The sequence below is a fragment of the Moschus berezovskii genome, chromosome X (genome assembly GCF_049115385.1).
Source record: "Moschus berezovskii isolate FMDL1 chromosome X, NW_MosBer_1.0, whole genome shotgun sequence".
Lineage (NCBI taxonomy): Eukaryota > Metazoa > Chordata > Mammalia > Artiodactyla > Moschidae > Moschus > Moschus berezovskii.
This window is the reverse complement of record NC_142488.1, coordinates 140,453,118-140,575,013: the sequence shown is the minus strand read 5'-3', so window position 1 is coordinate 140,575,013 and position 121,896 is coordinate 140,453,118. Positions and strand designations below refer to the sequence as shown.

The following is a 121,896-nucleotide window of genomic DNA, read 5'->3' as shown; positions in this document are numbered from 1 at the left end:
GTCTGTCTCTAAATGTGTCCTTTGTATGGAGACAGCCATTCTGTTAGAGGAGGGTCCATCCTAATGAGCTCCCTGGACCTCTATCAGCTCTGTGAAGACCTTTCCTTTGTCTGTAAGGTCACGCCAAGGTACTTGGGAATGAGACTCCAGCACCTGGATTTGAGGGAACCCGATGTGACTCCTCACACCCTACAAAGGCTCTGAGGTAGGAACACACTGGAATGTTCCAAGGATGGAAGGGTGGCCTTAATGGCTACTGGAGGTGAATCCAGGGGTGAGGAGAGCAGGCTGCCAGGGCAGGAGCCAGATCACATGGGGCCTCGTGGGCCTGTGAGAACTGTGGCTCTTCTGTGCTCAGGGAAGGAAAGGCCCAGGAGGCCCTAGGATGGGTTCCTCTGGGACCTTGTCCCCGTCCTCACAGCCACATGGAAACGGAGGCTCCCTGCGAGGTGCTGAGACTCTGCTGAGGTTCAGGCCCGCTGCTCTGCTCTTCTGCCTCCACCCCACTCCCTCCAGGTACAAGGAAAGAAGTGAGAATGGAGGTGTGTGTGGTCAGGTCCCCTGCAGTCATGGGCTATCTCTATCTCTTAGCACCTCATCAGCTGTGAAATGAGGTGACAGTAACCTAGCCGGTTATTTGAGGCTTGAATTCTGTGATCCCTGTGTGGTGCTGTCCCAGGCCCTGGCGAGGACACAGAGATCACCTGTCCCAGTAGTTCCTGCTCTCCTTTGTTCTTTCTCTAGGTTCTGGGCAGGGGCCGGGGCATCTGCTGACAGTGGAGGCCATAGTGTGGGAAGGGCTGGGAGGAAGGTGGCTCCCAAAGGCATGGGGAAGACTCCTGGCAGGGCCGTCTGAGGTCCAGAGTGACCCCAGGGCCGAGACCAGAAAGGTGCAGCCCTTGACTCAGATGTGGGATCTGCAGAGCATGGGTAGGGATGGGACCCGGGAGCTGAGGAGTCTTTGTTAGCTGAGGCTCAGGACAGCAAGGGTCCCTGGGCTGGGAGATGGTGGCACGAGGTGCCTGACCACCACTCTGGGCCTCAGTCCCCGTTTATGCTCTGAGAGTCAGAGGTGGGTCCAGGTCTGCAGGTGGCCCTTGTGTCTGTGTGTGTGTGTCCCCATGTGTGTGTGTGCATGCCCGGCAGAGACCACGAGAGGCCGCACAGCACCCAGCCTGGGTTCCCCACCCACACTTCCTACAGCTGGGCCTGAGCAAGTCCCCTGACTCCCCAGGGATGAGGCCCCACTGCATCCCCTCTCTGCTGGTGAGTCGCTTGCGGACCTGATGCCCACAGGCTCCCCACTGGGGCCCTCCTGCTCTGTCCCTGCGGCCTGCAGTGGGCAGACTGAGAGCTGCCCGTGGCCTGGTGGGTTCGTGGAGCACCAGGCCTCTCCCTTTCGTTTAGCTCCCTCCCTCATTGGCCTTGCCCCCAATTCCCTTTGTTGAGGTGAGCCCTTCTGAAAGTCTCAGCCAGTGGGCCCAGTTCACCTCGGGTCCCCTCTGTGATACGGTCTTAGGCTCTAGCAGGTATGACTTTGAACACCTTGTTCTCCTTCTGTGTCTTGTCTTTGCACACAGGTCTGTGGACATTGGGGACACTTTGCTGTGCCCAGAAAACCTAGGTCCCAACAAGGTGGAGGCGCTGGAGAATGAAGCCCTGCTACCCAGGCTTCAACAGAAGTACTTGATGCGCTGGCCAACCCCCGCTGGCTGCTGCAGCCCGTCCTGGGGAGGGCCGGGAAAGACGTCTTCCAGGTGGACATCCTCAAGCACCTGATCCCCTTTGGGCGGGAGGCCTGCCAGACTGAGCTCTGGAGAGGAAGGTGACGGAGAGACCAGCTCATGGTGACACTACCTAGTCTCCACCATGCCCTAGGCATGCCCATCTGGTTCTGTCTGAATCGGCCCTGCCCTGCGGTGGGCTGGCTACTTGGTGCAAGACTAGGGGCAGAGACTCCCCTCATGCAGTGCTGCTCTGGACTCAGCAAGAGTCTCTAGGACTTTGACCTTTACAAAAAGATGGCATCACCACTCATTTTGGCCCTGCTGGGTCTGGGTGCTTGAGAGAAATGTGTTGTTAGGAAACCGGTTAGTGTCTTTCCCTCTCTGTTCTGGTCCAAACTCCCCATTTTGAAACAGTGTCCAGGGAGTGATTGGGGAGGCCGGCGGCTGGGTTGAGTGTCTTCAGGCAGAGAGGCCCACAGGCCCAGAAACAGGCAGCAGTCTGTCCTTGCAGGTGATCCTTGGCCTGCTGTAAAGTGTCCCTTGGCTCACAAAGCATATGTGTTGGATCGGTGCCTGGCAGCCTCACGTCCAAAGATAGGCTCCTAAATACACCTCTGAGGGCAGAGCGACAAGGGCTGGTGTTCATCTTGTGGAAACTTTGTACTTGTCTTTGGGTTTGGGGTCATGTGTTTTCAAGGCCCTTGGCAGTGGCATGACCCTGTTTTCCGATGAACCTCTTGGGGAGGCCCCTGGATCAGGAGCTGGAGACACTCAGCTGCTGACCAGAAACTTGTGGCATCGTTGGGGGACCCATAAGGAGCCCCTTCCACTTCAGAGTACATGACTCATGGGAGGTGACACCCTCAAGATCAGGAGCCCAGCTGGGCTGTCTGTTGAGTGGCAGGCAAGGCCCAGGGACCAGCCCATCCTGGGCTCGCCTTAATGCTTGGCTTATGAGCCAGACCCTTGGCCGAGTGTGTGAAATGCTGCTGCTTCAGATGAAAAGGGACCACAGGGACTGGACTGAAGCCTGCCTGGGGTATGGGCTTCCAGCCTTATCTGGCTCACCCAGTGCTGTGTGTGAATAGTATGGACAGATAGAAAGAACACAGACTTTCAGTTCTTGTTTGATTCTTTATTTAGTCCAATGGAGTTTTGCTTTACTTTATTAGAGTCAGAAATCAATTTTTGATTACAAGATAGTGCTCTTGAGTCTCCCTAGGAATCTGGGAGCTCAGGGAATGGGCTTGTCCTTGACCTGCTCACAGAGGACACACATAATCTGAGGACTCTCCCTGCTCCTCCTCCACCTCAGGGGCCTTGTTTGGGGCCATGACAGAAAGGACTGTCATCAGGATGGAGTAACAGGTGTTGTACAAAGCCATCACTGATTCGTAATCTGTGTACTCTGGCGGGGCTCTAGGCAGTTCCCCTGGGTTGTCCCTTCCAGCAGTAGCCGGAGGTACAGACATGGCATTGCTGGATGTACCCTCTCCACTGGGGCCGCCCTGCTTACTGGGGAGATGGTTGCCCCAGTCCCCCTGGCTACACTGCCCATAGACCAAAGGCGAGAGAGCACAAATGAGTGCAGGCTGGGGGTTCTGTGAGCAGCTGGGGTTCCCTTCTGGACTTCCTTGCCTGCCTCTTGGGTGCACTGGTTGTGATGGAGTCGAGGAGAGTGTCTGATTGCTACCACTTGCTTCTTTCTCTTTGGGGTCGCTGTTGCACAGGTGGTGGGCTGAGCAGTTGTTCTGGGGCCAGCTTTCCTCTGGATGCTCTGCAGGAGGAGAGGCTTGTCTCTCTGAAAATTGGAGTTGCGATAGATCTGAAAGGAAATGAATCACTTTCGCCATGGTGGGGTAGAGGAGCTTTTCCTCCCCGCTCTCCTCCCCACCACTGTCCTGGCCTTGCCTAAGTATGGAGATAAGGTCTCTTCATTCCTGGCATGTTATGAAGTCCTATCATATTGCTCCTCGCTTGAGGGCGGATTTTACTGAACCCATAGAGGTTCAGTTCACGGATGAAACTCTTCACACTGTCTTGAAGATCCTGTCTGAGCCTCTGTGCTGGAGGACCTCCATCTGGAAGAGATCTGCCTCGATGACCACCGTGTCACCCTTGTCGTTCCAGTGCACAGAGGTGAAGGCCGCATCCTCCAAGATCCTCCAGAGCTTCCTGGGGAAGGACAGCTGGAGGACAGCATTGTTCTCTTCCTCGTTGGCCATTTCTGGGTTCGGGCCCTGTGGAGGCAGACTGTCATGGAGGCCTGGATTGGGGCTCTCGAGTTGGTTACCCTGCTTCTCCAGAGCCTCCTTTGAATCCACGTTTGGATCTGGGGAGGAATCACAGGGATCCCCTGCTACGGGCTCCCCATCAGTTGATGGGGCCAGCAGGGCTGCACGTTCCTCATGGAGACTCAGACTAGCCATGGAGCCAGTCTAGCTCAGGAACATTCTCTACCCAAGCAGTGAATGCTCAAGGCAGAAGGGCCTCAGACCATGGTCGGGATGCCCCATAAATAATCTCTGGAGATTCTAGAATCTGTGTTGCTGGCCAGGCAGCCAATTAAGTGGTCAGCCCCCTTATTGTTTCATGATGTCACAGAGGTGATGTGGAGAGGCAGCCCTCCCAGTGTGGGTGAGGGGGGATGGAGACAGAGATGGGATCCCCAGTTTGTCTCTTGTCTGAAAGTACAGAAAAGTACATTTCAGGTTGCCTGCAAAGGCTCCCATCTGTGGTCAGGCCCCTTGTTTCAGGGAGTCAGGCCCTGGATGGGTTGACAAACGTGTCCCTGGCTCCACTCCCTCACTACCAATGGGCAGGCTTCTGCTGAAGGGCCAGGTCCTCGCGAGTCCTGGTTTGGCTACCACCGAGAGATATCCCAGGGGTCAGACGGGCCCCTGGCAAGTGTCCCTCCCAGAAGATGGGGTTCGTAGCAGGTTGTTTTGGGCTAGCCTGAGTTGGCGGTCCCACCTCTCCACCCCTCGGCCCCAGCCTTGCCCCTTTTTGGGCTTTGATCTCTTCTGGCTGGTATTGCTGGTTGGTCGGTCCTGCTCTGCTGCTGCTGCTGCTGCTAAGTCACTTCAGTCGTGTCCGTCTCTGTGTGACTCCACAGACGGAAGCCCACCAGGCTCCCCCGTCCCTGGGATTCTCCAGACAAGAATACTGGAGTGGGTTGCCATTTCCTTCTCCAATGTGTGAAAGTGAAAAGTGAAAGTGAAGTCGCTCAGTCTTGTCCGACCCTTACTGACCCCACAGACTGCAGCCTACCAGGCTCCTCCATCCATGGGATTTTCTAGGCAAGAGTACTGGAGTGGCTTGCCATTGCCTTCTCCGCGGTCCTGCTCAGATGGCCCCAAGGCCATCTGTTGTCCTGCTCCCTTGCCCCCCAGGTCGAGCTCTCCCCAGAGTAGGGCTGTGCTCGAGCACAGTGGGAGTGACCTCACATTCCACTTGACTATTCCCCAAACACCTGAGACACAGACTCCTCATGACGCTGTGTGGGAGGGCACAGTCAGGTGCTCCACTGAGTTTGCAGCCTCCCCAAGCTCCACCTACCCCCAGATGTCATTCCACTGCAGATCACAGGCTGCTGTCTTCAGTTTCCATTTCTTCCCATAAAGACCACTCTCGTGGTCCTAGAGTGCTCACTTGGAAACACCTGTGTGTGTGTGCTTTTCTCATCCCCCTCCCAGAGCCTTGAATTCAGCCTCCCTGAGGCTACCTCAAAATTCCTGTTTCCTTTTGTCAATGGGTTAGATTGGCTTCTGCTACCCCTGTTCCTGGCCTGCCATGTCCAACTTGGGTCTCCGTGGGTACCTGCCCTTTGAAGGACTTGATTGGGGGCTCAATGTACAGCCTGTTCTGTTGAAAACAAGCACTTCACTGGTCTTCAGTGAGGCCAGCTCTGATCTTCTCCACCCCTGCCCCTGTCCCCGCCATCACAGTGGACATGTTTCCCCTTACCCAGATGGCAGGTACATCGAATGATTTCAGGTATATCATGAATCAGGCACTTTTCAAGGGGCCTCCTTTAGACACACTCACTCCCAGGGACATGTCTGACTCATTGAGCTAGATGTGACCAAAGGAAGCCCCCGTCTACCTGTGAAAATGGATGAGAGTCCGGGTGTGGGATTGGACGAAACCCCAGTGAAAGTCACCTGTGTTCACTGCACATGGGCAATAGGGCAGTGGATTTGGAGATGCATGTTCTCTGACCTTTGTGGGCCACTGTTCTTCAAAATCACCATGTGGGGGACAGACTGGCACCTTGGAAAGGCCCACGTGTGAGGACCCTAGAGCACTGTACCCCTAGGGACAGTGTTCCCCTAATTCTGCCACTCAGTAGGGTCATTTGCCCTGTGTGAGGGCCGTGGCCTAGTGTCTGAAAGGGGAGAGCCAAGAGGGTGTGGAAGAAGCTCGCCCAGGGGCCTTTCAGTCTGAGGTCTGGTGGCTAGAATGGAGCTCGCAGGCCTTGACCTGTGCTTGCTCCCTTGCCTTTGAGCTCCTAAACAGGTTGACAAAGCATTCCTTCAGGTAATTTCATGTGACTGGGACATGACTCTGGAGGCTATGATCATTGGTGGGGGCCCCTGGTGGCTCCTCCAAAGGGGACCAAAGACTGTGGTATCTGTGGCAGCCTGGCTAGGTGGCCTTTCCTGCTCCCATCCTCACCCCACTCAGGGTCCCTTCTCACACTTTGGGTCCTGTGAGAGCTGCCTTTTCTGGTCCCCCTCTTCCAGGCACCACCCGGGCCCTGGCACTGGGTTTGTGTGGCACCAAGGAGTCTTTGTCAGCTCTGGCTCAGGACACTTGCATTGTGCAAACACAAGCCCTCATGACGTCCAAGGCCTGCCTTTCTCAACCTTGCTCTTCTGCCCCTGAACTTGGCATTCCTGCCCCAGTGTCGCCAGCCCAGTGGCCCTCCAGCTTCTCCCTACACTCACTGCGGCTGGGGAGACCTGGAGCCTGGGGGGGTCTGCCCATGTTACCTTCTCTCCCGTATCTGAGGAGGCTCCTGTAGGGGCCTTATCCCAGTGGGCACTGGAGCCATACAGTCAGGCCCTCCATCCCTCCTTCTCAGCGAGGAGCTGGCCAGCCTGGCAGGTTCAGTTGGGCAGGAGGCCCCATGGCAGCAGCAGGGACAGGGCGCCACCCTCACGTGAGAGGCGCTGGGACTGGACAGAGACGCTGGTCCCCTGCAGAGTCAGTTCTCAGCAAACCCCAGAGCAGTCCCACAGTGCTTCTGATTCTCCCTGTCCCCTTCCTTCCATGGGCCTGCTTTTTGTCACCTCAGAGGCATCGTGTAGCACTGAGAAGAGGAAGGCGGGAGAAGTCGGAAGGTTGGGCAGTGGCCTGGGGTGGGCGGGAAGGGCGGGGGCTCCAGAGGAATTGAGACCAGGGCTCTGAGCCCACCCCAGCCCTCACTAGCACGTGGTCCTGGAAAGATGCCCAAGCCCTGCGGCCTCAGTTCTTCATCTGGGAGGCGAGTGGGTGTGAGGAACCCCGTGTGTTGGGCTGCAGGATGGGCCTGAGGGACAGGACAGAGCTTGCAGGACCTGGCAGCTGTTGGCACTGTGATGGCGGGGCAGGAATCTCTCACATTGCTGCCCCCAGACACTCTTCCACTCTCCACTGTGGGATGGGATTGGCTGCTTTGTGGTTCAGACATGTCAGAGAATATGACCCTCAATAGGATGTTGAATAGCTAATCAGCCAAACAGGATATTTCATAAATAAAACTAAGAAACTTTGCTACTTAGACCATAGTGGACCATAGTGTTTGTTGCTCAGTCTTGTCCAACTCTTTGCAACTCCATTGCCAGTCTCCTCTGTCCATGGAATTCTCCAGGCAGGAATACTGGAGGAGTGGGTGGCCATGCCCTTCTCCAGGCGATCTTCCTGACCCAGGAATTGAACCCAGGTCTCCCACAATGTAAGCAGATTCTTCATCATTTGAGCTACCCAGTAAGCCCCATTTCCAGCTAAAGAACCTGTTAAATTTGGGTGTGGAGGACTGTTCCAGAAGGACCCAAGCTGCTCTAGGAAATAGAAGCAAGAACCACTCTTTGCCTCTGCCTCAGCTGGTCTTCCAACCAAACCATTATTTTCCTTCATTGCAACCCCAACGAAGGTCGAGTCCTTGATTACGATGGCCAGTTACAATCAAGATAATTTAAAGCTAATTAACACTCTGGGTTCCAGATCCCATTGACCATGAATTTCTTGGGCACCACTTCAATGGAGTGCGAAGGAGTTCTGCAAAATTCCTAGCAGATATGGGGTATGAAAACACCTCCTTTGCCCGTGTGATCAACAGCAATGCGACAAGAGCCAGGACCTGTTCCTTTCTGCCCCAGAAAGAGATCTCTATGGGCTTTATCCAAAATGCAAAAGGATACCTCACAGCAATGATCCATGTCAGAATTTCCCATCACCCCAAAGACACACTGTCTGCAAGTCTGAGGGCTGCCACCACCCAGCCTCATCACAATCACGTCCCACAGAAGGAACCCAGCTTCTCAAAGCCCCAAACTGCCCTGGCTCAGCCACTGACACTCCAGTGCTCCTCCTGGAGCCCTATCACCCTGCCCTGTGTTGCCTTGTTCAGTGCAACTAGGGGATATCTCTCCACCTTCCTCGTGTGACTGCGGCTCCTAGACCATCGCTCTATGTGTGAAGGTGTCCAGCTTCTCCTAGTGTCCCCACTGCTAACATGGCCTTTCACAGAGCAGAGGCTCCATAAAGGTCTTCAGAATACATGAGCCAGTGAGCAGGGGGCTCAATTAATTATTTGCTACTTCCTTAAATAACCCAAATAAACAGAGACAATTTAGTTTTTGAAAGTGACACACAAGAAGGACAGAAGCAAGAATTCATTATGATTACTTTTATCATCTAATTCTTCCCCATCAATATTACTGCTAAGTAAGCTCACATTTCCAAAACATTTCTAATTCCAATTCTATTTCATCCTGTTTGGGACCACAAAACACAATGGAAGAGTTTCCAATCTCTTTTACAAAACTGCAAAACTCTTGTTCTTGAACTGGGTAAGTACAAATACACTGTGATCAACATCATTCGCAAAGCTAAGACACTGAAGTGTATTTACCCTTCTGTGAAAACAATGAAAACAATAAAAGCTTTAAAATTTTCTAAGGAAAACAGTGATGAATCTCCATGTCATCATAGAGAACAGGAACCCAAAGATGCTATGCACCAGTTTCCCCAACTGGCCCGGGCTCTCATTTCTGAGAAGGCTGACCACTCCCTCTTCAATCACAGAGGGAAGGATCAGACAGGCTGCTGCTCTGGCTCAGGCTGCTGAGTCCTCCTCCCTCGCAGCCTCTGAAGACAACGGTGGGAATGCCCTCAAAACCCTTTGTTTGACTCTGAGCAGAAACGCCATGACTTGCCACTTGCTAGTCTCCGCATCGGGCCAGGGACCCCACAGGAACTCATAGTGGGCAGGGTGGCTGTCAGGTACCTGCCGGTACTCCAGGTACTCTTCCTGCACCCACACTTGGGTCAGCAGCTCCCTAGGCTCCCCAAAGACGGAGTGCTCACTCCCAACACACAGCCCTATCTTGCTGAGTGCTCCCCAGACCGCCTCCTCAGGGGCGGGGTCTCCATTCCACATGATCAGGATGAGGAGGCCGGCCTTGGGCAGGCCCTGCCCACCGCTCTGCATCGCATCGCAGGTGAGGCCCAGGGTGGGGACCATGATGTAGATGTGCTCCCTGGGGTCCACCTCCTTCACCTCCACCCCAAAGGCCAGCTGCAGGCACTCCGAGGCTTGGCTGAAGACCACCGGGAAGTGCTCCTGGTTATCCCTGAAGACCTTCTTCAGCATTTCCGCCTGGGAGGTCAGTTCTTTGGCTTGATACTTGAGGAACGGGAACTTCACCAGGCTCCTGCCACCATCTCATTAAGAGCTTCCTGGGGCAAGGCCTCCCCAGGGGTGGAGCAGGAGACTGAGGGGACAAGGCTGAGGGGGATGCAGCCTCTCCTGCCTCAGCCCCCAAGAGCTGCGCCTCTACCCGGCCCTGGGCCTCGCCTCGGTCCTGAAGGTCTTCCTCAGGCTTGCTCAGCTCACTCATCTCGACCACAAGCACGGTGCCTGGGATCAAACCACAGACAGGAGTGAGGCAGGGGGACCGATGGGGACCACCCATCTTGGGGAGAGTCAGGGTGTGAGCAGCCTCGGCTGAGAAATGCACCCTGGGCAGTCTGACACAGGCCACTTACAGTTCTCCCCTTGAGGGGTGCTCTCAGATCTCACAGGGGCGTGCCTCCGGAGTGGCCAGTCCCCTGGCTACCTGACGGAGGAAGTGAGGTGGCTCTCCAAGGTGCAGGAAGCACAGCCTGAGATTTCTGGGGTTGACTAGGTGGGGGGAGTAGGCCCTCGTGGGTCCCCTCTGTTCTGGAATGGGGAGCCCCTGGTGCCCACTTAGGGCACGCTCCTCACCTTGACTCCTGGTACTGCCTGGACCTCCTCTGCTCTCTGAGGACATGGGCCTCAGACCTCTGCCTTCGCCTCCTGGTTCCTGGAGCTCCTATGAGAGAAATGGAGGGGGCACCTTGGGGATATCTCATGCATTTCTCAGCCGAGGCCGCTCACACTCCCTCTCATCCTGAGGCCAGTAGTCCCCATCTGTACCCCTGTCTCACTTCCGTGTCTTGTTCAACCCCAGGAATCATGCTCGTGGTCGAGATGAGTGAGCTGAGCAAGCCCGAGGAAGACTTTCAGGATCCAGGCGAGGCCCAGGGCCCGGTGGAGGTGCAGCTCTTGGGGGCTGAGGTGGGAGAGGCTGCATCCCCCTTGGCCTCCTCCTCCACAGTGTCCTCCTCAGCCCCTGGGGAGACCTTGCCCCAGGAAGCTCTGAAGGAGAGCATAACTAACCTGATGAAGTTCCTGCTCCTCAAGTATTTAGCCAAGGAGCTGACCTCCCAGGCAGAAATGCTGAAGAAGGTCCTCAAGGATAACCAGGAGCACTTCCCGGTGGTCTTCAGACAAGCCTTGCTGTGCCTGCAGCTGGTCTTTGGTGTGGAGACGAGGGAGGTAGACCCCAGGGAGCACACCTACACTACGGTCCCTGCCCTGGGCCTCACCTGCGATGTGATGTAGAGCAGTGGGCAGGGCCTGCCCAAGGCCGGCCTCCTGGTGCTGGTCCTCAGGGTGATCATGAGGAATGGAGACCCCGCCCCTGAGGAGGCGGTCTGGGGAGCACTCAGCAGGATGGGAGTGTGTGTTGGGAGGGAGCACTGTGTCTTTGGGGAGCCCAGGGAGCTGCTGACCCAAGTGTGGGTGCAGGAGGGATACCTGGAGTACCGGCAGGTGCCTGACAGTGCCCCTGCTCACTACGAGTTCCTGTGGGGTCCCTGGGCCTATGGGGAGACCAGCAAACAGCAAGTCATGGCATTTGTGCTCAGGTTCAGACAAAGGGCTTTGAGGACCGTCCCACTCCTGTCTGCAGAGGCTGCGAGGGAGGAGGAATAGGGGGCCTGAGCCAGAGCAGCAGCCAGTCTGATCCTTCCCTCTGTTATTGAAGAGGGATCAGTCAGCTTCTCAGAAATAAGGGTCCAGGCCACTTGGGGGAACTGGTGTGTAGCAATTTTGGGTTTCTGTTCTCTACAATGACATGGAGATTCATCTCTGTTTTCTTTAAAAAATTTTCAAACTTTGATTTCATAGAAGGGTAAATACACTTCAGTGTCTTAGCTTTGTGAATGATGTTGATCCCAGTGTGTTTATGGTTACCCAGTTCACGAATGAGTTTTGCTGTTTTTGAAAAGAGATTGGGAACACTTTCATTGTGTTTTGTAGTCCTGAACAGAATACAATGGCAGAATTATTTTGAAAATGCGAAGTAATTTAGAAATAATATTAAATGGAGAAGAATTATATAATAAAAGTAATCATAGTGAATTCATGCTTCTGTCCTTTTCTGTCATTCGCAGTAACTAAATTATCTCTGTTTATTGAATTTTATTGGGTAATTAAAGAAAGTATCAGACAATCTGAGCCCCCTGCTCACTAGCTCATTTATTCTGAAGACCTTTACAGAGCCTCTGCTCAACAAAAGGCTGTGTTAGCAGTGAGGACACTAGGAGAAACAGGACACCCCCACACTTAGAGTGATGATCTAGAAGCCACAGTCACAAGAGGTTTGTCTTGGGGGTGAGGGGAAACTCTGAAATGGATCATTGCTGTGAGGTGTCCTTTTGCTTCTTGGATAAACCGCAGAGAGATCCCTTTCTGGGGCAGGAAGGAAGGGGTCCTGGCTCTTGTCCCATAGCTGTTGACCACAAGGATGAAATAGGTGTTTTCTACCCACCATCTGCTAGGAATCCTAGAGATATGTGAATCTTGCTCTTTTATGTATGGCCCAGTATTCCCTGTGCTAGCCCTCCTCTCTTTGCCCTGGGAAGCTGATTAACAAGTACATTGAAATGACAGTTAATTTGGTCATCTGGACTTTATTATTTTTACTTGTGAGCATGGTCTAGATTTTATTTGGATGAAATGAGTGAAGATAAGCTCCAAAAGTTGACAGGACCTGCTGGGTGACTAGAATCCTGGGATCTTTGAGTGAGATGTGCCCAGCTGGGAAAGACACTGCTCCCCATTCCCAAACCCTCACAAGCACCCAAATTGAATAATATATCCCCGGGGAGGAAAACACACAGAACAGCAATTTTGAGTGGTTTTCTATTCCGTTTCCTATTGAGCTATCAATTCTCAGAGGTGTCTTAAAAAGAAAACAATTTCCAGAGGAGAGAGGGACAGAGTCTGAGATCCAAATAACACAAGAAATAAGTAGTAGCCAGGAAAGATGCAACATCCGCCAGCGTCCCTGGGTTCAGACAGGTTCAGAAGTGTGGAGGCAGCAGAGACACAGGTTAAGGCTGTGCCTGGCATCAAAAGGCAGGAGCGAGTTCCGAGCCTAAGGAGGTGGTGAGGTCACTGCAGTGGGGGCTGCGAATGGGTGCAGGGGGCTGAAGGGGCAGCTCTCCCTGCTGAGTGCCAGAGAACAACAGGAACAGAAGATGTGATTCTGGCCACATATGTGTCAGCTCCCAGATAGTCAGTGGATACTTGGAAAAGGTGGAGAATTTCAAGACCCATGTGACCTGCTCAGACTAGCCTCCCCAAAACAAAGGAGATTTTTAACCACTGCTCTTTGTTGAGCATCTGCTAGGCAGTGTGGAATTGGAGAGATGTCAGGTGTTCAGCCACCTCTTGTCTTACTCTCTCCCTGCACACATGGGGACACGACCTTGCCAGGCCTCTTCACTTAGGAAGGGTCATGTGATGACCTGGGGCCAGTGAATTTTGAGCAGAAGCATTTTTGTCAGGACCGTTTGTTTTGAAGGGACACAGGCACCCAGGGGTTAATCCTCAAGCCAGGACAACACGCAGACACAGACCACTGCGAGTGCGGTTCCTCTCCCAGAGACTAAAGTCCTGCACCTCTGACCTTTGAGAGAGGCTGCCCCACAGGGAGCTGGCTGCAGGAATTCCTCCCACCACACCCACAGTCACACCCCTGCTGCCCCCCCGAGCTGCACTGTCAGCCCCCTCGGGGCTGTGCTCAGTCTCCATCAGGAGGGCAGCAGCCAGCTGCCAAAGTTCCCTGTTGGGGTTGGGGGCATCCTCCTCGTGGGCCCCAGCCCCGAGGCCACCCACCCCTGCTTCCCACAGCACCCCCTCTCCCCTGGAACCTGGCCTTGGGATTTGTCCTGCCTGCCCCCCACTCAGAGCCAATTAGGCCCTGGTCCTGATGACCTCATGTGTGTATCTTTATCTGGAAGTCCCAGAGCAGCATCCCCTTCCACCATGCTTCAGCTGGAGCCAGCAGGACTTGACACAGCGTCTGGGCGATCTCCTCATGGTGGGTCAGTAGTATTCATGGCCATAGAAGTGCAGGGCACATGTCTATGATCCTGAGGTGTATCAGACCATTCCCTATGGAATCCCACATGTTGGAGGAAACTCAGGGTCTTGTGAATGTGACTGTGAGGTCCTGGCTTTTGAGCCTGAGTGTAAGAGGCAGGGGATGCCTGGTCATCCACCTGCGCAGCGAGCTAGGACTTCAGTGTTCCTATTCCAGCTGTTTGAGCAGAGGACAGGCTCTAGCAGATCGCAGAAGTGGTACCCAGGACACTCTCCCAGGTACCAGAGGCTCCAGACTCCAATGAGGATTCAGAAAGGAGCCAGGCAGGAGAGGACTACACGGTCCCAGGGGTACAGGCTGCAAAGAGGGTCAGCCACCCCAGAGAGGTGGAAGCAGTAAGCCCCTATAGATCCCATCAGACCTGCCCGGGGCTGGCCGGGAGAGGGAGCGGGGAGCAGATGCCACTGCAGGTGAGCTGCAGTGGCCTCCATGAGGACATCTGTGCTCTGAGGCCAAGGCCGGGACCACAGCCCCGGGGGCCACTCCAGGATGGATACATGACAGCTCTCAAAGCAGGTACTCCTCATGCCCTTCATTGGATATGACTGCTAGGTGTGGTTGGGTTCTTGTTATGGGTACATAAAAACCTCAGGCCTTTGGCTGCTAGGACGGGAAAAGTGCCCCCCTCCCCGTCCCCACTGACTTATCTGGAGGTCATTTCCAAGATCCAGCATCTTCTGCAGCCGCCTCTGAGTGGACACACACCACCCTGTTCCCAAGCTGATCTTGCCCATGACATCATAGATTGGACAGGTGCCTCCCCGCTTAAGGATTCTCAGTGAATGTTCTGCTCCTCTGAGAAGTCCCTGTGTTTCCTCATGGCTTCGCTGAAGGCTCAGGGTTAAATAATCCGCCTGCGATGTGGGAGATGCAAGTTCAATCCCTGGGTGGGGAGATACCCTGGAGGAAGAAATGGCAGCTCACTCCAGTATTCTTGCCTGGGAAATCCCATGCCAGGGGGCTACATTCCTGGGGTTGCAAAGAGTTGGACATGACTGAGCGACTGAACACTCACATGTGCGCACAGCTAAAGTTTTGCTCTGGACCCTTGTATCCTTGGCAACAATCTGAGTCCTGCTTGGACCTTGACAGACTTCTTCTGTGGTAAATAACACTGGCAGATGTCTTTAAGCAATTTTTGCACAAATACATGGTTCCAGGTCTATACCTGACCTTGGTTGGGGGCTCTTGCTGTAGACCATAGCCCCAGGGGGCCCTCCCAGGAAAAGCAGGTATCTTTTGTGTCTATTCATGAAATTAACTGACTGATGGGTGACAGTACTAGCCGAGGGGGAGTCCAGCAAGCATGACAATAGCAGCCATGACATATCAAGAGCGACCCAGGTCATTCTGAGGGGGGGCATTTCATTTCCTGGTGACACCATCCTCCCCAGTAGACTCTCAATTCAGTTCAGTTCAGTTCAGTCGCTCAGTTGTGTCCGACTCTTTGCGACCCCATGAATCCCAGCACGCCAGGCCTCCCTGTCCATCACCAACTCCCAGAGTTCACTCAAACTCATGTCCATGGAGTCGGTGATGCCATCCAGCCATCTCATTCTCTGTCGTCCCCATCTCCCCCTGCCCCCAATCCCTCCCAGCATCAGAGTCTTTTCCAGTGAGTCAACTCGTCACATGAGGTGGCCAAAGTATTGGAGTTTCAGCTTTAGCATCAGTCCTTCCAATGAACACCCAGGATTGATCTCCTTTAGGATGAACTGGTTGGACCTCCTTGCAGTCCAAGGGACTCTCAAGAGTCTTCTCCATCCTCACACTCTCTGTGCTAGATCCCACCCCTCATCCAGGGTCTCATCTTCATTCCAGGGGAGATGGTGTCTTGAGGGGTTTAGGAGAGTCGCTGTGGGCAGGGTCCAATGTCAGGCTCTCTGTAGAATGGAGACTGTAACAGTGCAACTTCTGAACCTTGATATGAGATTATATTAGGTTCCTAGAGCTGCCCAACAAGGTACCACAAATTGGCGGGTGGGGGCGGGGGTGTGTGTAACTTCTTTCTCTTTCTGCAAGGCTCAAGTGATTTTCTGAAAATCACAGTGCTGGTAGGGCCATGCTCCCTCTGATGGCTCTGGAGGAGGATTTTTATTGTTTCTTCCATCTTGTGATGTCTCCAAGTGCTCCCTGGTTTATGGCTGGATTACTACAGGCTCTGCTTTCATGCACTCATGGCTGTCTCCCCTCTGGACATGCCTATGTTCAATTTGCCCTCTTCCTATAAAGATAACAATCCTATGGGATAGAGTTCAGTTCAGATTAGTTGCTCAGTCATGTCCGACTCTTTGTGACCCCATGGATTGCAGCACGCCAGGCCTCCCTGTCCATCACCAACTCCCGGAGTTTACTCAAACTCATGTCCATTGAGTCGGTGATGCCATCCAGCCATCTCATCCTCTCTCGTCCCCTTCTCCTCCCACCTTCAATCTTTCCCAGCATCAGGGTCTTTTCAAATGAGGCAGTTCTTTGCATCAGGTGGCCAAAGTATTGGAGTTTCAGCTTCAACATCAGTCCTTCCAATAAATATTCAGGACTGATTTCCTTTGGATTGACTGGTTGGATCTCCTTGCAGTCCAAGTTTTCTCTACCACCACAGTTCAAAAGCATCAATTCTTTGGTGTTCAGCTTTCTTTATAGTCCAACTCTCACATCCATACATGACCACTGGAAAAACCATAGCCTTAACTAGACAGACCTTTGTTGGCAAAATAATGTCTCTGCTTTTTAATATGCTGTCTAGGTTGTTCATAACTTTTCTTCCAAGGAGTAACCGTCTTTTAATTTCATGGCTGCAGCCACCATTTGCAATGATTTTGGAGCCCCCCCAAATAAAGTCTGCCACTGTTTCCATTGTTTCCCCATCTATTTGCCATGAAGTGATGGGACCAGATGCCATGATCTTAGTTTTCTGAATGCTAAGCTTTAAGCCAACTTTTTCACTTTAATCAAGAGGCTCTTTAGTTCTTCCTCACTTTCTGCCATAAAAAAGTGGTGGTGTCTTCTGCATATCTGAGGTTACTGATATTTCTCCCAGCAATGTTGATTCCAGCTTGTCCTTCATCCAGCCCAGCATTTCTCATGATGTATTCTGCATATAAGTTAAATAACCAGGGTGACAATATACAGCCTTGACATACTCCTTTCCCTATTTGGAGCCAGTCTGTTGTTCCATGTCCAGTTCTAACTTTTGCTTCCTGACTTGCACACAGATTTCTCAAGAGACAGGTCAGGTGGTCTAGTATTCCTATCTCTTTCAGAATTTTCCACAGTTTGTTGTGATCCACACAGTCAAAGGCATTGACATAGTCAATAAAGCAGAAATAGATGTTTTTCTGGAACTCTCTTGCTTTTTCCATGATCCAGAGGAGGTTGACAATTTGATCTCTGGTTCCTCTGCCTTTTCCAAATCCAGCTTGAACATCTGGAAGTTCACAGTTCATGTGCTGTTGAAGCCTGGCTTGGAGAATTTTGAGCATTACTTTACTAGTGTGTGAGATGAGTGCAACTGTGCAGTAGTTTGAGCATTCTTTGGCATTGCTTTCTTTGGGATTGGAGTGAAAACTATGGGATTAGGCCCAGTCTAACGACCTCATCTTAATGTGACTATATCTGCACAGGCCCTATTTTCCCTTCAGTTCTCCTGGCAGCTATGAGATTGAAGATTTCAGCATAACTTTTGGGGATATAATTCAAACCCTAACAAATAAGATATAAGGTGTTACCGGCATATGAAGTGGTGATCCAGAGTAGCTGCTCAGTGACAAGGGGCTATTGTTACTGAGTATCCGAGATGTACCTTCCCCCACATTTTAATATTCCCACATCTATATATGTCTAAGGATCCACTTGTACATTGCTTGATGCATATTCTTCTCTTTCCGGTTACAGTGTTATCAAATGGATGACCTATCTCATGTCTGCAAACATGGTGTAACTTGTTCTATAATAAGATTCAAAAAGCCTCAGCATGTCCATGCCCTGGGAGAATGAGAGGGCAGCTGCCCACAGACAATGCCTGTAGCTACTGGAAACTTAGGAAGCAGAGATCATGGTTCTGACAGAAGTGGGAGACCAAGGGTGAGGTCTAGGGTGTGGGGGAACTGCTTGCTAGCGTGGCTCTTGTGTAGGTTGGACTCCCAAATTCATTTTCTGAGCACCTATGATCTAAGGGGCTGCAGGGAGGCTGAGCTGTCAGGACACAGAGTTTGGGGAGAGCACCACCCCCTTAGAATGCAGAGAGGTCAGGGCAGGGTGGAGTGCTGTGCATGGGGCTGGAGAAAACATTTTAGGAGGTGGCAGGATCCCACTGTAGAAGGGAGACTGTGATAGAGCAATCTATCCATCTGACAAATGTCTACAGCTGCTTGACTGCTCCAAGTGGTACTTCTCAGAGGCGCAGAAGCCTCCCTCCCTACCTGGGATGCTTTCCTGGAGCCTCTGGTGGCAAGAGAGGTCCAGAGCAGAAGCCATAGGGACATCCTGGTGGCTCTAGAGGCCCAGACACAGCCTCCCTATTTAACCGTCCAACAAGAAATGCCACCTACTTGCTTTAGTGGGTAGCTTGCTCCAGGAGAGGTGTTCATCCACTGGCTCCCAGGGACAAGTGACAAGAGGGCCAGAGGGGCCTGGACACACCAATCCCTCTTGTCCCAGCAGGGGCAGTATGCAAATCCTAAGGGACTCCTCCCTGCAAGGGGTGGCCCTTCTGATCTCTGGAGGAAGATGCAGTGGGAGGGGGGGCAAAATTCAAGCAGAATGGAAGCCCCTCCCTGAGCTCCTCAAGCCTGCAAACCCAGCCTCTGCCAGGGAGCTCTCAGGGTACAAAAGACTAGGCACTTATGGAGTCTAGATAAAGGAGCCAGAAACAAAGGGCCCTCTCTGGAAGTGGGTGTGGGTGTGGGGGGTGCATCATATAAGTGAAGTCTTGGGGACTCCAGGGATTTTCTCATTAGTGGCATTCACGATGTGCCCTTTCAGGAACTCGAAAGTGCAGAATTTCAGGTCCAGAGGGCCAGCACAGTAATGCAATTCATGCCCCAACCACTCAAGTCAAGGAAGCTGAAGTCAACAGTTCTATGAAGACCTACAAGACCTTCCAGAAATAACACCAAAAAAAGATGTTCTTTTCATCATAGGGAATTGGAATGCAAAAGTAGGAAGTCAAGAGATGCCTGGAGTAACAGGCAAGTTTGGCCTTGGAGTACAAAATGAAGCAGGACAAACATGAACAGAACTTTGTCAGGAGAAAGCACTTGTCATAGCGGACACCCTCTTTCAACAACACAGGAGATGATTCTACACCTGAACATAACCAGATGATCAATATCGAAATCAGATTGATTATATTATTTCCAGCAGAAGATGGAGCAGCTCTATACAGTCAGCAAAAGCAAAACATGGAGCTGACTATGGCTCAGATCATGAACTCCTTATTGCAAAATTCAGACTTAAACTGAAGAAAGTAAGGAAAACCACTAGACCATTCAGGTATGCCCTAAATCAAATCCCTTATGATTATACAGTGAAGGTGACAAATAGATTCAAATGACTAGGTCTGGTAGACAGTGTGCCTGAAGAACTATTGACAAAGGTTTGTTTGCATCATTGTACAGGAGGTGATGACTAAATAATCCCAAAGAAAAAGAAATGTAAGAAAGCAGAATGGTTGTTTGAGGAGGCTTTACAAATAGCTGAGGAAAGAAGACAAGTGAAAGGCAGAGGAGAAAGGGAAAGATATACCCAACTGAATGCAGAGTTCTCGAGAGTAGCAAAAAGAGATAAGAAAGCCTTATTAGTGAACAGTGCAAAAAAATAGAGGAAAACAGTAGAATGGGAAAGACTAGAGATCTCTTCAAGGGAAAATTTCATGCAAAGATGGGCACAACAAAGGACAGAAACAGTATGGACCTAACATAAACAAAATAGATTAAGAAGAGGTGGCAAGAATATACAGAAAACCTGTACAAAAAAAGGTCTTAAGGACCTGGATAACCAGGATGGTGTGACCACTCAGCTGGAGAAAGACATCTGGGATGTGAAGTCAAGTGGACCTTAGGAAGCATTACCATGGACAAATCTAGTAAGGGTGATGGAATTCCAGTTGTTGTTGTTCAGTCGATCAGTCATATCCGACTCTTTGCTACCCCATGGACTGCAGGCTTCCCTGTCGTTCACTATCACCTGGAGCTTGCTCAAACTCATGTCCATTGAGTTGGTGATACTAACCAACCATCTCCTTCTCTGTCATCTCCTTTTCCTCCTGCCTTCAATCTTGCCAAGCGTCAGGGTATTTTCCAATGAGTCAGCTCTTCACATCAGGTGGCCAAAGTATTGGAGCTTCAGCCTCAGTATCAGTCTTTACAATGAAAATTCAGGACTGACTTCCTTTAGGATTGACTGGTTTGATCTCTTTACAGTCCCAGGGACTTTCAAGAATCTTCTCCAACCCACAGTTCAAAATCATCAATTTTTTGCCATTCAGCCTTCTTTATGGTTCAACTCTCACATCCATACATGACTACTGGAAAAATCATAGATTTGACTATATGGATCTTTATCAGCAAAGTAATGTCCCTGCTTTTTTAATATGCTATCTAGGTTTCAGTTCAGTTCAGTTCAGTTCAGTCGCTCAGTCGTGTCCGACTCTCCGTGACCCCATGAATCACAGCACGCCAGGCCTGAGTCGGTGATGCCATCCAGCCATCTCATTCTCGGTCGTCCCCTTCTCCTCCCGCCCCCAACCCTTCCCAGCATCAGAGTCTTTTCCAGTGAGTCAACTCGTCGCATGAGGTGGCCAAAGTATTGGAGTTTCAGCTTTAGCATCAGTCCTTCCAATGAACACCCAGGATCGATCTCCCTTAGAATGGACTGGTTGGATCTCCTTGCAGTACAACGGACTCTCAAGAGTCTTCTCCAACACCACAGTTCAAAAGCATCAATTCTTCAGCGATCAGCTTTCTTCACAGTCCAACTTTACCATTGCTTTTCTTCAAAGGAACAAGTGCCTTTTAATTTCATGACTGCAGTCACTATCTGCCCCCCCCCATATTAAAGTCTGTCACTGTTTCCATTGTTTTCCCACCTATTTGCCATGAAGTTCTGGGACCAGATATCATGATCTTAGTTTTCTGTTGAGTTTTAAGCCAGCTTTTTCACTCTCCTCTTTCATTCATCAAGAGGCTCTTTAGTTCCTCTTCACCTGCCATAAGTGTGTCATCTGCATATCTGAGGTTATTGATATTTCTCCCAGCAATCTTTATTCTAGTTTGTGATTCATCCAGCCTGGCATTTCCCATGATGTACTCTGCATATAAGTTAAATAAGCAGAGTGACAACATACAGCCTTGAAACACTCCTTTCCCAATTTGGAACCATTGTTCCATATTCAGATCTAACTGTTGCTTCTTGACCTGCATACAGGTTTCTCAGGAGGTCTAATCTAAGGTGGTCTGGTATTCCCATCTCTTTAAGAATTTTCCACAATTTGTTGTGATCCACACAGTCAAAGTCTTCAGTGTAGTCAATGAAGCAGAAGTACATATTTTTCTGGAATTCTCTTGCTTTTTCTATGATCCGATGGATGTTGGTAAATTGATCTCTGGTTCCTCTGCCTTTTCTAAATCCAGCTTGTACATCTGGAAATTCTCAATTCACATACTGTTGAAGCCCAGCTTAGAGAATTTTGAACATTACTTTGCTGGTAGGTGAAATGAGTGCAATTGTGTGGAAGTGTAAATATGCTTTGCCATTGCCCTTCTTTGAGATTGGAATAAAAACTGATCTTTTCCAATCCTTTGGTCACTGATGAGTTTTCCAAATTTGCTGGCATATTGAGTGAAGCACTTTTAGAGCATTATCTTTTAGGATTTAAAGTAGCTCAGCTGGAATCCCATCACACTCGATAGCTTTGTTTGTAGTGATTCTCCCTAAAGCCCACTTGACTTTGCACTCCAGGATGTCTGGCTCTGAGTGATCACACCATAGTGATTATCTGGGTCATTAAGATCTTTTCTTCTGTGTATTCTTGCCACCTCTTCTTAATCTCTTTGCTTCTGTTAGGTCCATACTGTTTCTGTCCTTTATTGTGCTGTCTTTGCATGAAAAATCTCTAATTTTCTTGAAGAGATCTGTTATTTTTCCCGTTCCAACTGATCTATTTCAAATCTAAAAAGATGATACTGTGAAAGTGCTGGGCTCAATATGGCAGTCAATTGAGAAAAGTCAGCAGTTACCACAGGACTGGAAAAGATCACTTTTCATTCCAATCCCAAAGAAGGGCAATACCAAAGCATGTTCAAACTACTGCATAATTGCACTCATTTCACATGCAAGCAAAGTAATGCTCAAAATCCTTCAAGCTAGGCTTCAACAGTACGTGAACCAAGAACTTCCAGATGTTCAAGATGGATTGAGGAAAGGCAGAAAATTAGAGATCAAAATGCCAACATCTGTTGGATTATGGAGAAAGCAAGATAATTCCAGAAAAACATGTACTTCTGGTTCATTGACTACACTAAAGCCTTTGACTGTGTGGATCACAACAAACTGTGGAAAATTCTGAAAGAGATGGGAATACCAAACCACCTTACCTGCCTCCTGAGAAACCTGTATGCAGGTCAAGAAGCAATAGTTAGAACCGAACATGGAACAATGGACTGGTTCCAAATTGGGAAAGGAGTATATCAAGGCTGTGTATTGTCACCCTACTTATTTAACCTATATGCAGAGTACATCATGGGAAATGCCAGGCTGGATGAAGCACAAGCTGGAATCAAGATTTCTGGGAGAAATAACAACCTCAGGTAAGCAGATGATACCACTCTAATAGCAGAAAATGAAGAGGAACTAAAGAGCCTCTTGATGAAGGTAAAGAGGAGAGTGAAAAAGCTGGCTTAAAACTCAACAGAAAACTAAGATCATGGCATCCGTTCCCATCACTTCATGACAAATAGATGGGGAAACCATGGAAACAGTGACAGACTTTTTCTGGGTTCCAAAATCACTGCAAATGTTGACCTCAGGCATGAAATTAAGACACTTGTTCCTTCGAAGTAAAGCAATGACAAACCTAGACAGCATATTAAAAAGCAGAGCCCTCACTTTGCCTAAAAAGGTCTGTCTAGTCAAATCTGTGATTTTTCCAGTACTCATGTATGGATGTGAGAGTTGGACCATATAGAAGGCTGAACGCCAAAAAAATGATGTTTTGAACTATGATGCTGGAGAAGACTCTTGAGAGTCACCTGGATAGCAAGGAGATCAAACCAGTCAATCCTAAAGGAAAATAACCCTGAATATTCCTTGGAAGGACTGATGCTGAAGATCCAATACTTTGGCCACCTGATGCGAAGGGCCACCTCATTGGAAAAGACCTTGATGCTGGGAAAGATTGAGGGCAGGAGGAGAAGAGGGTGGTAGAGGATGAGATGGTTTGATGGCATCACCAACTCAATGGACATTAATTTGAGAAAACTCCGGGACATAATGAAGGACAGGGAAGTCTGGTGTGCTGCAGTCCATGGGTCACAAAGAGTCAGACATAACTGAAGGACTGAACAACAACCTGGCTGAAGAAGCTGTCAAGCAGGTCCCCCAGGAATGCTGGCACAGGCCTGTCCCCCAGGCGGCCTGGCATTGGCTCCTAGATAGCCCTCTCTCCACTGGAGGGACAGTGACACTGGTCTGTGTCCTCTGTGTCCCCTTCATTCTGCCACTGTGGTGGCCTGGGGGAGCAGCCCTGGTGGCATGGACAACTGGGTGACAACTATTTTGTTCCCTGACACAGGTCTTCCATCACCAGGATGTGTGAATGCAGCATTGGCTCCTTTTAGGGCCCTGCTTTTCAGGAGCCCACCTTCCACCCATCACATTGGAGTCAATGTGAATGTTGAATTGGAAAAGTCACCTACTTATCCGAGTTCATTTCAGTTCAGTTCAGTCGCTCAGTCATGTCCGACTCTTTGAGACCCCATGAATCACAGCACGCCAGGCCTCCCTGTCCATCACCAACTCCCGGAGTTCACTCAAACTCATGTCCATCGAGTCGCTGATGCCATCCAGCCATCCCATTCTCCGCCGTTCCCTTCTCCTCCTGCCCCCAATTCCTCCCAGCATCAGAGTCTATTCCAGTGAGTCAACTCTTTGCATGAGGTGGCCAAAGTATTGGAGTTTCAGCTTTAGCAGTCCTTCCAATGAACACCCAGGACTGATCTCCTTTAGAATGGACTGGTTGGATCTGCTTGCAGACCAAGGGACTCTCAAGAGTCTTCTCCAACACCACAGTTCGGCGATCAATTCTTCGGCGCTCAGTTTTCTTCACAGTTCAACTCTCACATCCATACATGACCACGGGAAAAACCATAGCTTTGACTAGATGGACCTTGGTTGGGAAAGTAATGTCTCTGCTTTTTAATACGCTTTCTAGGTTGGTCATAACTTTCCTTCCAAAGAGTAAGAGTCTTTTAATTTCATGGCTGCAATCAGCATCTGCAGTGATTTTGGAGCCCCCAAAATTAAAGTATGACACTGTTTCCACTGTTTCTCCATCTATTTCCCATGAAGTGATGGGACCAGATGCCATGATCTTAGTTTTCTGAATGTTGAGCTTCAAGCCAACTTTTTCACTCTCCTCTTTCACTTTCATCAATTTATCCAAAGGGTTCAGTTCAGTTCAGTTCAGTTCAGTCGCTCAGTCGTGTCCGACTCTCCACGACCCCATGAATCACAGCACGCCAGGCCTCCCTGTCCATCACCAACTCCCGGAGTTCACTCAAACTCATGTCCACAGAGTCGGTGATGCCATCCAGCCATCTCATTCTCCATCGTCCCCTTCTCCTCCTGCCCCCAACCTTTCCCAGCATCATAAATCTAAGGTGGTCTTTAAAACCATGGTCCAGATATACACTGAAGTTTCTTGAACCCAGCAACAAGTGTCCACTCCAAAGCCACATGGATATGCTTTCTGGTTTACTTGGGGTTCATGCCTTTTCAATCCAGAACCATTTCAGACCTTTGTATGAAGATTATTGGGAGCCTCTAAGTAAGGTGGCCCTAAAATGTGGTAGCCAGTCCAGGTTGGCTAGAGGAGATGATGAAGGTGTCATCCTTTGCATGGCTCAGGGGCTTTCCTCAATGCTTGGGTCACTCATGGATTTGTCCACACAGGCCATTGAAACTTTGGACTGCTGCACAGGGTCTGACACTGAGGGGTCTGAGGTGGGCAGCAGATTGGCAGCAGGGTCTTTTGTACTTGTTGGAAAGAGGACAAGAGGGTCACCTGGATGCTGTGAATCTTATTTCCATGGAAGCCCCAGGAAAATACATGGCAGGGCCACCAGTGAAGTTGAGGCAGTCCAGGTACCTCCATTTCTCAAAGGTTCTGGATGGGAGGCTTGGGTAGTCCAATTTTTCCTATATGTCCTCATGGACAGGCCTTTATGCTCCCTTGGCAATTTGGCTTGTCAGAGCAAAAGAATACAGTGACAGTTGTTTGTACATTGGCATCCTGTTCCTCCAGGCTAGGCAGCCCCCACAGGCTGATCATCTTGGATGTGTGGGGGGGTATTGTGGGCCTCCAGAGCAGTGGCTCAGCTCTGAGATCCTCTGGGACGTCACCGAAGTAGTGCCTGCTCTCAAGGCTCTGGAGTCTGAGCAGCCCGTTTGGTCTCTGTCCATGAATCTCTTGAAAGGGCAACAGTACCTGGTACTCAAGTGTCTTAACTGACCAACAATCTCAATCTTAATGCCTGTTTGGAGTGAGGCCACTAGTAAGGAAGTGGTGTTGGTCAATCTGGTCACTGGCAAGTATCTCTTTTTTTGCAGAGTGTGGGCTACAAGCTTGTCAGGAAGTCCTACATCCTTAGTTGCTGGGCAGCTCAGGGCACATTATACAAGCTTTTATGTGCCTCAGCTTTCCATTCTGTATTTCTATGCTCATTGAGAACCTCCTCAGGGGTAGACAAAGGACTCCACTGGAAGGATGGACCGGGGAGATAGACTCAAACTCTAGGACAGTCCCCTGGTGCTTCAGCAGCCAACAAACTTGATTCAGGTCACTCATCCTTAAAAACAGCTCATATAATAATACCCACTCCCTAGTGGGTTTGGGAATCCTAATTACCATTTGTGAAATGTTTTGCAAGTTCTCAGAAGAAAGGTAATACATCATGGCAAAGTATGACTCTCATAATTGTGATATTCTCAAGCTGCCTCCAAGGCTAAGTCCTATAAAATTGCCATTTGAGAGCCATTTGAGAAACTTCAATTGTAACAAAGTATAACTATTACCCATAATGATATGAGACTAATGTCTAAGGTATTCCTGTGCCCATGGAAAACTCATATCAGCCCGGAAGTGAAGAAGGTAGACCAGGCCACCTGCTGGAGCTTGTTCTGCTCTCTAATTCCAAAAGTAAACAGACTCCTTGAAGAGAGGCACCTGCAGAAGCACCAGATAGCAACAGTGTTCTCTAAGCACCGAGTGTGCACCAGGCAGTGTGTTATGCACGCTATCTCACCGAATCTGGAAAAGTTTAGGAAGTAGGTGTTATTATCTCCGTTTTGCAGAGGAGAAAAGAGTGAGGCTCAAAGATGTTGACTTGCCCAAGGAAAATGAACCCAGCAGTTATAAACAGGATGGCTCAGAGTGCAGTAAGAGCTGGGCCAGGTGGGACGCGACCACAGAGTCTAGGCAGGAGCCAAGGAGACTTTGAACTAGGTTAGGAAAGCCAGAATGACTTCCAGATTTCCAGTTTGGGCACCCCACCTTGCAACCAAGCCGGTGACTAGGTCTGCTGCCAACGCAGAGAGGCAACCGAGGAGGGGTAGGCCGTAGGGAGGGCGGATGACTTTGGTGCAGGGTAGCCTGAGTTTGGGACGGCCAGCGTATCTCCATGCGCTGACGTGGGCCTTGGGAGGGAAGTTGAGAAGCAGTCATTGACACGTTTGACAGGTGAAGCCTGGGAGGAGATCGCCAAAATGCAACGTGTTTCCCGGGGTCACTACCCTCAAGGCTCCGTTCTCGCTGAGGGCAACCTCCAGAAGGCAGCGCGGGCCAAGGTGTCAGGGGTCCGCGAAGACCTCCCCGCGGGACTCCCGGGCGGACCGCTCCCTCCCCGTGGGCCTGCACAGAGTCAGCAGCCCTGTTTGGTTCTCCGCGCCCTCCCCCGGGTCCCCTGTCCTTCCGGCCTCCGTCGTCCCCACCGTCTCCTTGGCCCGGTGCGGGGCCGAGGGCCGGGACCTTCGCGCGCCGGGAGCGGGGACACCGGCGTCGTGCGTGGCCCACAGCGCTCCTCGGGCCGGCGGGGCGGGGCTCAGGGCGCATGCGCAGCGGCCTTACGGAAGCCCGGAAGGAGGGGAGGGAGGTGCGGCTCAGGTTTCTCCGGGAGGCGGCGGAGGCGACGACGATTACGCGGCCAGCGCTGGCACCATGTACCCGCTGTAACGCGCAGACCGCGCTGCGCGGGGGGCGGGGGGAGGAGGAGGAGGACGCCGCGGTGAGTTCTCCGCCATGAACCTGAGGGGCCTCTTCCAGGACTTCAACCCGAGGTGAGGCGTCGCCCGCACGGCTTGGGGAGGCGCGGTGGCCGTGATGGCGCGGTGGGCGACGGGGCCTGCCCGAGCCTCCTCGGAAAACCGATCGGCCTCGGCGCCGACCCGCTGCTCCTCCCGCGTCCGCTACGTTCAACCTCCGGCCCACCGTCCCTTCTCGAACCTCCCGGCCCTAGCCCTGCCGGAACCCCGCGCCCCTCCGCTCGCCCTCCCTTGTCGACGTCCCAACTTCCCTCTCACCACTCCCATCTTCAGGCACCCACTGCCTGCCTCCGTTCGCCGGGCCAGGGCCGCTTCACTTGACCCGCCACCTCTACCCCGCACCCCAGCTGTTTCCTCCAGTTCCTCTCAGCCCTTGAGGTTTGCCTTGGACGTTTGCCCAAACCTCGCTTGTTTGCTTCTTTGTGGAACTGATAGCTGAAATACTGTTGAATCCTTGGAGTCCGTGTCAGGGCATGGCGGGACCTTACGTAATGCTTTCTGAGGGGTAAACCTGGCAATTTTCTGTGCGTGTTGTCTCATCAGTCTTGATTATATGTTTATTTGCAGGAAGTAGATATTGCCGTACTGTTTCCCAGATGGGGACTAGCGAGTGTACAGGATGGAAGGCACTCAGGCTAAGGAATCGAGCGCCTCTCCTTGCACTTGCCCAAGTGTTCTGTAACTCTCTTACCTCCCAAGACTGTGAACTCCCTAAAGCAGAGACAGTCTCCTGCTCAATTCTCTATTCCCAACAGGCCCCACTGTGTCTGATACACATAGGAGCCACTTGTAAAATGTGAAACTAAACTGAGCCCAGAGATTTGGATTGGAGACCAGGCCATATGTAACTGGGGGATTCTCTGCTCATGCGAAAAATAAGGAGTTGGTCTAGCTGATCTTTTAAGTCCACTGCCCTGTGAGGGGAGTGCCCTGTCTCTCATATTTGCTGGTTGGAAGCCACTCACTCGATGAACCTATGCTGGTTCCTGGTCTGGGGGCTTCAGATGCTGGGAGGGCCCATGGGAATGGAGAAGGGCAGGGAAATAGACGATTTATGGCAGTGTTCAATGCTGTACCGTGGCAGCTCAGGAGAGACCACTGTCCAGGCTGCTTGTGGGGGATGCAGGGAAGTCTTGGGGGAGAGATAGAGGATGAGTGTGTGTGTTTTGGGAGTGCCATCTCCTTCTGGATGGTGACGTTTTAAGCTGCGAGCCACTGTGACTTCCTGAGTGCTCTTACTCCTGTTTGAGCACTGTCCTGTTCATCTTCTGTCTAGTCTGAAGTGCCAGTGTGCCCATCCCAGTGCAGTCATTATCACTGTCGGCCTTCAAGATGCTCTGCATAGAGGAGCTTGTTGAGAGCAAGTAGCAGAGAACTGACTACATGCATCGCCTTCCTCTGCTGCTGCTAGGTAGGGGTTAGGGTTGATCTCTGGGATAGCAGAGTTGGATAGGCCTTGTGTATCTACACTGTTTGATGAGAACAAATAAGGAGGAGAACGATAAGATCTGAATTGTTTTGTGTCCTTGGGCCACTCGCTTATCTGTTGCAGAATAGGGAGGCCAACTTAATGATTGATTGCAAAGCTCTTTACAAATAGAAAGCTCGAGGACAATTTTGCAAGGTGACAAGAGCATTCTAAAGCTACAAAGAGCTGCCTGGAGTGATCCAACTAACAGTTGATGAAGCAAAACCGTGCTGCACAGGTAACATCCTTAACCACTTTTTTTGGTAGCTTCTCCCCTCGCCCCCCAAAATTTGCACATGAAAAATATAATCAAATACCAGCTATCGAAGGGCTTCCCAGGTGGCGCTAGTGGTAAAGAACATGCCTGCCAATTTAGGAGACCTAAGAGACCTAGGTTCGAGCCTTGAGTTTGAAAGAGGAGGAAATGGCCACCTAGTCCAGTATTCTTACCTGGACAATCCCCATGGACAGAGGAGCCTGGCGGGCTGCAGTCCATGGGGTCACAAAGAGTCAGACACAACTGAAGCAACTTAGCACACATACATGCACCAGCTATGTAAACAGCTTTATAGTAAACATCACCATATTTGTCAGCCCTTTAGTTCTCCTGGGATTGAGATGCACAACTCCCTGGGAAGTGTAAAGGTGTGGTGGGTCAGTGGGAGTGAGCAGTGTTTCCTCTTGGCGGAGACTGCTGAGACGGTGGCCAGCTCACATTGGCAGCTGCCAGTTTTCAGCTGGTGGTGTGTTATGTCTCACGGGCACACCTTGTTTTTGACACTGTTCTGTCATTTTTAGTCTTGCTTCATGCCAAGGAGGACCTGCCAGAGAGCTTGCGAGCCAACAGGGCTTGTGCCAGGGCCTCCAGCTTTGCCCCCTGCCTGGGATTCAGAGACCATTCCACACCTGCCTCCTAGCCCGGCACCTTGGCACACACTGTTCTCTTTGCTGGGACTGTTCCCCTCTCCTCCTGACCTAGTGAACTCCTGTTTCTCCTTGAGATCTCAGCTCACTTGTTGCTTGCTGAGGGCAGCTTTTCTGCCTTCCCTGACTAGCCCACTGAGCCCTGTTTGTACCCCTGTGCATAGGGTACTGTGCTCCTCCTCCATGCACTTGTCTGGACCCTTGTGTTTGTCTGTGTGCTTGTTTGATTAATGCCTGTCTGCCCTGTGAAAAGGTAACTGTAGCTCTGTCGGGGCAGGAACTTGACTCTGTGCGTTATGGTCGCCTGCCTACTTGGCTCTGAAAGTGTTTGTGGGAAGGATGGATGAATGAATGAACGACTCACTCTGCAGAGTCACCGTCTTCCTCATGGTCTGCGGCCTGGTTCTCTTTCCTGTCACCCCCTTCCCTCCTTCAGAATGCAGCCCTTCTATCGGAGAGCTGGGAACACTGTGACACCAAGCAGACTGTGGCTGCCTTGACTTTGCAGATTGTGTGTGTCACAGGAATAGTCACTGTCAATAGTCAAGGCAGGGGCCATGACTCCAAAGCTCTTTTCCAGCCTTTTAATCTTGGTGAGTCTGAATCCGCTGCTGTATTGCCAACACTCTGGGAAATGGCATGGACAGAATGATTCACAGCTGTCAACACTCAGATGTACAGGACTGCCAGCTGACCTTCTGCCTAGTTGCATCTGGCTCAGAACTGGTTGATCATGAGCTTCTTTTTAGTTACAGAGGTTAAGGCTTGCAGGTAATTAACAAAAGGGAGCTGCCTGGCCTTTAAGAGGTGTTTGTAAAGTATATGTAAAGCATTCCTTCATTAAACATCTCCCTGGTTCCTCCTGCATGCCAGAGATGTGCTGGGTGTTCAGAGTACAATTGTGAATGGGACGTGGCCCCTTGCCACTTTCCTCAAGCCCAGCAGAAGAAGCAGAAATGGAAACAGATTAAAATTCACACAGGATGAGGCATTCCAGGGACAGGAACCTAAGAACCATATGCTGTGGGAACACGAGGGGCAGAGCCACGAATTCTGTCTAGCTCAACAGAGAGGGTTCCGCAGCCTGGTCCTGAAGGATAGAATTACAGGCTTTTGTCAGACCAGAGGGCAGGGAGGGTATCTTAGGAGGGATGAAGTATGCAGAGGTGCAGGGTCATGGGAAGGTGTGATGTGTTAAGACTGTGGTGAGAGGTCAGTGTGGTAGGGGCATTGCAGACAATGCCCATCATGTGATTTTAAAATACTCTAACTACATAGTGCTCACAATTCCTGTAAATATTTTTGGCACATTACTTTTTTTTTTTTCTTTTAATGATGCTCCAGATGCATCAGTGGTGAGTGTATGTTGGTACTGTTAATGAACTCCTGACCTCCCAAATGTCTGTTTATCTGTAGTTCTGTCATCTCAGATTACCTATAATAAGAAAACCCTGTTGATTATAGTGAGGTTATTATTAATAATAGCTGTGACTTATGCGACACCTACCACGTGCCAGGCACAAGGTCATTGCTCTGTACCCATTATCTTGAATCTTTACAGCAGCCCTGTGAGTTTGAATCAGCCTTGTTTTGTAGACTCTGTAAAGAAAGCTGATCGCCGAAGAATCGATGCTTTTGAACTGTGGTGTTGGAGAAGACTCTTGAGAGTCCCTTACACTGCAAGGAGATCCAACCAGTCCATTCTAAAGGAGATCAATCCTGGGTGTTCATTGGAAGGACTGATGCTAAAGCTGAAACTGCAATACTTTGGCCACCTCATGCGATGAGTTGACTCACTGGAAAAGACTCTGATGCTGGGAAAGGTTGGGGGCGGGAGGAGAAGGGGACGACGGAGAATGAGATGGCTGGATGGCATCACCGACTCTGTGGACATGAGTTTGAGTGAACTCCGGGAGTTGGTGATGGACAGGGAGGCCTGGCGTGCTGTGATTCATGGGGTCGCGGAGAGTCGGACACGACTGAGCGACTGAACTGAACTTGTGACTTCCCTAAAGCCACACAGGCAGCAAGGGGCCAAGTCAGGATTTTAAGAGATTGGTCTCCTTCTGAAGCCTTTGCTCTTTTGGGTAGACCATGCATACCCACCCTCTAATTTAGTGACACACCCCCCACCCCAATCATGGCACAGTAGGTCCAATATACTAAGGAGCCTTCTATTTATGAGTGGTAATTAAACAAAGCAAACCTTGTGTTTGAGTTGACACATCCAAATGAGTGTTATCTTTCAAAGAAGTTACTTAGGGAAAAGGTAAATATATACCTGTTGCATTGCTCATACCCCTTGTTACTCATCTGAAATTTTCCTTTGAAGCAAATCATCTGAGAAAATCTATCTCACTGCTTTATAATCCTATGCAATTGTTTAACCAAAATAGTGCCACCTAGTTTGATCATACTTCCTGACTTTTGGCCATTTCTAGAAATCCACTGTCAGTGGAGATTTGGCATCATTGAGGGTATTCAAAAGAACAGACTGTGGGTTCTCAAGGCAAGTTCAGGAGGAAAGGTCCAAAGATGACTTGAGCAGTGAAGTGGTATTAATGCCCTTCCTCCCAGGGGGACTGTTTAAATGAGACCAGTCTCACTTGAATGCAGAATTTCTGGTTTCGAAAATATCCTTCCCATGACTCGATGGACATGAGTTTGAGTGAACTCCGGGAGTTGGTGATGGACAGGGAGGCCTGGCATGCTGTGATTCATGGGGTCGCAAAGAGTCAGACACGACTGAGCGACTGAACTGAACTTGCTAATTACACACACATTTTTCTTGGGTACAAGTTCTTTGAAGAGCAGGATGGTGAGGGGTTTGATAAATGTGCAGAGTGTTGGGTACAGAGAGATATGAGCCATTGTTAACTCTGTTATAGGGGAGAGACGGTGGATTGGAGGCATTTTAGATAGTTTCCTAGGACTTTGGAAGTGAAGCTTCCCAATATTGAGCTTGGGGTTTCCAGTTGCATCGCTTGATCATAGGCCATGCCTGTACAGTTCAGTTCAGTTCAGTCGCTCAGTCGTGTCCGACTCTCCGCGACCCCATGAATCACAGCACGCCAGGCCTCCCTGTCCATCACCAACTCCCGGAGTACACTCAAACTCATGTCCACAGAGTCGGTGATGCCATCCAGCCATCTCATTCTCCATCGTCCCCTTCTCCTCCCGCCCCCAACCCTTCCCAGCATCAGAGACTTTTCCAGTGAGTCAACTCGTCGCATGAGGTGGCCAAAGTATTGGAGTTTCAGCTTTAGCATCAGTCCCTCCAATGAACATCCAGGATTGATCTCCTTTAGAATGGACTGGTTGGATCTCCTTGCAGTATAAGGGACTCTCAAGAGTCTTCTCCAACACCACAGTTCAAAAGCATCGATTCTTCGGCGATCAGCTTTCTTCACAGTCCAACTCTCACATCCATACATGACCACGGGAAAAACCATTGCCTTGACTAGACGGACCTTGGTTGGCAAAGTAATGTCTCTGCTTTTTAATATATTACCAAGGTTGGTCATAACTTTCCTTCCAAGGAGCAAGCGTCTTTTAATTTCATGGCTGCAATCAGCATCTGCAGTGATTTTGGAGCCCAAAAAAACAAAGTCTGACACTGTTTCCACTGTTTTTCCATCTATTTCCCATGAAGTGATGGGACCAGATGCCATGATCTTTGTTTTCTGAATGTTGAGCTTCAAGCCAACCTTTTCACTCTCCTCTTTCACTTTCATCAAGAGGCTTTTGATTTCCTCTTCACTTTCTGCCATAAGGGTAGTGTCATCAGCATATCTGAGGTTATTGATATTTCTCCCAGCAATCTTGATTCCAGCTTGTGCTTCTTCCAGCCCAGCGTTCCTCATGATGTACTCTGCATATAAGTTAAATAAGCAAGGTGACAATATACAACTTTGACGTACACCTTTTCCTATTTGGAACCAGTCTGTTGTTCCATGTCCAGTTCTAACTGTTGCTTCCTGACCTGCATACAGGTTTCTCAAGAGGCAGGTCAGGTGGTCTGGGATTCCCATCTCTTTCAGAATGTTCCACAGTTTATTGTGATCCACACAGTCAAACGCTTTGGCATAGTCAATGAAGCAGAAATAGATGTTTTTCTGAAACTCTCTTGCTTTCTCCATGATCCAGCGGATGTTGGCAATTTGATCTCTGGTGCCTCTGCCTTTTCTAAAACCTGCTTGAACATCTGGGAGTTCACGGTTCACATACTGCTGAAGCCTGGCTTGGAGAATTTTGAGCATGACTTTACTAGCATGTGAGATGAGTGTACAAGGAGACTAGAATTTAAAATTAAATCCCTGAACTCTGAAGATAGGTTCTTTATAACTGACGATTTGTACTTTGTCATCTATGACCTAATAGTAAAATGATTGCTAAGTGAACTTGTTACAACTGGTTTCTTTGGTCATACTAGAGGTAAAATTCATCATTTACAGACACTTTCTTATCCCTTTATTTTAATGAGTGGATATATGAGCAACCTAATGTGGAGAGAGTGACCCCCACCCCACAACCACAAAGCTGGGAAACAGTTCCCAGAGGCCTGGGCTCTGTCTGGTTCTCCTCAAGAGTCATGTGCTTTTATTTGGCTTTTGTGTGTTCTTGCCAGTAAATGACTAAATTTTGTAAGGTTCTGCTCAGTGTAAGAGGTGCAGTTCCTTTAAAATGCTGGGAGAGTGTCAGCAGCTTGTCAATTGGAGCCATTCTCTGAAGTTATAGACAGGTGCTCACAGGGATGTGTCACCCAGAGCGTGTATGTGTGCATGTGTGCCAGCGGCTTTCACTGGAGAAAACTATGAGTCCAGTTGCATTCTGTTGACTTGTAGAAAACAAAATACTAGAACTTTATACTCACAGTGTCATCTCTTTACGTGGTATATTCCCTCTGTTCCTAAATCCTTTTCCGCTCACTCCAAGGTGGAGAGAGGGGATTTGAGCCTTAAGCAGAGAGTTCCATGTACATTTCAGAGAGGATACTAGCTTTGTAGTTTGACTCATGTGACTCTACTTAGTGATCTTGTATTGGCATTACAGATTGAGATGAAAGTGTAGTAAATCCACTTTTAAGGTGTACTTGGAAAAGTGAAATTGAGGAAGTGGTGGTTCGATGCCAGAATATCCCCTGGAACCTCCATTTGCTGATTGTTGGAGAATTGAGCAGTCTGTTTTTATAGTAGGATTCTGGTCTGAAAGTTTCTTAAAAAGTAACTCATACTAGTTTAGGCGTTTTATTTTTTTTTTTAATTTTTAATGATTTTTTTTATTGTGGTAAAAGTCACAGGATATAAAACATACTGTTTTAACCATATTTATCTGTACAGGTCAGTGGCATTAGGTATGTTCACATTGTTGTGCAACTGTCACCATCATCCGTCTCCTGAATCTTTCACCTTCTGAAGTTTAGACTTTTTTTAAAAAGTAAACTTCCTTATCACTGTATTACTGCTATGTCATAATCTCTTCCTGTCAATCAGATTTGAAATTTCTTATTTAATAGGCAGTCATCTTTTTCACTTGGGTTTAAATGTATTGGTATTGTTGAGATACTATTCTTTTCCTTCCCAATTAAAAACGTATATAAATTCAACATTTTATAGTTTCTGATGGCATTAATTTGTTTTATTTGACTGACTCTGGAATTGTTTTTTTCAAAGAGCTAGCTATTCATGTTACTTATTGATTTTATTTTGGTTCCACATTTCTACTTTTACTTTTATTATTTCCATATTTTGGCTTCTTTGCTTTTTTCCCTTAAAATTCTTGAAGTTCTCTGGTTTTCCTTTATTCTCTTTTCTTTTTTGCTTTGAGTTACACTTTTCAAGTGGATACATGTTCTCTGAGCTTTGCTTTGGCAGCTGCCTGGGCATATTGATGTTTCAGTTGTGTTTTAGTTGTATTGTAAATATTCTGTATTAATTCTGTTTCATCCTTGGTTTAGTCATTATCTAAGAAAGGAAACTAACATTTATTGAGTATTTCCTTCTTGGTGCCAAGCCCTGCAATGGTGCTTTCTATATATTTTTAAAAGAAATATTGTCAGATTAGTTCCGTACTTTATAGTCGTGCTGTTAGGTTTTCATTATTTAGATTTTCCTTATTAGTCATTTGAATGCTTTTTGCTTTGAAATCTAATTTATCAAATTACTAGTAAATTGCTTCTCTTTTCCTTACTCAATCATGATAAACCTGTGTTGTCTCCTTTCTTGTAGTTGGCTTGACTTTTGACATTGGTTGCAAGTGTGACTGTTGACTGCAACAGATTTAGATTTTATTTTTTAATCCAGTAAGTGATCTTTCTTATTTTAGGCCTGTGATAGCATAATAATGACACCTGTCCCCCAAATATGCCCACATCCTAATCCTTGGAACTTCTAAATACATTCCATTACACAGTAAAGGGAAATTAAGGTAACAGCTGGAATTATGGTTGCTCATCAGCTGACCTGAAAATAGGGGAGATTATTCTGGATTTTCTGGCTGGGCCCATTATCTGAGGTCTTAAATGTAGAAGAGGGAGGCAGAAGAGGAAGTCAGAGTGAGTCAGTGTCGGGAGGAGTGCTGGAGCTTTGAAACTGGAGGCGGGGGGTTACTAGCCAGCTCTGAAACAGCTTCTGTGTGTGCATGTGCTAAGTCGCTTCAGTGGTGTCTGACTCTTTGCAACCCTGTGGGCTGTAGCCCATCAGGCTCCTCTGTCCATGGGATTCTCCAGGCAAAATACTGGAGTGGGTTGCCATGCCCTTCTCCAGGGGATCTTCCTAACTCAGGGATCGAACCTGCATCTTTTATGTCTCCCACATTGGCAGACAGGGTGTTTCCACTAGAGCTACTTGGGAAGTAGCCTCTTGAAGCTGGTAAGACAGGGACATGTTCTCTCATAGAGCCTCCAGGAGGCTCAGAACCCTGGTGACACCTTGATTTTCACCCAGTGAAACCATTTCAGACTTTTGACATTCAAAACTGTAAAGATACTGTTTGTGCTTTTTAAGCCACTAAGTTGGTGCTAATTTTGTATGGCTGCAATAGAAAACCAATATCACAACACTTCATCCTCTTTAGGTTTTTCCAACAACAGTATTTGAAGAAGTTACATTTTGTTATTATAAGTCATTATTTGTCCTCTTGTAAGGTCACCTTGTTTTCTTTATATTTTTGATTTTTCATGTAACAGACCCAGAGCTCTTCAGTTCAGTTCAGTCGCTCAGCCGTGTCCGACTCTTTGCAACCCCATGAATCACAGCATGCCAGGCCTCCCTGTCCATCACCAACTCCCGGAGTTCACTCAAACTCATGTCATCGAGTCGGTGATGCCATCCAGCCATCTCATTCTCTGTCGTCCCCTTCTCCTCTTGCCCCCAATCCCTCCCAGCATCAGAGTCTTTTCCAGTGAGTCAACTCGTCGCATGAGGTGGCCAAAGTATTGGAGTTTCAGCTTTAGCATCAGTCCTTCCAATGAACACCCAGGACTGATCTCCTTTAGAATGGACTGGTTGGATCTCCTTGCAGTCCAAGGGACTCTCAAGAGTCTTATCCAACACCACAGTTCAAAAGCATCAATTCTTCGGTGATCAGCTTTCTTCACAGTCCAACTCTCACATCCATACATGACCACTGGAAAAACCAGAGCTCTTAATATCCCTTTGAAAAGTGAAAGTGAAGTCACTCAGTGCTTTCCGACTCTTTGCAACCCCATAGATGGCAGCCCACCAGGCTCCCCCGTCCCTGGGATTCTCCAGGCAAGAACACTGGAGTGGGTTGCCATTTCCTTCTCCAGTGCATGAAAGTAAAAAGTGAAAGTGAAGTCACTCAGTCATGTCCAACTCTTTGCGACCCAATGGACTGCAGCCTACCAGGCCCCTCCATCCATGGGGTTTTCTAGGCAAGCGTACTGGAGTGGGGTGTCTTTTTCTTCTCCAGGGGATCTTCCGGACCCTGGGATCGAACCCTGGTCTCCTAAATTGCAGGCAGATACTTTGCCATCTGAGCCACCAGGGAAGCCCTTCTGATAAAATGGGTTGTGATAACAACTAATGTGCTTTTTTTGTTGCTATAATATAATGAAATGTGTCAGCATTTAAAGATCTTCATTACTCAGTACAATAATATTTTCTGGTTGACCTATATGGAGTTAAATCATGCAAGGATAAAAGATTCATCCAAAGTGCAAGAGAGACCAGTGTATTTTAATGTAGCAGACTATAAAAAGTTCACTGAAAGAATTCCCTGGTGGTCTGGTGGTTAGGACTCAGTGTTTCATTCCCAAGGGCATGGGTTCAGATCTTAGTCGGGGAACTAAGATCCTGTAAGCCTTGCAGCATGGTCAAGAAAAAAGTTCATTGATAGTGTTTCAGACTCTACATCAAGGAACCACCACTTATTGAGTTTTGGTGTCCTATTGAATAAAAATATCCACCATTATCTAAAAGACCAATTAAAATACTCATTTTTTTTCTGATGACATATCTCTGTGACATCAGCTCTTCATATGCTTGAACCCAGAAAACGTCAACAGAATAAATGCAGACATAAATATTATAATCTAGGTATCTGCTATGAAGCCAAACATTTTATTTTTTTCTGATTTTTAAAAAATTTTTAATTGAAGGATAATTGCTTTACAGTATTGCATTGATTTTTACCAAAGAGAAACATGAATCAGCCATATCCACATATTCATATTCATGAAACATGAATCAACATGTCCACTCCCCCTTGAACATCCTTCCCACCTACCTCCCCATCCCACTGCTCTAGGCTGTTATCCAGCCCTGGTTGGAGTTCCCTGAGTCATACAGCAAATTCCCATTGGCTATCTATTTTACATATGATAATATATGTTTCCATGTTACTCTCGCCATACCTCCTACTCTCTCCTTCCTCCACCTAGCTGTGTCCGTAAGTCTGTTCTCAATGTCTGTGTCTCCATAGCTAGTCTGCAAATAGGTTCATCAATATCATCTTTCTAGATTCCATATATATGCATTAGTATATGGTATTTGTTTTTCTCTTTCTGACTTACTTCACTCTGTATGATAGGCTCTAGATTCATCCACCTCATTAGGACTGACTCAAATGTGGTCTTTTTTATGGCTGAATAAATATTCCATTCTATATATGTACAACAACTTATTTATCCTTTCATCTGTTGATGGATATATAGGTTGCTTCCATGTCCTAGCTATTGTAACTAGAGCTGAAATGAACATTGTGTTACACGTGTCTTTTTCAGTTTTGGTTTCCTCAGGGTATATGCCTAATAGTGGAATTGCTGGGTCTTTGGTGGTTTTATTCCTAGTGTTTTAAGGAATCTCCATACTGCTCTCCATAGTGGCTGTATCAATTTGCATTTCCACCAGTAGTGCAAGAGGGTTCCCGTTTCTCCACACCCTCTCCAGCATATTCATTGTTTGTAGATTTTTTTGATGATGGTCATTCTGACAGATGTGAGGTAATGTCTCATTGTAGTTTTTACTTGCATTTCTCTAATAATGAGCGATGTTGAGCAGCATTTCATGTGTTTATAGCCATCTGTATGTCTTCTTTGGAGAAGTGTCTGTTTAGGTTTTTTTGCCCATTTTTTGACTGGGTTTTTTTTTTCCTGGTGTTGAATTGTATGAGCTGCTTGTATATTTTGAAATTAATCCTTTGTTAGTTGTTGCATTTGCTATAATTTTTTCCCATTCTGAGGGTTGACTTTTCACCTTGTTTATAGTTTCCTTTGCTGTGCAAAAGCTTTTAAGTTTAATTAGGTCCCGCTTGTTTATTTTTATTTCCATTATTCTAGGAGGTGGGTCATAGAGGATCTTGTTGTGATTTATGTCATAGAGTTTTCTGCCTAAGTTTCCTGTAGGAGTTTTTTAGTTTCTGGTCTTACATTTAGGTCTTTAATCCATTTTGAGGTTATCTTTGTGGATGGTATTAGGAAAGGTTCTAATTTCATTCTTTCACATGTAGCTCTCCAGTTTTCCCAGCACCACTTATTGAAGAGGCTATCTTTGCCCCATTGTATATTCTTGCCATCTTTGGCAAAACTAAGGTACCCATAGATGTGTGAGTTTATCTCTGGGCTGTCTATCTTGTTCCCTTGGTCTTGTTGTTCAGTTGCTTAGTCATAGCTGACTCTTTGCCACCCCATAGACTGCAACATGCCAGGCTTCCCTGTCCTTCACCATCTCCCTGAACTTGCTCAAACTCATGTCCATTGAGTCAGTGATGCCATCCAACCATCTCGTCCTCTGTCATCCCCTTCTTCTCCTGACTTCAGTCTTTCCCAGCATCAGGGTCTTTTCCAATGAGTCAGCTCTTCACACCAGGTGGCCAAAGGATTGGAGCTTCAGCATCAGTACTTCCAATGAATATTCAGGATTGATTTCCTTTGGATTGACTGGTTTGATCTCTTTGCAGTCGGAGGGACTCTCAAGAATCTTCTCCAACACCACAGTTCAAAAGCATCAGTTCTTCAACGCTCAACCTTCTTTATGGTCCAACTCTCACATCCATACATAACTACTGGAAAAACCATAGATTTGACTATACGGATCATTGTTGGCAAAGTAATGTCTCTGCTTTTTAATATGCTATCTAGGTTTGTCATAGCTTTTCTTCCAAGGAGCAAGCGTCTTTTAATTTCATGGCTGAAGTCTCAGGCTGCAGTGATTCTGGAGCCCAAGAAAATAAAGTCTGTCACTGTTTCCAGTGTTTCCCCATCTATTTGCCATGAAGTGATGGGACTGGATGCCATGATCTTAGTTTTTTGAATGTTGAATTTTAAGCCAACTTTTTCACTCTCCTCTTCCTCTTTCATCAAGAGGCTCTTTTGTTCCTCTTCACTTTCTGCCATAAGGGTGGTGTCATCTGCATATCTGAGGTTATTGATATTTCTTCCAGCAATCTTGATTCCAGCTTGTGCTTCACCCAACCCGGCATTTCTCACAATGTCCTCTGCATATAAGTTAAATAAGCAGGGTGACAGTATACATGCTTGACACACTCCTTTCCCAATTTGGAACCAGTCCATTGTTCCATGTTTGGATCTAACTGTTGCTTCTTGACCTGCATACAGGTTTCTCAGGAGGCAAGTAAGGTGGTCTGGTATTCCCATCTCTTTGAGAATTTTCCACAGTTTGTTGTGATCCACACAAAGGCTTTAGTATAGTCAATGAAGCAGATTTTTTTTTTGAATTCTCTTGCTTTTTCTATGATCCAACGGATGTTGGCAATTTGATCTCTGCTTCCCCTACCTTTTCTAAATCCAGCTTGTATGTCTAGAAGTTCTCAGTTCATGTACTGTTGAAGCCTAGGTTGGAGAATTTCGAGCATTACCTTGTGAGCATGTTAGATGAGTGCAATTGTGCAGTAGTTTGAACATTCTTTGGCATTGCCTTTCTTTGGGATTGGAATGAAAACTGACTTTTTTCAGTCCTGTGGCCACTGCTGAGTTTTCCAAATTTGCTGGCATATTGAGTGCAGCACTTTCACAGCATCATTTTTTAGGATTTGAAATAGCTCAGCTGGAATTCCATCACCTGCACTAGCTTTGTTCGTAGTGATGCTTCCTAAGTCCCACTTGACTGTTGAAAGTTCTTGTGTTTAATGTTGTCCCAGAGAACTCTGAGGCTTACCTCAATTCTTTTCATTCTTTTTCCATTATTTTGCTCTTCAGCAGTTATTTCCATCATTCTATGTTCCAGCTCACTTATCCATTCTTCTGCTTCCATTAATCTGTTGGCTCCTTCCAGAGTATTTTTAATTTCAATAATTGAGTTATTCATCACTGTTGGCTTAACCTTTATTTCTTCTATGTCCTTGACAATTGTTTTAATTGTGTTGGTCACTTCTTGCATTTTCTCCACTCTATTTTCAAGGTTTTGGAATATCTTTGCTATCATTATTCTGAATTCTTTTTCAGGTAGTTTGCCTATTTACTCTTTGTTTAGTTGGTCTTGTCTGTTTCTAGTTTGTTCCTTCATTTGCACCATACTTCTCTGCCTTTTCTTTTCTTTTTTTTTTTTTTTTTACTTTACTGTGTTTGAAATCTCCTTTTCTCAGATTTTGAAGTCGAATTCCTCCTTCCTCTTGGTTTCTGTCCTTGGTGGGTAAGGTTGATTCATTGGTTTGTGTAGGCTTCTGTTGGGTGTGACTTGTGCTTTTGCTCTGGTGGGAGAAGGTAAGTTTTTTTTTTTCCCTCTGGTGGTCAGAGCTGTATGAGGTGGTAATCCTGTTTGCTGGTGATTGGGTTTGTGTTTTTGTCTTGTTTGTTGTTTGGGTGAGTTGTCCTGTATTGCGTTCTGCTAGTAGTTGGGTACTGCCATGTCTTGTATATGGGTAGAGGCCTTTGTGGGAGTTCTCACTAATTAATACTCCCTGGGTTAGAAGTTTTCTGATAGTCTAGAGTCTTGTCAGTGCTCCTACTCCAAAGGCTCAGGGCCTGATCTCTGGCCAGTGAACAGAGATTCCACAGGTGGTTAGTTATGGCATTAAAGGGGATTAAAACAAGAAACAAAATGCAAACCCCAGACAATTGGCAAATACAAAATCAGGCAAATACTAACAAAAATAATGGAATATATATACACACACATATACAGATATAAACAAAACCAAAATAGTCCAAAAAAAAAAGAAGAAGAGATTGAGCCGGTGAGCAAAGGAAAGCAAAAATTATATCCACCAGGTAAAAACAAAACTAATTAAAGCATAAGCTGGAAAACAAAACCAAAGCAATATGCCAACTGGGGAATAAAGCAATGAAAGCAAAACAGACTGATAAACATGGTGAGAAAAAGAAAAGAAAGAAAGAATAGAAAAGCAAAGTTAGAGGTAGATAAAGGAGATTTGTATATATTGAAGAATAAATATGACAGGAAAAGAATAAGAAAAGCAACAAAAGAATATATGTAGAAAAATAATAAATTTTAAAAAATTAAAAAAGAGAAAACCCCTCAAAATCGTAAGAGGCTACCATAGATGCACATGTATTTAAAGGAAATAAAAGGTATGATTAGCAAAAAAAATTCTCAATAGTGTAAATAGATTTAATAATACTATTAAAATCAACAACTACAGCAATAGAGGGGAAAAATGGAAAAAAAATCCAGAAGCAACTACAGAACAGTAAAAATATAAGAATAATAATGTTTTTCTTTGATCTCAGTTGTCAATGTCTTTTACCTCACTGTGAGTCACAGTCCACCTCGCCTCCCTGTGATGCCCTCCAATACTGGGCTGGTCTCTTCACCTGTTTTGGGGGAAGCTCAGACTCTAATCTGGTCATACTCCTATGTGTTCTTGACTCTAATGTCCATATCTGCCCATGCAAGTGTGTTTCTTTTGAGGGACTTCTCATTATGCTTTTATATATTCCATAGACACACAGTCAAGCCAGATATTTTAAAAAATGCAAAACTCTAAATACAATTTGGAAAAAGTTTTTTCATTAAAATTATGTTGTTTATGTTAATATAATGTTTATTATTTTTATTTTTATGAAGTAATAAATATTTTGAATAATGGTTTTAAAATCTGATATAATAAATAGCAATAGCAAACATATAACCTATATAAACAAAGCTCTTTAGAGTCCTCAGTCACTTTTAAGAGTGTAAAAGATTCTTGATACAAAAAATTTTGAGAACCACCAATTTAATGCTTTACACAAAGCACTTTTGATATTAATTATATTATATTCACAGCCACCTTATGAGGTACATATTACCCTGGTTTTGTAGCAGAAAATGCTATGAAAGTGTTAGTAATATTCTAAGAAAAGGCTGTATAGACACTCTAATTAGAAACTTCTGCAAATTTGATGATCCTCCCACAGTTGTTTATACTCTTGGAGGTTAGCTTCTGAGCTAAATTTTGTGGGTCCTTCTTGTTATTCAGTCGCTCAGTCATGTCTGACTCTTTGCCACCCCATGGACTGCAGCATGCCAGGCTTCCCTGTCCTTCACCATCTCTCGGAGCTGGCTCAAAGTCATGTCCATTGAGTCGGTGTTGCCATCCAACCATCTCATCCTCTGTCATCCCCTTCTCCTCCTGCCTTCAGTCATTCCCAGCATCAGGGTCTTTTCCAAGGAGTCAGTTCTTCATATCAGGTTGCCAAAGTATTGGAGCTTTAGCTTCAGTATCAATCCTTCCAAGGAGTATTCAGGGTTGATTTCCTTTCGGATTGACTGGTTTTGTTAGGGGAAGCACACTGATTGAAACCACCCACCCTGGCCAGGCACCATAGTAACCATTTGCATGAGTTGTCTTGTGATAGGAGATCCTGATAAGGAATATGGAACTGATAAGCCACCACCAACCAGAATAGTTTGGGAAAGGTCGAAAGGAGATACCCGGGGTCTGCCCACTTCTCAGAATCCCTCTTGCTAGCATCCATCTTGGCTGTGCAATGCATGCGCCACCAGGAAAGACTCTGAATTAGAATGATTGGCAAAGACTACCCGGAAACTAATCCCATCACCATAAAACCCAAGACTGCAAGCCATGCAGCAGAGCTGTTCTCCTGGGTTCGCTTACCCTACTGCTCTCTACTTGGGTGCCCTTCCTAATAACATCTCTTGCTTTGTCAGCACGTGTCTCCTCAGACAATTCTTTTCTGAGTGTTAGACAAAAGCCCAGTTTTGGGCCCTGGAAGGAGTCCCCTTTCCTGAAACAAATGGCGACTCTGGTGGGGACTCTTCTTCACTGAGACGGACATCCTGACCATTGGGGTACTCAGGGGCCAGTTTGCCTGCCAGTGGACCAGACTCAGCGGCTGTTACTGGGGCCCTTTTGTCCCTGGTCTCCTGACGCAGACAACTGGCCAGAGTGCCCCGACTGGTAAGGAACAAGAGACTTTATTGACCTCTCTCCCCTTCCCTCTCTCTTCCCTCTCCTTAACCCTTCCTATCCTTCCCCGTTTTTCTAGTCCCCCGGTCCTGGACGCAGGAATCTGGTTGAAGGGCCTCAGCCTGAGCTGAGGATTGGAGACTGACCACCTCCTCTTGGCAGAGAACTCGAATTCTGGTTCTGGTCTGGTCTGATTTCTGGTAGGGCCAAGTTCTAGTCCTCCCTTCTCTGGAGGCCCAGGGTAAAGTCCCATAATGCCTGGGTATCTGCAGGTGGCAGGTGATGTCTGTAAGGCCACCCCTTTTGCCCCCCTCTCCCACCTCCTCCCCCTTCTTCTTTCAACCTGGCTTCCTTTCCTCCCTTTGAAATCTTTGAAGACCTGAGATATATTCTTGTATTTAAGGGAGTGTCTGATGAGGACTGCCAGGTTTATATGTATGTGTTTTAACCCTGTGTTCTGATTTTTGATGGTCATTTTGCTTTGTCTGGCCACCATTTGGTTTAGACCTGCCGTCATTTTGTTAGAACTTGATTTTCTTTCCCTGTGCCTTGAGACCAGGGCTCTCAGGAACACTTACCTAGACCATCTCTAACTCCTGAGACTGAGGGAAAAGGAGAAAAAGAAAACGAAGCTAGATCTTGCACTGTGTCTGTCTAAATATGTCTTGGTATGTCTTTGTCTCTGGGTAACCTGGTGGCTCAGAGGTTAACATATCTGCCTCCAATGCGGGAGACCCGGGTTCGATCCCTGGGTCAGGAAGATCTCCTGGAGAAGGAAATGGTAACCCACTCCAGTATTCTTGCCTGGAGAATCCCATGGATGGAGAAGCCTGGTAGGCTACAGTCCACGGGGTTGCAAAGAGTTGGACACGACTGAGCGATTGAACAGAATATTTTTGAGGTTAATTTGTAAACGAGCTCTATTTAATTGGCTTGAAAAAAGGTAAGTGCTTACAAATCAAATAATTCTAAATTAAACAATAAATTCCAGGTTCTGTGAACTGGGAAATATTCAGTATTAAATACCTGATATTAATGTTTATTTGTTGACCTATCTAATATAGACATGTCTTAGAGTAATTAACATTAAGTAAAATATTTTCATTGTACCTAAGTTTAATATAAGTTAAATATTATATCTGTTACAAGTTTGTCAACAAGAAAATTAACTCGAGTGAAGAAACTTCAAAGAAATATAAATAAGATATGAACTTTTACATAAAATCCATCAAGAATAATTATTCTTTAGAAATATCTGTCTAATATAGTCTCTACAGATTGACGTAACTTAAATTTCTAAGGGTTGTGCTAAGTGTGCTAAGTGTTGGAAGTCTATTGAATAGTTAGGTCATTTCCAAATAAAATAAGATTTTGAAACATTCACTTCTAAACACTGATTTCCTTTTACAAAAAAACTAAAGAGATTTGGGACTATAAGTGAATAATGTTTGGTGCCATCCTAAAATGTTTTAAGAAAGCAAGGGTTTTAGAAATTATCACTGGTATTTATGTTCGCTAATCTATAAAATGCTAATATGAAAGTTCACTCTTGGTTGCTAAAGGAAAGCAGGAAGTGTGCTGAATTTCAGTAAAAAAAAAAAAAGATGAAAAAATACTAAAAAGAGTTATGCATGATCAAGATTATCTAAAATTGGATTACAATTAGTTAGATAAATGGATTTTGTTAAGAATGACACAGCCATAAAAAAAATGGTTAGAGCCAACTAGGTCCAAGATGGCGGAGCTGACTTTCACTAGACCTTGAGCCTTGGTATTTATGCCCCTTGTGACATATCAACAAGCTAAATGATACACCCATCAACATTGACTAAATCTGATCAAATGTTTTAAACCCTTTTAATTGATCTTTTTGATAAAACTTCCTGAATCAAATCCTTTTGAAGTTTTTTCGACCTCTAGCTAACTTTGGGGTGCTTCAGAGGACCCCTGAAAATCCCAAAGAGAGATGTTAAACTGTGTTTATTTGGTTGGTTAAATTATATAAAAAATTATCAAATGAGTAATAAATCCGCTCATGTTATAATGTATGGTAAAATTACTAATACAGATATCCTAGAAATTATATGGAGTTCTTAACATTCTGATATGTCCTGGTATTCTAATGGAAAAACTTATGACTTCACAAAAGTTAACAAAAGGACTGAATGAACCAGCGAATATGCTTATAACTTTTATGGTTTCTGTCTGAAAAATTAGGGGCTTGAATCTTATGTTTTCTGGGAGTAGGAAAAACGTTCCTAAGCTCTTAAGTCTTACTTGTGACTTTACTAATACTGCTGGCTATGTTATTTGTATTTCACCTGTTTTACAAAATTGCTGTTTCTTACACTGCCAATACTTTGGCCACCTCATGTGACGAGTTAACTCACTGTAAAAGACTGATGCTGGGAAGGATTGGGGGCGGGAGGAGAAGGGGAGGACAGAGAATGAGATGGCTGGATGGCATCACCGACTCGATGGACATGAGTTTGAGTGAACTCCGGGAATTGGTGATGGACAGGGAGGCCTGGCATGCTGTGATTCATGGGGTCGCAAAGAGTCGGACACGACTGAGCAACTGAACTGAACTGAACTGAACACTGCCAAATGTGTGTCTGAGGCCTCTAATAGAGATCAATGATGGTAACAGTGTAACTCTAGACATGGGAAGAAGCAACAAGAGGGAAAATTTTCCTAGACCAAGAGGCTAGTAGACAGTTGGTCCAGAGAATTTTGAATACTGTTTTATGGCCTAGTCCAGTAACAGCACATTGAGTGGCTTATCAACAAAATCTTTGCCAAACCTGAGAATGGACATTCTCAGCACCATGGGCCAAAATGGTCATCAAATGCGCCCCTCAAAATCATGGTCAAGTTTATGAGCAAAAAGGGGCTCTGCCAGCTGAAGACTTGCCATCTACATCTACAGCGATTAAATCATGGCCACTGCAACTGCTGACTTTCAACTCCCCTGAAAGGAGTTCAGGGTGAAAATCAGGGATGAGGCACTCTGTGCTCTGGGAAAAACTGTCAGAACAGGCCTTCAGATAGTTAGATCTTTTCAGGAGAAGATTTTACGAGTTCCAATTCTTGCATCTTCTCATACCTAGAAAAACACTGATGTTATTAATGGTGACATCTGCTTTGGCTATTAAGAAAAATTTTACAATTAAAAGTCAAAATAGAGTAGCTATGGTTCAGACATCCTGGGGAATAACTATTTCCCAGATATCCTGAGAAATGATATTGTGGGTGTAATTTCAGATTCAACGTTGTATTGCTAAACAATTGAGTTTTCTGAGTTGTGTCAGGCTTAGATGCCACCATTCTCAAAACAATGTCTGCTGAAAGCTAGTAACTGCAACCTTACATTTTATAAAACTAGGCAACTGGCTAGCTGGCTACAAGTCTCCCCGAAGTGCCAGGTCCAGACTGGGTTTCAGGCCTATTCTAAAAAGAAAAAGATTTATTTTGTCTATTAAAATTCCAGTTATCCCTCCTCCAGCTACTTCTAATTGGGTCTGTTACAACAAAATGGCAGACCAAGGGATTGAGATTTTAATCTTACAAGGCTCAGATCTAGGACATGGAACTCAGGAATACTTCCAATTCAGTGTCTATTCTCCAAGCGGAGGCAGTCCTATGCCCCATTTTGACAGGAAGTTATTACAATCATAGTTGCCCAGTTCCCTAAATTAAAACAGCAGGATTCTGTGGGGCTCTGGAATACAGATCTGTTAAGTGTTTTCCATTTCTTATCTGTAGGATACAGGCTTCATTCAGCCTCCTTCACCTTCCCTCAGTTCCAAAGGGTGGATTCAAACAACTGCTAATCAGGGAAGGGAGGGGATGCAGAAACAGAGGAGAAACAATCAAAAGGTGGTATGGCCTTGAGACAGGGTCCTGGTTCCTACTCATAGAAATATGCATAACAGTGTCTTTGAGTTCTACAGAACTGCAGCCCCGACCCAGGTGGAGGATGGTAACTTCAGACTGAACACAAGATTCCTGGAACATAGCTCTGTTGCTTCACCACCAACCAATCAAAAAAAAAAGTCACAAACCCTGCAGCTTTCACCCCAAATGTTGCCTCCTGTTTCTGGGGACCAGTGATGGCCATCCTGTTAGGTCTCCTGTTTGGCCCCTTTCTATTTCATCTCTGAGAGGAGCCAACAGTTTCAAACTAAATTGCTGTTACTACAGGGGTGGAAGCTGGTTTCAGATGTGGAACACCCCAACTTAGATCAGTTAGAGAGAGACTTCTGCTCTGCTAGGCAGGCCTACACCCATGCACAGCAGGAAGAAGTTACAGAAGAAAGAGACTTCTGCCCCCATTCCCAAGAAGTATCTTGGGTATGAAGTCTCTCAGGGGGGCGTTGTTAGGGGAAGCACACTGATTGAAACCACCCACCCTGGCCAGGCACCATAGTAACCATTTGCATGAGTTGTTTTATGACAGGAGATCCTGATAAGGAATATGGAACTAATAAGCTACCACCAACCAGAAGAGTTCGGGAAAGGTCAAAAGGAGACACCGGGTGTCTGTCCATTTCCCAGAATCCCTCTCGCTTTCATCCATCTTGGCTGAGCAATGTATGCACCACCAGGAAGACTCTGAATTAGAATGATTGGCCAAAGACCACCTGGAAACTAATCCCATCACCATAAAACCCAAGACTGCCAGCCACGCCAAAGAGCTGTGCTCCTGGGTTCCCTTATCCTGCTGCTCTCCACCCCGGTGCCCTTCCCAAAAAAATCTCTTGCTTTGTCATCACGTATCTCCTGGGACAATTCTTTACTGAGTGTTAGACAAGAGCCCAGTTTCGGGCCCTGGAAGGGGTCCCCTTTCCTGCAATAGTTTGATCTCCTTGCAGTCTAAGGGACTCTCAAGAGTCTTCTCAAACACCACAGTTCAAAAGTATGAATTCTTCACTGTTCAGCTTTATGGCCCAACTGTCACATCCATACATGACTACTGGAAAAACCATAGCTTTGATTATACACACCTTTATCAATAATGTCTCTGCTGTTTAATACACTGTCGAGGTTGGTCATAGCTTTCTTTCAAGGAGCAAACGTCTTTTAATTTCATGTCTGTAGTCACTGTCTGCAGTGATTTTGCCATGAAGTGATGGGACCAGATGCTATGGTACTAGTGTTTTGAATGTTGAGTTTTAAGCCAACTTTTTCACTCTCCTTTTTCACCTTCATCAAGAGGTTCTTTTGTTCCTCTTTGCTTTCTGCCATTAGGGTGGTGTCATCTGCATATCTGAGTTATTGATATTTCTCCTGGCAATCTTGAATACACCTTGAGCTTCAACAAGCCCATCATTTCCCATGATGTACTCTGCATATAAGTTAAATAACCAGGATGGCAATATACAGCCTTGACCTACTCCTTTCCCATTTTGGAACCAGCCCATTGATCCATGTCCAGATCTAACTGTTGCTTCTTGACCTGCATACAGGTTTCTCAGGAGGCAGGTAGGGTGGTTTGGTATTCCCATCTCTTGAGGAATTTTCCACAGTTTGTTGTGATCCACACAGTCAAAGGCTTTATCATAGTCAATGAAGCAGAAGTAAATGTTTTTTCTGGAATTCTCTTGCTTTTTCTATGATCCAGTGAATATTGGCAATTTGATCTCTTGTTCCTCTGCCTTTTCTAAAACCAGCTTGTACATCTGGAAGTTCTCAGTTCACATACTGTTGAAGCCGAGGTTGGAGGATTTTGAGCATGACCTTGCTAGCGTGTGAAATGAGTGCACTTGTGCAGCATTTTGAATATTAATTGGAATTCCCTTCTTTGGGATTGGTATGAAAACTGACCTTACAGTCCTGTGGCCACTGCTGAGTTTTCCAATTTTGCTGGCATATTGAGTGCAGCACTTTCACAGCATCATCTTTTGGGATTTGAAATAGCTCAAATTGAATTCCATCACCTCCACTAGCTTTGTTCATAGTGATTCTTCCTAAGGCACTCTTGACTTTGCACTCCAGGATGTCTGGCTCTAGGTGAGTGATCACACCATCCAGTGGTTATCCAGGTCACTAAGATCTTTTCTGTATAGTTCTTCTGTGTATTCTCACCACCTCTTCTTAATCTCTTCTGCTTCTGTTAAATCCATACTGTTTCTGTCCTTTGTTGTGCCGATCTTTGCATGAAATGTTCCCTTGGTATCTCTAATTTTCTTGAAGAGCTCTCTGCTCTTTCGCATTCTATTGTTTTCCTCTAGTTGTGGGTCATATCATCTTGAAATCTCCCCCCCCTTTTTCCAATTTAAATTTTTTATGTTGTTTCTCATAATAGAAGAGTAGTGCATGTATGTATCAATCAGTTCAGTTCAGTCCCTCAGTTATGTCTAACTCTGTGTAACCCCATGGACTGGAGCACAACAGGCTTCTCTGTCCATCACCAACTCCCAGAGCATACTCAAACTCCTGTCTATCGCATTGGTGATCCTGTGCAACTATCTCATCCTCTGTCATCCCCTGCTCCTCTTGCCTTCAATCGTTCCCAGCATCAGGGTCTTTTCCAGTGAGTCAGTTCTTCACATCAGATGGCCTACTTTGGAATTTCAGCTTCAGCATCAGTCCTTCCAAAGAATATTCAGGACCTTTAGGATTGACTGGTTGGATCTCATTGCAGTCCAGGGGCATCTCAAGTCTTCTCCAACACCACAGTTCAAAAGCATCACTTCTTCGGTGCTCAGCTTTCTTTATAATCCAACTCTCACATCCATACATGACTACTGGAAAAAACATAGCTTTGACTAGATAGACGTTTGTTGGTAAAGTAATGTCTCTGCTTTTTAATATGCTATCTAGGTTAGTCATAGCTTTTCTTCCAAGGAGAAAATGCCTTTTAATTTCATGACTGCAGTCGCCATCTGCAGTAAACAGTATGAAAAGACAAAAAGGTATGTATCAAAACCTTGCTGAAAAATCGGCAGGCATAGCAAGAGTGAAAAGACTGCCCTTAATTCTCTCTACTGCAGATCATGGTTAATCACCAGCATGCATTTATCTGGATGCTTTTCCAAGAATGTTGAATAATTAGTGTAAAGTGAGTATTGAATAGTACTCAATTAGAAGGACTTTGGAGTCAAATAGCTTTTTTTTAATTTTATTTTTAAAATTTTAATTGGAGGCTAACTACTTTACAATGTTCTAGTGGTTTTGCCATACATTGACATTAATCCGCAACAGGTGTACATGTGTTCCCCATCTTGAACCCCCCTCCCACCTCCCTCCCCATATCATCCCTCTGGGTCATCCCAGTGCACCAACCCCAAGCATCATGTATCATGCGTTGAACCTGAACTGGTGATTCGTTTCACATATGATAATATACATGTTTCAGTGCCATTGTTCCAAATCATCCCACCCTCGCCCTCTCCCACAGAGTCCAACAGACAGTTCTATACATCTGTGTCTCTTTTCCTGTCTTGTATACAGGGTTATCATTATCATCTTTCTAAATTCCATATATATGCGTTAGTATACTGTATTGCTGTTTTTCTTTGGGGCTTACTTCACTCTGTATAATAGGCTCCAGTTTTATCCACTTCATTAGAACTGATTCAAATGTATTCTTTTAATGGCTGAGTAATATTCCATTGTGTACATGTACCACAGCTTTCTTATCCATTCATCTGCAGATGGATATCTAGGTTGCTTCCATGTCCTGGATTATGTAAACAGTGCTGAGATGAACATTGGAGTACATGTGTCTCTTTCAATTCTAGTTTCCTCGGTGTGTATGCCCAGGAGTGCGATTGCTGGATCATATGGCAGTTCTATTTCCAGTTTTTTAAGGAATCTCCACACTGTTCTCCATAGTGGCTGTACTAGCTTGCATTCCCTCCAACAGTGTAACAGGGTTCCCTTTTCTCCACACCCTCTCCAGCATTTATTGCTTGTAGACTTTTGGATAGCAGCCATTCTGACTGGTGTGAAATGGTACCTCATTGTCGTTTTGATTTGCATTTCTCTGATTATGAGGGATGTTGAGCATCTTTTCATGTGTTTGTTAGCCATCTATATGTCTTCTTTGGAGAAATGTCTCTGTAGTTCTTTGGCCCATTTTTTGATTGGGTCGTTTATTTTTCTGGAATTGAGCTGCAGGGGTTGCTTGTATATTTTTGAGATTAATCATTTGTCAGTTGCTTCATTTCCTATTATTTTCTCCCATTCTGAAGGGTGTCTTTTCACCTTGCTTATAGTTTCCTTTGTTGTGCAGAAGCTTTTAATTTTAATTAGGTCCCATTTGTTTATTTTTGCTTTGATTTCCAATATTCTGGGAGGTTGGTCATGGAGGATCCTGCTGTGATTTATGTCAGAGAGTGTTTTGCCTATGTTCTTCTCTAGGAGTTTTATAGTTTCTGGTCTTATGTTTAGATCTTTAATCCATTTTGAGTTTATTTTTGTGTGTGGTGTTAGGGAGTGTTCTAGTTTCATTCTTTTACAAGTGGTTGACCAGTTTTCCCAGCACCACTTGTTAAAGAGACTGTCTTTTCTCCATTGAATATTCTTGCCTCCTTTGTCAAAGATAAGGTGTCCATCAGTTCAGTTCAGTCGCTCAGTCGTGTCCAACTCTTTGTGACCCCATGAATCACAGCACACCAGGCCTCCCTGTCCATCACCGACTCCCGGAGTTCACTCAAACTCATGTCCATCGAGTCCGTGGATTTATCTCTGGGCTTTCTATTTTGTTCTGTTGATCTATATTTCTGTCTTTGTGCCAGTACCATACTATCTTGATGACTGTGGCTTTGTCGTAGAGCCTGAAATCTGGCAGGTTGATTCCCCCAGTTCCATTCTTCTTTCTCAAGACTGCTTTGGCTGTTCGAGGTTTTTTGTGTTTCCATACAAATTGTGAAAGTATTTGTTCTAGCTCTGTGAAAAATACCATTGGTAGCTTGATAGGATTTGCATTGAATCTATAGATTATTTTGAGTAGTATACTCATTTTCACTATATTGATTCTTCCGATCCACACACACAATATAGTTCTCCATATTTCTCCTATGTGATTTCTTTCACCAGTGTTTTATAGTTTTCTATATATAGGTCTTTTTTCTTTAGGTAGATATAGTCCTAAGTATTTTATTCTTTTTCTTGCAGTGGTGAATGGAATTGTTTCCTTAATTTCTCTTTCTGTTTTCTCATTATTAGTGTATAGGAATGCAAGGGATTTCTGTGTGTTGATTTTATATCATGCAACTTTACTATATTCATTGATTAGCTCTAGTAATTTTCTGGTGGAGTCTTTAGGATTTTCTATGTAGAGGATCATGTCATCTGCAAACAGTGAGAGTTTTACTTCTTCTTTTCCAATTTGGATTATGTCTTTTTCTGTTCTGGTTGCTGTGGCCAAAACTTCCAAAACTCTGTTGAATAGTAGTGGTGAGAGTGTTCCTGACTTTAAGAGAAATGCTTTCAATTTTTCACCATTGAGGATAATGTTTGCTGTGGTAATTATAGCTATATATGTGTTTGTCATATGTAGCTATAATTATGTTGAGATATGTCTCTTCTATTCCCGCTTTCTGGAGGGTTTTTATCATAAATGGATGTTGAATTTTCTCAAAGGCTTTCTCTGCATCTATTGAGATGATCATATGGCTTTTATTTTTCAGTTTGTTAATGTGTTGCATTACGTTGATTGATTTGCAGATATTGAAGAATCCTTGCATTCCTGGGATAAAGCCCACTTGGTCATGATGTATGATCTTTCTAATATGTTGTTGGATTCTGATTGCTAGAATTTTGTTAAGGATTTTTGCATTTATGTTCATCAGTGATATTGGCCTGTAGTTTTCTTTTCTTGTGGCATCTTTGTCAGGTTTTGGTATTAGGGTGATGGTGGCCTCATAGAATGAGTTTGGGAGTTTACCTTCCTCTGCAATTTTCTGGAAGAGTTTGAGTAGGATAGGTGTTAGCTCTTCTTTAAATCTTTGGTAGAATTCAGCTGTGAAGCCATCTGGACCTGGGCTTTTGTTTGCTGGAAGATTTCTGATTACAGTTTCAACTTCTGTGCCTGTGTTTGGTCTGTTAAGATTTTCTATTTCTTCCTGGTTCAGTTTTGTAAAGTTGTACTTGTCTAAGAATTTGTCCATTTCTTCCGCGTTGTCCATTTTATTGGCATATAATTGCTGATAGTAGTCTCTTATGATCCTTTGTATTTCTGTGTTGTCTATTGTGATCTCTCCATTTTCATTTCTAATTTTTTTATTTGGTTTTTCTTCCATGCTTCTTGATGAGTTTGGCTAGTGGTTTGTCAATTTTATCTTCTTAAAGAACCAGCCTTTGGCGTTGTTGATATTTGCTGTGTTCTCTTTTGTTTCTTTTACATTTATTTCTGCCCTAAGTTTTAAGATTTCTTTCCTTCTACTAAACCTAGGGTTCTTCACTTCTTTCTTTTCTAGTTGCTTTAAGTGTAGATTTAGGTTATTTAGTTGACTTTTTTCTTGTTTCTTGAGGTATGCCTGTATTGCTATGAACCTTCCCCTTATTCTGCTTTGACAGTATCCCACAGGTTTTGGGTTGTTGTGTTTTCATTTTCATTCGTTTCTATGCATATTTTGATTTCTTATTTGATTTCTTCTATGATTTGTTCGTTATTCAGCAGTGTTTTGTTCAGCCTCCATATGTTGTAATTTTTAATAGTTTTTCTCCTGTAATTGAGAGCTAATCTTACTGCATTGTGTTCAGAAAAGATGCTTGGAATGATTTCAGTTTTTTGAATTTACCAAGGCTAGATTTATGGCCCAGGATGTGATCTATCCTGGAGAAGGTTCCGTGTGCACTTGAGAAAAAGGTGAAATTCATTGTTTGGGGGTGAAATGTCCTATAGATATCAATTAGGTCTAACTGGTCTATTGTATGGGCTTCCCTGGTGGCTCAGAGGTTAAAGCGTCTGCTTCCAATGCGGGAGACCTGGGTTCGATCCCTGGGTCGGGAAGATCCCCTGGAGAATGAAACGGTAACCCACTCCAGTATTCTTGCCTGGAGAATCCCATGGACAGAGAAGCCTGGTAGGCTACAGTCCACGGGGTCGCAAAGAGTCGGACACGACTGAGCAACGGAATGGAACAGAACGGTCTATTGTATCATTTAACGTTTGTGTTTCCTTGTTGATTTTCTGTTTAGTTGATCTATCCATAGGTGTGAGTAGGGTATTAAAGTCTCCCACTATTATTGTGTTATTGTTCATTTCCCCTTTCATACTTGTTAGCAACTGTCTTACATATTGTGGTGCTCCTATGTTGGGTGCATATATATTTATAATTGTTATATCTTCTTCTTGGATTGATCCTTTGATCATTTTGTAGTGTCCCTCTTTGTCTCTTTCCACAGCCTTTGTTTTAAAGTCTATTTTATCTGATATGAGTATTGCTACTCCTGCTTTCTTGTGGTCTCTATTTGCATGGAATATCTTTTTCCAGCCCTTCACTTTCAGTCAGTATGTGTCCCTTGTTTCGAGGTGGGTCACTTGTAGACAACATATATGTGGGTCTTGTTTTTGTATCCATTCAGCCAGTCTTTGTCTTTTGGTTGGGGCATTCAACTCATTTACGTTTAAGGTAATTATTGATAAGTATAATCCTGGTGCCATTTACTTTATTGTTTTGGGTTTGAGTTTATATACCCTTTCTATGTTTCCTGTCTAGAGGCGGTCCTTTAGCATTTGTTGGAGAGCTGGTTTAGTGATGCTGAATTCTCTCAGCTTTTGCTTGTCTGTAAAGCTTTTGGTTTCTCCTTCATGTTTGAATGAGATCCTTGCTGGGTACAGTAATCTGGGCTGTAGGTTGCTTTCTTTTCATCACTTTAAGTATGTCTTGCCATTTCCTCCTGGCCTGAAGAGTTTCTGTTGAAAGATCAGCCTTTATCCTTATGGGGATCCCCTTGTGTGTTATTTGTTGTTTTTCCCTTTCTGTTTTTAATATTTGTTCTTTGTGTTTGATCTTTGTTAATTTGATTAATATGTGTCTTGGAGTATTTCGCCTTGGGTTTATCCTGTTTGGGACTGTCTGGGATTCTTGGACTTGGGTGATTATTTCCTTCTCCGTTTTAGGGAAGTTTTCAACTATTATTTCCTCAAGTGTTTTCCCATGGTCTTTCTTTTTGTCTTCTTCTTTTGGGACTCCTGTGATTCAAATGTTGGGGCGTTTAACATTGTCCCAAGGTCTCTGAGATTGTCCTCATTTCTTTTAATTCGTTTTTCTTTTTCCTCTCTGTTTCATTTATTCCTATCTTCTATCTCACTTATCCTGTCTTCTGCCTCCGTTATTCTACTGTTGGTTCCCTCCAGAGTGTTTTTCATCTCATTTATTGTATTAGTCATTATATATTGACTCTTTTTTATTTCTTCTAGGTTCTTGTTAAACCTTTCTTGTGTCTTCTCGATCCTTGTCTCCAGGCTATTTATCTGTAACTCCATTTTGTTTTCATAATTTTGGATCATTTTCACCATCATTATTTGGAATTCTTTATCAGGTAGATTCCCTATCTCTTCCTCTTTTGTTTGGGTTGGTGGGCATTTATCCTGTTCCTTTACTTGCTGGGTGTTTCTCTGCCTCTTCATCTTGCTTATATTGCTGTGTTTGGGGTGGCCTTTCCATCTTCTGGCAGTTTGTGGAGTTCTTTTTATTGTGGAGTTTCCTCACTGTGGGTGGGGTTTGACGGGTGGCTTGTCACGATTTCCTGGTTAGGGAAGCTTGTGTCAGTGTTCTGGTGGGTGGAGCTAGATTTCTTCTCTCTGGAGTGCAATGTAGTGTCCAGTAATGAGTTATAAGATATCATTGGGTTTGAAGTGACTTTGGGAAGCCTGTATATTGAAGTTCAGGGCTATGTTCCTCGGTTGCGGGAGAATTTGTGTGGTATGTTTTGCTCTGGAACTTGTTGGCCCTTGGGTGGTGCTTGGTTTCAGTGTAGGTATGGAGGCGTTTGATGAGCTCCTATCAATTAATGTTCCCTGGAGTCAGGAGTTCTCTGGTGTTCTCAGGATTTGGACTTAAGCCTCCTGCCTCTGGTTTTCAGTTTTATTCTTGCAGTAGCCTCAAGAACTCTCCATCTGTCACTTCCAAGGTGGTTCCCTCTGTTTTAGCTTCTATTTGCTGGTCTCTTCAGTGTCTAATTTCCACCCTGACACAAGGGGGCGGTGATGGTTACTTCTTTAGACTAACTTGTTCATTCGTGCTGTGGGGAGGGAGGTACACTGCAAACAAATATCATTGGCGTCTGTGGGGAGTGCTTGCCGTGTTTCAGCCACATTGGGTTTCCCCCCCGCTCACGGCGTGTGTGTTTTCCCTGTCTATACTGTTTAGGCTGTAGGTTGCCCTGCTGGCAACTGTCTGAGGCTGGCCCTGGGTTGTATGCACTTCCCAGGTCAAAGCCGCTCAGGTTCAGGTACTCAGGCACTCCACAAAGGGGCAGACTTGGTTGGGCCTGCATTTTATACCCTTCCCCGGTCCAAGCAGCTCAGGTGACTAGGTGTTTGGCGAGGGTGATCGCTGCGACTTATCGCCTCCCAGGTCCCTGCCACTCGGTTTTCTGGGTGTATAACTGGTGCACCTTTTCATGCGGATATCGACCATTCCGAATCCCAAGAAGTTTGGTAGATGATGCTTCTTTGGGGCTGCAATTTCCCCCTTTCAGCTTTGGCTGCCCTCCTCTGTCTCTGGAAGGGAATGGGCCAGTCCACACCCGGCTAGCTCTGCTCAGTCCTTTGTTCTGTGTGCAGTTCTGGCAGTGTCTTAGGTTCAGGCTTTTCGTCTTTTCGTGGGGTAGCTGTCCCACAGTCTGCTTTGCTATCTCAAGTTAGTTCCCTCAGTTTGCCCTCAGGGCATTCAGGCCCGGTCCTTACTCTATAAGCAATGCAGCCCGTGCCTCCCTGTGCAGCCCCCGCTTGCTAGTGGGGGATGTGGGCGTCTGCGCTGCCTCTCCGCTGGAAGTTACCATTGGGCACGTAATCTGTGGGTTTTAATTATTTATTTTTCCTCCCAGTTATGTTGCCCTCTGAGGTTCCAGTGATCACCACAGACTCGCCAGTGAGTGTTTCCTGGTGTTTGGAAACTTCTCTCTTTTTTAAGACTCCCTTCCCAGGACGGATCTCTGTCCCTACCTCTTTTGTCTTTTTATCTTTTATATTTTTTCCTACCTCCTTTCGAAGACAGTGGGCTGCTTTTCTGGGTGCCTGATGTCCTCTGCCAGCATTCAGAAGTTGTTTTGTGGAATTTACTCAGCGTTCAAATGTTCTTTTGATGAATTTATGGGGGAGAAAGTGGTCTCCCCATCCTATTCCTCTGCCATCTTAGGACCACCCCCTCTTCCTAGTTTCTTAAGGTGAATCATAGATTGTTGACGTGAGATCTTTTCTACTAAGCATTGGGTCGGCAAGATCTCCTGAAGTAGGAAATGTCAACCTGCTCCAGTTTTCTTGCCTGGACAATTCCATGGACAGAGGAGCCTGGTGGGCTATACAGTTCATGGGGTTGCAAAGAGTTGGACATGACTCTGCAACTTTCACACACACAGAGAACATTTACATTTGATGTAATTGTCAATAGAGTTAGATTTTGGAGGAGCAAATGGCAACCCACTCCAGTACTCTTGCCTGGAGAATCCCATGGACGGAGGAACCTGGTAGGCTACAGTCCACAGGGTCGCAAAGAGTCGGACACGACTGAGCGACTTCACTTTCACTTTACTGCAGTCTGGAATTTGCCTCCAGGCAGTAAGCTGGGACATTGATAGAGTTTATTTCCTTTTTTTTTTTTTAATTTCTTTCTGTCATCATGGTCCTTCACTGCCTGTTGCCCAGTGTTTGAAAACTGTTGTTTCATATATTTCATCCAGTTTCTTTTTAAGGTGGGAAGGAAAACTCCATTACTCTTATTGTACCAAAGTTGTAAGTAGAAGTCCTTAACAATGTAATTTCTAATTAATATTTTTAAAACATCCTCTTCATGAAGTCTGTTTTATGTAAAATATGAGTGTATGTATGTGTATAATATACAGTCACTAAAGACTAACACATGGATTAAAATATTACTGTATGTGACTATGGTAAGTGGCTACTTTTAAAAAAATAGAATCAAATAATTAGTGACAGAACTTGACCATATCTTGAACTGTCAACTTTTTTCAGTCTCCATATCTTGATGGCTAGTTCCGTCTGCTTGGAGTGCTTCCTCATCTCATATCCTTTCCTGCCTGGTAGCTTTCCATGTGTCCTCCAGGCCAGCCTCAGGCTTATCACTTCTCTGCTTCCCAGTCCCCCCGAGACAGATTCCATGTTTCCTCTGTGGGCTGCCATCACATTCTACCTGTAGAATCATTCTGACATATGCATGTTGTGTAAGTTTCTCTATGGAGTTCTCTTACCAGGAAGCCCTGGAAAGCAGAGAACTTTTTTAGTCTTCTTTATATTTCTTTTATCCTCTAACAACAGTGTGTCTTCTACATAGAATTTTCAATATGTGATTATTGACTTGGTGATTCTTTTCTCATGCTAAAAAGTAATGCTGTTATCACACCTCATTTTAATATCGCCTATTTGTAATGTGAATCTTCTTCAATTGTTTTGTTTTTCTCCTAGCAAATTCCTCATCTATGCCTGTCTACTGCTGTTCTCTGTGTTGCTGGCCCTTCGTCTAGATGGCATCATTCAGTGGAGTTACTGGGCTGTTTTTGCGCCAATATGGCTGTGGAAGCTAATGGTCATTGTTGGAGCCTCAGTTGGAACTGGAGTCTGGGCACGAAATCCCCAGTATCGGTAATACTCTTTTATAAAACCTGTTGGTCTCTACCCTGGGCAGGTACAGGGGGGAGTATCTTGTTTTTCACTTCTCGTAAAGTAAGGAGTATTTTCTTTTCTACCTGTCAGAGATTTTAGAAGAGTTATGATATAAACAGGCTCATTTCTGTTCTAAGTTTTTAAAAATTAAGTGTTTGATAGCCATTGATAAACAAAAGCACTGTTATTTTAGGTGCTTAAGTTCCTCATCAGCCCACAAAAGCTTATATAATCTAAAATGCATCCAAAATGTAGAACTGTTACACCATGCTAGACAAGGAAGTATGAAACCATCATGTTTGTAGGAGCAGTTCTACACATCAAAGTTCTAGTTTTGGCCATCGGGGATATACCCTTCTCCATTGATTCCTGGAACTGAGTCTCTCCTTATCCCAATTTCCTAGTCCTGGGATTTTAGACTTATTAGTGCTGTGAGGGAAGCAGCTTGGCCAGGACACAGTGAGGCCCTGAGACTGGAAAAGATGAGACCCAGATGCTGTGAAGGATAATAGAGCCCTGGGGGCCAGGAAGAGGTGCACTCTTTACCTTCACCCCCCCCTCACAGCTGTCTTCTTGGGTGCCTCAGTCAGTCCAAGTTCCTGTCATGGGCTTAACTCCAGTGCATATCCTGCTGCTGCTGGGGCCCACCAGGGTCTCTCTGCTCTCCCTTGCAAAGTCTGCCACTTTGGAAAGGAAAAGAGGAGACTTGAGGGGGAAGCTATTCTAAACCATCACCAGGTAGATAAGGAGTGACAGAATGCCCAGTAGGCAGGCGGGGAGAGAAGAGAGGGACACATGCAGCTGCTCATTTGAGAGAATTGTATAAGTTGGGACCATCTCAACTTGTTTAAATCTTCATTATGAACTTTAAGATTTAGATCATCTAAAATATGTTACCACATATGTACCTAAGAACTTGAAAAAAGCCACACAGAGAGCGTTAGCAGATGGGGGACAGTAGTGTGTAACTTAGATTTTTTTTTTAATTCTTAAATTTTCTTTTTTTAAGATTACCTGTGTGGCCACAGGTAATTTTATTTCCATTTATGAGATATTTTCAGATATCTAATGTTTGCTCATTCTCTGCTGCCCCCTTCTCCTTTTGCCTTTAATCTTTCCTAGCATCAGGGTCTTTTCTAATGAGTCCGTTAAATAGCATCACCGACTCAATGGACATGAGTTTGAGCAAACTCCAGGAGATAGTAAGGGGTAGAGGAGCCTGGCATGCTGCAGTCCATAGGGTCACAAAGAGTCAGACACGACTTAGTGACTGAACAACAACCTTTGCTACTCAAAGAATGAAAAGTGAAATTGCTAAACAGTTTAAGTTCCACTAGTTGTTTAGAAACTATTTGACCTTTTCTCTTGTTGGTTTAAGATACCTTTCAAGATTCCCTTAAGAAAACAATTGTATGTGTGTAGTTGAATGTCCTGAATGTACAGACATGGTCATTCTAGCATCAACATTGTCCAGTGAAACATTGTTGGGTCTTACAGAATATAACTTCTGATCTCATTTTCTCTGTCTCCTAAAGTCACACCAACATGATGCATCACAGATGTTCACCTATATGTTGAATTAGGTGCATTGTTGGCCTTGCAGATGCATTTTTAACCATTTTCCTGATTAGTGGCCTTATTATTTTTTTAATTGTTAACCTGTTAAGTCCATGCATGATCCGTAAGCAGCTTAAAATGATTTAAAGAACAGTTTTAATGGCTGTTCTTTAGCATCTGCAGGTGTTAGCTTATCCTAATGGAATAGGAAGGAAAATAACATTCATAATTTTATTTCCATTTTAAAAGAGCACCTAACAACAGTTGCTATATTCTCTTGAAATGTAACAGTTCAGTTCAGTTCAGTCACTCAGTCGTGTCTGACTCTTTGCAACCCCATGAATCGCAGCACACCAGGCCTCCCTGCCCATCACCAACTCCCGGAGTTTACCCAAACTCATGTCCATCGAATCGGTGATGCCATCCAGCCATCTCATCCTCTGTTGTCCCCTTCTCCTCCTGCCCCCAATCCCTCCCAGCATCAGGGTCTTTTCCAGTGAGTCAACTCTTTGCATGAGGTGGCCAAAATATTGGAGTTTCAGCTTTAGCATCAGTCCTTCCAATGAACACCCAGGACTGATCTCATTTGGAATGGACTGGTTGGATCTCCTTGCAGTCCAGGGGACTCTCAAGAGTCTTCTCCAAATATAACAGACACTTATGCAATAAAACTAGGGTTTTTTTAAATTGTATTGCATGAAATGTGATTTACATGGTTTTTAATTCATTGAGAGACAGGGATCATGAGATTTAACTCGTATGTGTCAGCTGTTAGCAGTAGAAGCAGTATCTTAAATATTTTTGGAAGTAGTTGAATTTAAATTTATGAACAAAAGTGTTAATGTACACTGTCAGGAGATAGTAACTGTGGTATTGCTTCTGAGAATATTCAGTTAAAACTCTTAAGTCTGGTTTGGTTGTAAATGTTCATTTCTTGTCATATAGTAGTTCTTTGATGTTTGAAAGATTGCCTCTTAAAGAGGAATGTTAACTTAAGCTTTCCAGCTGATTTCCCTTTGCCTTTTGTCAGATTTACAAATACAATCCATAGTATCCATGTAAGTTGGTGTGCTGGGCTGCTTGCTCGCTATGGAGATTCTGAACTGAGGAAGTTTTTTTCTTCTTCTGTCCCTTTTTAGAGCAGAAGGGGAAACATGTGTGGAGTTCAAGGCCATGCTAATTGCAGTGGGCATCCACTTGCTGCTGCTGATGTTTGAAGTGCTGGTGTGTGACAGGATTGAGAGAGGCAGCCACTTCTGGCTCCTGGTCTTCATGCCGCTCTTCTTCGTTTCCCCCGTGTCTGTTGCAGCTTGTGTTTGGGGCTTTCGCCATGACAGGTCACTGGAGGTGAGATTTCATATATTTAGAAAGGTTTTAAAAATCAGAATCTTCTGATCAGTTACTGTGATAGAAGAGGTTGATCACTAATGCTAGATCATGGTATGTAAGGAAACGAAAGACAATGGAAATAATCATGTTTCTCTTTCTTGACTTAAACACTGGTTTTTCACCCAGGCCATCAGGCTTCTTCCTGCTTCATGTCTTTCCCTGTCCACCTGGATCAGCCAGCTTCTCCTGAGAAACAGACCCAGTAGGATTGACGCAGATGGAGATATAGTTGCAGATATGCAGATAGGTGTTCACATAGGAGGCTTATTGGAAGGTGCTGGCTCACGTGTTTATGGGGGCTGGAGATTCAACAGGATTTATTCCTCTCCAGGAAACCATGGTCTTTGCTCCTAAGGCCCTTTAGCTGATTGGATGAGATCTAGCCATACCATCGAGGAGAATCTCCTTTAGTTAAAGTTAGTACACTCACAGCAATACCTAGACTATGTTTTTATTAAATGACCAAGTACTACAGCCACACTGCCTGCTTTGGCACTGCACCACCACCACCACCCGACCCCTGTGTCCTGCAGCCTCATCTGGAGGCCTTTGGAGCCCTCATCTCACTGACCATTCTGCAGCTCCTGACACTCTGGGTCCCTCCACCAATCTGGCTACCTCAGCCTGTATTCAGCTTCTTCACTGAATTCTTCCGTCTATTCCTCACTAGTCACTGTTTCTTAGGATCCTCAGTTCAGTCACTCAGCCATGTCTGTCTCTTTGTGATGCCATAGACTGCAGCATGCCAGGCTTCCCTGTCCATCACCAACTCCCAGAGCTTGCTCAAACTCATGTCCATCGAGTCGGTGATGCCATTCAACCATCTCATTCTCTGTCATCCCCTTCTCCTCCTGCCTTCAATCTTTCCCAACATCAGGATCCTAACCTTGGGCATTTTCTGTCCTCACTGTGCACACTTCCTCTGAATGATCTCATTCACACTTCCTGCCTCCACTGCCGCTTCTGTGCTCTCACTTCCTGAACCTGCATTTCTCAACTCTGATTTCCACATGAGCTCCAGGCTCCTACCTCACTTCCCCCAAATCTGTATTCCCTGTATTTGTTGAAGGTGCCATTTCCAGCCAGTCTCACTTATCTTTCCACCTTATTATGCCTCTTTTGCTTTGCATTCTTTTCTATTATCTGAGCAAATGAAATAACAATACCATGGTTTAAAAATCATTTGTATATTAAACAAAATCACTGACTTTAAGCTTTCTAGATTTTGCCTATTTGGGGCAGTGTTTCTCAGTGGGGGCTGGATATGCTGTTGGCCTTTGGGATAGGAAATGTCTTCTTGAGCAGGACTGTCCCCTGCATTTCAGGTCACTTACTGCTGATGTCTGCCTAGTAAACACTAGTGGATGTGCTCCCGCAGCTTATTGCCACATCCAGTAGGGTCTGTGCACATTTCCTAGCTCCTCCCCAGGCAAGCAGCATTACCCAGGTTGAAAAGCGCTGAGAAAGTTATTTAAATACTGTTGGATGGGAGCTGAGGAAGAGGTTAAAGAAAACTAAAAATCTGGAACTTTGTTTCTTAGAAAATGAAAGCATATACCAGGGCTACGACTATACTAGGCATAAAACCGTATTTTCCTAATGCAGAGTTCTAGAAAATATGTTGCTCATAGGGTCACACTCTTGGCAATCTACGTGCAAGAAGAAACCATGTGCCAAGACTTGAGTCCCCTCTTGGTTCTTGTGTCCCAGGAGGAGGAGTACTCATTGGCTAGGGGTTAGTGGGCCTAGGCTCCCCCAGGGCCATGCAGGAGGAGTCAGGGTGTGGCAGGGTGCCCTGTGCAGGAAGGAAAGGGGATGGTATTTTTCAGGCAGAGGAAATAACACATAAGAAGCCATAGGCATAGAAGAAAGTCTGTCATGTCAAATGAATCAGTGGCTCAGATATGACTGGAGCACAGTTTTGCAAGATTCAGAGAGTTCTGCAGATGGAAAGTGGTGATGGTTTCACAGCTATAGTCATATGGTAGTAATGTGAATGTACTTAATACTGTTAAACCGTACCCTTAAAGAGAATTAAGATGGTAAGTTTTGCATTATGTGTATTTTTTCACACAAAAAAAATGCCTGGAGCATAAAGTGTAAATGAAGGAACTAGGGAGAAGGGGGGACGCTGCAGAGAGGGATTGGGCTGACTAAGGGCCAGTCCTTAGTCTTCAAGGTGGTGCCCAGCTGCCCAGGGTACCACAGGGTGCTCACAGGGCACCATGGGATATTGGGCATTTTTGAGGGAGAAGCAGTGATCCCTGACATCTGTGGGGACACACAGTGAACTACTAGCTCCACATAGTTTGGGTTTTATTGTTAGGTCACACTACATTCATTTCAGTGGTGTCATAGAAGAGTCTAGGTTGTTGGCTTTCTCTGTGATGAGAAGGCAGTGCTGTGCAAAAATCCATAGAGGGCTACTTAGGACGTCAGTATTCCTTTTAGATCTAATGACTTAAGTCAGTGGAACCATTAGATGTTTCTTTTTGCCCATAGGCCTTGGAAGGAATGGCTGAATCACTAACTACCCAGGGAGCTGGGAGCTTTGGGGCAGCTTTGGGCCAGGTTGGGTAGTGTCCTGTGATTTTCATTCTGTGGGTGGTGGTGAGCTGTTGAAGAGCAGCAAGTGCTGGAGCCAGAAGGAGGGCCACCTGTGGGACACTGGAACAGAGACTGGGCTAGGGACCCTAGAGAAGTCTGCATGGTGGAGGACACAGGCCGTGACTGAGAATAGAGCATGGGGAAGGGAATGTAGCTGTGCGCCCATGTCCTGATTTGGGGAATCCAGGCCGTGGTGGCTCCCGGTGAGACAGGAGGCTATGGGAAGCTGTGGCACAGGGTAAGGAGGCCAGGTGCAGGGGATGATTGACTCCCAAGGGGATGGCCTTCAACTGAAATGCCTCAGGGAGAGCCGACTCTGGGCCCTGGCAGGAAGGCTGCAGTGGAGACGGAGGTTGCGGAAGCGAGCAGGAGGGCGTGCCTGCCAGAGCTGTGGACTCCGGCTCTGCTCCCCACCCAGAACGGAGCAACAGAGTCAAGAAAGCACGCATGTTTGTGTTTGTGTCTCTCCAGTGGGTAGAGAAGGCAGACTTCATCAGCCATCACCATTTAAAGAGAGGAAAAGGCACCTGACAGGGAAGTGTCAGAGACCAGTAGGCTGATGCAACAACACACTGGGTTCCTCAACGAGGGATGAGTGGTGGGCAGTGTCACTCGGTGTGGCAGCGCCCAGTCGGGTGCCAGTGGCAGTGTCCCCGACACCAATTTCCAGGTGGTTGTGGGGACAGAGGCCGGTGCACAGTGGACCCCAGAGCTTGGAGTGTCAGGGGAGGCCAGGAGACTCCAGTGTCCACGGTGTCTCACAAAGCTCTGTGGTGATAGAAAGAGAAAACTAGGGCTGGTAGGGGTGCTAGATCAAGAGAAGTGTGGGTTCATTTGGTCTTGGGGTTATTTCGTGTCTAATGGAGATGAGTTGAGCATGTGCTTGCAGGAAGGATCCGTGGCATGGCGGGATTCAAGATGCAGTAAAGCATCCACGAGTGGCATCTTGATGTGACACGGTCCTCCAGGATCCAGAAATGAAAGTGTGGGCTGCAGGTGGAGTCCCAACACAAGAAGAAGGCAGGACAGTGATGGTTAGGAACCATCCTAACATAGATGCATGTGGGCAGGGGCAGGAGGGGAGCTGGGGAGTCCAGCAAAGACTGCCTCTAAAGATTGCAAGCCTGGAAACCGGTTGCTGCATGGATGAGCTTAAAGGGCCAAGCAGCCACTGAGCAGAGAGGACAGGACATAAGGCCAGGGCCAGGCTTCTCCTTGGCACAGCACTGCTTTGCTCCTCTCTGCTGAAAATCAGGAGGTTCCAAGTGTGATGTAATAAAACTTTTGCTGAATTATAATTTGCATTGCCTTTTTAAAATGTTAACCAAACAACTGTGGTATTGAATACAACTGTTACTTTGTTTAACTGATTCTTCTCTTCATTTTTAGTTAGAAATCCTGTGTTCTGTCAACATTCTCCAGTTTATATTCATTGCCTTAAGACTGGACAAGATCATTCACTGGCCCTGGCTTGTATGTAACTTTTTAAATCTTTAAATAAACTTTTTTTGATCATAAAACTCATGTTCATCGTAGAAATCTTGGAAAAGACAGATAAACATAGATAATAGGATAATTATCACCCATAATCCACTGGGAGATAACATGGTTAGTGGTTTTTGTTTCCTTATTTGGGGGTTTATTGTTTCATAAGGATAATTGAGATCATACTGCATTTATAATTTGGCATACTGCTTTGTTGTTCTAATGTTGTATCATAGCAGTTTTCTATGTCAATAAATGCTCTTTATATGCATAACTTTGAAAGTTAATTCATAACAAAATATTTTTCAAATACAGTTATCAGACTGTCCTCTCATTTCTGAATATTGAATTTGTTACCAGTGTTTTTACAATTATAAATCATGCTGCAGCATATAATTTTCTGTAGATAAATCTTTGCCTGTTTTTTTCTCATTGCCTTTTTTTTAGGAAAGACTCCAAAAGCAGTATTATTGGCCCAGAGAGTAAGAGCTTTTTGAGATTTTGAAATACAAACCGCACTGCCAACTACTTTTTCAAAAAAACTGTGCCTCTTTATACTTCTGCCAGGGATGAAGTCTGAGTCACGCTAGTGACCTCTGACTCCACGAATGGGTGTTTGGTTAAAACTGATTCTGTTTACATAGGTAGGAGAATGGATGGAGCTATACACACACACACATACATACATGTAAATGGCTCCATCCATTCTCGGTAAGCTGCAAATTAGAGAATACAGTACAATTTCAACTAGTAACACATAGAAAGAAGATGAGAGAAAAGGTAGAAGACTTATGTTACCTCTGTGAGATGAGGTCTTGCCAGGGTTTGGGATCCTGTCCCCCACTGCTTGTTGTGTAGTTTTGTACATAAGACATTTTCTGTGATGAACATGATTTACCTAAAAAAAAAAAATAACAAAGGTAAAAAAATATACTGAAAAAAAGAAAATACTCATTTGGAGACAAGGAAGAAAATAAGGGAATAAAAGATGCCTTTATAGTGAATAAATTCTTCCTAAAGTCTTTGATAAAACATTCATAATAAAAACTATTTTTCAGTCATCCATGTTACAGCTTCAGGGTTCTGTATCTGAAGAATGGTAATTGGGCTCAGAGGTTTTTCTTGTGCCATGGCAGAAACAAATGTGAGTAAGGCCACAATTTGAGTGTAAGATACAATCAGAAAAAAAAAAAAAAGATTAGGAAAAACTATGAATGTTTTCTATAGATAAACAAAGGAATTTTTCCTGTCCTAGTGCTGTGCAAATCCTAGCAGATGAAACAGCCTGACTGCAGGTTTCCCACAGTGTTCAAAAGAAGCCTAGTGAGGCTGCTCACTGACATTCTACCCACGAGGGCCAGGCCACTGTGTCTGAACCCAGATGTGCTTTAGGAGGAAGACCACAGCAAACCTCCATGCGTGAAGTCCAGCCTCTTCAGGAGTCCAGCTTAAGTCCTACATCTAAAAATGAAATGTGAAAACCAAAGAACTGTTCAGTTCAGTTCAGTTCAGTCGCTCAGTCGTGACCGACTCTTTGCGACCCCATGAATCACAGCATGCCGTTGCTGCTGCTGCTGCTAAGTCACTTCAGTCGTGTCTGACTCTGTGCGACCCCATAGACGGCAGCCCACCGAGCTCCCCCGTCCCTGGGATTCTCCAGGCAAGAACATTGGAGTGGGTTGCCATTTCCTTCTCCAATGCATGCAAGTGAAAAGTGAAAGTGAAGTCGCTCAGTTGTGTCCGACTCTTCACGACCCCATGGACTGCAGCCTCCATCCATCCATGGGATTTTCCAGGCAAGAGTAGGAGGAGACAATCTTTGGGATCTGGAGTTAGGTGAAGAGTTCCTGGAAATTATACCAACAACATGGTCTATAAAAGAAGCTCAAAATTAATGTAATATTAATGAAAAGACAAGTTGCAGACTAGGAGGAAATACTCATAAAACACATGTGTAACCAAGGACATATATCCAAAGCATCTAAAGAACTCTCAAAACTAAAAACGTCAGCAACCAAATTTTAAAATTGACAGAAGACTTGAACCAACTATTCACAAAGAAGATAGACATATGGGGAATATGCACATGTAGAGGACATCATTACCCATTAAGGAAAAGCAAATAAAAACCAGAATGAGGTGCCACAATACCTTCATCAAAATGACAAAGATAGCCATAGTACCAGGTATGCTAGGGTGGAATTAAGGGACGAGGACATTTGCCCATTGCTGGTAGAAAGGCCAAACTGGATAGATGCCCTGGAAAATGTCTTGGCAATTTCTAATAAGGTTAAACATAGAGTTGCCATGTAACCTAGCAGTGCCAATCCTGGGTGTTTCCCTTGGAGAAATGAAAATGTACAACTACAAAAAAACCTGGGCACAAATGTTTACAGCAACTTCATTTGCAACAGCCCAAAGCAGGAAAGCACCCACATTTCCTTCCCAGGGTGAGCAGATAAACAGGCTGGGGTGCATCCATCCAGTGGAACACTGCTCAGCAGTGACTGGTAGATACACATAACAGCCTGGAGGCATCTCAGAGATGTCCTGCTGAGTGGGAGAAGGCCGCCTTGGAAGGTGACGTGCTGTATTGTTGGGGTCCTTTAATGGACCGGGACCTGGCGGTCTGGAGGCCACAATAAGAAAGTGAAAGAGAGAAAGAGACTGATACTCCCTGGTTTACACAGAAAACCAATAAAGTCCTTGATACAGGACTTGCATCTCTCACGAAGGCACCAGGCGCCCTCTCAAGGGGGTGAAGGCACAGGGTGTCTTCTCGAGAGGGTCTTAGAAGCCCGGGCAGGAGAGTGAGCAAGACGGGTCTCTGCGCTCCAGAGTGCCAGCCGAGGAGAGAGAAAGAGAGAAAGACACAGGGACCCAAACTCTGATAGAGCAAAGGTGATTTAATGATTTTTCTGTGAGTATATATAGGCTGTAGTACAAGAAATTTCTTTCTTCAATGATAAAGATCAGAAAACCAAACGTACAGTAACCATTACCAAGGGAACAAGGGACGATGATGGTCACAAGGTCAGGAGACAATCCATATCTCAAGAAAAAGGGGGTTGAGACTAAGCAGTTTTGTCATAAAGAGGATGTTTACTAAAGGAGATTCAAGCCTGTCTCACACGATGACCTCAGTTCCTGGGAGCAGCCTGCTGTTCCGCTTAAAAATAAACAAAGGACTCGTGAGAAACAGCACATAGGAATCCTCCTGTTAAACATTCCCTGACAATTCCCCCTTGTTTACTTATAATATTTGTAAAAAGCGTTCTGACCATAAGAGTTTGTTTAGTTTTAACAATCTTTGCATGAAGGCAACGGTAGATGATAAATATAATTGTCAAGACAATCACTAAAATTACAGTTCCAGACCTGATGCTGTGAGTAATGCTTTGAAACCATCCACGTGGGTCTAGCCAGATCAACTAGTTGCTTAGCTAAAGTTTCCAAATTAGTGGAAGAGGGCAGATTATTAGAAAAGGTTTCAAATATTTCTTTTTGTAATAATTGTACATTCAAAGAGGCATTATCATGTATGTTTTGTAAATGAAATTTGATTTGTTCCCAGTTGTAGGCACTATAATTGAAATGAACAGGAGTAGCATAAAATTGAGTAGAATTCCAATCACATTTTAGCATTACCTGTTTTTGTACATCTGTTAATTGACCTCCAACCCATTTGATGGCTGTTTTTAGTTCCTATATTTTATCTTGAATATTTTCATCTATCTGAGCCTGAATGACCCATATAGTATGAGCATCTTTAGTCCAATTTTGGATAAAATTATGTGTTTGAATTGAGGTTTGTAAAGCAACGCCAGTGACAGCAGCAGTGGTGCAAATAGCTGTTAATCCCAAAATGCTAAAAATCAGCCATCCAGTGAATCATTTATATCGCTGGAGCAATTTAGTGAGTAATCGGGAAGCAAGTCCAGCCATGGGACCTTCTTCCCAGGGCCACTGGAGATTTATTGGTAACCACAGGTTATGTCGAGATTGAAGAATCAAAAGGGAGTCATTTCTCAAAGAAATAGAGGAGTTAAGACAAGTATACAATTTACAATATATGAAAGTTACAGAACGTAAAGTCGTATTGAATTGTAAATTTCCTATAGCTACAACAAAAGGAAGTGGAACACAGGCTTGTATAAAAATATGATTGATTATAGCGAAAGACATTACTGCTATGGCTACGACTAGTCCCTGTGAAAAGTCCAGTCCAAGTCCCAAGTTCCTCAGTGCTTGCAGCAAGTTTCCAAATGTCCCATTGCTTAGGCCCAATCTGTTTATCAAGAATGATTTGAGGACGAGGGGAGGCCATTCCACTGTCAAGCCGTCCAAGAAGTCCTCTGTCATGGTAATGCTCCATTGTAGTAGTAGTAACTTTCCATGCCATTTGAGTAACATAATCACACATAGTTCTATTAATATCATCTGAGCAGTTAGATAACCACATACCATGGGATCCCTAATCGACAATTGTATGATTAGCCACAAACATTAATTTTCCTGATTTGGCCTGACGTTTGTCCCAGTGAACAGGAATATATTTAAAGTTCTTATTAGTAAACGCTTTGCATAGTGTTCTTTGTTCTTTCCCTAACTCTTTCCCTAAAGTTTCAGTAGTATAAACATGGTTCATGGGCAAAGAAAGGGTAGTAAATAATCCAAGCAGCGTCTGAAAGTCCACTTTTAGAGGCAGGGCGAAAGCCTGAGTTTGCCGGCTAACATTTATGCATAATTCTGTTGGGCCCATATATAAAGGAAGAATTTCATAACCTAGAGAGATATTAATTAGTTGTTTTTCTTCTTCTTCAGGATGAGAGGGCCCCTGCAAGTTCCAAGGAGGGGTCATATGTGTTGAGTCATTAGTGGATATGATTGGTCCTATATCTGTCCATTTTATAACCTACAATAAAAAAGGGGGTTTAGGTATATAAGCTCAATAATTGTGATCAATCAAGTCAGCCTGAGTGGGGGAAGCAAAAGCAAGCAAAGCAAGCTTAGTGAAGAAAAATATTTTCAGGATTCTGAGGAATTCCCTGTTGAGAAATCAGATTTTCAGCTTGATTAGTAAGGGTATTTATCTGTCTCCAAGTAGGGAGATCATAAGGTCGGTGACGTTGAGTGTGGCGTTTTTTGGAAATTTTTAAAGTCGCCATGGCTTGTATTGGAATTCTTTCCTCCTGAGGTTTTTGTTGTATCATCTCTAGTCTGAATGCTGGGAGCCCCCTTAGGTTGAATCTTCTGAAGAGGAAGTCATATGAGTTCGTTGGATCCATCTGGAGAAATAGAAGCATACCCCTTTCCCTGTAAGATTAGTTTCTTAGATTTTATTGATTAGTTAATCCATCTTGATATCAAATGGGCAAAGGAAGGGAGGTGTCCTTCAATGTTTCAAAATATTTTTCTGCTTTAGTCAAAATATCTCCTTGCGGTAAGTTTAAAAAATTTTAAAACAAAGCTATATTAACAGTAGTTACAGAAAGAAAGAAAAGTAATAATGATGAAAACATTCTTAGGAAATATTTCAGTCCAAAAGAAAAAAAAATCATCTAGAAATCTGTTTGGGAATGGTGTTTGGCTGTGGTTTTGATTTAATGGGTTGATTTTCTCTTCATTCAGTATATAGATTTTTCCTGATGTAAAAAGAAATGGGATCTGACCGTGTTTTAAGTGGTTTGTGTTGTTTGGGGCAAAGGATTAGGAGCAAACATTCAAACATTTTTTCCTAAGTGAAATTATTGAAAAGTTGATGCAGAACAACTTAATGAAATGTTGCTCATATCCAAATATATTTGACCTTGTCCTTGGAAAAGAAATGCAGCCTGGCAGCTGTTGAATCTCTCTGTTCAGTGTGTCAAGGAAGATGATTATACTTTCAAGACAGACCTGAAAAGGTGAATATTTTGCACTTTTGTTATTCTTAGGAGCAAATAACTTATTTGGCAAAAGGTGTCTTTATGTTGTTTTTGTTTTGTACTGTGAAACAGGCATTGAAGTTGATGTTATTTTAAGAATCTTACAGATTGGAAATAGAAATAAAGCTATATTAATAATAGTTATAGGCTTAAAGACTATTGCATTAGAATCTAGTAAAGTCTGTTCTGGATAAGGAAGATAAAAGTTTTCCTGTATATATCCTCTTATTTAATTTTTTATTTGCAGTTACAGTGTGTAATATGTTTAATTATGTCTTGTGTTTGTGGATTATAAGGAATGACTGTAATCTGTTTAATAGAGAATGAATGTAAAAATTGTTTGAATTTACTTAGAAATAAAGGCAGGGCCATTGTCTGTTTTCATAGAATTAGGTGTTCTCATTATTGCAAAGTAAGTCGATAGGCAGGTTATAACATGTCGTGTAGTTTCACCTCGGAGAGGCGTGGCCCATATAAAAGAAAAATTTGTATTGATCGAGACATGCAAGAAGGAAGAGGAAGAAAGTTCAGGGTAAGGAGTTAAATCCATATGTCATAAAATTTTCTTTCATTTGTCATAAACCCCTTTTATATTTTTATATTCCTTTTATTTGCCATTTCTTATATCTTTTTAATAAAAGTATATAATTTTTCTTTACCAACTATGAAATGTCTTGTATGTTAGTATTTTATAGACTGGTGAATATATTTATTTTTATATAAATATATTTATATGTATATTTATTAATAGCTTAAAATCTTTTAGTTTTTCTGTAAAAAAAGCTTTTTGTAAGAGGATGTTAATGTTCAGTAATTAATGTTTTAAAATCTTATTTCATTTTGAAATGACCTAGCTATCTAATAAACTTTTATTATTTAGTTTAGTATAACTCCAGAAACTTAAGTTACCCCAATCCTAAGAGATTATTTTAGATTATAATAATAGATTATTCTATTAAAAATATAATTATTTTTAATAGAGTTTATCTAAAAGTTTTCATCTTATTTATATATTTATATATATATATATATATATATATAAAGTTACCTTTTTGTTGACAAATTTAGTTTACCTTAAACCTAGGCATAATAAAATTATTACAGTGTTGATGATTTAAGACATGTCTTAATTAGATTAGCAAATAATTATATTTAAATTCTAAGAGATTATTTTAGATTATAATAATAGATTATTCTATTAAAAATATAATTATTTTTAATAGAGTTTATCTAAAAGTTTTCATCTTATTTATATATTTAAGTTTTCATCTTATTTATATATTTATATATCTATATATAAAGTTACCCTTTTGTTGACAAATTTAGTTTGCCTTAAACCTAGGCATAATAAAATTATTACATAGTGTTGATGATTTAAGGCATGTCTTAATTAGATTAGCAAATAATTATATTTAAATTATATATTTATATTTATATAAATATTATATTTAATATTGAATATTTTTCAGTCCATGTTAACTTGAATTTAAATAGAGCTTATTAACTTCATATTATCCAAAAACAAAGACATATATTGAGACATAGATAATTTTAGATAGCTAGGCATAGTTTTCCATTTGAAATTTAAAATATCTTTTTGTTTTATTTTTTATTTTTATTTGAGTTCCACCAATTTGTTTATGGCTGGAGTCCTAGATAGAGTGGGCTGTGTATCCCAAGAACATGATAAGAGTTAACTTTAGGGTTTTTCTTAGGCCTGTTTTTGTTTCCTAGGCAGAATTGGAGCTCCAAAAAAATATTTTAACAAGTTAACCTTTTCCTAACTGCATGTGTAAGAAGAAGCAGTTTTGCAATTTTAAAAAACATTTTATTTTAATTAGTTTTCTCTGGAGTCTAAAGAATATCATGGCCATTCAGTGTCAAAAATATCATTTCTCCTTTCTGTAGTTACAGTATATTATTAATGATATATGCATGAGGGAATTGCTGTCATATTGGATGTAAAGCCTTGGCTACAAAATTTTTGACAATTAGGATTGAATGTAGTCTATTGAAATCTTTTATGAGGCCCGATATGATTAGGATAAGGGAGAGAGAAAGTGAATCTCTCCCGGTCTAAAGGGTGTAAAGGTATATTAAAAAGGCGGTCTTGTAAATCAGTAATAATAATGTGTCAATTTTGAGGAGTAGTAATAGGTGATGGGATCTCTAGTTGTAATGTATCCATAGGTTTCATAGATGCATTAACTTTTCTAAGATCTGTTAAGAGATACCATTTGTTAGAATTCTTTTTTCTAATAAAAATAGAGTTCTAAGGAGAGTAAGATTCCTTAGTATGTTTCAGTTCTAATTGTGTGTCTATAAGTTCTTTAGTAGCCTGTAATTTATCTTTCGTAAGGGGCCATTGGTCTGTCCAAATAGACTCATCATTCTTCCAAGTTATTTTAATAATTGTTTTGTTTGTTACATGAGCAGTGGCCCTGAGGAAAAATGTGCAATGTATATCTGAGTTTGCCATTACATAAGTTAAGTCCCTTCCTATTAGATTAAGGGATGCATTTATCACATAAGGTCTTAATGTTGTAGGTTGGCCTTTTGGTCTTTCATATGGGTAGATCTAAACATTTCGATAAATTTCTGGTACTTTGGTTTGGGAAATTCCTGCAATCTGGCAAGAGACCTTTTGTATAGGCCAGGATTTGGGCCATAAGTGTTTGGAAATAATAGTAATATTAGATCCAGTGTCGAGGAGACTAGAAAATATTTTATTATTAATTTTGATATTTATATTTGGTTGGGCATATTCAGATACCAATGATGTCCATAAGGATTGTTTTTGATCTTTACTGCCAAATCCGCCTGTCCGTATATTATTACAGGAGTTAATAGAAATGTAAGGCAAAAGAAGTAATTGAGCAATTTTGTTCCCCTTTTTGAATTGCCATAGAATCTGAGATGAAATCATAATTTGAATCTCTCCTTTATAATTTGAATCAATTATTCCAGGGTGAACAGTAATTCCTTCAGAAGCCAAGATCGGCCAAATAAAAGACTGAAGGTTTGTGGGGGCAGGGGTCCAAAAAGTCCGATAAGTACTCTAGAAGGGACTGCTTAAGGGTAAAGGAAAAAATCATCTAGGGCTGGTATATTAATGGGAGCATTGCCGGATGTTGAGGGTTTGAGGGAAAAGATAGAATTTGCCCCTGGTTTTTGTTGTAGGGGACCTGGGGGGTCCCCTGTTTGGAGTTTCTTGGAATAGGTTTTCCATCAATATCAAATTTAGATTTACAGTCTTTGGCCCAATGCATTCCTCTACGGCAACGAGGGTGAATTCTTGGAGGTTTTTTATTAGCCTTCTTAGGGCAGTCCCCTTTTAAATGGTTTTTATCTCCACCTGTAAAGCATCCTTTATTTCCCTTTTTAAAGGCAGTAGCCATTGTTTCAGCTAGCATTTGCATCTTTTGAGTTTCTGATCCTAGATTGTGACAAGCCTTCAAATAATCAATAATAGTCCCAGTCTCACGAATTGCAGCGATAGCTTTTTGACATTCCTGATTTGCATTCTTATAAGCAAGTAATTTCTCTAGCTGTTTCTTGGTTTCTTCTCCAATTACCATATGGGAAATAGCAGTTTCTAATCTAACAACAACAAAAAAATAGCATAACTTTCATTCAGTTCAGTTCAGTCGCTCAGTCGTGTCCGACTCTCCAACAAAGGAGAGACTTCAGAGTTGTGCCTGTTGGCAGAGGAGGAGCATTTGGAGTAGTTGGGCCAGGGCTAGTGAGAAAATTTTGAAATATTTTATGTTGTTCTAATTAGGCCTTTTGTAAAGTTTTATCATCTAATTCATAACCATGCAATAAGTGTTCTATCTGTTGTTGAATATCGTGAGGGCTAGAAATCAATTGGAATGTTTTTTCCTTGCTTGACGGCTCATTCAACTTTTCTCTGATGTGGTGCCAAATTTCTAAATCAAAACTGCATTTACCAGGGAACCAAGGATTACGTTTAACCACTGTTTGAAAGCAAGCCTCTATTCATTGGCGCAAAACCAAAAGTCCCTGAGCTTTACACAAATGGTGAAGTAAAGTAGAGAATTAATGGGGCATTCCAGCCGTATAACCCGTGTCTTAGTACTTACCGACCTCAATAGGTCCCGACCTCAGTAGGTCCGGAGTCCCTCCAGCCAAAATGCCATGTATACCAGTGTTCCTGTTCTGGGCACCACTTGTTGGGGTCCTTTAATGGACCGGGACCTGGCAGTTTGAAGGTGACGATAAGAAAGTGAAAGAGAGAAAGAGGCTATTACTCCCTGGTTTACGCAGAAAACCAATAAAGAAGGCACCGGGTGCCCTCTCGAAGGGGTGAAGGCACAGGGTGCCTTCCTGAGAGGGTCTTAGAAGCCCGGGCAGGAGAGTGAGCAAGACGGGTCTCTGCACTCCAGAGTGCCAGCCAAGGGAAGAAAGAGAGACGGGAAGAAAAAGAGACAGAAAGACACGGGGACCCAAGTTCTGATTGAGTAAAGGTGATTTAATGATTTTTCTGTGAGTATATATAGGCTGTAGTACAAGAAATTTCTTTCGTCAATGATAAAGATCAGAAAACCAAACGTACAGTAACCGTTACCAAGGGAACAAGGGACGATGATGGTCACAAGGTCAGGAGACAATCCATATCTCAAGAAAAAGGGGGTTGAGACTAAGCAGTTTTGTCATAAAGAGAATGTTTACTAAAGGAGATTCAAGCCTGTCTCACACGATGACCTCAGTTCCTGGGAGCAGCCTGCTGTTCCGCTTAAAAATAAAGGACTTGTGAGAAACAGCACATAGGAATCTTCCTATTAAACATTTCCTGACACTGTATGAGTCCAACTCTGTCATATTCTTGAAGAGACAAAAGTGTTGTGTTAGACGACAGAGCAGTGGCTGCTGGTGTTGGGCTTGGAGCAAGGTGGTGACACAGCAAAGACAGAGCATGAAGGAGTGTGGCACAGTGAGGGAGCTATCCTCTGTCTCACACAAGGCCCCACAGATATACATATACATGTATGAACCATCATGGAACTGGCCACCAGTGGAAAACAGTCAATTTTACTGTTTCACAACAGAAAACAAAGGGACAACAGATGTACCCAAGGGGCCATCGAGAAGGGGGAAAAGGTCAAACAGAGGGAGCTTGGTGAGGCCCCCAGGACTCATCTTCTGGGCTTATATGGGGAATGAAACGGAGTCTTTCTGGTATGACAGCAACAGACACAGAACCCGTCTGGGCAAGGCAGTGGGGAAGCCTCCTGGCCTCAATGTGCAAGTTCACGGAGGGCCTGGGTCCCCTGGGCAGCCTGAGTTGCCAGGGAGCGCAATCCCCAGCCTCTGGCTACAGAACCCCTGGCAGGATGGGCAGTGCCTGGGAAGAGGAGACATGCTCGTGAGCTAGGGTGGCCTCACTACCCTTGACAGGTGGAGGGGAGGTGGGCAGAGTGCAGGCCAGCTGAGTGAGCTCAGGATTCAGGGAAATGGCTGCTCTCCACCCCGAGGATGGCCCTGGCTGTGGGGGATCCCACCAGGAGCAGCGGGTCCTCTTTATGTGCTAGCCACATCCAGGCCTGGCATCCACTTACATGAAGAGATCCAGGATGAAGTCAGCAGTGCCTCCCCTAAAGACCTTTCTTCTCTCCTCCTGCCCTCAGGTCGTGTGTGTCCCCCTGTGGATTCTCATGTCCTTTCTGTGTCTTGTGGTCCTCTACTACATCGTGTGGTCTGTCCTGTTCCTGCGTTCCATGGATGTGATCGCAGAGCAGAGGAGGACACACATCACCATGGCGCTAAGCTGGATGACCATCGTTGTGCCACTCCTTACTTTCGAGGTAAGCTCTCTGGCAGACTGTGCTTTCCCCGGATGACACCCCATGGTCCTTGGAAGGAGCACAGGACAGTAGAGCTTTCTTTGGAGGCCTGGGAGCTGGCAGTGGGAAGTGGACCTTTCCAGCTAACATGCATCTGAATGTATTGATTTGTCTTCTAGAAAGAGAAAGTTGGATGTGTTGTTTTGGTATTTGAGCCCTGTGGAGAATTAGAGAGTGGGTACTGTTGACTCCTCCAAAAAAACACCAGGAAGAATTTCCCATAACAAGCCAGATGTTGGAAATTTTCTAGGTGGATGGATTCTGCTTCGTCCTGAAGAGCCATGTGGAAGCTCTTCTCATCCTTTCCCCCAGAATGGAGGGTTTCCGTTATCTCCTGTGGGGTGACCTTTCCCCCTTAGGAAGCCTGACAAGGGAGGGCAGCCTGGCTTCAGACAGGGCCCGTTTTCAGATGCTCCATCGACAGAACGTTGACCATTTCTCTTTCCTTAGATCCTGCTGGTTCATAAGCTGGACGGCCACAACGCATTCTCCTGTATCCCCATATTTGTCCCCCTTTGGCTTTCCTTGATCACTCTGATGGCAACCACTTTCGGACAGAAAGGCGGAAACCACTGTATGTACTTAGCGTTTCGGAAGTCCTTGAATGGTGGGTGTGCACATCTCTGTCTGGTGTGTGGCTATATGGGTGTGTGTGGCCCTGCTGTATGAAAAAACGAACCTGAGGACCCCAATCAAGGAGAAAGCTGGGAAAGCTGGGACTGGAGAAGACCTGGAGTCTTCCAGGAAAGGGAGTACTGTTAATCCTGTGACTGGAGAACTGAGCATGGCAGGAGGCCTCTCTCAGTCCATTCACTGTGATATGAGAAACATTATCCCTTCTAGCCAGGGGCTCCTGAAGATTCAGTGAAAATCCACATCATCTCCCAAACCCTGGACATCCTCCAGGATCTGTTTCTTCACTCTTGGCAGCATCATTCTTGATATCACTGACTCTCACCAGTGGTGCCTGGCTTGCTCACTCTCCCTCTGCACTGTGATGATACCTGTTTAGAAGTGCTCTTTGATGAGAGCCTCTCCTCATTAGTCCTTGAGCTCCTTTGCATGTAACCCTGGAGCACACCCTTCTGGAAGCTAATGTGACAAGATGTTGTACCCGAGGAAAGCCAGCACTGACCTGATGGTTTAGTGGTACCCAGACAGGAAGAACGGGCCTTGGAGAAGGAGCTTTGAGGTGGCCCTGTGAGCTCAGGTGGCCTGGACCAACACATGCCTATTGTCTTCCCAGACTCCAGGGGTGACAGAAACCCTTTTCTTGGATGATATTCCTGTTGCACATGCCTTTCTCTGGGCCAGGAAGATTGAGTGGTTGACATTGTCTAGGTGCCATAGGCATTTGAGATTCACTAGGGCAGTAGTTCGGAGAAGGCAATGGCAAGCCACTCCAGTACTCTTGCCTAGAAAATCCCATGGACGGAGGAGCCTGGTAGGCTGCAGTCCACGGGGTCGCTACGAGTCAGACACGACTGAGCGACTTCACTTTCACACGTTGGAGAAGGAAATGGCAACCCACTCCAGTGTTCTTGCCTGGAGAATCCCAGGGACGGGGGAGCCTGGTGGGCTGCCGTCTATGGGGTCACACAGAGTCGGACACGACTGAAGTGACTTAGCGGCAGCAGCAGGGCAGTAGTTCTCAAACTGGAGGACCCATCAAAGTCCCAAGACCCCATCCCACCCCCCCACCCCTCCACACACAGAGTTTCTGGTTCAGGAGGTTTGGACCTGGGCCCAAGATCGCATCCCTGACAGGCACCAGGGAGACATCCTGGGGGCTGCCAGTCCAGGACCCCCAGTTACAGAGCCACAGAGCTGCAGGGCTTCTTTTGGTCCTTGTTGGTATTGAGGCCTTGCTCAGGCTTCATTCTAAGACATCAGGATAAAGCAGTTCATTATACAAGGAAAACTTCTCTTCAGGAAGAAAAGCAACCTGAGATTCAGGGGAGGCTAGTGTTTGAGAAAGTACATTTCTTCTGTTTCAGGGTGGTTTGGGATTCGCAAGGATTTCTGTCAGTTTCTGCTTGAAATCTGCCCGTTTTTGAGAGAATATGGAAACATCTCCTACGACCTCCACCATGAAGGTAGCGAGGAAACTGAAGAAACGCCAGTTCCAGAACCTCCTAAGATCGCTCCTATGTTTCGAAAGAAGACCCGGGTGGTTATCACTCAGAGCCCTGGGAAGTACGTCCTCCCACCTCCCAAATTAAATATCGAAATGCCAGATTAGACCATGCTCCCAGGGCAGATCAAGAGTGCACCTGGCCCTCCCTCTTTTCCACCTTCTTCTGCCTCTCTGTTCGCCCCCTCCCTCCCACCCTGAACTGGAGCTGGAGCTGGGTCTCCAGGGACTTCCATCTCATGCCTTGTTTGCACTCAATGCCTACTCAGTGACTCACCGCCACGGGACATGCAGCTGGCAGGTGCCTGGAACATGCAGCGTGGTGTGGGGTGCGCGTCAGCGGCTTTGGACCTGATGGAGGGAACATATGGAGACAGGAAGCGACTCCCCGTGGGCAGGTGCCTTCAGAGCTGGCTTGGGCCCGAGAAGGAATGGCCACACAGCTGGTTTTCTAAGTGTGAAAATTCCCGTCATAAGTGTTATTGAAAAATGTATTATTGAACCAAGCCAGCCTGGCCACTTAGATCAGAAACTCCTGTTCTGGTGTGGTCAGGGGCCCTGACTAGGCCTCAGGCCTCACATGTACCCACACTGCTGTGATTGGCCGTGCTCCTGCCACGCACATCATTTCTCTCTGGGTTTTTACTGACCCCGTTGGTGAGCCCTTTCTAATGGAGTGACTCCGTGCCTGTATAGTATTTATACAAATATTTTAGCATTGTAATATACCGTGTTAAATCCTAGTTCTGTACAGTATATTCTGTTAAAGTATTTTTTTACAAGCTTGTACTGGAGACATACATGTTCTGTTGCAGAAGTAGAAGCCAGTAGCACCGCACCCCTGTCCTGACCACCAGAGTGCTACCCCCTTCATGGGACATTGCCATCTCCTCTTCAGTTTCTCCATATACATAGTAGCTGCTGCTGCCAGAACCGCCACACAGTAAGCAAGAAACGGTTTGTACTTTTTCTACCACACTGGGAACACTGACTTGCAGAAAACCGTAAAACACGCCTGGAAACTGGAATGCTGGACAAGGGTGCCAAGACTAGGAATGTCCAGCAGCGTGTACAGGTTGAGATGTGGGACTTGTTGTCCATCGCACGCTGGGCCTATGCTTTTAACTAGGAGCTTGGGGTATAGCCAAGAGTCAGAATGAAAAAAGCAGATGCGGTGCAAACAAGATGGCCATGAGTAGAAGAGGGTAAAAGGAGCCCCAGCTTTGTCACCCAGGAGCAGGGGAGAGGGGGAGAGAGGGCAGCTGCTGCCTTGTGTAAACCAGGTTCTGCTGATGTACACTGCACCCACCACTCCATCCTGGCACCAGCCTGGAGCAAGCCTGTGCTGTCTGCAGGGGGACACTTGGAATGGTGTTGCCTTTCCTGCTTGGTATGTAACAAATATAGCCAAGTCTACTCTTTTCCTCCCCTTTAGCTGTTCAATAAACTAGTTCTTCATTTTCCATGTGCACTGTGCAGGTCTTGCTTTAGATGAGGACCAGGATGCTGGGAGTTCTCTTGGCCAGCACAAAAGGGAATCTCGAGCTGCCACGGCCAGCTGAGGGGAGCAGGGGTGGGTGAGCATCTCTCAGGAGTATGCAGCGGCAGCCAGCACATACAGAGAGGAAAGCACAGGCCTGGGGATTCAGCCATTGGCAGGAAGTGCCCTGCCACAATCCTGACAGCTGAGGACACAGCCAAGAGTGTTTGCAGAGTCCCAGACAGTCTAAAATGGAACTCGGCTTTTCAGGGGTCCGAGGCATCCCCAGGTCACGTGGGAGGGCACTTAGTAGGGCTTCTGTCTATGGGAAACACTGGGTAATTCTATCTAGCTCACCTGAGCTGTGTCTAGAGACATTTAATTCAGGTGGTATTTCAGCACCCAGTTTGCAAGAATTGACAAGAAAGCCCACCCCTCACTGGTGACGGGAGGCTTCCAGCATGGAGCCAAGGTCCACCAGGAGATCAGTGTTTATGCGCCTTAGATGCAGACTTGCTGTGAGACACAGCATGATTCGCCGTAACCACGTGGCAGACGTAAGTGTCAGCACCCTCGCCACCTCCTGTACCTCCCCTGAGTCCTCAGGACCCTGTGAAGCAGGTGCCCCTAGGATTACCCTTGTGGGGAAGCAGAGGCTCAGAGTGGGTGAGCCAGGCAGCTGGGGATCAGCAGGGAAGCCGTGCCCACCTTGGCATCTCCTCACCCAAGCCCTCTCTCTCACCCACTGGGCTGGGCTCCTGGGCCGAATGGCTGACACCTCAAGATCAGAGGCATTTCTGATTCTGAAAATCTCGGGAAGATCTTCAACCCCAGGAGCAGAGTTGAGGTGGGGGGTTTTAGTGGGGTGGGCTGCCCGTGTAGGCTACCCTGCATGGCCACCTCTTTGATGCTAGAGCACCAGCCCCCAGAGCAGGATGGCAGCTCTCACAGCCTGGACACAGCTGGACGGAGTTCCTGTGGACAGCAGTCACAGGAAAGAGAGTCACACTGTGTGTGAAGGCCCAGGGCAACCGCCCCCTCCCACGTGGCTGGGACCATGGTATGCAGAGCAAGGCCGGCCTAGGGTAGACATGGGCAGGCTGCAGAGCCCAGAGGATGGCACCCTGTCCTTCTGTGTCCCCGGAACCTCGTCCGTAGCCTCTACAGCCCCCACCCTGGGGCTTCCACAGACTGACGGCAGGGCCCGGAGAGGGTCTGTGTGGGGGACCAGATGCCCAGCCAATGACAGTGCACAGAGGGCTGGCTGGCTATAACCCTTGACCGTGGACCCCTACCCAGGACCTGGCTGTGCTTGAGCACAAGGATGCCATGCCAAACCCTCAAGGCACCTATGAACACAGAGGAGGGGCTGACTTTGAGGGTAACATGTCTGTCAGTGCACATCTGTCCAGCCCCGGGGCTCTAGGACCAGAAGGCCATGCCAGGTTCACACAAGTGCTCGGCCTGAGACTTCATGCCCATGTACGAGTGTCATGGGGCCCACTGCCATGATGAGTGTGGACCAGGAGGCTAACACACTGACCAGCCTGGTTGCAGCCAGCCCTTTATTAAGTCTCTTAATGACTGCCTTGTGATGTCAGCCCCAAGCAAGCAGAGGGCTCTGATGAGGGGCCTAGCACCCTTGTGAGCCTGGACTGCTCCTAGCCACTGCACTGTCCCATTTCCAAGAAGGAGGGACACACCACCCTCCGTGTGGCTGCAGACAAGGAGGGCCCTGCAATGGACTGGGTGCCCAGCTTCAGGGGGGGCTCCCTTTCTTCCAAACAGGGCCTCCGGCCCTCAGCTTAGGGAGCTGTGACCCTCCCTGCAGACCTTTTGGTCGCCCTGGCCCTGCCTGTGCCCATGGGCCACAGCAGCTTCAGGCTGCTGCTGGAAGAGAACACTTTCCAGGCTCTAAGTGAAGAGCCTTTGTTGAAGAGGCCACACACCGAATGTGGTGCCCTGCCTGGGGGAGAGGGCGGCCTCCTCTCCCTTCCCTTTCCCATCAATAGTCACCACTTTGTGTCCTTCTGGTGGGTGGAAGACGGCACTTGCGTAGGCATCAATGAGGAGTCCTTCGAGAACATTTTGGAGAGGGTGGGCTCAGACAAGTTATTTGAGACAGACTGCATGAAGAGCTTCGTCTGCCAGCTTGGCCTGTACGGATTCAGCAAAGCGCGCCAGGATGTGCATACTTCCCACTGAGCACCCTGAACACGCTGCTCAGGGAGGAGCCACCTGTCTGTGTCCTGAGCAAGGTAAAGGTGAGGGAGTGCCTGCTGGGCCCTGGGGGCGGGGTGGGTGCCAACCTCAGGGCCTCCGGGGATGGTGGCCAGCCTGCCGGGAAAGCTGTGTGTAAAGACAGGACTGGGGACTGGCGTGACTGCCGGAGCTGCCAGTGCTGTGTGCTGTGTTGGGAGTTGTGAGGGGGAGAGCCTGAGCGTTCTCGGCACAAAGAAGTCACTGCCCCTCCTCTCTTTCTCCGGTGGGGATGTCTGTGCGAGATGACGGAGGTGAGCTGAACGCACAGTAGGGATCAGGTCAGGATACCCGGGGGCCAGCTGTCACTCTGTATCGCCGGCCTGTGGGCCCTTAGATCACAGTCACACCGGGGAAAGAGATGACACTGCTCAAATGCTGGGCCTCCCTGTCCTCCAGCCAGGGCACAAATGGGCCCGGGGTGGAGGCAGGTGGGGGAAGGGGTTTGTGTGCCCCCATGACTCCCTCGTGACACAGACCTGAAAGGATCCACCTGCAAGGCGGGAGACCTGGGGTTGATCCCTGGGTTGAGAAAATCCCCTGGAGGTGGGCATCGCAACCCACTCCAGTATTCTTGCCGGGAGAATCCCCATGGGCAGAGGAGCCTGGCAGGCTATTGTCCATGGGGTTACAAAGAGTCGCACATGACTGAGCGACTAAGCACATGACTCCCAAAGCTGTGGAGCAGAAGTTTAGTGTAGGGAAGCACAGGTCCTTTCCTGAGAAGTGTCCTGGTCAGCCAAGGAAGTGCAGGCCAGGGGTCGACCCCTGCATAGAAAGCAGAGAAGCTTCTGCACATGCCAAGTCCCCTCTCTGGGCCTTGTACAGATACTCTTGGGCCACTCTGAGTCATTTTCCAAGGGCGAGAGGCCATGGTGAGTTAGTGAGTGTCGAGGATGGGCAACCTGGGGCACTGCCTCCTGTGGGACAGGGACCTGCAAAGAAGCCTAGCGATGGCTGGGTGAGGGCACCCAGGGGCCCAGCCAGGAGGGTGCTGGTTTCATAAGCCTTTTGAGACTCGGACTTTGCTATTCTCTCTCTCTCTTGGTGAGCCCCAGTTACAGTTCTGCTGCAGTCCCCTGTTTAAGAGAGACGGCCCACACCTCCTGGGGAAGATGAAGAGGAGAGGGGCCGTTAAGTCTGCGTCTCGGCAGGTGGAGGGCAGGCCGGCAGCCCTGGGCATCCCTCCTGTGCCCAGCACCACACAGCCACAGGACGGCCTGTCAACCTGCCTTGAGGGTGCCCAGGGGACAGCGAGCCCCCTGGAACTCGCCCCACCACCACCCTGGCCAGGACCTATGCCACCTCTGTTGCTGGTCTGGGGACAGATGTCCCACCGCCTTGATGTGTCCTGATGCCTGGCAGCCTGAGGGCATTCAGGCTCTAGTTTCTCTAAACCCTGTCTTGACAGAGGTGGCCCTGCCCATTGAGGGCCCGTGGCTCTGCTTCACCTGGCCTCCTGCCCAGATGGCTCCTCCTGTGGTGGTGGGCCCCACCACTGTGCCCACTCAGATCTTCTGCCTGCCCCCTGGGCAGCTCCCAGTGGCCACACTGGTGCCTCTGTGCACCACGTGGATGCCAGTCGTGGCTGCCGGGCCAGACCCCAACCTGACCTTGACCTCTCAGGCCCAGAACCCGTTCTACTACTGCTTAGGCAGCCCCTCTTTCTCATAATCTCCAGCCATTTTTTCCTATAATCTCCACCCCTGCCAGGTGCGCCCCCAGAGTACCACAAACATACACCCAATTCAGAGGTGCCACTGTGGTGAGAACACTGCACGGCAGTAAAGGGCCTGAAAACACGAGGGATCTCCCACCCAGCACACGTCTTCAGCGCCTCCATCCTGGGCCTGGCTGAGCATTTTAGTCCCCTCAGGCAGCTGCTTGCTTGCGAAGGCAAGACAGATGGCTGCCAACCCCCAGCACAATGTGGGCACCTCATACACACCTGGAGAAGCCCCTCAGACACTCTGCACCCACTCATTGAAAAGACCCGCCAAGGGCTTGACAAGAGCCAGGAGGAGTGGCTTCACGGGCACAGGGACACTGTCCAGCAGGCTCCTCACTTGACAGATGAGGAGAAATTGTGCCTCCCCTTGTCGGGGGCCCCAAAAGAGCCCTTGCTCTCCTGAGATGCACAGGGCTGGAGCCTGTGGTCCCTGCCCGAGGCCTGTGGGTGTTCAGTTTGGGGGCTCGCTGGTGTCTGGACAGCAGGCCTGAGGATTGGCTTCATTGCAAGTTCTGCATCAGATGACATTTTCTTGTTTCTCTTTTCCTTTTTCAGCTGAATACTCTAAGGTGTCACACCTCAGCACCCTCTGATCACTGGGGTCAGTCCCAGTACTGAGCTGCTGTGATGCCTGACCAGGCTGCTCACTTCCAAGACAAAACACAGCCCATTACAAAGGTTCACTGCCTGGGGAACACCTTAACTTTTCAGAAGGTTTCATTCTTTTTTTTTTTTTTTTTTTTGAGCCCCATGGACCGTGGTCTGCCAGGCTCCTGTGTCCATGGGATTCTCCAGGCAGAACACTGGAGTGGGTTGCTGTGCCGTCCTTCAGGGGATCTCCCCAACCCAGGGACTGAACCTGTGTCTCAGGTCTCCTGCATTGGCAGGCGGGTTCTTTACTGCTAGCACCACCTGGGAAGCCCAATAAGCACCCTAGTTCACCACTTTTCTCAAATTTAAAATGTTGCATTGATTACAGCTATCACTCATTATGTTAATAGTTATTACAATCCTAAATATTTCATGTTCTTAAATATTTCATCAATGGGAGCAGTTGACCCTGGCAAATCATTTTTCTTTCTTTTTATTTATTTATTTTAATTGGAGGCTCATTACAGTATTGTATTGGTTTTGCCATACACTGACATGAATCCACCCTGGGTGTACATGTGTTTCCCATCTTCAAACCCCCTCCCACCTCCCTCCACATATCATCCCTCTGGGTCATCCCAGTGCACCAGTCCCTAGCATCCTGTCTCATGCATCGAACCTGGACTGGCAATTCGTTTCACATTATACATGTTTCAATGCCATTCTCCCATCTTGACTTCTGTATGCCTACTGACCTGGAATCACACTCAGATGCTGCTATTTAAAAAACCATGTTCCCAGAAACCTCAGCATGTGTGGCACCTGCTTACCTGTAAATCGATAGAGAAAACAGAGATGGGCAGATTGCAATCTCAAGTCATCTGCTTGTCACAAAAGGCACCTTTTATTTACAAAGTCAAGGCTGCCTGACATCAAAGAGTCCCATGTGGTACTTCACTCCCACCACTCAGTCCTTGGTAGATTTTGACTGATGTCTGCAGAGTGAAGTGGCTAAGCATGCGTCCTCCTGGGCCAGGCAGAGGTGGCAGTCTAAAGTCACACAGGAGTGTAGGGAGGGAGCATGGACTTGATGGGCTGGCCCTGGACAGTCAAACTGTCTCAAGCCCCAGGCGTGCCCAGGTCACCAGAGGAGAGGCCAGGTGGCTCCAGCGGCACAGGGTTAGTTCTGTCCCCAGGGCTGCACAGGCAACAGTGTCTAGGAGACTGGAAATGCAATTCAACCAGTCAGGGTGTCTCAGAGAGGGGCTCTGCCTCACCAGTGCTCCAACTAGGTAAGGGTGGCCCTGGAGGCCCAATCGGGCAGACCCCTGGGCTCCCTTGGTCTGTCCCTTCACAAAGGGAGGTGCCATGGCCAAACAGGGATGAGGTGGGGAGGCTGGAAAAGGCTGATTTCTGGATGACAGAAACAATGCTTAGCCTACGGTGAGCAAAGCTAGCAGTGCTCTAGAGTGCTAGCTCTCTGCAGGAGGAACCGCCTGGGACTCCTTGGCAACTGTCATGAGGAAAGGCCCTGGGATGAATCGAGCTACAAACCGGCAGGGGAGGCTGACGAGACACCACAGCCTGGGTCTTGTCCACGCCTGACCCCACAAGCAAGGCCTACAACCAGGCAGCAAGGTGTTCAGCCATCCACTGAGCCTCTGGAAAGGGAGGGAAGGTCCCCATCTCCAAGGTCTGAGGTCTCGGCCAGGGGGCCCCCCGAGGCCCTGTGCAAACCCCTCAGATGACGAGGTCTGCATGTCTCCACCCTCAGGAAATCTGGGAACACTGAAGCCTCACTCAGGCAGCACCTCCGCCCTCCAAGCGGGTCTGGGGCAGCTAGGCCATCATGGGGGCTGGGCTGAACTGCAGTGAGGCTGAGTCCTTGGCCTTCAGGGGCCCCAGCAGCAGGGCAGGCCAGACACCCACCCTCCTCCTGAACGTCTCTCCTTTCTGGGGAAAAAGACCAGTGGGGACTTAGAACCCATGACTCACAAGTTCTTGGCCCCCAGGAGCCCCTCTGGCCACTCTGCACAAGAAGGGCCCATGGTGGGGGGGCATGAGTGCAGACCAGTGGGGAGAGAGCCACCAGGAGATGACCCTGGGGATACTGCAGAGAGAAGGAATGTGAAGTCACTATGAACGGCCAAAGGCCATCTCCAGGCTGCTGAGTTCTTGCTAACTCACCTGCCACTCCTCACCCTCTTCAGCTAAAACAACATCATTTAAACAAAAGTTTCCAAAGTTTGGTGATGCTGAGGGGCCCCCATGGGAAGGTGAGCGGTTCCCTGTGCTCCCCCAAGGTCATGGGTGCAGCAGGCCCCCATCTAGCATCTGAGCTAGGACTGCAGCCTTCTCTCAAGGGTTAAGGAGGCCCACTCCTGAGTGAGGATGTGGGTGTGCAGTCACCCTGGAACAGAGGGTCCCATAGAACACAACTCCACACCTACTGGGCCTCCTGGGGGCCCTGGTCTGGGCTGTCAGGCTGAGACACCACCCCCCTCACTTCCCCAGTGAACTTGGGGATTCAGGGGCTTGGTCTTTGGGGTGCAGTCTAAGGTGGGCAGAGGGAGGTGCCCACATCCTGCGAATACTTGAGGTGAGGACCAGAGGAGACTGAGGGTCCCCAGAGGATGCATGTGCAGCCCTCCTAACAGCCCTGGGGGACCACGGGGCACGGCATCCAGATGTAACATCACTGATCCAAATGGGAGGGGAGAAGTGAGGGCCTGGGTCAGGTGCCCGGTTCAGGTCAGCAGAGTGAAGGAATCCAGCTGTGCTAGGAGTCAAGGGAGAAACTTGAGGGGGGCTGTGGGACCCAGGACATCCAGGTCGTCAATGCTCTCAGCCCAGGGATGCCCTGGCAGGGTTGTAGGAATGAGCTCCTACTCCTGCTTGCCTCTCAGCAGTCCTGGCTGGGGAGGGCCTGGTTCTAAGGGGAGCAAAGTCAGTGACAGACAGTGGTGCTCAGATCTGCTGCGAGTCAAAGTGAAGAGCAGGAGGAGGGTTGAGGAACTCAGGGGTCATCGTCTCAGCTCTGGGAAGCCCTGGGCTTGAAGCCCTGATGTCATGTCCACAGACTTCCCTTTGGGGTCCCAGTGAAGTGATGGCCTTGGTGTGAGGGCCCTGTCTCCAGTCTACACAAGGGGCATCCCGGACCTGCCAGGCCTCAAGATGACGACCTTGAGGGAGGACACAGGGAACCCCACAGGTCCTGGAACCTGCTTTCTGACCGAGGCAACTCTGTTGGGGGCATGAGCACAGGGTCTCAGGGACACTGGAGACTTGATATAAGGGGCGGGGCCTCAGAGATTGGGGGAGAGATTCTTAGGTTTTGAAGGAGTTTAGGTGAGGACCCTGAGGGAGGACTGAGGGGACCCTGAGCCCCAGTCAGAGGAGAATTAAGAGAAGTCGGTCCCTGCTGTTGGTCCTTGGCATCCCTGGGGTAGGATGAGTGCAGCAGACATGGTCAGACTTCCTGATATCTGGGTCCCAGACTGAGACCTCGCATATGGGGTGGGGACTCAGCAGGGCAGATTCCCAGGTCCTGCGAGGTGTCAAGTTGAGGACCCCGAGGAGGGAATAGGGGGCCGTGGACCCCAGTCAGAGGAGACCTCAGAGAAGCCTGTCTCTGTTGTCAGTCCAGGGCGACCGTGGAGTAGAATGAGTGAAACAGGCATGGTCTGACTTCCTGACATCTGCATCTTTGAGATATTGTGGCCCTGGTGTAAGGGGCAAGGCCTCAGCTAGGGAGAAGCGAGAATCCATGTCCTGCCTTGGGGCAAGGCGAGGTCCCTGAGGAGGACTGAGTGGGCCCCGAGGGAGGATTGACGAAACCCCACAGATCCCTGCCCCTGTCTTTGGCCCCGGGAGCCCTTGGGGTGAGAAGAGCACACTAGGCCTGTCTGCCTTCCTCACATGCGGGTCTCAGAGAGACTGGGGACCTCGTGAAAGTGGCGGGGTCTCAAAATGGTGGACGGGAGAATTCCCGGTCCTGTCTGGGGTCCAGGCCCCATGCGAAGAAGAACTGAAGTGGTTAGACCCCAACAGGGAGGGATATTGGCCCTTGTGGGGGCTCATGGAGTGACCAGAGCAGGGTGAACAGGGTGAGCAGTTTCTTGACCTTTGGCTTAGGGACCTCGGGACCTGAGGTGATCAGGCGGAGGGCTGAGGATTCAGGTCCACAGACGGTGGACTCCCCGGACTCCAAGGGAGGAGTGAGCAGATGCCCGCCCCTGTGGTCAGTGCTGGGAGGCCAGGCAGGACATGAGGAGGAGCTGAGGACTGAGCATCTCCCTAGCCTAGGACCCATTGGAGGCCCTGGGCAGGCGTGGCTGCATGTGGGGCCCCTCAACACTTCCTGTTCAGACTTTGCTCTTGTTCTGAGTTTCCATGCACGCCCCCAGAGGGGAAGGACCAGGTCGTGCCAGGCCTGAGGGGACCACCCACCACACAACTGGGGGACCTCAAAGAGTCTACTCCTTGACTGTCACGGAAGGCTCAGGGATGTGCTACAGGATACCCCTGAGGTGTGCCCTCCATGTCTGTCACAGGGGATCCAGGAACCAGGAGGCGAAGGCAGAGGTCTGAGGACCGTGTCCAGAGGTCAGAGAACAGAGGAGGTCCAGGCAGTGCCAGGAGTTGAGGTGAGGAGGGTGCCCTGAGTGTGCACCAGAGGCTGCCCATCCCAGAACAGAGGGGACCCACGAGGGCCTAATCCCCACATCTTGTCAGCCCTGGAAATCTCGGGCTGTGCTGACTGCACCCTGGGGGAGCCACCTCACTTCCTCCTTCAGGTAGCCAGGAGATTGAGAGCACCCATTAAAAGGAGAACTGTACATGGCCTGTGTCAGACTGCCCAGGATGTGGTTCTCAGCAGAGGCTGCTCTCATCCTCTCCCTTCTCCAGGTCCGTGGTCCCCATCTGTCCCCCTGCCTTATTCCTGTCTGTGCTTTGATCCCAGGCATTGCACTCGGGATCGAGATGAGTGGGCTGAGCAAGCCCGAGGAAGACCTTCAGGAACTAGGTGAGGCTCAGGACCCGGAGGAGGAGCAACTCTTGGGGGCTGAGGCAGGGGAGGCTGCATCTGCCTAGGCCTCCTCCCCGCCAAGTCTCTCTTGCAGAGGCCTTGTTCCAGGAAGCTCTGAATGAGATGCCGGTTAACCTGATGAAGTTTCTTGCTCGTCAAGTATCAGGCCAAGGAGCAGGTCTGTGGCATTGAGGTGAAAGAGCTGGACCCCATGGAGCACATCTACATCATGGTCTCCACCTTGGGATTCACCTGCAATGCAATGCAGAGCAGTGGGCAGAGCTTGCCCAAGGCCAGTCTCCTGGTGCTCACCCTTAGCTTTATCATGTGGAATGGAGACCGCGCCCCTGTGGAGGAGGTCTGGGGAACACTCAGCAGATTGGGTGTGTGTCAGGAGTGAGCACTGCGTCTTTGGGGAGCACAGGGCACTGCTGACCCACGTATGGGTGCAGGAGGGGTACCTGGAGTACCGGCAGACGCCTGACAATGACCCTCATCAATACGAGTTCCTGTGCGGTCCCTGGGCCTATGCAGAGACCAACAAGTAGGAAGTCATGGAGTATCTGCTCAGAGTCAGCCAAAGGTTTTCCAGGGCCTACCCATCCCCATCTGCAGAGGCTGTGAGGGAGAAGAGGAGCCCTGACAGAGAGAAGCCACCAAACTGATCCTTCCCTCTGTGACTGAAGAGGAAGCAGTCAGCCTTCTCGGTAGTGATGGCCTGGGCCACTGGGGAAGCCGGGGTATAACATCTTTGTGTTCCTTTTCTCTGTGATGATGTGGAAATTCATCTCTGTTTTTTATGAATTTTTCAAATTTGTTTTTTTCAGCTTAAGCCTTAATAAACTTCAGTATCTAACTTTGTGAATGACATTGATCACACATGTGTTTGTACTTAACCAATTTAAGGACCAGAGTTTTGCTGTTTTGTAAAAGAGTCTCGCATTTTATTTTGTGGCCCTGAGCAAGATCACATGGAATTGGAATTACAACTATTTTGGATATATGAACTTACTAGCAGTATATAGTTGGTGGAAGAATTGGAAAATAAAAAATGATTGTAGTGAATTCTTGATTCTTACAGTTTATGTCTGTCCTTCTCTACAGCTAATCGATATCTGTTTACTCAGATTTTGCCAGGTTATTATTTAAGAAAGTAGGAGAAAATAGGTGAGATTAATAAACCCCCTTCTCACTGGTTCATTTATTCCACAGAACTTCATGGAGCTTCTGCTTTGTAGAAGGTCATGTCTTAGCAGTGGGGACAGTAGGAGAAGCAGGACACCCCGACACCCAGAGCAATGATCTAGGAGCCACAGTCACACGAGGAAAGTGGAGAGATTTCCCCTAGTTCCCCAGAACAAGGCAATATGGTGGCAGGGCAGTGGGGCTCCAGGAGGAGCACTCAAGTGTTGTTGCCTGAGCCAGGGTGGTTTGGGGCTTTGGGAAGCTGGTTCCTTCTGTGGGAGATGATGGTAATGAACCTGAGTGGTGGCAGCAGCCAGACTGTAGATGGGGTCTTATGAGTGAGAGGAAGATCTGGAATCAGACATGCACATTAGAAGTTCATCTTCTCTCTAATAAATCTCCTGGGTCTGAAAAAGAAAATGCACTTTGGTCAGAGCAGATAGACATGTGGTTTTTCTGCCTGAGTCTAAATACACTCGAAAGTTTCCAAATGGGAAATGAGCGAATTTTGTTTGGCACACAGTCTATTCAGTCTCGGGGTATATAGTTGAAGACATTTCGATTACCACAGTCTTCTGCTAAGATATTAATGGGGTTCTTCTTTGAAACTGGCAGTTGGACATTTCAACTGATGGGTCAACTTTCCTAGGTGGCTAGACCCCAAAGCCATAAAAACTGCACTGAACTTGAATTCACACACCTCAGAATCCTCCTTGGAGGTGAATGCAGATTCATATCCTAGCCGGATTTTATAAGAAAACTCCCACTGTCCTTGTCCTCTCACCGTCCCTTGTCTGATACCTGCCCCTCATGAAGGTCATGACTGTCGGGGAGCCTGTGGGCACCTGTGCAGATGCTCAGGCAAGTTCAATCATGTGGAGGCAGCCGGGACTCCCAGCAGGAGACTGTGTCTGGCATCAGGAGGCAGGGGCACATCCTCAGCTCGCTGAGACTGTGGGCAGCATCACTGCAGAGGGAAGGGCAGAAAGAGCACTGGAGGGAGCCGGGGGGGCCCTCCCTGACATTCCCAAGAGCCTTGGAAGCTAAATCAGATGTTGCATTTGCAAGTGCCGATGATACAGAGTGGTGACTAGAAATGGAGATTCAAGGCACGTTTGGCCTTCTCAGAAACTCCTTAACACACGACGGGAATTGTGTTCATCACAAGCTATACCCTGGCTGCTGTCTGCTGAGCCCCGAGTACACTGCAGGCAGGGGAGAGACTCCAGGTCCTTGTTCTCATCTCTTCTCCCTCTGCTTCCTGGAAGCTGCCTACAGGGAACATGGGATCCTTATGTAAACCTACAACAATTTGGAAATAAATACATGATTAACTCACCGATTTTAATACAAAGACAGGAAAAAAACCGGTTAATCTAAATAACAATAGCATGTTGTTTGGGGAAAAAGCATCCCGTTTGTGTTGATGCCTGGGGTGGCATGGAAAGGTATTTTGGATGCAGGTGGTGCCACATCGGTGGGGCTGAGCTCCCAAGAAGCAGGAAAGGCTCCTGCCCGACTGATGGAAGCTCTGTCCAGGCGCCATCCATTCAGGGCCAATGGTGAGGACCTGGGCTCCTCCCAGTGGCGCGGTCAGAAGGTGGGTGTTTTTAGGAGAACTACTGTCTTCCTAGAGCCCTCCAGGACAATTGTGATGTAGACAGGGTGGAAGAGGAAGGAACATTTGGATTCTGGGCACTGAAAATGGTATCCTGGGGGTGGTACAGCCAGAGGGACTGAGGAGGGTGGAGAGCGCTGGGAGCAAGGGCCAGGGATGCAGCCTAGGAGTCTGGAGCTGAGCTTCAAGCCAGAACCACATGAGGACCACACAGACCTCGCCCTCTGCCCTCCTTCTGGAGTCCATCCTTCTCTCCCTTTCCCTTCATCACATAGCAGGAGCGCAAAGTGCCAGGTGGGAACCATGGCTCATAGGTCAGTAGGGCTGTTATGATATCTCCTGGGGGAACCATCTTCCTTTGGGAAGAGCATGTCCTGTCACCACCATTAATAGAGTAACCAGTAGCCACATGAGGCTGGGTAGTGTGAACTCAAATGTGCGTAGTGTGTCCCAGGGCCTGGCCTTCTACCTTAACATAATGTGAAGTCTAATGTAAATAGCTAGAAGTGGGTAATGGCTAGATAGCCCCGCTGAGGAACTGCAGAACCTACTCGGGGGACCAGAGGCACAACTTCCCTTGTGGGTCACTGGGAGTGGTGGTAGGTGGGGTCACTGTTCCCTCTGGTTCCAGGGCCATGTATCTTACTTAGTGGGGGAACTAATGATGCCAAATGTGGAGTTTGTCCAGTCCCTGGAGGGTGAAATCCCAGCACCATGGGCTCTCATATCCCAGTGTGCACCTCACATGTGCTTCGTAGAGGCCATTCCTCTGCTCCAGGAAACCAGCAGCTCTGGAAGCTGTGGTCTCAGGGCAATGAGGGCTTTGGTGTGAAGGCCCAGCCTTGGGTTGACTCAGGGCCATCCTGTACCTTCCGGAGCTCAAGATGAGGACCCTGAGGAGGACACAAGTACCCCTTAGGTCCCACCCCTGCTGTCAGCCCTAGGCATCCCTGGTGGCGGCATGAGCACTTGGCAGCGTGTCCTACCTTTGGCATCCTTGTCTCTGACAGGTTGGGGACCCGATATAAGGGGCGGGCCTTAGAAGGAGAAGGGGAGGATCGTAGGTTCTGAAGAAATCTGGGTGCGGACCCTGAGGAAAGACTGAGGGGAACCTGGACCCCATCACAGAGTGGGCTCAGGGAGCACATAGGGTGGGATGAGCACACGCCGCATCCCCTGACATCCGGGTCTCAGCGAGACTGGGGACCAGGTGAGAGTGGTGAGGCATCAAAATGGAGGACGGGCCAATTCCAGGTCCTGCCTGGAATCCAGGCTCCAGTCGGGGAAGGACTGAGGTAGTTAGACCCCAACACAGGGAGGGATCCTTGCCTTTGATGGGGGTCTTAGAGGTCCCAGAGTGGGTTGAGCAGGATGAGCAGTTTCTTGACTTCTGGCTTAGGGCCCTCGGGAGATGAGGTGTTCAGGCAGAGGGCAGAGGCTTCAGGTCCACAGAGGGTGGATTCCCCAGGCAGAGCCAAACCTTCCCTTGTGGTCAGTGCTAGGAGTCCAGGCTGGATGTGAGGTGAGGACCGAGCATCTCCCCAGCCTACGTAGGACTCACGGGAGGCCCTGGGCAGGTGTGTCCACATGTGGGGCCCCTTAGTGCTTTCCCTTCACACTTGGGTCTTGTTCTGAGTTACTCTGCAGGCCCCCAAAGGGCAGGGTCCAGGCCATGGCAGGGGAAAGGTAGGCACTACAAGGGAGCTACAAGGGGACCACTATTCCCACAACTGGGGTGGGACCTCAGAGTCCAGGGCTGTGTCACAATCTACCCCTGAGGGGCCCCCCACCATTTTTCTCACAGGGGCTCTGGGAACCAGGAGGCAAATGTCTGAGGCCCAAGTCCAGAGGTCAGAGAGCAGAGGAAGTCCAAGCAGTGCCAGGAATTAAGGTGAGGTGAGTGCCCTGAATGAGCACAAGGGACTCTGCACCCTGGGGATCCACTGCCCTTCCTCCTTCGGGTAGCCAGGGGCAGGCCACCCAGGAGAAGCGCACCTGTGAGGCCTGAGAGCACCCCTCAAGAGGAGACCTGTAAGTGGCCTGTGTTGACCAGCCAGGGTACATTTCTCAGCCGAGGCCCATGGTCCCCAGTGTCCCCTGCCTCACTCCTGTTTGTGGTTTGATCCCAAGCATCGTGCTCGTGGTCGAGATGAGTGAGCTGAGCAAGCCCAAGGAAGACCTTCAGGAGACAGGCAAGGCCCAGGGCCTGAAGGAGGTTCAGCTCTTGGGGGCTGAGGAGGGGAGGCTGCAACCCTCTCGGCCTCCTCCCCCCCAGTCTCCTCATCCGCCCCTAAGGGGGTCTTGCCCCAGGAAGCTCTGAATAAAATGGTGGCTAACATGGTGAAGTTCCTGCTTCGCAAGTATCGGACCAAGGAGCCAACATCCGATGGCGAATTGCTGAATACGGTCCTCAGGGATAACCAAGAGCACTACCCGGTGGTCTTCCGCCAAGCAGTTGAGTGCGTTCTGCTGGTCTTTGGCGTAGATGTGAAGGAGATGGACCCCACGAAGCACATCTACATCATGGTCCCCTCCCTGGGCCTCACCTGTGATGCGACACAGAGAGATGGGCAGGGCGTGCCCAAGGCCGGCCTCCTGGTGGTGGTCCTCAGCCTGATCCTCCAGAATAGGGATCGCGGCCCCGAGGAGGAGATCTGGAGAGCACTCAGCAGGATGGGGGTGTGTGTTGGGAGGGAGCACTCCATCTTTGGGGAGCCCAGGGAGCTGCTGACCCAAGTGTGGGTGCGGGAGGGGTACCTGGAGTACCGGCAGGTGCCTGACAGTCACCCTGCTCGCTACGAGTTCCTGTGGGGTCCCCGGGCCTTTGCGGAGACCAGCAAGGAGAAATTCACGGAGTATCTGCTCATGGTCAACGAAAGGGCTTTTAGGTCCTTCCAACTCCCTTCTGCAGACGCTGTGAGGGAGGAGAAAGAGGAGCCCTGAGCCAGAGCAGCAGCCAGGCTCCTTTCAGGCCCACATCTAGCAGCTTGTCCTGGGGGGCAGGAAGGGTGGCTTATCCTTCTGTCTGTGATTGAAGAGGGAGTGGTCAGCCTTCTCAGTAGTGAGGGCCCAGGCTAGTTGGTCGAACCCGATGTGTAGCATTTTTAGGTTCCTTTTCTCTGCAATGAGGTGGACATTCATTTCTCTTTTCTATAGAAATTTTTCAAATGTGTATTTCAGCTTAAGGCTTAATAAACTTCAGTGTCTAACTTTGTGAATGACATTGCTCGCACATGTATTTGTGCTTACCCGGTTTAAGGACAAGAGTTTTGCTGGTTTTTAAAGGAGTTTGGGAACTCTCCCATCTTATTTTGTGACCCTGAACATGGTAACATGAAATTGGAATTACAACTATTTTGGAAATGCGAACTTACTTAGCAGTAATGTACTTGGTGATAGAATTAGAAAATAAAATGTGATTACAGTGAAATCTTGCTTCTTATACTTTTTGTCTGTTATTTTATACAGCTAAGCTATCTCAGTTTATTTGGACTTTCCCAGATTATTATTTAAGACAGTAAAAGAAAACTAATTCGACTAAATAAAGCCCTGCTCCCTGGCTCATTTATTCCACAGAACTTCATGGAGCCTGTGCTCTGTGACAGGCATGTTAGCAGTGGGGACACTAGGAAAAGCAAGACACCCCCACACCTAGAGTGATGATCTAAGAGCTGCAGTCACATGAGGAAGGTCGAGAGACGTCAACTAGTCCCACAGAACAAGGCAACATGGGGCGGGGCGGTGGGGCTCCAGAAGGAGGACTCGAGTGTCGGTGCCTGAGCCACGGTAGTTTGGGGCTTTGGGAAATTGGGTTCCTTCTGTGGGAGGTGATCATGATGAGCCTGGGTGGTGGCAGCAGCCAGACCTCTTGAAAGTTTCTTATGGGTGAGAATAAATTTTGAAATTGGACATGTACATTAGAAGTTCCTCTTCACTCGGAGGTAAATCTCCTGGGTCCAAAAGAGAAAGTGTACTTTGATCAGGATCAAGTAGACACCTGGGTTTTCTGCCTGGGTGTAAATACACTTGAAAGGTTCCAAATGAAACATGAGTGAGTTGAATTGGCACACAATCTTCTGTCTCAGGGTATATAGCTGAAGACATTTCGGTTACCAGTCTCAGTCTTCCTGTAGTATTTTAATGAAGATCTTCTTTGAAACTTGCGGTTGGACTCTTAAACTGATGGAGCAGCTTTCCTGTGTGGTGAGACCCCAAAGCCATAAAAATTGCTCTGAAGCTGAATTCACACAGCTCAGAATCCTCCTTGAAGGTGAAGAGTGGTACTTTGTGCATATCTTAGCCGGATTTTATTTAAAAAAAAAAACAACCCACTGTCCTTTCCTTGTTACTGCAACAAATTCCTGCCTGTCAGTTTATTTCTTCCTTATTAATGGATGAAGAAAATAGTTGTCATTTTTGTCTGGCTGAGGATAGAAATTCAGTTCTGCTCCATGTGACAATCACTAGCTGTCCAGGGGCCTATCTATCGCCTACTTCAAATTTTCCTTGAGAGACATGAACTCCACAAATCTTTATCGGGGTTATGAGGGACAGATTGTCAGTCTTGTGTAACTTCTTGAATGCTGACACAGGACTTGTACACACTACCTAGTTGGGGTCATGGAGTTCTTGCCTTGTTTTATAAAGGGTCCCTAAGGTGACTTTTCTGGTTACTCCCATATGATCTGTTTGAAGGAGGGGTTTTCTCTCCATATCATCATTATCCTGATATAAATATGTTGTCATCTGGAGGAGACAAAACTTAGAAGTTTTTCTTTCTTTTTTTTTTTTTAAGAAAAACAGAGGCTACTGATGAGTAAAAGAGTTAATGTAAATAGGGGTCAATGAAAGACTAAGAACCAAGTTATATTTGATTACAATTTTGATTCTGGTCCTGGTAGGGTCAGTGTTTGGGTCATCCCATCCAAAGGAATGGAGCTATTTGGACTCAGAAGTAGTTGGAGGAATGGTTACCTGGACATTAATAGACAAAACAGAAAAAGTTAAGCCAGAAATTAAGCTTGAATCCTAATCCAGATTTAACACTTGTACCCAGGTAGCCTGGCTAGTTGTCTATTGTTGTTGTTCAGTTGTGTCTGACTCCTTCGACCCTGTGGACTACAGCACACCAAGCTTCCGTGTCCTTCACTATCTCCTGGAGTTTGCTCAAACTCATGTCCGTGAGGTGGTAATGCCATTCAACCATCTCATCCTCTGTCATCCCCTTCTCCTCTTGCCTTCGATCTTTCCCAGCATCAGGGTCTTTTCTACCAAGTTGGCTCTTTGTATCTGGTGGCCAAAGTATTGGAGCCTCAGATTCATTTAGTTGTCTAGGTATATCTAAGTAGATCTTAACCTTTAATGTGGCTATTCATCATTACACATGGGGTTTTGGTTTTTTTTTTCAACATATGGTCTAGAGCAATTTCATTGTCTAAACATAAAACAGTTACAATAAGAGACCTTTAAAAATAAGATTGTTGTCACCTGCTGTTGGCACATTTTGTTTTTAGAATGGCTGATGGCATTCTAAGTCTGACACAGCTCAGGAAACTCATGTTCTTAACAATAGAAGGACTTCTCTGAAATCACACCATAATGTCACCTAGGTATTTCCATAGCTACTTTATTTTGTTTGTGCCAGAAATCCTCTTGGAGGAGGTCACCATTAACCCCACTATAGGGCTGCCAGGTGGGCGATCTTCAAACTGGAGAACAATTACACCAAAGAAGTTCTGGCACTGTTGAGAAAGCTCTAGCCCCACAACAGACTTCCCAACCTTGGAATCTGACAAAGGGATTGAGAATCTCCAGGGAAACTGATCAGTGGGATTTGATTAAAGAACTTCCACAGGACTGGGGAAACAGGGACTCTCAGAGGGCAGAAACAAAACCTTGTGTGCACCAGGACCCAGGAGAAAGGAGCAGTGGACCCACAAGAGACTGAGCCAGACTTGCCTGTGAGTGATCAGGAGTCTCTGGTGGAGGCCTGGGTCAACAGTGACCCGCCGTGGGGTTAGGGCCACTGACAGCAGCAGTCCTGGGAGGCGCAGCATGCTGGCATAAGTCCTCTTGAAGGAGATTGTCATTATCCCAATCATAGTTTGGTCCCAGGTCAAACTACAGGGCGGGAACACAGTCCCACTCATCAGCAGAAAATTGCATTAAAGATTTACTGAGCATGTCCTTGCCCACCAGAGCAAGACCCAGTTTTCCCCATGGCCAGTCCCATCCATCAGGAAGCTTGCACAAGCCTCTTATCCCCATCCATCAGAGGGCTGCTGCTGCTGCTGTGAAGTCACTTCAGTCGAGTCCGACTCAGTGCAACCCCATAGACAGCAGCCCACCAGGCTCCCCCATCCCTGGGATTCTTCAGGCAAGAACACTGGAGTGGGTTGCCGTTTCCTTCTCCAATGCATGAAAGTGAAAAGTGAAAGTGAAGTTGCTCAGTTGTGACCGACACTTCGTGACTCCATGGACTGCAGCCTACCAGGCTCCACTGTCCATGGGATTTTTCCAGGAAAGAGTACTGGAGTGGGGTGCCATCGCCTTATCAACATTAGAGGGCAGAGAGAATGAGAATCGCAATCACAGAAAACTAAGCAAATTGATCACATGGATCACAGCTTTGTGTAACTTAATGAAACTATGAGCCATGCCATGTAGGGTCACCCAAGATGAATGGGTCATGGTGGAGAGTTCTGACAAAATATGGTCCAATGGAGAAGGGAATGGAAAATCACTTCAGCATTCTTGCCTTAAGAACCCCATGAACAGTATGAAAAGGCAAAAAGATAGGACACTGAAAGATGAACTCCTCAGGTTGGTAGGTGCCCAATATGCTTCTGGAAAAGAGTGGAGAAATAGCTTCAGAAACAATGAAGAGGCTGAGCCAAAGCAGAAACACCAGGCAGCGTGGAAGTGTCTGGTGGTGAAAGTTAAGTTTGATGCTGTAAAGAACAATAGGAACCTGGAATGTTAGGTCCATGAATCAAGGTAAATTGGAAGTGGCCAAACAGGAGATGGCTAGAGTGAACATCGACATTTTAGGAATCAATGAACTAAAATGAATAGGAACGGGCAAATTTAATTCAGATGGCCGTGATTTCTACTACTGTGGGCAAGTAGAAATGGAGTAGCTCTCATAGTTACTATAAGAGTCTGAAATGCAGTACTTGTGTGCAATCTCAAAAATGACAGAATGATCTTGGTTCATTTCCAAGGCAAACCATTCAATATCACAGTAATCCAAGTCTATGCCCCAACCACTGATGTCAAAGAAGCTGAAGTTGAACAGTTCTATGAAGACCTGCAAGACCTTCTAGAACTAATACCAAAAAAAAAAAGTCCTTTTCATCATAGGGAATTGGAATGCACAAGTAGGAAGTCAAGAGATACCTGGACTAACAGGCAAGTTTGGCCTTGGAGTCCAAAATGAAGCAGGGTAAATGGTAACAGAGTTTTGCCAAGAGAATGCATTGGTCATAGCAAACACCATCTTCCAACAACACAAAGGATGACTCTACACATGGACATTACCAGAAGGTCAATACTGAAATCAGATTGATTATATTCTTTATAGCCGAAGATTGAGAAACTCTATACAGTCAGCATAAAACAAGACCAGGAGCTGACTGTGGCTCAGATCATGAACTCCTTTTTGCAAAATTCAGACTTAAATTGAAGAAAGTAGGGAAAACCATGAGACCATTCAGGCATGACCTAAATCAAATACCTTACGATTATACAGTGAAAGTGACAAATAGATTCAAAGGGATTAGATCTGATAGACAGAGTGCCTGAAGAACTATGGACAGAGATTTGTAAAGGCAATGGTTTTTCCCGTGGTCATGTATGGTTGTGAGAGTTGGACTGTGAAGAAGGCTGATCGCCGAAGAATCGATGCTTTTGAACTGTGGTGTTGGAGAAGACTCTTGAGAGTCCCTTATACTGCAAGGAGATCCAACCAGTCCATTCTAAAGGAGATCAATCCTGGATGTTCATTGGAGGGACTGATGCTAAAGCTGAAACTGCAATACTTTGGCCACCTCATGCGACGAGTTGACTCACTGGAAAAGACTCTGATGCTGGGAAAGGTTGGGGGCGGGAGGAGAAGGGGACGACGGAGAATGAGATGGCTGGATGGCATCACCGACTCTGTGGACATGAGTTTGAGTGTACTCCGGGAGTTGGTGATGGACAGGGAGGCCTGGCGTGCTGTGATTCATGGGGTCGCGGAGAGTCGGACACGACTGAGCGACTGAACTGAACTGAACTGAACTGAACAGGAGACAGTGACCAAAACCATCCCCAAGATAAATAAATGCAAGAAGGCAAACGGCTGTCTAAAGAATCCTTACAAATAGCTGAGTAAAAAAGAGAAGAGAAAGGCAAAGGAGAAAAGGAACGATATACCCATCTGAATACAGAATTCCAAAGAAGAGCAAGGAGAAATAAGAAGGCTTTCTTAAGGGAACAGTGCAAAGAAATAGAGGAAAACAATAGAATGGGAAAGACTAGAGATCTCTTTAGGGAAATTAGAGATACCAAGGGAATATTTCATGCAAAGATGGGCACAATAAAGGACAGAAATTGTACGGACATAACAGAAGCAGAAGAGACTAAGAAGAGGTGGTAAGAATACACAAAAGAACTGTACAAAAAAGGTCTTCATGACTCAGATAACTACAATGGCGAGTGTGCTCACTCACCTAGAGCCAGACGTTCTGGGGTGTGAGGTCAAGCGGGCCTTAGGAAGCTTTACTATGAACAAAGCTAGTGGAGGTGACAGAATTCCAGCTGAGCTATTTCAAATCCTAAAAGATGGTGCCATGAAAGTGCTGCACACAATAGGCCAGCAAATTTGGAAAACTCATCAGTGGCCACAGGACTGGAAAAGTTCAGTTTTCATTCCAATCCCAAAGAAGGGCAATGCTAAAAATGCTCAAACTGTCGCACAATTGTACACATTTCATATTTTGAGCAAGGTCGTGCTCAAAACCCTTCAACCTCAGTTTCAACAGTTTGTGAACTGAGAACTTCCAGATGTACAAACTGGATTTAGAAAAGGCAGAGGAACCAGAGATCAAAGTGCTAACCTCCGTTGGGGCATAGAAAAAGCAAAAGAATTCCTGAAAAACATCTATTTCTGCTTCATCGACTACGCTAAAGTCTTTGAGTGTGTGGATCACAACAAACTGGAAAATTCTGAAAGAGATGAGAATACCAGACCACCTAACTTGCCTCTTGAGAAACCGTTATGCAGATCAAAAAGCAACAGCTAAAACCAGACGTGGGAAAATGAACTGGTTCCAAATTGGGAAAGAAGAACAAAGGTGTAAATTGTCCCCCTACTTCTTTAACATATGCAGAGTACATCACACAAAGTGCTGGGTTTGATATAACTGAGACTGGAATAAAGATTGCTGGCAGAAATATCAATAATCTCAGTTATGCAAATGACAGGCTTCCATGGTGGTTCAGATGGTAAAGATTCCACCTGCAATGAGGCAGACATTGGTTTGATTCCTGGGTTGGGAAAGTCCCCTGGAGGAGGGCATGGCAACCCTCTCCAATACTCGTGCCTGGAGAATCCCCATGGCCAGAGGAGCCTGGTGGGCTGAAGTCCATAGGGTCACAAAGAGTCAGAGATGACTGAGTGACTAAGCACAGAACAGCACAGAAATGACACCACTCTAAGGGCAGAAAGCGAGGAGGAACTAAGGAGCTTCTTGATGAAGGTGAAAGAGGAGAGTGAACAAGCTGACCTAAAACTCAACATTCAAAAAACTAAGATCATGACATTCAGTCCCATCACTTAATGGCAAATAAATGGGGGAAAAATGTAAGCAGTGACAGACTTTATTTTCTTGGACTCCAATCACTGTGGACGGTGACTGCAGCCATGAAATTAAAAGACGCTTGCTCCTTGGAAGAAAGCTATGACAAACTTAGGCAGCCTATTAAAAAGGAGAGATATCAGTTTGCTGACAAAGGTCCATCTAGTCAAAGCTATAGGTTTTCCAGTAGTCATGTACGGCTGTGAAAGTTGGACCATAAAAAACCCTGGGCTCCAAAGAATTGATGCTTTTGGACTGTGGTTCTGGAGAAGATTCTTGAGAGTCCCCTGGACTGCAATGAGATCAAACCAGTCAATCCTAAAGGAAATCAACCCTGAATATTAATTGGAAAATCTGATGCTGAAGCTGAAGCTCCAATACTTTGGCCACCTGATTCGAAGAGCCAGTTCACTGGAAAAGATCTTGATGTTCCAAAAGATTGAGGGCAGTTGGAAATTGGGGGCGACAGGATGAGACGGTTGGATGGCATCATCAAGTCAATGGACATGAATTTGAGCCATCTCAAGGAGAGCATGAAGGACAGGGAAGCCTGGCCTGCTGCAGTTCATAGGGTCACAAAGAGTCAGAAATGACTGGGCCACTGAACAACAACAGCAACTTTATTTTGACTTTAATTATCAGTTCAGTTCAGTCACTCAATCATGTCTGACTCTTTGCGACCCCATAATCACAGCACACCAGGCCTCCCTGTCCATCACCAAGTCCATCACCAGCTCCCATAGGAGCTGGGTTTCCAGACAAGAAGGAGGATTCTTGATTCAGGACACTCTGAACCCCAAAACTAGATGTGTCAGGAAAGAGCCCCACACAACGGCAGGCTAACACTAGATCTGGGAACCCTCTTCCCTGTCACTATCCACACCAGAACACTGCTCAACCCACCAATGGGCCGGCACTAGCCCTGGGACCACCCAGGTCTCAACAGCCAGACACCTCATGACCCAACCGCATCCACCGGTGATCATCAGCCTCTGCACAAGGCATGGCCTGGCAACCAAGCAGACCAGGGGTCAGCCATGCCTACCAGGCTGCCCACACCAGTCAGCCTGCCTCAACAGAGGGGACCATGCAGTCTCCACAGGGGCAACACTAGAGCATCTGCCTCTGGTGACAAGAGGGCAGGGGACTGCTGGGATGGATAGGTTGTCTCCTTCCAAAGACCACTATTCCAAGATCAAGAAATAAAATCAACCTGCCAAAGATACAGAAATAAAAATACCTAATTAAGAGAAGTGAGGGGAAAGAAGAATATATTACAATTGAAGGAAAGAGATAAAACCCCTGTAGAAAAACTAAGTGAAATGGAGAAAACAATTTACCAAATAAAGAGTTAAAGGTAATGATCATAAAGATGCTGAAAGAATTTGAGAGAAGAATAGATGTACTTAGTGAGAAGTTACATAGTGAAAATAGGGAAAACCTGATAGACAGAGTGCCTGAAGAACTAGTGATGGAGGTTAGTGACATTGTAAAGGAGGCAGTAATCACGACCATCCCCAAGAAAAAAGAAATGCAAAAAGGCAAAGTGGTTTTCTGAAGAGGCCCTACAAATAGCTGAGAAAAGAAGCAAAAGGCAAAGGAGAAAAGAAAAGATATACCCATTTAAATGCAGAGTTCCAAAGAAGAGCAAGGAGAGATAAGAAAGTCTTCTTCAGTGATCAATGCCAAGAAATTGAGGAACACAACAGAATGGGAAAGACTAGAGATCTCTTCAAGAAAATTAGAGATACCAAGGGGACATTTCATGCAGAGATGGGGACAATAAAGGACAGAAATGGTATGGACCTAACATAAGCAAAAGATATTAAGAAGAGGTGGCAAGAATACACAGAAGAACTATACAAAAAAGGTCTTCATGACCCAAATAACCACGATGGTGTGATCACTTACCTAGAGCCAGACATCCTGGAATGTGAAGTCAAGTGGGCCTTAGAAAGCGTCACTATGAACAAAGCTAGTGGAGGTGATGGAATTCCAGTTGAGCTATTTCAAATCCTGAAAGATGGTGCTGTGAAAGTGCTGTACTCAATATGCCAGCAAATTTGGAAAACTCATCAGTGGCCACAGGACTGGAAAAGGTCAGTTTTCATTCCAATCCCAAAGAAAGGCAATGCAAAAGAATGCTCAAACTACTGCACAATTGCACTCATCTCACAGGCTAGCAAAGTAATGCTCAAAATTCTCCAAGCCAGACTCCAATAGTATGTGGACTGTGAACTTCCAGATGTACAAACTGGATTTAGAAAAGGCAGAGAACCAGAGATCAAATTGCCAACATCCACTGAATCATCAAAAAAGCAGAATTCCAGAAAAACTTCTGTTTTGTTGACTACACTAAAGCCTTCGACTGTGTGGATCACAACACAGTTTCTTGAAGTGGAAAATCCTTAAAGAGATGGGAATACCAGACTGCCTGAGCTGCCTCCTGAGCAATCTGTAGCAAGTCAAGAAGCAACAGTTAGAACTGGACATGGAACAACAGACTGGTTCCAAACTGGGAAAGCAGTACTCAAGGCTGTATAATGCCACCCTGCTTATTTAAATTATATGCAGAGTACATCATGAGAAATGCCAGGCTAAATGAAACACAAGCTGGAATCAAAATTGCTGGGAGAAATATCAAGAACCACAGATACGAAAATGATACCACCCTTATGGTAGAAAGCAAAGAAGAACTGAAGAGCCTCTTGATGAAAATGAAAGAGGAGAGTGAAAAAGTTTGTTTAAGACTCAATTTTCATAAAACTAAGATCATGGCATCCGGTCCCATCACTTCGTGGCAAATAGATGGGAAAATAATGGAAAAAGTGACAGACTTTATTTTCTTGAGCTCCAAAATCACTGCAGATGTTGACTGCAGCCACAAAATTAAAAGATGCTTGCTCCTTGGAAGGAAAGCTATGATCAACCTAGACAGCATATTAAAAAGGAGAGATGATGCTTTGCACACAAAAATCCAACTATTCAAAGCTAAGGTTTTTCCAGTAGTCATGTCTGGATGTGAGAGTTGGAGTATAAAGAAAGCTGAGCACCGAATAATTGATGCTTTTGAACTGTGGTGTTGGAGAAGACTCTTGAGAGTCCCTTCGACTACAAGGAGATCCAACCAGTCATTCCTAAAGGAAGTCTCTCCTGAATATTCATTGGAAGGACTGATGCTGAAGCTAAAGCTCCAATAGTTTGGCTACCTGATGTGAAGAACTGACTCACTGTAAAAGATTCCTGATGCTGGGAAAGATTGAAGGTGGGAAGAGAAGGGGCGACAGAGGATGAGATGGTTGGATGGCGTCACTGACTCGATGGACATGAGTTTGAGCAAACTCTGGGAGTTGGTGATGGACAGGGAAGCCTGGTGTGCTGCGGTTCATGGGGTTACAAAGTGTCAGACACAACTGACTGACTAAACTGGATCACATGTATAGCAACCAATTTTGCATTTTCTGTGCCTTGAGCTTATACCAGGAGCCCAGGCATTGGCACGGAAACCCATTATTTGTATTCCATGGGTCCATGAAGGTGAATAGCTCTCTTTTTGACTGGTTGTGTGTCCATGTAGCTCATCAGTTCAGTTCAGTTCAGTCACTCAGTCATGTCCGACTCTTTGCGACCCCATGAATCAGCACTCCAGGCCTCCCTGTCCATCACCAACTCCTTGAGTTCACCCAAACTCACGTCCATTGAGTCGGTGATGCTATCCAGCCATCTCATTCTGTCATCCCCTTCTCCTCCCGCCCCCAGTCCCTCCCAGCATCAGAGTCTTTTCCAGTGAGTCAGCTCTTTGCATGAGGTGGCCAAAGTATTGGAGTTTCAGCTTCAGCATCAGTCCTTCCAATGAACACCCAGGATTGATCTCCTCTAGAATCGACTGGTTGGATCTCCTTGCAGTCCAAGGGACTCTCAAGAGTCTTCTCCAGCACCACAGTTAAAAAGCATCAATTTTTGGTGCTCAGCTTTCTTCACAGTCCAACTCTCACATCCATACATGACCACTGGAAAAACCATAGCCTTGACTAGACGGACCTTTGTTGGCAAAGTAATGTCTCTGCTTTTTAATATGCTATCTAGGTTGGTCATAACTTTCCTTCCAAGGAGTAAGCATCTTTTAATTTCATGGCTGCAGTCAGCAGTCAAATGCTTTGGCATAGTCAGGGCCAATGCATGAGACACACAGAAAGTGAAAGTGGAAGTCGCTCAGTCGTGTACGACTCTTTGAGACCCCATAGACAGTACAGTCCATGGAATTCTCCAGGCCAGAATATTGGAGTGGGTAGCCTTTCCCTTCTCCAGGAGATCTTCCCAACAAAGGGATTGAACCCACATCTCCCACATTGCAGGAACATTCTTTACCAGCTGAGCCACAAGGGAAGCCCAAGAATACTAGAGTGGGTAGCCTATCTCTTCTCCAGCAGATCTTCCCAACCCAGGAGTCGAACCGGGGTCTCCTGCATTGCAGGCAGATTCTTTACCAATTGAGCTATCAGGGGCACACAGAGGGGCTCCCTCTTCGTGCTCATGATAAGAATGACATGATCCAGAGCCTGGGCCTTGGGATCCAGAAACCTGGGTTTGGACATCAGCTCTTCTTTTGCTGTGTAGCTTTGGCACTTACTATCTCTGGGTGTCTCTCTCCTCTTTCGAAAACCAGGTAGCACAAAACTTCGCTCATGTCACAGGGCTTTTCCAAGGCACAGCCTTGGATGTCATGCTGTCTCCCACTGGGGCTCAGGGTCTGTCAGTGCTCTAAACTGTGAAAAGTTAGAAACATTGATTCAAATGACCTTCCCAGACCCCAGTGCTCAGCCTCTTCCGTGCAGAGAAGGAATCTTAGAGCAAACTAAGTCTGGCTGCGGGCAGGGAAACAACACTGGAAGGTGTGCTTCCTCTGGGACCCTCCCCTGTGGTCAGGGGCACTGCAGCCCCCATCCAGCTTCCAGTCTGGGACACAGAGTCACTCTGCGCTTGGGGTCCAGCTGGACAGAGGCACAGATCTGACCCGGAGGGAGCCCGTTGCAGCCAGCATTTCCTCAAGGACTCCCAAGTGAGGACCCTCAGGAGTGAGTTCTGGTGAGGGGGCATCTTCCCGGGGGGTCCAGAGAATCCAGCTCCACTCCCAGCTCAGCCGTGGAAGTCCCTGAGCCACGGGTCCCAATGCGATGTCACCCGACTTCTGTCTGCCTCAGAGGTCTGAGAAAGTGCGGGCCTGGGTCTGAGAGAAGCGTCCGGTCCAGCAGAGAGGAAGCCAGCCCTATGGGGGAGTCAGGAGAGAAGCCTGAGAGAGAACTAAGACCCAGCAGGATCTGTGTCCTTCCTGGGAGACCCCGAGTGGGCTCGTTGGAATGGGAACCGTAGCGGGAGGGCCTGGGTCCCAGGGCAGAAAATGCAAGGGGGCAGAGGGAGGAGCCCAGGTCATGAAGGGAGCCAACATGAGGAGCAAAAGGAAGAGTCAACGGCTCTTGGAGCCTGGAAAGTGGGGCAGTAGGAAAGTGGGGTGTCCAGAGAAGCTCACCCTTGCCGTCAGGCCTGGGAGGCCCCAGGAGGATGGGCACGTGGCAGGGGGTCCTGACATTCGCATTAGGTCTCAGCCAGACTGGGATTGTTGCAATGGGGGTGGGAGTGGAGGCTCAGGTGGGCAGATGAGAAGCCTAGGGACTACTGGGACAGACAGTGAGGACCCTGAGGGTGCACTGGGAGGACCCTGGACTCCAGAATATGGGTGAGGGTGGAGTGTCCCAGAGAAACTGGGCCTGCCCTCAGCTGCGCGAGGCTGCAGGGCGAGATAAGCAGCCTGTGCTGACTTCCTCATCTGGGTCCCAGAGAGACTGGGAGCCTGGGATAGGGGTGGGCACTCAGGGGGGCAGAGGGGAGGGTTACATGGGACCAAAGTGAAAGTGAGGACGCTGAGGGAGGATTTAGGAGGCCTGGGCCCCAGAACAGAGGTGACCCCAGAGAAACCTGCCCCTGCCTCCAGGCCTGGAAGACCCCCAGGTGAGAGGAGCAAATGTGGTGTATCCCAACTTCCGCATCAGGGTCTTAGATTGGCTGGGGTCCTGGTGTGAGGATTGAGCTGTCTGAATGCAGACGGGCCACCCAGGACCTGCAGGGACATTAGGTGGAGACCCTGAGGGAGAGTCGGCCCCTGGACCCCAGAACCCAGCGTCCCCCTCTCCACCTCTGCTGTCACCCTGGAGCCTGGGCGTGTGGCTCCAGGTGCTGCCCCCTGAGGGAAGCCTCTCCATTTGGGCCAGCTGAAGGTCTGGGTTGAGGGGTCAGGAGGCTGCAGGTGGGCAAAGGAAGGGGCCCAGGCTCCATCAGACAGTGAGGGAGGACCCAGAGGACGACTAGGAAACACTACCCCCTAAGCGCAGCGCCTCTGGGTTCAGGTGTGGGGCGGTGCTGAGTTCAAGGGGCCCCAGGGTACACTTGGGCAGGAAAGGCCTGAACCTGCCCTTGGGGAGGATTGTCGGGTCCCCTGCTCAGAAAGAAGAGAAGCCACCTGCAGGGCGATCCGCTGTACCCCCATGGGAGCCCAGCACAGAGGCCAGGGTGATGCACTCTTCCTGCCAAGGTGCTTGAGGGGGAGCTCGGCGGTGGGGGGGCTTTGGAGGGCTCAGGCTTCAGGGGGAATCGGTCAGCATGGGTCAGGCCAGGCTGCACAGCAATCAGAATGAAGGACGAACTGACTGAGGAGGGAGCTTCCCCAGAACAGCAGGGCCCTGCGTGGTGGAGGTAGGGGAGCACCTGTTGTGGAGGGGAACCTGGAGGGGTGAGAATGGTACCAGGGCAGCCATCTGGGGAGCATGTCTGCTCAGCATCAGGAGGAGTCCCAGAGTCGCCAGGTGTCAAGGTGGGGATCCTGAAGAGTGGGGAACCCCAACCCCCACCACAAAGAGGGGGCCACAGAAATCCCTCCTCCCAGCCCTAGAAACCATTGGAACCCTGAGGCCCACCTCCTCAGCCAGATGGTTGGTCAAGGCCAGGGGGCCTTCCTCTGAGGGTCTGGACTCAGGCCCTCGCAGAGGTCAGGGGGAGCACTGGGGAGACCCCCTCCTCACACACAGTACTTGGATCCCAGCCTGCCTTGCCCCTTTGGTGACACTGGGGTGGCCCAGAATAGGTGGCTGCATTGGTGCTCTCACTTCCGGTGTCATGAATGTTAAGGCCTTTGCTTAAGGAGACGGGTCACAGTCAACAGAAGGCACTGCCCAGGGTTTCCAGGGTGTCAAGGTGGAGACTGAGCTCACTGCCCACCATCCCAGCACAGAGGGACTCCACAGAGTATGGCCACCCCTTGTTGTCCCTTGTGAGCCCTGCTAGCCCCTGGGCAGGCATGACCAGTGTTCAGCGCCCCTCTCTTTCTTCCTTTCAGTACAGGGAATTTGTCTTGAGAATTTTGCCTCAGGACAACAGACAGGAGGGCGCAGACCCTGCCAGGAGGAAGCGGAGGGCCCTCTGTGAGCACAGGGGGGAGACACTCACCTCAGGACAAGGGGAACCTCACTGAGTACAGCCCAGTCCTCCTGTCAGCACCAAGGGGCCCAGCACCATGCCACAGTCTGCAAGCCAACATGCCCCCTTATTTCCTCTCACAGGGGCTCCAGGAACCCAGAGGTGTAAGCACAGGTCTGAAGCTCGTGTCCGCAAGTTGCAGAGCGGAGGAGGTCCAGGCAGTGCCAGGAGTCTAGGTGAGGTGGGTGCCCTAAATCTGTACCAGGGGCTCCGCATCTGAGAACAGACAGGACCCCACAAGACCCAATTCCTCCCCTCTCTGGAAAAGCCCCAGAACCCTGGGCTATGCTGACTGCACCCTTGGGAGCTACCTCACTTTTGCTTCGGGTGAGCAGAAGACAGCCTGCCCAGGAGGAGCGTCCCCATGCGGCCTGAGAGCACCCCTCAAGAGGAGACCTGTCAGTGGCCTGTGTCAGACTGCCCACGGTGGGTTTCTCAGCCAAGGCCACTCACACCCCCTTTCTCCCAAAGGCCCGTGGTCCCCATCTGTCCCCCTACCGCACTTCTGTCTGTGGTTTGATCCCAGTCATCATGCCTGGGATGAGCGAGCTCCACAAGGAAAGTGAGGCCAAACTTCAGGACCCAAAGGAGGCTGAGAGCCCAGTGGAGGGACTGTTCATTTAGGGGGAGGAGGAGGAGGAAATGGAGGTGGGAGAGGAGGAGGAAGTTGAGGTGGAGGAGGAGGAGGAAATGTTTGCATCTTTCTCCTCCTCCGTGCCTTCCTCCTCCTCTTCTGTCCTGTTCCTGGGCACCCTGGAGGAGCTGGAGCTGGCTGATGCTAAGGCACCCAGTCCCCCCCACCCAAGTCTTCAGGGTGCCTTCCCCTCCCCCCTGCCATGGCTGCCGCTCCATGGAGCCAATCCAGAGATGAGGCCTCCAGCAGCCAAGATGAGGAGAGGCCGAGAGCACCTAGTGGGCCTGGGAAGATGCCAAGTCCACGCCCCCAGACCCACTGCATCTGCTGGTGGTGTGTCTGCTGCACTTCCTGCTCCTCAGGTATTGCACCAAGGAGCCAACCACGAAGGATGAAATCCTGAGCACGGTCCTCAGAGAGGACGGGCACCACTTCCCTGAGGCCTTCCGCCAAGCCTCGGAGTGCCTGCAGCTGGTTTCCAGCATGGATGTGAGGGAGGTGGCCCACACGAAGCACACCTACATGCCAGTGAGCGATGGGCACAGCATGCCCAAGGCCAAACTCCTGGTGCTGGTTCTAGGCATGTTCCTCCTGGAGGGCAGCTGCCCCCGTGAGGAGGAGATCTGGGAACCCCTGAACCACCTGGGCGTATACCCTGGGAGGGAGCACTACATCTATGGGAGCCCAGGGAGTGCTGACCCAAGTGAGTTCAGGAGGGGTACCTGGAATATCAGTAGGGGCCGCACAGTGACCCTGCTCGCTACCAGTTCCTGTGGGGTCCCCAGGCCTATGCGGAGACCAGCAAGTGGCATGTCCTAGAGCATCTGCTCAAAATCAATCAAGGGGCTTCAAGGTCCTTCCCACTCCCATCTGAACAGGCTGAAGGGAGGAGGAAAAGGGGCCTGAGCCAGAGCAGCAGCCAGGCTCCTTCCAGGTCCACGTCCAACAGCGTGTCCTGGGGGCAGGAAGGGAGGCTGATCCTTCTCTCCGTGATTGAAGAGGGAGCGGTCAGCCATTTCAGTCCTGAGGGCCTGGCCAGTTGAGGGGACACGATGTATAGCATCTTTGGGTTCTTTCTTTCCACAGTGACATGAAGATTCATCTCTGTTTTGTTTAGGAATTTTTCAAATGATGTTTTTATATATAACTTTGTGAATGGCAATGATCACACATGTGTTGATACTTACTCAGTTTCAGGATAGGAGTTTTGCTGTTTTGTAAAAGAGACTGGGAACTCTCCTATTTTATTTTGTGACCCTGAACAAGCTAACCTTTCATCGGAATACGAATTTCCTTGGAAATGGGAAAGAACAATAAAATTGATGGAGTCAAGGAATAGAGAAATTGGGAATTCTCTGACAATGCAGTGGTTAAGATTCAGCGCTTTCACTGCTGGGGCCCAGGTTCAATCCCTGGTTGGGGAACTAAGATCCCCAAAACTGCTCGGCATGGGGGGAAAAATAAAAGGAAATAGAGAATAAAAAATAAAAGCTAATTCTAAAACTTAGCTTAATTCTAAAAGCTAAGTCATTTGTTGTTCTATAAAATTAAAAGATCTATGTTTAGTTGGATTTGCATTAGTTATTAAAGAAATTAGGATACAATTGATCTGAGTTAGTAAGTACCTTGCTCACTGGCTTATTCTCACCCACAACTTCACGGAGCCTCTGCTCTGTGAAAAGCCGTGTTAGCACTGGGTACAGTAGGAGAAGCAGAACACCCCCACACGTAGAGTGATGGTCTAGGAGCTGCAGTCACATGAGGAAGGTGGAGAGACATTCCCTAGTCCCACAGAACAAGACAACACGATGCGAATTGGTGGGGCTCCAGGAGGAGCACTCAGTGCCTGAGGCAGGGTGGTTTGGGGCTTTGAGAAGCTGGGTTTCTTCTGTGGGAGGTGATTGTGAGGAGGATGGGTGGTAGTGTTGCAGTGAAAAGGAAAACACGAAAAATGAGTTTGTTTTCCCCCTCCTTTCCTGAGAAGAAAGAATGTAAAGAGAACACTGAGCAGACCTGAACATTCCTAGTTTTTTTTAAACTGCTCCTAACTCTGCATGTCAAAAACTAAAGTTTGATTTTCTGCACCCTAACTCTCAGGAGCTATGAAAGTGTGAAATTCGCTGAAGTCGTGTCCTACTCTTTGCGACCCCATGGACTGTAGAGTCCATGGAATTCTCCAGGCCAGAGTACTGGAGAGGGTAGCCTATCCCTTCTTCAGCAGATCTTCCCAACCCAAAATCGAAGTGGGGTCTCCTGCATTGCAGGTGGATTCTTTACCAGCTGAACTACCAGAGAATCCCAAATGTGTGGATCATAACAAACTGTGGAAAATTCTTAAGGAGATAGGAGTATCAGACCACCTTACGTCTCTCTTGAGAAACCTGTATGCATGCCAAGAAGCAACAATTAGAACCTTATAATGATCACCTGACTGATTCAAAATTGAGAAATGAGTCCCACAAGGCTGTATATTTTCATCCTGTTCATTTAATTTATATGCAGAAAACATCATACAACATTCCAGGCTGGATGAGTTACAAGCTGGATTCAAGATTGCTGGGAGAAATACCAACAACCTCAGTTTTGCAGATGATACCATTCTAATGGCAGAAAGTGAAGAGAAACTAAAGAGCCTCTTGATGAAGGTGAAAGAGGACAGTGAAAAAATGGGCTTAAAACTCAAAATTAAAAAAAAAAAAATAAACTAATATCATGGTAACCGGTCCCATCACTTCAAGCAAATAGAAGGTGAAAAGGTGGAAGCAGTGACAAATTTCTTCTTCTTGGGCTCTAAAATCACTGGGATGGTGATTGCAGCCATGAATTTAGAAGGTGACTGCTTCTAGGAAGGAAAGTTATGACAAACCTAGACAGTGTATTAAAAAGCAAAGGCATCAATTGACTGACAATGGTCCATATAATCAAAGCTATGGTCTTTCCGATAGTCAGGTATGGGTGTGAGAGTTGGACCATAAAGAAGACAGAGCAGCAAGGAATTGATACTTTCAAACTGTGGTAATGGAGAAGATTCTTGAGAGTGTCTTGGACTTCAAGGAGATCAAACCAGTCAATCCTAAAAGAAATCAACTCTGAATACTCATTGAAAAGACTGATGCTGAAGCTGAAGCTCCAATACTTTGGCCACCTGATGCAAAGAGATGACTTATTGGAAAAGACCTGATGCTGGGAAAGATTGAAGGCAGAAGGAGAAGAGGGAAACAGAGGATGAGATGGTTGGATGGCATCACTAATTCAATGGACATACACTTGGGCAAACTCTGGGAGATGGTGAGGGATAGGGAGGCCTGGCATGCTGCAGCCCATGGGGTCAGAAAACGTCAGACATGACTTGGTGATGGAACAACAACAGCAGCAGCAAGTTTTCTTAAGATGTTCAACTGCCTTTGAAATCTTCCATTGTTATTTTGGCTAAGTGAATAACTACTGTTTAAATCAAGCAGTCAGGTCTATGGGAAATCCAAGACAGCCTCTTGGCTTTTCCTAGCCCCCTGAGAAAACTCATTTTTATTTAATGGTGTAAAGCATTCCCTGACTTTGAGGTTAGTGCCCTCACAATGAAGAAAAAATTTTGTGTTTCACTAGATATTAAATTCTAGCTTTGTTAATTAAGGTTTGTATTTGCCAAGGCTCACTTCCCAGTTCATTCCTTGCTGTTGTGTTACATTGCCAAAGAGTTTAATTGAGCTTTTAAGGGACACTCTAAATTTGTTCCTAAAAGCTTAACTTAATAATCTCTCTTTGGATAAAGTTCAGATGCCCCGTGACCTGCAACCAGAGGATTCTGAAAAAGACATAATTCAAAAGACTATCACCGACCTGGACAGACAGAGCCTTATCAAGGTCCTCTTAACTTAAGGTGCTCTTAATAAGCTCATGCACAGTATAACCAAAGGCAATTAACTATTTGTTTACTTTCCACTCACAAAGGTTCCCTGCAATGAATTGGCCTGTAGAGAGGACTGCTGATCTCAAAATCACCTTAAAACAGTGCTCAGAGGAAAAACTACACTCACATGAGAATAAAAAGGTGACATCAGAAGTGGACAGCTTACCCAAGATCCTCGACCTGATGTGTATGATCCTTCATACTGTTTTCTTGACTTCTTGGACCTTTCCAAATGAATCAAATGTTTTTCTATCATAGGCATGACCATATGCTAGTTTTAAAAATCAATCCAATTACTGGGTTTGTGTCAGTTATCTGTGTCTAGCACTTCTGGGTTACTTTCGTGGGTTTATCCTCTCCAAGGCTTTGGAGACTCTTGGGAAATCTATCTCAAATGAAAAAAAAAAAGCATTATAGTCATGTTCAGGCCACTATTGATATTATGAGATAAGATCCCCCCACCTTATCAGTTAATAATGCCAGCTCTGAACTTGGCCTTAAATATAAATTTTCCTCTATTACTCAAGTTCAATCAGAGCAACAAACAAAATTTCAACCAAAGAATAAAACCTCTCACAGTTATGGGATAGATTTATGTAGTTAACATCAGGCTATAGTAATTTCAAGTCTCCTCTAGGCTAGGAACAACTAAATCATACTAAGGATAATCAGTCTAGTAACACTAGAAAACAGACTGGGTGCCTTATGGACAATGCCAATATATAGTTTCCCTAAGAAATAAGGATTGGTACAGAACAGTCTAAGTCAGATGACTTAGGTACATACTGGGCTACAACTAATGGAAGTTCTTGACTTAAGTTCTTACTTATGATCTTACTATTGAAAATTGAAAGTGTTAGTTGCTCAGTCATGTCTGACTCTTTGCGTCCCCATGCACTATAGCCCACCAATTTCCTTTGTCCATGGGATTCTCCAGGCAAGAATACTGGCGTGGGTAGCCATTCCCTTCTCCAGGGGATCTTCCCAATCACCAGGGTCTCGTGCATTGCAGGCAGATTCTTTACCATCTGAGCCACAAGGGAAGCCCATGACCTTACTATTACTGCTAGCTATATTGTTTTCTATATTGACTGTTTAAAAAATTGCTGTCCCTTACATTACCAAGTGTGTGACTGACCCTCTGATAAAATGATAGTATACATTTTCACATGAAATCAGTGATTGTAGAGGTGTAACTCTAGATATGGGAAAAAGAAACAAAGGGGAATATTTTTGTGGATCAAGAGGTTAGTAAGTACAGGTAGTCCAGTGAATTTTAAATACTTGTTGAACTGCTTTGAGTTTTGAATACTGTTTTGAATTGTGCTTAATTCAGTAACAACACATTGAGTGGCCTGTTGACGTCATCTTCACATGACCAGGGAATGAGCATTCCTAGCACCATGGGGCAAAACGGTCATGTAATGCCCCCAAATCATGGTCAGATACATGACACTGAAGGGACTCTGCCAGTTGGAAACTGGCACTTGCCATCTATCTCTACAAAGATTAAATCATGTCAACTGAAGCTGCTGATATTCAAAACCCCCTGAAAGGAATTCAGTGTGGAAATTAGAAATGAGGCACTCTGTGTTCTTGAAAAACTGGCAGAAGAGGCCTTCAGATAGTTAGACACTTTCAGGAGATTTTTAAGAGTCCTGATTCTTGCATCTTCTCATACCTAGAGAAATACTAACATCACTGACGGTGACAGTCACTTAGGCTATTAAGGGAACAAAGCTAGTGGAGATGATGGAATTCCAGTTGAGCTATTTCAAATCCTGATAGATGATGCTGTGAAAGTGCTGCACTCAATATGCCAGCAAATTTGGAAAACTCACCAGTTGCCACAGGATTGGAAAAGGTCAGTCTTCATTCCAATCCCAAAGAAAGGCAATGCCAAAGAATGCTCAAACTACCGCATAATTGCACTCATCTCACACGTTAGTAAAGTCATGCTCAAAATTCTCCAAGCCAGGCTAGTGGGTGGGCTTGAAACTGACATGGCAGGCTGTAGGGCTACAGTGGACCTGGAGCTGCTTCCTTCTCAGTGTTGGGTGCAGTCCAATCCAGGCGACCCTGGCTACAGAGCATGTGTTCCTGGAATGGGTGCCAGCCATCTGGTAGGTTGAGCTGGTCCCAGGGTCCCTGACTGCCAGCCTTGGGATTGCTGAAGTTGTTTCCAGCCCACTGGTGGATGGCGCAGGGTTTGGACCTCTGGCTGCAGAGCTGAGGGTCCCCGGGTTTGTGCAGGCACAGTGGTGGGTGGAGCACCATACTGGGCACCCTGGTGGCAGGGCCAGGTCCTGTGTAGGTGGGAGACTCCGAGGATTCTATTGCAACTGACGTGTGGATGGGTGGGGCTGTGGCCATGCTCACCTATCTGTTTGGTCTGAGTCTTCCCAGTACTGATGCCAACAAGCTGCCTGGTGGGGTTGAGACGTCTTGCTAATAAGTGAGAGGGAGGATTTCAAAATGGCACTTGCCAGCACCCATGTCCTTTGGTAGAACGAGCGCCCTCAAGTGGCTGCCACCAGTAGCTCTGCCCCAGGGTGAGCTCCATTTACCTACTGCCTCTCCAGGAGCTCTCAGAGATGAGCAGGTGGGTCTCACACAGGCTCTTTCAAATTACTGCATCCACGCAGAGTCTTGGAGTGGGTGAGATTTTCTGTATGTACTTGAAGAGCAGAATCTCTAGCTGCTAAAGCTGTCTGGCTCTCCTAAGAGTAAGACCCGCTTCCCTTTAAACCCAAATATTTGTGGGCATGTTGTCCCGGTGCATGACCTACAGGCTAGGTGCCCAGTGTGGGGCTCAGACCCCTCCTTCCTTGGAAGAACATATGCAGTGGTGATTATCCTACCATGTGTGCATTGCCCACTCAGGGTATGGCTCTTGACTATACCATGACTCTGCCCAGCTTACCCATCCTCATGTGGTTCCCTTTCTATAGTACATATATATAAATGTGTGTATGTATATAAATATATAATTTTATACATGTTAATTTCATATATATTTCTATATATAAAATTATATTAATTTCATCACAGACTACTGCTGAATCCTCTGTGTCATACTGTTCCTCAAGAAGACCATTGAGCTACTAATGGTCAGTTGATCAAATATCTCACTTCCATCCTTGATGGAGGAGAGGTCTATCTTTGCTGAAATTGATAGGTACACATTCTAGATGTGGGTTTCGCTTTCCTGCTTGCAGCGCCTTGTCTGGTGCCTCTATTTGAGGGCTCACAGAATGCAGGACTGAGTGACACAGAATATTTCATAAAACCATCCAGGACCAAGAGACCCTCTAATAGGACGCCAGAGGCTCAGAGGCCAAGTGCCCATGAGATCCAAAGTCGCTATCTCAGCCTCCACCTTCCAGAAGCTGCTGGTCTTCTGGAGCAATGGAATGACCTCTACAAGGCACACGTGATGTGCACACTGGGATATGAGAGCCCGTGGTGCTGGGGTGTCACCCTCCAGGGACCGGACACGCTCCACATCTGTCATCCTTAGTTCCCCCGCAAGGTAAGATGCATGGTCCTTGAACCAGAGGGTAGAATGACCCCACTGATCACCACTCCCAATGACCCATGACCCCACCTACCATCACTGCCAGTGACCCACAGGGAACTTGGACTTCCAGTCTCCCACGAGGAGGTTCTATACTTCCACAGCAGGACTATCCACATGAGCCACATCTAGCTATTTACATTTGACTTCACATTATATTATGGTAGAAGGCCAGGCCCTGGGATACACTAAGCACATTTGAGTTCACAATACAGTTCACAGTAGCCTCATGTGGCTACTGGTTGCCCTATTGATGGTGGTGACACACAACAGACTGTTCCCAAAGGAAGAAGTTTTCCCCAGGAGATACAATAGCAGTCCTACCAATCTATGAGTCACGGTTCCCATCTAGGCACTCGGAATCCTCCTGCTCGGGACCAGAACACACAGAGAACTGTCCCCATCCTGGAAGGCAGAGCTGACCTTGATCCTAAGGAGTGTGTGGGTTACTCTGGCACAGGGGGAACAGCGAGGAAACATCTCTAACAGTCAGGTGATGTGTCTTGTGTTCCTGCTCCATTTTCCTGGAAATGGCCGAGGTCCTGGCTGAGAGTGCAGGGGATTTAGAACGGATCTCAGGCAAGAGAGAGTGACCGTCAGTTGTGGTGCAGCAGCTGCTGCAACTGTGAGGGCCCAGCATTTGTCCGGTCTTTCTCTCTGAGCTTCTTTAGGAGGAGTGGAGACCAACCAGAATCCTCAAGGAGCTGTCCTCAGAGGAGGCCAACTCTCCAGATGAAGGGAGTGTATGTCAGTGCTGGGAGGGGTGGATTATAGTGGATGCTGTGGTGCCACCCAGATCTCCTCTTTGTCACTAGCCCACTCTTTGCCCAGGGCCACCGGTGTTGGTGGATGAGGACTCAGAGCAAAAGTCTTCTCTGGAATTGCCCTCCACTGAAGGGGCTGCCTCCCTGGGGGCAGCTCATTGTGAGAGACTACTCATAGGATCAGTGTGGGGAGCTTACAGTGGCCTGATCCCCTCACCTTGGTTAGGTTGATCTCTGCAGGGTCTTCCATTTTGATGTCTGCTTTCTGAAAATTACTATGACCACCGTGCTCTGAAATGGCACCAGAAGTGAACAGCAGAATGAAATGCAAGTTACACACACAGACTTAGCCTTTGGAGGTTGAAGTCATGGGCTGGGATGATCCCTGTGCCCTGTCAGAAGTTCCAGGAATATGACCCCCATGTATTTGTGTTGGACTCAATCACAAAGCTATATCTCAAGGCTTCTGTGCCCTGATGGTTATTTTTGCAAGGCAGATCATCTTCTTGACCCAGTGAATAAACGGA

At 46.8% G+C, this 121,896-nt stretch overlaps 1 protein-coding gene and 4 pseudogenes across 3 annotated transcripts; 3 read left to right on the top strand and 2 right to left on the bottom strand.

The window, feature by feature from the left end:
* Positions 1-2,961: 2,961 nt before the first annotated feature.
* LOC129564045 (heat shock transcription factor, X-linked member 3 pseudogene) lies at positions 2,962-4,156 on the bottom strand (annotated as a pseudogene).
* Positions 4,157-9,048: 4,892 nt separating this feature from the next.
* LOC129535237 (melanoma-associated antigen 10-like) lies at positions 9,049-9,907 on the bottom strand (annotated as a pseudogene).
* A 524-nt stretch (positions 9,908-10,431) lies between these two features.
* On the top strand, positions 10,432-11,232 carry LOC129564215 (melanoma-associated antigen 9-like; annotated as a pseudogene).
* Positions 11,233-27,050: 15,818 nt separating this feature from the next.
* TMEM185A (transmembrane protein 185A) lies at positions 27,051-82,695 on the top strand. Of its 3 annotated transcripts, XM_055438325.2 has the most exons (8): positions 27,051-27,241; positions 60,070-60,246; positions 62,964-63,171; positions 67,210-67,293; positions 78,881-79,057; positions 79,547-79,670; positions 81,094-81,292; positions 82,046-82,695. In XM_055438325.2, the coding sequence occupies exons 1-8, from the start codon at positions 27,204-27,206 to the stop codon at positions 82,059-82,061; spliced, it is 1,023 nt and encodes a 340-aa protein (XP_055294300.1). In that variant the 5' UTR covers positions 27,051-27,203; the 3' UTR covers positions 82,062-82,695. The 3 variants fall into 3 exon arrangements, with proteins under 3 accessions (XP_055294300.1, XP_055294299.1, XP_055294301.1); XM_055438324.2 differs by having other exon boundaries at positions 81,094-82,695; XM_055438326.2 differs by lacking the exon at positions 67,210-67,293 and having other exon boundaries at positions 81,094-82,695.
* Positions 82,696-97,270: 14,575 nt separating this feature from the next.
* On the top strand, positions 97,271-98,064 carry LOC129564218 (melanoma-associated antigen 8-like; annotated as a pseudogene).
* The last annotated feature ends 23,832 nt before the right edge of the window (positions 98,065-121,896 follow it).

Bases quoted from the DNA above. Each gene is read 5' to 3' on its own strand.
- TMEM185A (XM_055438324.2), top strand. From the start codon at position 27,204: ATGAACCTGAGGGGCCTCTTCCAGGACTTCAACCCGAG. The intron at 27,242-60,069 runs GTGAGGCGTCGC...TTTTTCTCCTAG, and splicing joins TTCCAGGACTTCAACCCGAG to CAAATTCCTCATCTATGCCT. The intron at 67,294-78,880 runs GTATGTAACTTT...TCCTGCCCTCAG, and splicing joins TCATTCACTGGCCCTGGCTT to GTCGTGTGTGTCCCCCTGTG.